Source organism: Triticum urartu, chromosome 2, assembly GCF_003073215.2.
Source record: "Triticum urartu cultivar G1812 chromosome 2, Tu2.1, whole genome shotgun sequence".
NCBI classification, from domain to species: Eukaryota; Viridiplantae; Streptophyta; class Magnoliopsida; order Poales; family Poaceae; genus Triticum; species Triticum urartu.
Window position 1 is genome coordinate 65,312,148 of NC_053023.1, and position 144,179 is coordinate 65,456,326.

General features: G+C 45.1%; 2 pseudogenes; one reads left to right on the top strand and one right to left on the bottom strand.

The window, feature by feature from the left end:
- Positions 1–23,645: 23,645 nt before the first annotated feature.
- On the top strand, positions 23,646–95,316 carry LOC125535068 (annotated as a pseudogene).
- Positions 67,983–68,121, bottom strand: LOC125541926 (annotated as a pseudogene).
- Positions 95,317–144,179: the final 48,863 nt, after the last annotated feature.

Consider the following 144,179-nt stretch of genomic DNA (forward strand, 5'->3'; position numbering starts at 1 on the left):
AGATGGGTATAATAAAAACTATCATATAGAGTGCATTGAATACTATGAGAAGTTTAATACTTGATAATTGTTTTGAGATATGAAGCTGGTAATATTTGAGTTGTGCTAGTTGAGTAATTGTGAAATTGAGAAATACTTGTGTTGAGGTTGGCATGTCCTATAGCATGCATGTATGGTAAACATTGTGTGACAAATTTGAAGCATGGGGTGTTCTTTGATTGCTTTCCTTACGAGTGGAGGTCAGGGACGAGCGATGGTCTTTTCCTACCAATCTATCCCCCTAGGGGCATGCATAGTAGTACTTTGCTTCGAGGGCTAATAAACTTTTGCAGTAAGTATATGAGTTCTTTATGACTAATGTGAGTCCATGGATATTACACACTCTCACTCTTCCATCATTGCTAGCCTCTTCGGTACCGTGCATTGCCCTTTCTCACCTCGAGAGTTGGCGCAAACTTCGTCGGTGCATCCAAACCCCGTGATATGATATGCTCTATCACACATACGCCTCCTTATATCTTCCCCAAAACAGCCACCATACCTACCTATTACGGCATTTCCATAGCCATTCCGAGATATATTTCCATGCAACTTTCCACCGTTCCGTTTATTATGACACGCTTCATCATTGTCATATTGTCTTGCATGATCATGTAGTTGACATCGTATTTGTGCCAAAGCCACCATGCTAATTTTTCATACATGTCACTCTTGATTCATTGCATATCCCGGTACACCGCCGGAGGCATTCACACAGAGTCATATTTTGTTCTAAGTATCGAGTTGTAATTCTTGAGTTTGTAAGTAAATAAAAGTGTGATGATCATCACTAGAGCATTGTCCCGTGTGAGGAAAGGATGATGGAGACTATGATTCCCCCACAAGTCGGGATGAGACTCCAAATGAATAAAAAAAGAAAAAAAAGAGACCAAGGAAAAAAAGAGAAGGCCCAAATAAAAAAAATAAAAAAATGAGAGAAAAAGAGAGAAGGGACAATGTTACTATCCTTTTCCACACTTGTGCTTCAAAGTACATAGCACCATGATCTTCATGATAGAGATTCTCTTATGTTGTCACTTTCATATACTAATGGGATTTTTTAATTATAGAACTTGCCTTGTATATTCCAATGATGGGCTTCCTCAAAATGCCCTAGGTCTTCGTGAGCAAGCAAGTTGGATGCACACCTACTTAGTTTCTTTTCATGAGCTTTCATATATCTATAGCCCTAGTGCATCCATTGCATGGCAGTCCCAACTCCTCGCATTGACATCAATTGATGGGCATTTCCATAGCCCATTGATTAGCCGTGTCAATGTGAGACTTTCTTCTTTTTGTCTTCTCACATAACCCCTATCATCATACTCTATTCCACCCATAGTGCTATGTCCATGGCTTGCGCTCATGTATTGCGTGAGGGTTGAAAAGGCTGAAGCGCGTTAAAAAGTATGAACCAATTGCTCGGCTTGTCATCGGGGTTGTGCATGATGGGAGCATTTTGCGTGACGAAAATGAAGCATGGCCAAACTATATGATTTGGTAGGGATAAGCTTTCTTTGGCTATGTTATTTTGATAAGACATAATTGCTTGGTTAGCAGGAATTAAGCTTGGGGATGCTTGATACGTCTCCAACATATCTATAATTTTTGATTGTTCCATGCTATTATATTATCCATTTAGGATGCTTTATATGCATCTATATGATATTTAATATGAGTTTTGGGACTAACCTATTAACCTAGAGCCCTGTGCCAGTTTCTGTCTTTTCCTTGTTTTTGAGTATCGCAAAAAAGGAAAACCAAACGGAGTCCAATTGACCTAAAACTTGAAGGAGCTTATTTTTGGACCAGAAGAATGTCGTGGAGTAAAAGAGCAGGGCCAGAAGAGTCCCGGGCTGCCCACGAGGGTGGGGGGCGCGCCCACCCCCTGGGCGCGCCTCCCTGCCTCGTGGACAGCCCGGAGACCGCCCTGCCTTGTTCCCGATTCCAACACCTCTTATATAACTCAAAACTTCTAGAAAGAAACCTAGATCGGGAGTTCCGCCGCCACAAGCCTCTGTAGCCACCGAAAACCAATCTAGACCCATTCCGGCACCCTGCCGGAGGGGGGAATCCCTCTCTGGTGGCCATCTTCATCATACCAGAGCTCTCCATGACGAGGAGGGAGTAGTTCACCCTCGGTGCTAAGGGTATGTACCAGTAGCTATGTGTTTGATCTCTCTCTCGTGTTCTTGATTCGGAACGATCTTGATGTATCACGAGCTTTGCTATTATAGTTGGATCTTATGATGTTTCTCCCCCTCTACTTTCCTGTGATGAATTGAGGTTTCCCTTTGAAGTTATCTTATCAGATTGAGTCTCTAAGGATTTGGGAACACTTGATGTATGTCTTGCATGTGCTTATCTGTGGTGACAATGGGATATCACGTGATCCACTTGATGTATGTTTTGGTGATCAACTTGCGAGTTCCGTGACCTTGTGAACTTATGCATAGGGGTTGGCACACATTTTCGTCTTGATTCTCCGGTAGAAACTTTGGGGCACTCTTTGAAGTTCTTTGTCTTGGTTGAATAGATGAATCCGAGATTGTGTGATGCATATCGTATAATCATACCCATGGATACTTGAGGTGACATTGGAGTATCTAGGTGACATTAGGGTTTTGGTTGGTTTGTGTCTTAAGGTGTTATTCTAAAACGAACTCTTGAATAGATCGATCAAAAAGAATAACTTTGAGGTGGTTTCGTACCCTACAATAATCTCTTCGTTTGTTCTCCGCTATTAGTGACTTTGGAGTGACTCTTTGTTGCATGTTGAGGGATAGTTATGTGATCCAACTATGTTATTATTGTTGAGAGGACTTGCGCTAGTGAAAGTATGAACCCCAGGCCTTGTTTCCTAGCATTGCAATACCGTTTGCGCTCACTTTTACCACTTGCTACCTTGATGTTTTTATATTTTCAGATTACAAAAGCCTATATCTACCATCCATATTGCACCTGTATCACCATCTCTTTGCCGAACTAGTGCACCTATACAATTTACCATTGTATTGGGTGTGTTGGGGACACAAGAGACTCTTTGTTATTTGGTTGCAGGGTTGCTTGAGAGAGACCATCTTCATCCTATGCCTCCCACGGATTGATAAACCTTAGGTCATCCACTTGAGGGAAATTTGCTATTGTCCTACAAACCTCTGCACTTGGAGGCCCAACAATGTCTACAAGAAGAAGGTTGTGTAGTAGACATCACAAACCTGCCCGTATTGAAAATATTTGCCTACATCGATTTCGGCTGAGTTGAGTTTGTTTTGCCGCCCACTGTGTATGAATGGGGAAATGGATGGAGAAACAGAGGTCTTTCGGATGAGCTTGAATCAAATGTGTTTTGCCACCTATGTTTGGCACCCACCGTGTTGGAATGGGCTCAGAGGCGGTCGTGTCACGTCTAATTCAAGTTACTAACCTACCCCTATTGAGAGCAGTGGAAATCGGACCGGTGGATTGTCCGTGAAAGGGGTAGACAGTAATTTCCATATCCCAAACACTTGGCTTCGAATTTGGGACAATAATCATCCACGTTTACCCTGACAACTAAATTCAAATCCATTTTGTATTCATATACAATTCTCTATAAATAATTCTATGTGTTTTTATATATCTTAAAAAGCATGACAAAGATGTATTCCACTGTCATAAATGAATATCATTTACAAATGCCGATACACGAATTCAGAAGGTAGAATGAAGTTTAAGGTGAATTCGAATATTTGGAACACTTTATATCCAACTCAAATGTCACACGCAGCATAATGTGTACTCCCATTTAGATATGTACACAAGTGTTGTATCAAGATTCAAATATCGAGTCAATCAACCAATAATGTACAAAACTAACAGACATATAAACAGTTATAGAGTATATGGATCAATAATATCAACTAACATACATAAGCCAGGCCGTTGTACTTTTTTTTGCTCGAAGAGCATCCTTTTTTTATCGAAGCTAGTACAACATCTTGGCCCTTTCCGATGCGTGCCACTTATGGTCCATCTATCCTACTATTATTGCTGAATGCACATTTAGCCCGATTGGGATATTGGTAGGTCTGGCACATCAATCAAAATGAAATGTCTCCGAGTCTTATCAGTTAATACAGACTTGTGATCAAATAAAATTACAAACCAAAAAACAAAAAACAATTATTACATGATATCTAAAACAAATGGTTTGATCGATTACATGAACAAACAACACCAAGGTTATTCAACGATGGAAAGAACATTTCACCTATAATTTAGCAAGTGGGTATTTAATTTCCTTTTTTCCTTCAGGACCTCAACAATGCGGTCAGTCTCAGCTTGCTTCGTTTTGAAATCCACCAAATATTTAATGGCTGGCTTGAGTATTCCTTGTGATTGTGTTGTTTGCTTACTCAACATGTCAACTTCATCTCTAAGTGCAGAAGCAGAATCTCTTTCTACCACTAGCTAGTTTGGCATCTAGAGCATGAGCAGTTGGCCACTCATGATGCACGATTGGGCCGGTGCCACTGCTGTGGGATGATGCAACGTCCATGGCGACCTCGCTCTTTGATCTTGGGCTAACCTGTCTTGCCATTAATGTTCCGATTGGATTCTGAAAAGTTGAAGTTAGCAAAACATCTAAACTGGGAGTTATAACAGCAAACTAGTTAAAAAACAAGGAAATAAAGAGTTTCAGTTGGATGTTGAAAAGTAGTTATTAACATCATTGAAACCGGTTGTTGCACCAGCAAAGCAGTTAAACAAACAAGTTTTGCAAAAGGTACCTGTTGTGGCATTGGAGTTTCTCTTGGATCCTGAAAAGTAGAGTAGCCAGTAACGTGATTATAGCAACCGGTTGCAGCAGCAAAGTAGTTAAACAAACAAGTTTTGCAAAAGGAACCTGTTGTGGCATTGGAGTTTCTCTTGGATCCTGAAAAGTTGAGTAGTCAGTCACTTGATTAGAGCAACAAGTTACAACAGCAAACCTGTTACACAAATATATTTTTGAAAATGTACCGGCAGTGCAATTGGACTTCTAATTGGTTCCTGAAAACTTGAAGTTGGTAAGATGATTATAGCAACAAGTTACAGCAGCAAACCAGGTAAACAAGGAAGTTTCTGAAAACATACCTGTGGTGCAAACGGAGTTTCAGTTGGATCCTGCAAACTTGAATGTTAGCAATCAATAAATGAAGTTTTGCAAGAGCCATAAGAAACTAACATCAAACTAGTAAAACTAACCAGTTTTGGCAACGTATTACAAGTAAAACTAACAAGTGCTTGACAATGTATTAAAGTAACAAGTCGGTACCGTTTACCAACAACACAGACATCTGTAAATTTCTTTGATGTAAGCAAAATGATTCCAAAACAGATATAAGTTAAAAAGACGGTGTCCCACATATAAACCTGATAGTTGTCTATCTATGAACATGCAAACATTACTAGTGCTACAAGTGATAACAGCAAACCATTTAAACAAACAGGGTATCAGAACGTAAATTACACGTGAATTCTGCTGCACCCTAGAAGTACATATGACCAGCTATCTACGTGCTTAAGTATATATTTAAGTTCAGGCAAACATGTATTTCTTAATAGTAAGTATCAAACACATAGATAGGCGCAGTCTATAATAGGATTAACATGCTATGACATTATGTAATTAGTAGCAAACTAAATTAAGCCAAGCAACATAATTGAACAATTTTGCAGTAAGTGGCTAACTAAAATTCCGAGAAGCAGGTAACTGAACTTACGCTAGTTCTTTGTACAGGCACACTGCAATTTCTTTTTCGCTTACAAGGTTCTATGGAGAAGTACATGGCTTCAATTGCTTGGATACGCAGTACCAATACTTCTTTCTTTCCACACTGCATTCATAAGTCGAATGGTTAATCTGGTAAGATGGTGCGTCCTTGATATGTTATATGATGACGTGTAGTCAGACTAGTTGTAGCCACACACATCACACTGGCTTTTACTGTATATTTCATGCGATTACATTTGGCATACCGAGATCTAAGCAATCAACAATAGGATGAAAGACTGGCATCCTTCACATTATTGGCGAACTCAGTTCATAGAAACAAGCAATTCAACTATTATGTTGGTAAATCAAAAGGGCCCCTGGAATATTTTTCACTACCCCAATCATACACACAAAAAGGGGCAACGCCACCGTAGGGGCTGGTATGGGCGGCCGCCTTGGGTGGCTGGAAAGTGTGCACCTAGTTTGAGTCGTCTAGGTTGGCCCAGGCTAGTTATGTTCGTCCCAACGCACGAGCAGGCAATGTAAAAAATGAAGAGAACATTTCAATTTGGATGGGCCAATAACGTAAGTTCAAGGCAGGCCCTATAGCAGGCTCGCGGCCCAAACCAGCGCCTCCCATATAGATCGCAGCAGGAAAAATCCCAATTCGTACCCTCGAGCCTCCAGTCTGGTTCGCTCCTAACCTAGCCGCTGCTGGATAGACCAACACAACACTTCCTTGTGCCCTCGTTGGAGGGCGGTCGCCGGGCTTCAAGCGAATGGAAGGACAAGAAGATGAAGATCCAGCCCTGGGTGTAGCCTGCGTGGGAGGCAGCGGCGGCAGCACGGGCATGTCATCGAGCTTGCCCAAACGGACAGTCGGAGCTTGCAAGAGAAGCATGCGCAATGAGCAGGTACATCATATCTGTGATTATATCTAATTCAACTGTTCAATTTGTGGCCAATAATTAAATCTGACCGTGTTGTGAAACTGCTTGGATGTAGGGAATCTATGAGAAAATGAAACCAATTTCTGCTTATTTTATAACTCTCCCAATGAATACTGAATTGACTGAATCTGATGTATCTAATGAAGTTTCCGGTGCAAACATACAAGCTCATGTTGTTCTTGAGCCTGAAGTGTCTAATGAACAGACTGATCATGAAGGATTTGATGCAAACATTTTACATGCTCCTGGTGATGAACATATAGTGTCTAATGAGGATTTGATGCAAACATTTTACATGCTCCTGGTGATGAACATATATTGAAGTATTTAGTGTGTAATAATGATCTGCTATGTTGAGAGAGACATAGAGATTTGTAGGCACTGATGACAAGCAAATCATAGTACAATTTCATGGCTTCAGGAAACGTTGAGGCCATCTACCAGAAAGTCCCGTATTATGACAACATAGCATAAATACTTTTCTAATCTGTTGTTTGAAACTATTGGCATACTTGTGCAGGATAGATATATTGATATGCAGTTTGCGCACTGGTTATAGGTGCAATTACACTTTGATATTTTCAGCCAGAGAATGAATAATTCAACCAGGTACATACCATGTTAGTAGTCCTTGTACACCATGTTGTATTTTGTGTTTTTTGGTGCTTGCATCATTTAGTGTTTTATAATATGAACTACTTTGGATCATTAGCTGGTTTTCAAAGTGCATGTACCTTCACATTTCTCAAGTTATGTTGATTTCCGGAGTGCAAGTGCCTTCGTATTTTTTAAGTTAAATATTTGCCCCTGGTAACTTGAATTCGTGGATCCGCCATTGCACACAAATCATACACGCAGGCCAGTATGAATTAAATGAAATGCAGAGACTTACGCTCGCTCGTTGTACAGGCTCACTGCAGCTCTGCTTGCGCTTGGTATGTTCCATGTAAAATTCCATGTTACCACTTGCTTGGCTGTGCAGGCCTTGTGCTCCTTGCATCCCCCTCTGCATTTTTGACAAGGCGAATGGTCGATCAAATAAGAGGAATCGACCTTGTTGTTGTACCAGAGGACAGTTACTTACAAGGTTATACAGGTGTGTAGGATGTATACCAGATCCCGTAGCACCGTCATGCTTCACTAAAAAATGGTTTTGCTTGTTTCAAATGATATCTCCAGAAGAAACAAGAGTTAAAGTCAGAGTTGCATAGGCATGTAAGCTAAGAGAGCAGTGAAAGGATATCCAAACATTGTCAGAATAGTGCATAAGGGAGTGATGTGTGGATACCTAGTTCAGGTCGGCATTTGGGCATGCTCGCCTAGCTAGAGTGCGGGTCACTTCAGAGCTGTTGAGGGTGATGCGCTAGCGTTGGCTGGCCGCGCAAGGATGCAAATCTAGAGTGGCAGCGGAGCACTACGATAAGGTGGACGAGACCATTGGTGAAACCCCAACGGCCTCAGGGGGCGGAGGTGCGACGATGTGCTCGGAGAAGTAGCCCCGGTGAGGTGGGAGACGGCGTCGATGAAGCGCACCTGATGCGGTGGAAGTCGTTGTCTGTGAGGCACATCGGTTGCGGCGGCCGACGTTGTCGATGGACCACCCGGTGCGGTGGACGAGGGCGTAGATTGAAGGAAATATGCCCTAGAGGTAATAATAAAGTTGTTATTTATATTTCCTTATATCATGATAAATGTTTATTAGTCATGCTAGAATTGTATTACTCGGAAACTTAGTACATGTGTGAATACATAGACAAACAGAGTGTCCCTAGTATGCCTCTACTTGACTAGCTTGTTTATCAAAGATGGTTATGTTTCCTGACCATAGACATGTGTTGTCATTTGATGAACGTGATCACATCATTACAGAATGATGTGATGGACAAGACCCATCCGTTAGCTTAGCGCTATGATAGTTTAGTTTATTGCTATTGCATTCTTCATGACTTATACATGTTCCTCGGACTATGAGATTATGCAACTCCCGAATACCGGAGGAACACCTTGTGTGCTATCAAACGTCACAACGTAGCTGGGTGATTATAAAGATGCTCTATAGGTGTCTCCGATGGTGTTTGTTGAGTTGGCATAGATCGAGATTAGGATTTGTCACTCCGTGTATCGGAGAGGTATCTCTGGGCCCTCTCGGTAATGCACATTACTATAAGCCTTGCAAACAATGTGACTAATGAGTTAGTTGCGGGAGGATACATTCCGGAATGAGTAAAGAGACTTGCCGGTAACGGGATTGAACTAGGTATGAGGATACTGACGATCGAATCTCGGGCAAGTAACATGCCGATGACAAAGGAAACAACGTATGTTGTTATGTGGTTTGACCGATAAAGATCTTCATAGAATATGTAGGAGCCAATATGAGCATCCAGGTTCCTCTATTGGTTATTGACCGGAGATATGTCTCGGTCATGTCTACAAAGTTCTCGGAGCCGTAGGGTCCGCATGCTTAACGTTCCATGACGATTCATATTATGAGTTATGTGATTTGATGACCGAAGTTTGTTCGGAGTCCCGGATGAGATCACGGACATGACGAGTCTCGAAATGGTCGAGACGTAAAGATCGATATATTGGAAGGCGATATTCGGACATCGGAAAGGTTCTGAGTGGTTCGGGTATTTTTCAGAGTACCGGAGAGTGACGGGAATTCACCGCGGGAAGTATTGGGCCTTCATGGGCCTTAGTGGAAAGGAGATAAGGGCCACAAGGGGAGCCCCCCCCCCCATGAGCTGGTCCGGATTGGACTAGGGAGGGGGCGGCGCCCCCCTCTTTTCTTCTTCCTCTCCTCTCCTTCCTTCTTCTCCTACTTGGACTAGGAAAGGGGGAAACCTACTCCTACCAGGAGTAGGAATCCCCCCTTTGGGTGCTCCCCTTGTGGACGGCCCTCCTCCTCCTCCCCTCCTTTATATACGGGGGAGGGGGCACCCCATAGACACACAAGTTGATCTTTAGCCATGTGTGGTGCCCTCCTCCACACTTTTCCACCTCGGTCATATTGTCGTAGTGCTTAGGCGAAGCCCTATGTCGGTAACTTCATCATCACTGTCATCATGCCGTTGTGCTGGCGAAACTCTCCCTCGACCTCAACTAGATCTAGAGTTCGAGGGATGTCACCGAGCTAAACGTGTGCAGATCATGGAGGTGCCGTGCGTTCGGTACTTGATCAATTGGATCGCGAAGACGTTCAACTACATCAGCCGCGTTACTTAAGCGCTTCCACTTTCGGTCTACGAGGGTACGTAGACACACTCTCCCCTCTCATTGCTATGCGTCTCCTAGATAGATCTTGCATGATCGTAGGAATTTTGTTGAAATACTGCGTTCCCCAACAGTGGTATCTGATCCAGGTGTATGCGTACATGTTATATGCATGAGTATAACACAAAGCAGTTGTGGGCCTGGGTATATACACATTGCTTGCCGTCACTAGTTGTTTCTTGATTCGGCGGTATTGTTGGATGAAGCAGCTCGGACCAACATTACATGACCGCGTTCATCATACTGGTTCTACCGACGTGCTTTGCACACAGGTGGCTTGTGGGTGTCTGTTTCTCCAACTTTAGTTGAATCGGATTCAATGAATAGGGTTCTTTCTAAAGATCAAAAAGCAATCACTATACCACATTGTGGTTTTTATGCCATAGGTAAGAACGGTTCTTGCTAAGCCCATAGCAGCTACATAAAACTTGCAACAACAAAGTAGAGGACGTCTAACTTGTTTTTGCAGAGTATGTTGTGATGTGATATGGTCAAGATGTGATGAGATATAAACTGTTGTATAAGATGATCATGTTTTGTAAAAGTTATCGGCAACTGGTGGAGCCTTATGGTTGTCTATTTATTGCATAAGATGCAAGTGCCATATAATTGCTTTACTTTATCGCCATGCGATAGCAATAGTTTCAAAAGCAATAGTTGGCGAGATGACCATGTGACGACACATTGATAAAGATCGAGATGATGGAGATCATGGTGTCATGCCGGTGCCGATGAAGATCATGACGGTACTTTGGAGATGGAGATCAAAGGCACAAGATGATGATGGCCATATCATGTCACATATTTGGATTGCATGTGATGTTTATCTTTTATGCATCTTATTTTGCTTAGTTCGACGGTAGCATTATGAGATGATCCCTTACTAAAATTTCAAGGTATAAGTGTTCTCCCTCAGTATTCACCGTTGGGATAGTTCTTCGAGCTAAGAAACCACATGATGATCAGGTGTGATAAGCTCTAGTTCACATACAACGGGTGCAAGCCAGTTTTGCACATGTAGAATACTCGAGTTAAACTTGACGAGCCTAGCATATGTAGATATGGCCTCGGAACACTGAAACTGAAAGATCGATCATGAATCATATAGTAGATATGATCAACAGTGATGTTCACCATTGAAAACTACTCCATCTCACGTGATGATCGGACATGGTTTAGTTTATATGGATCACGTGATCATTTAGATGATTAAAGGGATGTCTATCTAAGTGGGAGTATGTGTGTCGGTGGAAACGACACCTATGGAATCACTGGGATCCCTTCTATGGTTGGCGGGCGCGGGGTTGTGCAAAGCGCGGGTCTGGCGGTCAGCACAAGGATCGTTTACCCAGGTTTGGGCCACGGAGACGGGTAATACCCTAGTCCCGCTTTGATGTATATTTGAGTGTTCTTGAGTTCTTGAACTAGATACGATGTGTGTCTAGTTCCAAAGATCCGAATCCCTCTCCAGTACGCCTCTGTAACATCCCAAATTTGCAATTTGGAATGTTATACACTAGATCATCATGCATAGCATATTTTCATGCATTTTGGTTGATCCTAGAAATTTCACGCAACTCAAGGACCCACGGAGAGAGTTGGAGATTTCGTTATTTTCATATTTGAGTTCTCTCAAATTTTGGAAAAGAGGGTCATTTGATTTATTTATTTCATCTTCAATTATTTTTTCCAATATCAAAAAAAATGAGATAGGGAATAATATGACTTTCCCAAAGTTAGGAAAAATGAAGATCTAATGAATAAATCAAATTTTGGTTTTGCCGGAGTTTTGTTTGCTTTTTATTTGGATAGGGAAAAATGCGCGTTTTCAAAAATTGCATTTTAGGCCCGGAGAAAAGTTCATTTTGTTCGACTCATTTTTAGGAGTCGGGGAAAATTTACTTTAGAATTTTTGGAGTTCGTTTAGTTTCTTTTTCTTTGTTTTTCTGCGCGCGTAACCGATTTAAAAAAAAGGGACGCAGGCCCAGCCGCCTGGGCCAAGACCGGCCCAGCCGCGCGCGCCAGCCGCCAGCCCCGCCGCCAGGCCGAGTCCCAGCGGGACTCCAGCCGCCGCGGCCTCCCCTTGCCCCTTCCCCAAGTCTCTAGCCCCCCCCCCACCTATATAAATACCCCCATAAATCCCCCCCTCTCCCCACACCACCCCAAGCCCTAAGCCGCCGCCGCCTTAAGCCGCCGCCGCCGCCCTAAGCCGCCGCCCAGAGCCCCGCCTCCCGAGGTAGCCGCGCCGCCTCTTCTTTTCCCCGGTTCGGTTTTTCATAAAAGAACCGTTCCGTTTCTTTTCCGTTTTCTTTCCGGTTTTTCTTTTCGGTTTCTTTTCGAAAAACCCTAGATCGGTTTTCGTTTTTCTTTCGGACCGTTCGTCTCAACGAACGTGATCACCGATTTTTTCCCGGTTAATGACGCCCGTTCGTTTAACCGTTCGTCTTTCTTTTCGTCGGATTTATTCCGCGATCGTGATCTCAGATCCGATCTTCGTTCTAGTCTTTCTTCCCGCTCGTTTATCGGAATCAGGTGATTCAAGCGCCTGGAGTTTCGTTTCGAAACCGCCGTTCCGACTAATCAACTTGAACAAGTTTTTGCCACAATAAAATTTGACCTAGTTTCAACTTGCTAGAACCGAGTTGTTTTCTTCCGCCGTTTGTTTTCCGTTTCTTTGTTCGGTTCGTTCTTTCTTTGCAACCGGAGTTCTTAAGTTGAACTTCCTGGTTCGTTCTCTTGCTCGAGTTTTACCTGTGCATTAGATGAGTACTTATTGTGTGCTTGTTGTTTGTCTGCGATAGATCACCCGGATTGCGCCGCTTGTTACTTCGAAACCCTAGGTCTCGCGGATCATCAGCAAGGCAAGTAACACTTTGATCATACCTTTTCTACAACCCATGTTTTATTGCATTAGACCCATCCTCTCACATTGCATGATTAGGATCTAATTAAATTGTGGGATGGGAAGTAGATGAGGTAGTACCTATTACCTGTATTATTATGAAACCTTTGGGAGTTACTTCTACGTTTGCTTATTATGCCATGCTATGCTACTAGACGTGGATTGGGTGAGTGATATCCATGACAGATGTGAGTTTGTCAATTTTAATGGTTTATCTAAGGTGGCAACTTAAACACACATCTGGGTGGATTGAGGCACCTGATGTCTATCAGGACTTGCCTGTTTTCTTTTGGACCGCCACCCAGGCTCAAAGGGATCATAAGATCATTCATGCTAGAAACTTCCGTGTGCAGCCACAAGCCATTATGGGCTCTGGCATAGTTGATTAAGTCGTGCGAACTCTTACGGGTAGACTAGCAGATGTAGGGGAAAGTAGTTGTACCGGTCTACCCACATGTAAGGTGCTAGCGCTTCTGAAAGACTATGTCTCGGTCATCTGTCTTCTCAAACACCCTGCAGTGCGAGAAACCAAACGGAGGCGATCGAGTCTTGTGGGGAAAAGTGCGCAAACCTCTGCAGAGTGTATAAACTAATCATGATTAGCCGTGTCCCCGGTTATGGACATCTTGAGTATCTAGTTCTTGGATTATCCTGTGAATCTCATCACGTTACTTCTAATTAATGTTGTTGGGTTTTTAATTGATGCTCACTTGGGATTGAGAATGCTGTCAACCATTCTCAATGTTTAACAACCACCTTGATAGTTAAATAAATTTATTCCTTTGCAGTAGGGAAAAACTGGCTTTACGCAAAACTGTAACCATAGAGCTTTTCCACCAGCCATATATGCATATAGTATAGCTGTTTCATTACATTACTCTCTATGTGTTACATTGCCAGCATATTCCATGTGCTGACCCGTTTTCGGGCTGCAACTTCTCATGTTGCAGACTTTTCAGACGACGAGTAAGGTGCTTTTAGGTCGTGGTTCTATACTCAGTGATGCCGTTGGAGTTGATGGACCCATTTATCTTCCGAGCCTTCCGCTGTTATCGTTATTAGATGGCCTTAAGCCATATTTATTGTAATAAGTTCTCTTTGAGACATCGATGTAATAAGTGTGTGATTGCAACTCTGCTATAAATCCTTCGAAGTACTGTGTGGTGTCAGCATTACTGATCCAGGGATGACACCGGAGCATAGTAGACTTGATCCATTCGGGTCGGGTCGCTACAAAGATGGTATCAGAGCACACGCTGACTGTAGGACACGACCACTAAGTTAAAGCCATAGATCACCATTCTCTTCTCATTTTCTAACTCCTCATCTTTTCTACTCTTTTAGGATGACGGACACGAAGATTAAGTACGCTCAACCGGATGAAGGCACACCTTTTGGATTTCACCTGAAGGAAGTCACCAAGTACCTGAACATTGGATTACCAATCTTCACGGGAACCTTCAACGCCACTCTGCCTGAAGAGGAGCGCTGGAAGATTCAAGCTCATGTTTCGGGAAGGACATTCGCACCAATCACGAAGCCCATAGATAGTGTCTTCAATGCACCAACCTGGAGTCTGGGAAGGAGCATGGCAGCTCATATCACCATGGGACGCATTGGAGAAGTTTATCAAGAAGACCTCAAGGACACTATCTACCAGATTTGCGGACGCCGAGATGAACAATGGGAGTTAGTCAGCACCAAGAAGGATAGATCCATTGCATCTTTCATCCAGGAGTTAAACCAGCACATTCGACGCCACGAGAACCAGATGTGCAATGATATGATAGAGTTGAACAATGCGAAGGAAAGGATCATCGAGCTAGAAGGAGAACTGAAGTCTACATGCAAGGACTACATGGATGAGATCATAGCTCTAGCGAGACACAATGGTGATCATAAGCAGGAGATTGAAGAACTCAAGAGGAAGTTAGCATCCAAGGAGGAAGACGAGTACGTCGCATGTCCGGACAACTACATCATCATCGACGACACCGATTCGGATCCAAGTGAACCCGACTTTGAAGACGAAGCTGGAGCAGATATCATGGAGTCTTCCACTGGTTCAAATTTCTAGATGACCACCAGATAGTAGTAGTATTCCCCCATGTAAACACAATAGTTCGAGCACTTTTGCGATAGTTAGACCGTTTGTAAGCCCTTGTTTGATTGAATGAAGTGATTTTGTGTGCATTTGCTCATGTGCATTGGGGTAGTGTTTTCCCTTTAGACCTCACTATATTCTTAATTCTCGTCTTTTCTAAACCCTCAGATGCCTCCGAGACGTGACAATGGATTCCCACCGGAGCTCACTCAGTTGATCCAGCAGCAGAATCAATTGATGCAGATGTTAGTCCAGAACCAGCAAAACAACAACCCACCACTACCACCACTACCTGTTGACCACTTAGCCCGTTTCCTTAGGCTAAATCCACCGGTGTTTTCCAGTAGCACCGAGCCAATAGTAGCAGACTATTGGCTCCGCAAGATAGGAAGGGAGTTGACCACTGCAGGATGCACGGATGGTGAGAAAGTGAAGTTTGCCGCTCACCAGCTTGACGGACCCGCGGCAGCATGGTGGGAGAATTTCACAGCCACTTACCCAGTTGACACTGTCACATGGGATCAGTTTCAGCAAGCTTTCCGCACTGCCCATGTTTCAGCAGGAGCTATGGCCATGAAGAAGCGTGAGTTTCGCAACTTGCGCCAAGGAGGAAGGACAGTTGGCCAGTACGTTGACGACTTCAGCAAGTTAGCACGTTATGCCCCAGATGACGTTGCTACGGATGCAGCTAAGCAGGAGAAGTTTCTGGAAGGACTAAATGATGAACTAAGCATGCAGTTGATGGTAGCACGTTTCAACAACTACCAGGAGTTGGTAGATCGTGCCATCATGATTGAAGGAAAGCAACAGCAGATTGAGAACCGCAAGAGGAAATATGGACAAGGGAAGTATAACTCTGGAGCCCAGCAGAAGCCTCGTTTTACCCCTAAACCGGGATTTTAGTTTCAGCATACCCATGGAGGAGGTAGTTCGCACAACCATAATGGCCACAAGAATTGTAATGGGAATGGAGGAAGCAACGGCCAGAACCGGACCACCCCATCGACCTCAACCAAGAGAGATCTGAGTCAAGTCACTTGTTTCAAGTGTTCGAAGACCGGACATTATGCCAATGAATGTCCTGAAGGCCAGAATGGAAATGGCAATGGAAGCTCTGGGAAGAAGCCGAACCTTTTCAATAGAGGACAGGTGAACCACATTAATGTGGAGGAGGTTGAAGATCAGCCTGATGCAGTAATCGGTAAGTTTTTGGTTAAGTCATTTACCGCACTCGTTCTTTTTGATACTGGTGCATCGCATTCATACATATCAAGGGGATTTGTGGAAAAGTATAGCCTGCCCACTAGGATTCTTAAAACGCCTATGCTAGTAAGCTCGCCAGGAGCAGAGTACATGGCCAGACAAGGATGTTTCCAAGTGCCATTAAGTATAGGAAGGCATGTTTTCCCAACGGATTTAATTATTCTGGAGTCCCAAGGTCTGGATGTGATTCTTGGTATGGATTGGCTGTCGATGTATGGAGGAAACATCGATTGCGCCAGTAAGACAATTTTTCTTACCACACCAGAAGGAAGAAGGATCAAGTATGTATCCCGGCATGTGCCAAACAGGACACAAGTAAACTGCCTAACAGGAGTTGTGCAAGAAGAAGTACCAGTGGTAAAGGATTTTCCTGATGTATTTCTTGAGGAATTACCAGGCATGCCACCGGATAGAGACATTGAGTTTTTGATTGAGTTATTGCCAGGTACAGGCCCAATATCGAAGCGACCGTACTGGATGCCAGCAAAGGATTTGGTGGAAATTAAGGATCAGATTAAGGAGTTATTGGATAGAGGTTACATTCGCCCAAGTTCTTCGCCTTGGGGATCACCCGTACTTCTAGTGGAAAAGAAGGATGGATCATTAAGGATGGTTGTTGATTATCGAGGATTGAATGAAGTAACCATCAAGAATAAGTACCCACTGCCAATGATTAATGATCTGTTTGATCGTTTGCAAGGAGCTAAAGTGTTTTCCAAGATCGATTTGCGATCAGGGTACCATCAATTGAAGATTCGAGAGCAGGACATACCTAAGACAACATTCACCACAAGATATGGACTGTATGTGTATACCGTTATGTCATTTGGATTGACTAACGCACCTGCCTATTTTATGAACCTGATGAACAAAGTGTTTATGGAGTTTTTGAATAAGTTCGTCGTAGTGTTCATTGATGACATCCTGGTTTATTCAAAGAATGAAGAGGAGCATAAGGAACATTTGCGTTTGGTTTTGGAGAAGCTAAGGGAACATCAGTTATATGCCAAGTTCAGCAAATGTGAGTTTTGGTTAAAGGAAGTTGGATTTCTTGGACATGTTATATCCGGAGAAGGTATAGCAGTTGACCCCACTAAGGTTGAGACCGTAACCGAATGGGAATCACCAACAACAGTTGGAGAGATTCGGAGTTTTCTTGGACTCGCAGGATACTACCGGAGATTCATTGAGAACTTTTGAAAGATTGCAAAGCCTATGACTGAATTGTTGAAGAAGGATACTAAGTTCAATTGGACTGAGGAGTGTGAGGCTAGTTTCCAGGAGTTGAAGAAACACTTGGTTACCTCACCAGTATTGATTTTGCCAGATCAGACCAAGGATTATGAGGTGTATTGCGACGCTTCACGTCGAGCACTTGGAGCAGTGCTTATGCAGGAAGGAAGAGTTGTTTCGTATGCTTCACGACAACTGAAGCCTCATGAGTTGAATTATGCCACGCATGATTTGGAGTTAGCAGCCGTAGTGCATGCCTTGAAAACGTGGAGACATTTCCTCATTGGAAATCATTGTGAGGTGTACACGGATCACAAGAGTTTGAAGTACATTTTCACTCAGAAGGAGTTGAACCTCAGACAAAGGAGATGGTTGGAGCTCATCAAGGATTATGACATGAGATTGCATTACCATCCCGGAAAAGCTAATGTAGTAGCTGACGCTTTGAGCCGTAAGAGCCATGTCAACACCCTAGTGACGGGAGAAGTACCAAAGGAGTTAGCAGAAAACCTTCGTGAGCTATGTTTGGAAATAGTTCTCAGAGGCTATGTAGCAACATTGGAGATTCAGTCAACATTAATGGATAAGATCAGAGAAGCTCAGAAATCTGACAAGGAGATTGCTGCTATAAAAGAGAAATTGAGCGAAGGAAAAGCAAAGGGATTTCGTGAGGATGAGCACGATACCTTATGGTTTGAGGACCGTGTTTATGTGCCAAATGACCCGGAGATCAGGAAGTTGATTTTGCAAGAGACACATGATTCACCGTATTCGATTCACCCAGGGAATACCAAGATGTATTTGGATTTGAAGGAAACATTCTGGTGGACCGGAATGAAGAAGGATATTGCAGCATATGTAGCAGTTTGTGACGTATGTCAGAGAGTAAAGGCAGAGCATTAGAAGCTAGCAGGATTGTTACAACCATTGCCGATACCCGAATGGAAGTGGGATAAGATAGGCATGGATTTTATCACAGGACTACCCAGGACGAAGGCAGGCTATGACTCGATATGGGTAGTAGTTGATCGTTTGACGAAGGTAGCACATTTTATTCCAGTTAAGACCACTTACACCAGTGCTAAGTTGGCGAAGATATACATGACCAGGATCATTTGTTTGCATGGAGTTCCGAGGAGTATCGTATCAGATAGAGGAACTCAATTTACCCTCAAATTTTTGGAATCAGTTGCATGAAACTTTAGGAACCAGACTAGAGTTCAGCACAGCTTTTCATCCGCAGACAGATGGACAGACCAAGAGAGCCAATCAGATTTTGGAAGATATGCTGAGAGCTTGTGCACTAGATTATGGATCTAGCTGGGATGATAACTTGCCGTATGCGGAATTTTCTTATAACAACAATTACCAAACCAGTTTGAAGATGGCACCTTTCGAAGCTTTATACAGAAGGAGGTGCAGGACACCGTTGTCATGGGACGAAGTTGGAGACCGTCAATTCTTTGGACCAGATTTGATTAAGGAGTCTGAACAGAAAGTTAAGTTGATTCGCGATAGGCTGAAGGTAGCCTAGTCCAGGCAGAAGAGCTACGCAGATTCTAAACGCAAGGAGACAGTCTACGAAACCGGAGACAGAGTTTATCTCTGAGTATCCCCACTTCGAGGAGTTAAGCGCCTTGGAGTTAAGGGAAAGTTAGCACCGCGTTTCGTTGGACCGTATAAGATCTTGCAACGTATGGGAGAAGTCGCTTATAAGTTGGAGTTACCAGAGGGACTGTCAGGAGTTCATGATGTATTCCATGTTTCCCAGCTGAAGAAATGTCACGCCGAGATGGCGGAGGTACCGCTAAGAGATACAGTACCGCTTGAAGCGATTCAGTTGGAGGATGACTTAACATATGAGGAGAAGCCAGTCAAGATTCTCGATTATGCCAGCAGAGTTACCCGCAGCAAGGTTATCAAGTTTTGCAAAGTTTAGTGGAACCACCACTCAGAGGATGAAGCCACCTGGGAAAGAGAAGAAGATTTGCTCAAGGACCACCCTCACCTATTTTCTAGCCATCCTGAATCTCGAGGGCGAGATTCATCTTAAGGGGGGTAGGTTTGTAACATCCCAAATTTGCAATTTGGAATGTTATACACTAGATCATCATGCATAGCATATTTTCATGCATTTTGGTTGATCCTAGAAATTTCACGCAACTCAAGGACCCACGGAGAGAGTTGGAGATTTCGTTATTTTCATATTTGAGTTCTCTCAAATTTTGGAAAAGAGGGTCATTTGATTTATTTATTTCATCTTCAATTATTTTTTCCAATATCAAAAAAAATGAGATAGGGAATAATATGACTTTCCCAAAGTTAGGAAAAATGAAGATCTAATGAATAAATCAAATTTTGGTTTTGCCGGAGTTTTGTTTGCTTTTTATTTGGATAGGGAAAAATGCGCGTTTTCAAAAATTGCATTTTAGGCCCGGAGAAAAGTTCATTTTGTTCGACTCATTTTTAGGAGTCGGGGAAAATTTACTTTAGAATTTTTGGAGTTCGTTTAGTTTCTTTTTCTTTGTTTTTCTGCGCGCGTAACCGATTTAAAAAAAAGGGACGCAGGCCCAGCCGCCTGGGCCAAGACCGGCCCAGCCGCGCGCGCCAGCCGCCAGCCCCGCCGCCAGGCCGAGTCCCAGCGGGACTCCAGCCGCCGCGGCCTCCCCTTGCCCCTTCCCCAAGTCTCTAGCCCCCCCCCCACCTATATAAATACCCCCATAACCCCCCCTCTCCCCACACCACCCCAAGCCCTAAGCCGCCGCCGCCGCCTTAAGCCGCCGCTGCCGCCCTAAGCTGCCGCCCGGAGCCCCGCCTCCCGAGGTAGCCGCGCCGCCTCTTCTTTTCCCCGGTTCGGTTTTTCTTAAAAGAACCGTTCCGTTTCTTTTCCGTTTTCTTTCCGATTTTTCTTTTCGGTTTCTTTTCGAAAAACCCTAGATCGGTTTTCGTTCTTCTTTCGGAACGTTCGTCTCAACGAATGTGATCACCGATTTTTTCCCGGTTAACGACGCCCGTTCGTTTAACCGTTCGTCTTTCTTTTCGTCGGATTTATTCCGCGATCGTGATCTCAGATCCGATCTTCGTTCTAGTCTTTCTTCCCGCTCGTTTATCAGAATTAGGTGATTCAAGCGCCTGGAGTTTCGTTTCGAAACCGCCGTTCCGACTAATCAACTTGAACAAGTTTTTGCCACAATAAAATTTGACCTAGTTTCAACTTGCTAGAACCGAGTTGTTTTCTTTCGCCGTTTGTTTTCCGTTTCTTTGTTTGGTTCGTTCTTTCTTTGCAACCGGAGTTCTTAAGTTAAACTTCCTGGTTCGTTCTCTTGCTCGAGTTTTACCTGTGCATTAGATGAGTACTTATTGTGTGCTTGTTGTTTGTCTGCGATAGATCACCCGGATTGCGCCGCTTGTTACTTCGAAACCCTAGGTCTCGCGGATCATCAGCAAGGCAAGTAACACTTTGATCATACCTTTTCTACAACCCATGTTTTATTGCATTAGACCCAACCTCTCACATTGCATGATTAGGATCTAATTAAATTGTGGGATGGGAAGTAGGTGAGGTAGTACCTATTACCTGTATTATTATGAAACCTTTGGGACTTTTCAGACGACGAGTAAGGTGCTTTTAGGTCGTGGTTCTATACTCAATGATGCCGTTGGAGTTAATGGACCCATTTATCTTCCGAGCCTTCCGCTGTTATCGTTATTAGATGGCCGTAAGCCATATTTATTGTAATAAGTTCTCTTTGAGACATCGATGTAATAAGTATGTGATTGCAACTCTGCTATAAATCCTTCGAAGTACTGTGTGGTGTCAGCATTACTGATCCAGGGATGACACCGGAGCACAGTAGACTTGATCCATTCGGGTCGGGTCGCTACAGCCTCGGGCCTCCTTTTATAGCTACAAAGGGGTCGCCACCGTGGCACACATGAGGTGGAAAGGTGTATAGTGGCTGAGTTTATCCTCTGGCTGCGTCGGACAAACACATTTAAAGCGCTACCGACGTGCCCTGCTTGCTTTATCGGGGACGGCAAGGAAGCTTGTCCCAGCTGTCGCCGCCTCGCCTGGCCCCGACACGCGTCCGAGCTGAGGAGGCGTTGTAGCGCCACGTTGGCTGGCTACTAGGCTGGCGTGGTGGCAGAGTCTTCACGAAGATCTGCATGCCACCACGCAGGTGCTTGCTGAGTCGGTGTGGAGGCCGCACACTGCCACGCAGATGCCTGCCCAGCTGGTTGAGCTAGCAGCTGCATGGGAGCGGTGGTGGAGTCTTGGCAGACGTGGGGCCTGGCTGCAGTCCCGCAGATGTCCTCGGCAAGGGTCTTGCCGGGGGCCCAACAAGGGTCTTGCCGCGGCAGCGCGGTCATCGTCGTTAACGATCTTGCCGGGGGGTCTCGTGGATTTCCTTGGAAAGGACCTTGGCAGGGATCGTCGTCTTCTGGTCCTCATCTGATCTTGTGTTTTTATGATCTCCACAAATATCTGCATGCCACCATGGAGGTGCCTCCCGAGCATTGGTTCCAATGTGGGTGATGGCATTGGAACCCCTTGGCTCAAGGGCGGCGCGTTCTGCCGGGATTGGGCAAGTTGCCCCGACAAGGCTCTTGCCGGGGCTGCGGAGGCTGCCCCGGCAAGGGTCTTGCCGGGGGAGTCCACCTCGCCCTCTTTCTCTCTGTGCCTCTGGCCTTGGCGTTGCTTCGGTTGTCTCGTGCTCCGGCATCCCTCCACTGCCCTGCTCAGTGTGGCCGCGGGCATGGCTCTGACTGCCCATGCACAAGTAAAGGGGTACAAAGGAGAGCCCCTTCTTTTGTACACCGACAGGAGCCCCCGGGCCTGGGCCACACATAAGCGCGACACGTTGTTTGGCTAGGCCCAGAATGGTGCGCGGGCACGTGGGGCAGATTTTTACTTGTAGTAACTCCTTCGCTCGCTGCGCTTCCCCACGACCCGCATTGAACGCGCGACGTGGAGGTTCATGTGTGACGTGGGGGTCATGTGTGGGGCGGTTTCCGCACGCATGCGTCATGACGGCCCACGCCTTCCACATAAAAAGAGGAAAACGCAGAGGCGTGGCTCATTTACTGAGTGGACTCGGGTCGTGGTCTTCAAGGCGCCCGCGCCCCATGATCACAGGGTGGAGAGCGGTCGTTGTCGGTGTCAAAACCGGTAGATCTCGGGTAGGGGGTCCCAAACTGTGCGTCTAGGATCGATGGTAACAGGAGACGGGGGACACGATGTTTACCCAGGTTCGGGCCCTCTCTATGGAGGTAATACCCTACGTCCTGCTTGATTGATCTTGATGAATATGAGTTTTACAAGAGTTGATCTACCATGAGATCGTAATGGCTAAACCCTAGAAGCCTAACATGTATGACTATGGTAATGAATATCCTTTCCGGACTAACCCCTCCTATTTATATAGACACTGGGGGGATCTAGGGTTTACATCACTACAAAAAAAAATACACTTCCGTGATCATACGTGTATGTCACAGTAGGTCGCTTTTTTTGTCATGCATGTACATCCATGACAAATTTATGACAGAATCAAGATAGTCATACCTGTGCTGCCATAGAAGTGTTCCATGACATTACCAAAATTATCATCACGGAAGTGTCCACTTCCATGACGATAAATCGCGCGTCACAGAAGTGCTTTCGTCAAGGGTGACCGACACGTGGCATCCATCGTAACGGAACGCCGTTAAGCTATCGGGTTGGGTTTTGGATCCGATAACCCGTTAACAGCCCCGACCAATGGGGAATTTCCACGTGTCAAATGATCATTGGCTGGAGAAAACACGTGTCGGCTCATCGTTGGGACAGATGTCATCCACTCATTGGACAGAAGGCGCCTATGATACGTCGACACGAGGCACGGCCCAACAGAGGCCCATTCCTGTGAAAAGGCCGGCCCGTTTGACTTGGTCAAAAGGTAGCGGGCCGGCCCATGGAAAGCCTGTTAACAGCCTATTCGCATATAGCCCATTTACAGCCCGTTACGCCCTAACCGAATTAGGCCCAGTGCCATCGGCATAGTTGTACGGACACCGTCGGGATAGGTCCTATGCCGACGGCCTTTCTATGCCGACGACCTCCCGGGCTACGCCGACGTATATGTTGCCGACGGACCTATGCCGACGGGGGCCGTCGGCATAGGCCTGTCCCGACGACATAGCAGGGCTATGCCGACGGCCAGGGCCGTCGGCATAGGGTGCGATTCCAGTAGTGACGGCCGCCGGCATCTCCACCGGACGACCTTCTTCTACTGCAACACCACGGGGTTCATGGTGTCGCTGCTCATCATCGTGCTGCTCCTGGTCCGGAGGCTGCAGAGCCGGTGCTCTGCGCCATGGTGCAGCTGTGCGAGCTCATCCTGGTTGTGCTGCTCGGCCTCCTGGGGGCCTACGTGACCGGGAGCTACGGGAATGCGGGCTCCTCTGCCAACGTCATCGTGCTGATCGACCTGGTTCTCGTCTACATCTTCCTCATGATGATGGTGTTGGTGGTTGTCTCGAATCCTCTCGTGGTGGTGATGCTACTGTGCTTGCTCGGCCTCATCGGCGCGTACGCGACCGGCAGCTGCCGGGACATGGTCACCACCGTCAAGCTCATAGCCTTGCCGGCTGCTACTTTGGTGTACGTGGTAATTCACGTGGTCTTCTTCACGCTGGAACACAAGGAAATGAGCAACAAGGACAACAGGAAGCTGGAGAAGAGGCGCAAGCGGCTGCTGCTTCTCGCCATCCTGGTGGCTACCATCACCTACCAAGCTGGACTGACACCGCAGGAGGGCTTCTGCACGGAGGGGCACCATGCGGGAGACCCCATCATGGCCGACACATATGGGGTGAGGTACCAAGCGTTCTTCTACTGCAACTCGACGAGTTTCATGGTGTCCATCACGCTCATCATCCTGCTTGTGAACCCGAACTTGTATAAGCCGGGCATATGGTGCTACGCGCTATATGTGTGCATGGTGAATTGGTGATCGCCCTGTTCGGCCTGATGGGCGCCTACCTCAGCGGGACTACCTCAGCAGCATCATGTACGTCTTCGTCCTGGTCGCCGCGGCAATCACGCTGATTGCCATCACGGTCATGGCGCTGCTGGTCCTGCTCATATTCGGCGATTCCAATGGAGAAGAAGACCGCAACTCATAACGGCCAAGTCTAGCCGGTGATAGGGAAATGAGGCGACAACACAAGAGCGGGAATAGTGCCAGGCGGAAGTACATGATGGTGATGGTGATCCTTGCGGCGAGCGTCACCTACCAGGCCGCCATGAAGCCGCCCGGTGGCGACCATGGGGGGAACGCCGTAATGCGGCTTAGCAACCCGCTCCGGTACAGCGCCTTCTTCTACTGCTACTCGACCTTGTTCGTGGCATCGGTCGTCGTCATCGTCCTGCTGCTGCAGGAGTCTCTGCAGAACAATGTCTTCGTGCTCTATGCCATGAACACAGCAATCGTGCTAGACCTGCTCGGCCTCCTCGGGGCGTACGCCGTCGACAGCAGCCGAGGGTGCAAGGCGACGGGGTACGTCATCACGCTGTTCGCCGCCGTGCTCGCCTACATCGCCATCCACCTCGTGCTTTGGTTCCTGGGCAGGAGAGCCCGGGACAAAGTAAATAATAGTTCTGCCTGTGAACCGGAGGCTCAGACAAAGAGCTCAAACAATTGTTAGTAGTGATACTGATGATCTGTAGGAACTAGCTAGACTGACAGTTAGCGAATCTCTTCACATATTTATATACCCTATTGTATAAGAAAAGGGAAAAATCATGTACTCCCTCAATGTTTACTTAAAAATTGCAATCATTGAATCGATGAGTATAGTGCCCACAAGGCGACAACTCAAAGGCCAACGAAAGACCAAAATGTCAAATGTCGCCTCATTGTGTGGTGCCGATGAGCTTCCGATCTCTCTTCACAACGGCTCGTAACATAACTAGTAATGTAGATGCCACATAAGCAAAAATAATGAGATGACAAGTAGTTACGGTCAGTTTGGATGGTGACCTAGCCCTCGTGCCAGGAAGTTTTCTGCTGCCTGGCATGGACATCAAATGTGAATTTTTTCTGCCTGACCATGCTAGTGTGGCAACCAAGCGTTTGGTTTGGTCCCTCGCCTGGTAAAGCATCAACGTCCCATCATACAGTCCGTGAATCATTTTTTTATCATGCAAAGTTCCATCCAGGTTGCTATTTAGCTCGTGGCCACAGGCCCAGGCTTCCGAACTAGATCGCCTGGCCCAGCCTACTTAGAGTGCCTCGAGTTCTGCCCAGGCTAATTACAAATTTACAATACAAGGAGTCCACGCTACGCAAGTTCTCTTTTTCATAGGGCAGCAACCGAACAACCACTAGTAGAATCCAGGGACAATTCCAGGCCAGGCAATACATGACGAGGATGCCAACCAAACTGACCCTTAATAACACTAGTAGAAAAGAGGGCTTTGGTCACAGCTCAATGTACACATTAGTCCTGGTTGCATTACGAACCAGAACTAATGTGAGCATTAGTCCCGGTTGGAGCGGCTAGGCCGTCGGGAAGGCATTAGTCCCGGTTCAAATGGGACCTTTAGTCCCGGTTTGAGACACGAACCGGGACTAAAGGGTGCGATGCCCTTTAGTCCCGGTTCGTATCTCAAACCAGGACTAAAGATTAGAGCTTTAGTCCCGGTTTCAGACATGAACCGGTACTAAAGGGTGCGATGTCCTTTAGTCCCGGCTCGTGTCTCAAACTGGGACTAAAGGGGTTTGTGTCTCAAAAACTCTACCCCCCCTCCCCCCCCCATGTATCGGCATTTTAGTTTGGAAAAAAACAAAAGAAAATGATAAAAACTTCAAAAAAGAAAATCTTTCGACATGTAGTTATATTACTACATCTACTAGTTAGGAAAAGTAAAAAACTTAAATCTGGACATCTACTTGTTTCGTAGTTAATGTGCTATCTATTTTCTGTTACACCTATGCATCATAACTAATGTTGTTCCTACCTTGTTTGCTGTCTTGGTAGGCAAATTTTGAGATGAACACGGACTCGGAGACCATCAACACTGCGTGCAAAGATATTCTACAGAAAAATTCAAAGAGCAGACGCCATCAGATCAAGAAGAAGTATTTTGATACCGTAGCCGGAAACAAAGTCAGCATCAAGTCTACGGTGCCAGATCTGACGGATGGTGAATGGCAAGCTCTGGTGGAGATGTGGTCTACCCCAAGACACAAGGTTTGTCTCTGCTTTGTTTGCTGCTTTATGTTTTGCACATGATATGCTAGTGCAAGATAATGCTGACAATATGATTTTTTGTAGGAAACCTGTGTGTCGCACAAGATGAATCGAGAAAAAGTCGTTTACAATCAGAGAACTGGTTCGAGGCACTACACAGCACACATTTTTCTCACTGTGAGAACTTTTCTCTAGAGACCTTACCATTTGATCCTCGTTGAATAACATTTATGATTCTTGCTGAATAAAATTTTGATTTTTGTTGAAAAACATTTCAGAAAGAAGAGCATAAGGGTGAGGAGCTGTCTGTGATTGACTTGTTTAAGGCCACCCACAACAGCAAGAAGCACGGGTTTTCGGAGCCAGTCAAGACTGCTATGGTAAGTCACTCCATGTTTTGTCCAACCAGTTCAAACTTTTGTCTAGAAACCTCAGCCTTGTTTGATTCACAGCTAGCTTTGATGTTGTTTGATGCTATTTGATTCGGAGCCAGTCAAGAACACACACTATGTTCCATGCTTTGATGTTGTTTGATAGTTCAACAAAGATATCAGAACTTGTTGTAGCTATTTGTTGCATTTTTATGATATGATGAAATTTGATCTGAATGTTAGTTTGATGATCGACTCACTCGGGAAGCCATCTTATATAGAACCACCATTCGAGGCTTGATGAAGCATCATATTGTTCCAATTGCATGTCTCCAGGTCACATAAGTTACTAGTCAAATAATGCTGTCAAGTTACTAGTCATCATCTTCTTTTGTTTGAGTTTGAGTAAAATATCTATGTATAGATTTTGTGTGCTGGTTTGGTTACTTCAAATAATCCATTTGTGTGTTGGTTTGGTTTCTCTTGCTTGGGTTGGTTTGCAAAATGTGAAATAGATCTCCCACTAATGCCTATCATTTTCCTCCATATGCTAGCTTGAGATGGAAGAAATGAAGGACACGCCGGTTCCAGTCATCTAGGAACAACTCCGGCAAAGCAGCTGATGCTGTGGCTGCTCATGTTCGTGATCTTGAGCAGAAGCTGGAGAGGTCGGAGCTTCAAGCTGAAGTGATGCAAGAAGAATTGGCGACAATCAAGAGGAAGGCGGAAGTGAAGGAAATATGCCCTAGAGGCAATAATAAAGTTGTTGTTTATATTTCCTTATATCATGATAAATGTTTATTATTCATGCTAGAATTGTATTAACCGGAAACTTAGTACATGTGTGAATATATAGACAAACAGAGTGTCACTAGTATGCCTCTACTTGACTAGCTCGTTAATCAAAGATGGGTAAGTTTCCTAACCATAGACATGAGTCATCATTTGATAAACGGGATCACATCATTAGAGAATGATGTGATTGACATGACCCATCTGTTAGCTTAGCACTACGATCATTTAGTTTATTGCTATTGCTTTCTCCATAACTTAAACATGTTCCTATGACTATGAGATTATGCAACTCCCGAATACCGGAGGAACACTTAGTGTGCTATCAAACGTCACAACGTAACTGGGTGATTATAAATATTCTCTATAGGTGTCTCTGGTGGTGTTTGTTGAGTTGGCATAGATCGAGATTAGGATTTGTCACTCCGATTGTCGGAGAGGTATCTCTAGGCCCTCTCGATAATGCACATCACTATAAGCCTTGCAAGCAATGTGACTAATGAGTTAGTTGCGGGATGTTGCATTACGGAACGAGTAAAGAGATTTGACGGTAACGACATTGAACTAGGTATGATGATACCGACGATCGAATCTCAGGCAAGTAACATACCAATGCCAAAGGGAAAAACGTATGTTGTTATGTGGGTTGACCGATAAAGATCTTCGTAGAATATTTAGGAACCAATATGGGCATCTAGGTTCCGCTATTGGTTATTGATCGGAGATGAGTCTCGGTCATTTTTACATAGTTCTCGAACCCGCAGGGTCCGCACGCTTAATGCTCGATGACGATCGATATTATGAGTTTATGTGTTTTGATGTACCGAAGGTAGTTCGGAGTCCTGGATGTAATCACGGACATGACGAGGAGTCTCAAAATGGTCGAGACATAAAGATTGATATATTGCACGATGTTATTCGGACAGCGGATTAGTTCTGGGAACACCGGATAAATATCGGAGTGCCGGGGGGTTATCGAAACCCCGGGGGGACTAATGGGCCAACATGGGCCTTGTGAGAGAGGGAGGAGAAGGCCCTAGGGCTGCCCCCCCTTGAGGAGTCTGAATTGGACTAGGAGGGGGCGGCGCCCCCCTCCCTTTCCTTCTCCCTCTCTCCCTCTCCTTCCTTCCCCTCTTCCCTTGTTGGAAACCTACTAGGAATAGCTAGGATTCCTATTCCTAGTTGGAATCCAACTTGGGGCGCGCCCCATGAGGGCCGGCGGGCCTCCCCCTTGCTCCTTTATATACGGGGGCAGGGGCACCCTAGAACACACAAGTTGATAGTTGTCTTAGCCGTGTGCGGTGCCCCCCTCCATAGATTTCCACCTCGGTCATATCGTTGTAGTGTTTAGGTGAAGCCCTGCGTCGGTAACTTCATCATCACCATCATCACGCTGTCATGCTGAGAAACTCTCCCTCAGACTCAACTGGATCAAGAGTACGAGGGACATCACTGAGTTGAACATGTGCAGATCGCGGAGGTGCCGTGTGTTCGGTACTTGATCAGTTGGATCGCGAAGACATTCGACTACATCAAGCGCGTTACATAACGCTTCCGCTTTCGGTCTAGAGGGTACGTGGACACACTCTCCCCTCTCGTTGCTATGCATCTCCTAGATAGATCTTGCGTGATCCTAGGAAATTTTTGAAATACTGTGTTCCCCAACAGTGGCATCCGAGCCATGTCTATGCGTAGATGTTATATGCACGAGTAGAACACAAAGCAGTTGTGGGCGTGGGTATATACATATTGCTTGCCGTCACTAGTTGATTTTTGATTCAGTGGTATTGTTGGATGAAGCGGCTCAGACCGACATTACGCATACGCTTACGCGAGACTGGATCTACCGACGTGCTTCCACTAGTAGAAAACGAGCCTTTTGTCTCGGTTCATAAGGGCCTTTAGTCCCGGTTCTGGAACCGGGACTAAAGGGTCTTTACTAAAGGTCCCCCCTTTAGTCCCGGTTCTTATACGAACCGAGACTAAAGGCCCTCCACGTGGCCGCTGCCTGGAGGTCCACCTTTAGTCCCGGTTGGTAACACCAACCGGTACTAAAGGATTTTTTTGAACTTTTTTCCCGATTTTCAAATTTTTGAATTATTTTAACCTCTAATCTCTAATCACCCCTCATCACTGCTCAATTTAATCTCTAATCACCCCTCATCATTCCAAATCATCTAACTTCCCGGACGGTCACCCATCCTCCCACTCCCCCAACCTGAGCATGCTTAACTTTCGGGTTCTATTCTCCCTCGTTTCCAAGTCTGCACTTGTTGTTTTGCTGACAACAGTAAGATGTCAATCCTATTAACCCTCAGGAGTTTAGCTTGAGCATGAAGTCACACATTTCACTGTTTGAGTTTAAAACTATTGTTCCTAAAAACAATAATTATTTAGTGACACTAATATTTCTTGAATAAGTAGTTTGACCATTGTTTGACCATACTTTAACCAGATTTGACCAAAATTCAAAAAAACTGAAATAATTATTTAGTAACACTAATATTCCTGAATAATTATTTAGTAACACTAATACTTCTTGAATAAGTAGTTTGGCCATAGTTTGACCAGATTTAATGATTTTTTTAAAAAAACTGAAATTTGAGCATAACTTTTTTCCTTTTGGAATTTGAGGATTCTACAAATTTGCAAACTGGCCGTAGGCGGTCAAAATCGGATGCGGGTTTTTGTGCTGAACATTTTGATATATTATACGTTTTTTCTGACATCGTTGCAAAAGTTATAGCCGTTTTACATTTTCCCTACACTTTTTGCAAAACATGTCCAAAACATGTCCTAACTAGTAGATGTAGTAACATAACTACATCTCAAAGGATTTTAACTTTTGAAGTTTTTATCATTTTCTTTTGCTTTTTACAAAACTAAAAAGGCGATACACAGGGGGGGTTGTAGGATTTGAAAATTGCAACATTAGTACCGGTTTGTGGCACAAACCGGTACTAAAGGTCTAACCTTTAGTACCGGTTGCTGGCACGAACCGGTACTAATGGGCATCGCACCCTTTAGTCCCGGTTCGTGGCACCAACCAGGACTAAAGGTCCCATTTGAACCGGGAGTAATGCATGTACGGTGACCTAGCCGCTCGAACCGGGACTAATGCTCACATGAGTCCTGGTTCGTAATGCAACCAGTACTAATGCTCTTTTCTGGCCGAACCAAAGCCCCTTTTTCTACTAGTGTTCGCACACAGGTGGCTAGTGGGTGTCTGTTTCTCCAACTTTAGTTGAATCAGTTTCAATGAACAGGGTTCTTTCCGAAGATCAAAAAGCAATCACTATACTACGTTGTTGTTTTGATGCGTAGGTAAGAACGGTTCTTGCTGGAAGCCCGTAGCAGCCACATAAAACTTGCAACAACAAAGTAGAGGACGTCTAACTTGTTTTTGCAGGGTATATGGTGATGTGATATGGTCAAGACATGATGAGATATAAATTGTTGTATGAGATGATCATGTTTTGTTAAAGTTATCGGCAACTGGCAGGAGCCTTATTGTTGTCTCTTTATTGCATAAGATGCAAGCGTCATATAATTACTTTGCTTTATCGCTATGTGATAGCAATAGTTGCAAAAGGAACAGTTGGCAAGACAACCATGTGACGACACGTTGATAGAGATCAAGATGATGGAGATCATGGTATCATGCCGGTGACGATGGAGATCATGACGGTACTTTGGAGATGGAGATCAAAGGCACAAGATGACGATGGCCATATCATGTCACATATTTTGATTGCATGTGATGTTTATCTTTTATGCATCTTATTTTGCTTAGTACGATGGTAGCAATGAGATGATCCCTTACTAAAATTTCAAGGTATAGCTGTTCTCCCTGAGTATGCACCATTGCGACAGTTCTTCATGATGAGACACCGTGTGATGATCGGGTGTGATAAGCTCTACGTTCACATTCAACGGGTGCAAGCCAGTTTTGCACACGCACAATACTTGGGTTAAACTTGACGATCCTAGGATATGTAGATATGGCCTCGGAACACCGAGACCGAAAGGTCGAGCTTGAATCATATAGAAGATATGATCAACATAGTGATGTTCACCATTGAAAACTACTCCATCTCACGTGATGATCAGACATGGTTTAGTTGATATGGATCACGTGATCACTTAGATGTTTAGAGGGATGTCTATCTAAGTGGGAGTTCTTAGGTAATATGATTAATTGAGCTTAAATTTATCAGGAACTTAGTCCTGATAGTATTTGCATATCTATGTTGTAGATCAATTGCTCGTGTATAGCTTCCCGATTTATTTATGATATGTTCCTAGAGAAAACTATGTTGGAAGATGTTAGTAGAAAAGATGCGGACTAGCTCCGTGGTCTGAGAATAATCCTCATTGCTGCACAGAAGAATTATGTCCTTGATGCACCGCTAGGTGACAGACCTATTGCTGGAGCAGATGCAGACGTTATGAACATTTGGCAAGCTAGTATGATGACTACTTGATAGTTTAGTGCGCCATGCTTTACGGCTTAGAACCGGGACTTCAAAATCATTTTGAATGCCATGGAGCATATAAGATGTTCCAAGAGCTGAAATTGGTATTTCAAACTAATGCCCGAGTCGAGAGGTATGAGACCTCTCACAAGTTCTTTGCCTACAAGATGAAGGAGAATAGCTCAGCTAGTGAGCATGTGCTCAGAATGTCGGAGTACTACAATCACTTGAATCAAGTGGGAGTTAATCTTCCAGATAATATAGTGATTGACGGAGTTCTTTAGTCATTATAACCAAGTAACTAGAACTTCGTGATGAACTATAATATGCAAGGGATAACTAATACGTCCATTTTTGCATCATGCTTTTATATTGATATTTATTGCATTATGGGCTGTTATTACACATTATGTAACAATATTTATGCCTATTCTCTCTTATTTTACAAGGTTTACATAAAGAGGGAGAATGCCGGCAGCTGGGATTCTAGGCTAGAAAAGGAGCAAATATTAGAGATCTATTCTGCACAGCTTCAAAAGTCCTGAAACTTCACGGAAGTCATTATCAGAATATATAAAATATACTGAGCGCAAGAAGTTCCGGAGGGGGGCCACACACTGCCCACGAGGGTGGGGGCGCGCCCTACCCCCCTGGGCGCACTGCCTGCCTCGTGGGCCCCCTAGTGGCCCTCCGATGCCCATCCTCTTCTATATGGAGTCTTTCAATGAGAAAAAAATCATAAGCCAGCTTTCGGGACGAGACTCCGCCGCCACGAGGCGGAACCTTGGCGGAACCAATCTAGGGCTCTGGCGAAGCTGTTCTGCCGGGGAAACTTCCCTCCGGGAGGGGGAAATCATCGCCATCGTCATCACCAACGACCCTTTCATCGGAAGAGGGTCAATCTCCATCACCATCTTCACCAGCACCATCTCCTCTCAAACCCTAGTAGTGTTAATTACTCCTTGTAGTTGATGCTAGTTGATTTATTTGGTGGAAGATCATATTTTCAGATCCTATATGCATATTAATACTCCTATGATTATGAACATGAATATACTTTTTGAGTAGTTACGTTTGTTCCTGAGGACATGGGAGAAGTCTTGCTATTAATAGTCATGTGAATTTGGTATTCATTTGATATTTTAATGATATGTATGTTGTCTCTCCTCTAGTGGTGTTATGTGAACGTCGACTACATGACACTTCACCATTATTTGGGCCTAGAGGAAGGCATTGGGAAGTAATAAGTAGATGATGGGTTGCTAGAGTGATAGAATCTTAAACAATAGTTTATGCGTTGCTTCGTAAGGGGCTGATTTCGATCCATATGTTTCATGCTATGGTTCGGTTTACCTTAATACTTTTGTTGTAGTTTCGGATGCTTGCAGTAGAGGTTAATCATAAGTGGGATGCTTGTCCAAGTAAGGACAGTACCCAAGCACAGGTCCACCCACATATCAAATTATCAAAAAGTACCGAACGTGAATCATATGAACATGATGAAAACTAGCTTGACGATAATTCCCATGTGTCCTCGGGAGCGCTTTTCTCTATATAAGAATTTGTCCAAGGTTGTCCTTTGTTGCAAAAGGGATTGGGCCACCTTGCTGCATTTTATTTACTTTTGTTACTTGTTGCTTGCTACCAATTATCTTATCACAAAACTATCTGTTACCTATAATTTCAATGCTTGCAGAGAATACCTTGCTGAAAACCGCTTATCATTTCCTTCTGCTCCTCGTTGGGTTCGACACTCTTACTTATCGAAAGGACTACGATAGATCCCCTATACTTGTGGGTCATCAAGACTCTTTTCTGGCGTCGTTGTCGGGGAGTGAAGCGCCTTTGGTATGTGGAATTTGGTAAGGAAAATTTTATATAGTGTGCTGAAATTTACTGTCACTTGTTACTATGGGAAGTACTCCTCTGGGGGGGCTTGTTCGGGGTATCTTCACCCCGACCAGTAGAGAAAAGAGTTACTCCTCAGCCTATTGAACCTACTGAAAATGAAAATGTCTACTTTGAGATTCCTTCGGATATGACAAAAAAACTGCTAGCTAATCCTTTTGCAGGAGACAAAACAATGCATCCTGATGAGCACCTAATATATGTGGATGAAGTTTGTGGATTATTTAAGCTTACAGGTGTGCCCGATGATGTTATTAAGAAGAAGGTCTTCCCTTTATCTTTGAAGGGATATGCATTGACATGGTATAGTCTATGTGATGATACGGTATCATGGAACTACAATGGATTGAAATTGGAATTTCATCAGAAGTTTTATCCTATGCATCTTGTTCATTGTGATCGCAATTATATATATAATTTTTGGCCTCGCGAAGGAGAAAGCATTGCTCAATCTTGGGGGAGGCTTAAATCAATGTTATATTCATGCCCCAATCATGAGCTCTCAAGAGAAATGATTATTCAAAATTTATATGCTCGGCTTTCTGATAACAATCGCACCATGCTCGATACTTCTTGTGCTGGCTCTTTTATGATGAAGACTATTGAATTCAAATGGGATTTATTGTAAAGAATTAAACGCAACTCTAAAGATTGGGACCTCGACAAAGGTAAGAAGTCAGGTATGATACCTAAGTTTGATTGTGTTAAATCTTTTATGGATACCGATGTTTTCCGTAAATTTAGCACTAAATATGCTTGACTCTGAAATAGTAGCTTCTTTCTGTGAATCTTTTGCTACTCATGTTGATCTCCCTAGGGTGAAGTGGTTTAAATATCATCTTCCCATAGAAGTAAAAGTAGCTGCACCTATTAAAGTTGAAGAAAAGACTGTCACTTATAATGATCCTATTGTTCCTAATGCTTATGTTGAGGAACCACCTTTTCCTGTTAGGATAAAAGATCATGCTAAAGCTTCAACTGTGGTTCGTAAAAGCAATATTAGAACTTATACACCTCCTGAGCAAGTTAAATTTGAACCTAATATTGCTATTGTTAAAGATCTATTGTCTAATAATATTGATGGGCATGTTATTCCTTGGTCACGCTGGTTTTTATAGGAGGTTCATTAAGGACTTCTCAAAAATTTCTCGGCCTCTGACTAATTTATTACAAAAAGATATACCATTTGTTTTTGATGATGATTGTGTAGAAGCATTTGAAATACTTAAGAAAGCATTGATCTCTGTAAGTATTGTTCAGCCACCTGATTGGAATTTACCCTTTGAAATTATGTGTGATGCTAGTGATTATGCTGTAGGTGTTGTTCTAGAGCAAAGAGTTGATAAGAAATTAAATGTTATTCAATATGCTAGTAAAACACTAGAAAATGCTCAGAGAAATTATGCTACTACTGAAAAGGAATTTTTGGCAGTTGTATTCGCTTGTGATAAGTTCAGACCTTATATTGTTGATTCTAAAGTACCTATTCACACGGATCATGCTGCTATTAAATACCTTATGGAAAAGAAAGATGCTAAACCTAGACTTATTAGATTGGTTCTCTTGCTACAAGAATTTGATTTGCATATTATTGATAGAAAGGGAGCTGAGAACCCCGTTGCAGACAACTTGTCTAGGCTAGAGAATGTTCTTGATGACCCACTACCTATTGATGATAGCTTTCCTAATGAACAATTAAATGTCATAAATGCTTTTCGTACTGCTCCATGGTATGCTAATTATGATAATTATATTGTTGCTAAATTTATACCACCTAGTTTCACATACCAACAAAAGAAAAAGTTTTTTTATGATTTGAGACATTACTTTTGGGATGACCCACATCTTTATAAAGAAGGAGTAGATGGTGTTATTAGACGTTGTGTACCTGAGCATGAACAGGAACAGATCCTATGCAAGTGTCACTCCGAGCTTATGGAGGACAACATGCTAGAGATAGAACTGCACACAAGGTATTGCAATCTGGTTTTTATTGGCCTACTCTCTTCAAGGATGCCCGTAAGTTTGTTGTATCTTGTGATAAATGTCAAAGAATTGGTAATATTAGTAGACGTCAAGAAATGCCTACGAATTATTCACTTGTTATTAAACCACTTGATGTTTGGGGCTTTGATTATATGGGACCTTTTCCTGCCTCCAATGGATACACAAATATTTTAGTTGCTGTTGGTTACGTTACTAAGTGGGTAGAAGCTATTCCAACTAGTAGTGCTGATCATAACACCTCTATTAAGATGCTTAAAGAAGTTATTTTTCCAAGGTTTGGAGTCCCTAGATATTTAATGACTGATGGTGGTTCACATTTTATTCATGGTGCTTTCCGTAAAATGCTTGCTAAATATGATGTTAATCATAGAATTGCATCTCCTTATCACCCACAGTCTAGTGGTCAAGTAGAATTGAGCAATAGATAGCTCAAATTGATTTTGCAAAAGACTGTTAATAGATCTAGAAAGAATTGGTGCAAGAAACTTGATGATGCATTATGAGCCTATAGAACTGCATATAATAATCCTATGGGTATGTCTCCGTATAAAATGGTTTATGGAAAAGCATGTCACTTACCTCTCGAACTAGAACATAAGGCTTGTTGGGCTATTAAAGAGATCAACTATGATTTCAAACTTGCCGATGAGAAGAGGTTATTTGACATAAGCTCACTCGATGAATGGAGAACCCAAGCCTACGAGAATGCCAAATTATTTAAAGAAAAAGTTAAAAGATGACATGAAAAAAGAATACAAAAGCATGAGTTTAATGTAGGTGATTATGTATTGCTATAGAACTCTCGTTTAAGATTTTTTTGCAGGAAAACTTCTCTCTAATTTTTTTTAGAAAAAACTTCTCTCTAAATGGGAAGGTCCTTACGTTATCGAGGAGATCTATCGTTCCGGTGCCATGAAAATCAACAACTTCGAAGGCACAAATCCTAAGGTGGTGAACTGTCAAAGAATTAAACATTATATCTCGGGTAATCCTATATATAAATGTTGAAACCAATGTTATTGAAACCGTAACCCCTGGAGGAATACATAAGGAACACTTTCCAGAACGTTTCAGACTTCAAAAAGGAATAGGTATGTGATACGGTAAGTAAACCGACTCCAAAACAGTTCTAATGGCAATTTTCTTCCGTTTTGGAATATTTAGAAAAATAGAAAAATAAGAAACAGTTCGGGAAGGACACGAGGGCTCCACGAGGGTGGAGGGCGTGCCCTACCCCCCATGGCGCGCCCCCTAGCTCGTGGGCACCTCGTGCGCTCTCCGGACTCCTTTTTCTCGCACGTTACGTATTTTGGTCAATAAAAAATCATTATATAATCTCCCGGAGGTTTTGACTCCCGTATAATGCAAATATCTCTTGTCTTTATTTCGAGCTGTTTATCTGACAGATCTAGGTTGTCATGTCGTCCTCAAGTGCCCCCAAGGACAAGTTCTTCTAGAAGTTCATCAACACCTACCTTGCAGAGGTTTTGCAACACCCTTAAACCATTGAGATGCATGAGGGGTTGTTGCACATCTGCGATGTTGAGGGACCAAGAAGGACCGGAAGCGTGGAAACAAGGCTCGAGGCAATCGAGCAACAAGTTTTCAGGTGTAGGGAGATGGTGGAGCGTGGACTTGACTCCAATCACATTATGATCACGGAGTTAACCAACAACCACAAGTTGGATGCCAAGGACATTGGGGAGGCTATCTTCAAGCTTCACGAGAAAATTGAGCACCTCCAAGCCCAGATCTATGACCTACAAAATCAAAACTGTGAGTATGAGTATAGATTCAAGAGGATGAGTTTGGCTGCAGATTTGAAGATTCAGGAGACTCGGTCATCCTTCTATGATGGCGAGCCTATGCCTTGGAAGAAGGACGACAAGCCTACATCGTCAACAACTCCACCCTCTCAACCAACAAAGAAGAACTGAGTACCTGGTATGGGCACTCCCCTTGGCAAGTGCCAAGCTTGGGGGAGTGCCCCGGTATTGTATCACCATCACTTTTATCTTTACCGTTTTCTTAGTTTGATCCTTTTGATAATATCTTGATCTAGTAGAATAAAGTTTTAGTATGATCTAGTTGTGAGTTTTGCTTTATGATCCTTCTATCTAATCGAGTCTGTGAGTTATATATAATAAAGATTAGTGTTGAGTCAAGGGCTTGATTATTTTGCCATAATCTTGAGTGAATAAAAGAAAAGAGAAAGAAATAAAAAGAAACAAAGAGATCATATGGATCTTATGGAGAGTAATGAGCTCACATATAAAAAGTATGATGAATAAAAGTTGTTGAGAGTTGACAAACCTAGTTTTGGTCATCGTTGCAATTAATAGGAAGTAATAAAGAAAGAGAGGCATTCACATATAAATATACTATCTTGGACATCTTTTATGCTTGTGAGCACTCATTAAAATATGACATGCTAAAGAGTTGACGTTGGACAAGGAAGACAACATAATGGGTTATGTTTTCTTAGATCTGAGATAAATTATATTTTCATGGATCATCCAACATGATTGAGCTTTCCTTACCCCTCATGCTAGCCAAATTCTTTGCACCAAGTAGAGATACTACTTGTGCTTCCAAACACCCTTAAACCAGTTTTTCCATGAGAGTCCACCATACCTACCTATGGATAGAGTAAGATCCCTCAAGTAAGTTGTCATCGGTGCAAGCAATAAAAATTGCTCTCTAAATATGTATGACTTATTACTGTGGGAGAAAATAAGCTTTATACGATCGTGTGATATGGAAGAAATAAAAGCGACGAACTGCATAATAAAGGTCCATATCACAAGTGGCAATATAAAGTGACGTTTTTCGCATTAAGATTTTGTGCATCCGACCATAAAAGCGCATGACAACCTCTACTTCCCTCTGCGAAGGGCCTATCTTTTACTTTTATCTCCTACCTTACATAAGAGTCATGGTGATCTTCACCCTTCCTTTTTACATTTTATCTTTTGGCAAGAACAATATGTTGGAAAGATCCTGGTCTATATGGCTAATTGGATGTGATTTTTCGTGAACTATTATTGTTGACATTACCCTTGAGGTAAAACGTTGGGAGGCAAAACTATAAGCCCCTATCTTTCTCTGTGTCTGATTAAAACTCCATACCCATAAGTATTGCATGAGTGTTAGCACTTGTGAAAGACTCTATGATAGTTGAGTATGTGGACTTGCTGAAAAGCTCTTATATTGACTCTTTCCTCTGTAATGATAAATTGCAATTGCTCCAATGACTGAGATTATAGTTTGTTAGTTTTCAATGAAGTTTATGATTCATACTTGAAATTGTGATCGAATTGTTACTCAAGCATAAGAGATCATATGACAAGAATCATATAAGTTACTGTTCTAAGAATGATCATGATGCCCTCATGTCCGTATTTTATTTTTATCGACACCTCTATCTCTAAACATGTGGACATATTTTTGGATTTCTGCTTTCGCTTGAGGACAAGCGAGGTCTAAGCTTGGGGGAGTTGATACGTCCATTTTGCATCATGCTTTTATATCGATATTTACTGCATTATGGGTTATTATTACACATTATGTCATAATACTTATGCCTATTCTCTCTTATTTTACAAGGTTTACATAAGGAGGGAGAATGTCGGTAGCTGGGATTCTGGGCTGGAAAAGGAGCAAATATTAGAGATCTATTCTACGCAGCTCCAAAAGTCCTGAAACCTCACGAAAGTCATTTTCAGAATATATAAAAAATACTGAGCACAAGAAGTTCCGGAGGGGGGCCACACCCTGCCCACGAGGGTGGGGGCACGCCCCCCTGCCTCGTGGGCCCCCTGGTGGCCCTCCGATGCCCATCTTCTGCTATATGGAGTCTTTCGATGAGAAAAAAATCGTAAGCCAGCTTTCGGGACGAGACTCTGCCACCACGAGGCGGAACCAATCTAGGGCTCTGGCGGAGCTATTCTGCCGGGGAAACTTCACTCCGGGAGGGGGAAATCATCGCATCGTCATCACCAACGATCCTCTCATCTGGAGAGGGTCAATTGATACGTCTCCAACATATCTATAATTTTTGCTTGCTCCATGCTATATTATCTACTGTTTTGGACATTATTGGGCTTTATTATCCACTTTTATATTATTTTTGGGACTAACCTATTAACCGGAGGCCCATCCCAGAATTGCTGTGTTTTTGCCTATTTTAGGGTTTCGAAGAAAAGGAATATCAAACGGAGTCCAAACGGAATGAAACCTTTGGGAACGTGATTTTCTCGCCAAACATGATCCAGGGGACTTGGACCCTACGTCAAGAAACAAAAGAGGAGGCCACGAGGTAGGGGGCGCGCCTACCCCCCCAGGCGCGCCCTCCACCCTCGTGGGCCCCCGGTTGCTCCACCGACGTACTCCTTCCTCCTATATATACCTACGTACCCCCAAACGATCAGATATGGAGCCAAAACCCTAATTCCACCGCCGCAACTTTCTGTATCCACGAGATCCCATCTTGGTGCCAGTTCCGGAGCTCCGCCGGAGGGGGTGTCCATCACGGAGGGCTTCTACATCATCACCATATCCCCTCTGGTGAAGTGTGAGTAGTTCACCTCAGACCTACGGGTCCATAGTTATTAGCTAGATGGCTTCTTCTCTCTTTTTGGATCTCAATACAATGTTTTCCCCCTCTCTTGTGGAGATCTATTCGATGTAATCTTCTTTTTGCGGTGTGTTTGTTGAGACTGATGAAATGTGGGTTTATGATCAAGTCTATCTATCAACAATATTTGAATCTTCTCTGAATTCTTTTATGTATGATTGGTTATCTTTGCTCAACTGTAATTCGTTCACCCACCTTAGAATACTTATGCTCTTGAGAGAAGCCACTAGTGAAACCTATATCCCCGGGGTCTATCTTCATCATATTAATCTTCCAATACTTAGTTATTTCCTTTAATTTTTACTTTGCTTTTATTTTACGTTGCATCTTTATCATAAAAATACCAAAAATATTACCTTATCATATCTATCAGATCTCACTCTCGTAAGTGGCCGTGTAGGGATTGACAACCCCTTATCGCATTGGTTGCGAGGATTTATTTGTTTTGTGCAGGTCCAAGGGACTCGCGTGTAGCCTCCTACTGGATTGATACCTTGGTTCTCAAAAACTGAGGGAAATACTTACGCTACTTTACTGCATCATCCCTTCCTCTTCGGGGAAAAACCAGTGCAGTGCTCAAGAGGTAGCAAGAAGGATTTCTGGCGCCGTTGCCGGGGAGGTTCGCGCAAGTCAAGATTTGACTCCCGACAACAAGCCATTTCCGGCGCCGTTGCCGGGGAGTCTATGCAAAAGTCAATATACCAAGTACCCATCACAATCCCTATCTCCCGCATTACATTATTTGCCATTTTCCTCTCGTTTTCCTCTCCCCCACTTCACCCTTGCTGTTTTATTCGCCCTCTCTCTCTATCCTCCCTCTCTTTCCCGTTTGCCTCTTTTTGCCCGCTTGCTTTTTGTTTGCTTGTGTGTTGGATTGCTTGCTAGTCACGATGGCTCAGGATAACACTAAATTGTGTGACTTTACCAATACCAACAATAATGATTTTATTAGCACTCCGATTTCTCCTCTTACCGATGCTGAATCTTGTGAAATTAATGCTGCCTTGCTGAATCTTGTCATGAAAGATTCGTTTTCCGTCCTTCCTATTGAAGATGCCGCTACCCATATAAATAGCATCATTGATTTGTGTGATATGCAAAAGAAGAAAGATGTGGAGAACGATATTGTTAAATTGAAGCTATTTCCTTTTTCGCTTAGAGATCGTGCTAAACCTTGGTTCTCGTCTTGCCTAAAAATAGTATTGATTCATGGAATAAGTGCAAAGATGCTTTTATCTCAAAGTATTTTCCTCTCGCTAAGATCATCTCCCTTAGAAACGATATTATGAATTTTAAGCAACTTGATGATGAACATTTTGCACAAGCTTTGGAGAGAATGAAATTAATGATACGTAATTGCCCTACTCGTGGTTTGAATTTGTGGATGATTATACAAAAATTTTATGCCGGATTGAATTTTGCTTCTAGAAATCTTTTAGATTCGGCCGCGGGAGGCACTTTTATGGAAATCACTTTAGGAGAAGCTACTAAACTCCTAGATAATATTATGGTTAATTATTCTCAATGGCATACTGAAAGATCTACTAATAAAAAGGTGCATGCGATAGAAGAAATTAATGTTTTGAGTGGAAAGATGGATGAACTTATGAAATTTTTTGCTAGTAAAAGTGTTTCTTCTGATCCTAATGATATGCCCTTGTCTACTTTGATTGATAATAATAATGAATCTATGGATGTGAATTTTGTTTGTAGGAATAATTTTGGTAACAATGCGTATAGAGGAAATTTTAATCCTAGGCCTTAACCTAGTAATACCTCTAATAATTATGGCAATTCCTACAACAATTCTTATGGAAATTATAATAAGATGCCCTCTGATTTTGAATCTAATATTAAAGAATTTATTACTTCACAAAAGAATTTCAATGCTTTGATTAAAGAAAATTTGCTTAAGATTGATGAGTTGGCTAGGAACGTTGATACAATTTCTCTTGATGTTGATTCTTTGAAACTTAGATCTATTCCACCTAAGCATGATATCAGTGAGTCTCTCAATGCCATGAGAATTTCCATTGATGAGTGCAAAGAAAGAACCGCTAGGATGCGTGCTAAGAAAGATGCCTTCATAAGAGCGTGTTCTTCTAGTTCCTATGAAAATAAAGATGAAGATCTAAAAGTTATTGATGTGTCCCCTATTAAATCTTTGTTTTCCAATATTAATCTTGATAATGATGGGACTGAATATGATCCACCTTTACCTAGAAGGCGTTCCAAGAATTCAGAGTTTTCAGATCTTGATGCTAAAATTGATGAAAGTGGGATCAAAGAAATTAAAACCCTAGATGTTGCTAAACCCACTATTTTGGATTTCAAGGAATTTAATTATGAAAATTGCTCTTTGATTGATTGTATTTCCTTGTTGCAATCCGTGCTAAATTCTCCTCACTCTTATAGTCAAAATAAAGTATTCACTAAACATATTGTTGATGCCTTGATGCAATCTTATGAAGAAAAACTTGAATTGGAAGTTTCTATCCGTAGAAAACTTTATGATGAGTGGGAATCAACTATTAAAATTAAGATTAAAGATCATGAGTTCTATGCTTTATGTGATTTGGGTGCTAGTGTTTCCACGATTCCAAAGACTTCGTGCGATTTGTTAGGTTTCCGTGATTTTGATGATTGCTCTCTAAGCTTGCATCTTGCGGATTCCACCATTAAGAAACCTATGGGAAGAATTAATGATGTTCTTATTGTTGCAAATAGGAATTATGTACCCGTAGATTTTATTCTTCTTGACATAGATTGCAATCCTTCATGTCCTATTATTCTTGGTAGACCTTTCCTTAGAACGATTGGTGCAATTATTGATGTGAAGGAAGGAAATTACCTTATGAATCTATTATGAGAGCCACTTATGGATTGCCTACCAAAGATGCCAATACCTAGATCTATCCTTGCTCTTTATGCCTAGCTAGGGGCGTTAAACGATAGCGCTTGTTGGGAGGCAACCCAATTTTATTTTTATTACTTGATTTTTTCTCCTGTTTAGTAATAAGTAATTTATCTAGCCTCTGTTTAGGTTGTGTTTTTTGTGTTTAATTAGTGTTTGTGCCAATTATAACCGTTGGGAAGACTTGGGGAAAGTCTTGATATCTTGCTGTAAAAAACAGAAACTTTAGCGCTCACGAGAACTGCTGCCATTTTTATTTGGAAGGTGATATTTAGTTAATTATTTTTGAAGATGATTAATAGATAAATTCCTCACTTCCAGAAATTTATTTTAGAATTTTTGGGGTTCCATATCTTGCTCTAGCTACAGATTACTACAGACTGTTCTGTTTTTGACAGATTCTGTTTTTCGTGTGTTGTTTGCTTATTTTGATGAATCTATGGCTAGTAAAATAGTTTATAAACCATAGAGAAGTTGGAATACAGTAGTTTTAACACCAATATAAATAAAGAATGAGTTCATTACAGTACCTTGAAGTGGTGTTTTTTTTTCTTTCGCTAACGGAGCTCACGAGATTTTCTACTTTAAGTTTTGTGTTGTGAAGTTTTCAAGTTTTGGGTAAAGATTTGATGGATTATGGAACAAGGAGTGGCAAGAGCCTAAGCTTGGGGATGCCCATGGCACCCCCAAGATAATCTGAGTACACATAAAATCCAAAGCTTGGGGATGCCCCGGAAGGCATCCCCTCTTTTCGTCTACTTCTATCGGTAACTTTACTTGGAGCTATATTTTTATTCACCACATGATATGTGTTTTGATTGGAGCGTCTTGTATGATTTGAGTCTTTGCTTTTTAGTTTAACACAATCATCCTTGCTGTACACACCTTTTGAGAGAGCCATACATGATTTGGAATTTGTGAGAATACTCTATGTGCTTCACTTATATATGATTTGAGTTATATAGTTTTGCTCTAGTACTTCACCTATATCTTTTAGAGCACGGTGGTGGATTTGTTTTATAGAAACTATTGATCTCTCATGCTTCACTTAGATTATTTTGAGAGTCTTAAATAGCATGGTAATTTTCTTAAATAATCCTAATATGCTAGGTGTTCAAGATTAATAAAAAATTTCTTATGAGTGTTTTGAATACTAAGAGAAGTTTGATGCTTGATGATTGTTTTGAGATATGGAGGTAATAATATCAAAGTCGTGCTAGTTGAGTAGTTGTGAATTTTAGAAATGCTTGTGTTGAAGTTTGCATGTCCCGTAGCATGCACGTATGGTAAATGTTATGTAACAAATTTGAAACATGAGGTGTTATTTGACTTTCTTCCTTATGAGTGGTGGTCGGGAACGAGCGATGGTCTTTTCGTACCAATCTATCCCCCTAGGGGCATGCACGTAGTGCTTGGTTTTTGATGACTTGTAGATTTTTGCAATAAGTATGTGATTTCTTTATGACTAATGTTGAGTCCATTGATTATACGCACTCTCACCCTTCCATCATTGCTAGGCTCTTCGGCACCGTGCATTGCCCTTTCTCACATTGAGAGTTGGTGCAAACTTCGCCGGTGCATCCAAACCCCGTGATATGATATGCTCTTTCACACATAAACCTCCTTATATCTTCCTCAAAACAGCCACCATACCTACCTATTATGGCATTTCCATAGCCATTCCGAGATATATTGCCATGCAACTTTCCACCATTCCATTTATCATGACACATTCATCATTGTCATATTGCTTAGCATGATCATGTAATTGACATAGTATTTGTGGCAAAGCCACCGTTCATAATTCTTTCATACATGTCACTCTTGGTTCATTGCATATCCCGGTACACCGCTGAGGCATTCATATAGAGTCATATCTAAGTATCGAGTAGTAATTCTTGAGTTGTAAGTAAATAGAAGTGTGATGACCATCATTCTTAGAGCATTGTCCAAAAAAAAGAGAAAGGCCAAATAAAAAAAGGGACAATGCTACTATCCTTTTTCCACACTTGGGCTTCAAAGTAGCACCATAATATTCATGATAGAGAGTCTTTTGTATACTAGTGGTAATTTTTCATTATAGAACATGGCTTGTATATTCCAACAATGGGCCTCCTCAAGTGCCATAGGTCTTCGTGAGCAAGCAAGTTGGATGCACACCCACTTAGTTTCTTTTGTTGAGATTTCATACATTTATAGCTCTAGTGCATCCGTTGCATGGCAATCCCTACTCCTTGCATTAAAATCAATCGATGGGCATCTCCATAGCCCATTGATTAGCCTCGTTGATGTGAGACTTTCTCCTTTTTTGTCTTCTCCACATAACCCCCATCATTATATTCTATTCCACCCATAGTGCTATATCCATGGCTCGCGCTCATATATTGCGTGAAAGTTTGTAGGTTTCAGATTACTAAATTATGAAACAATTGCTTGGCTTGTCATCAGGGTTGTGCATGATTAGAGCATTCTTGTGTGACGAAAATGGAGCATGACTAAACTATATGATTTTGTAGGGATGAACTTTCTTTGGCCATGTTATTTTGAGAGGACATAATTGCTTAGTCAGTATGCTTGAAGTATTATTATTTTTATGTCAATATGAACTTTTATCTTGAATCTTTCGGATCTGAATATTCATACCACAATTAAGAAAAATTACATTAAAATTATGCCAAGTAGCACTCCGCATCAAAAATTCTGTTTTTATCATTTACCTACTCGAGGACGAGCAGGAATTAAGCTTGGGGATGCTTGATACGTCTCCAACATATCTATAATTTTTGATTGCTCCATGCTATATTATCTACTGTTTTGGACATTATTGGGCTTTATTATCCACTTTTATTTTATTTTTGGGACTAACCTATTAACCGGAGGCCCAGCCCAGAATTGATGTGTTTTTGCCTATTTTAGGGTTTCGAAGAAAAGGAATATCAAACGGAGTCCAAACGGAATGAAACCTTTGGGAACGTGATTTTCTCGCCAAACATGATCCAGGGGACTTGGACTCTACGTCAAGAAACAAAAGAGGAGGCCACGAGGTAGGGGCGCGCCTACCCCCCCCCCCCCCAGGCGCGCCCTCCACCCTCGTCGGCCCCCGGTTGCTCCACCGATGTACTCCTTCCTCCTATATATACCTACGTACCCCCAAACGATCAGATACGGAGCCAAAACCCTAATTCCACCGCCGTAACTTTCTGTATCCACGAGATCCCATGTTCACCTCAGACCTACGAGTCCATAGTTATTAGCTAGATGGCTTCTTCTCTCTTTTTGGATCTCAATACAATGTTTTCCCCCTCTCTTGTGAGGATCTATTCGATGTAATCTTCTTTTTGCGGTGTGTTTGTTGAGGCTGATGAATTGTGGGTTTATGATCAAGTCTATCTATCAACAATATTTGAATCTTCTCTAAATTCTTTTATGTATGATTGGTTATCTTTGCAAGTCTCTTCGAATTATCAGTTTGGTTTGGCCTACAAGATTGATCTTTCTTGCAATGGGAGAAGTGCTTAGCTTTGGGTTCAATCTTGCGGTGTCCTTTCCCAGTGATGGGGTTTTCATCATATTGCATGACTTTATCCCTCTACATCATGTCATCTTGCTTAAGGCGTTACTCTGTTTTCATTAACTTAATACTCTAGATGCATGCTGGATAGCGGTCGATGAGTGGAGTAATAGTAGTAGATGCAGGCAGGAGTCGGTCTACTTGTCTCGGACGTGATGCCTATATACATGATCATACCTAGATATTCTCATAACTATGCTCAATTCTGTCAATTGCTCAACTGTAATTCGTTCACCCATCGTAGAATACTTATGCTCTTGAGAGAAGCCACTAGTGAAACCTATGCCCCCGGGTCTATCTTCATCATATTAATCTTCCAATACTTAGTTATTTCCTTTTCTTTTTACTTTGCTTTTATTTTACTTTGCATCTTTATCATAAAAATACCAAAAATATTATCTTATCATATCTCACTCTCGTAAGTGGCCGTGTAGGGATTGACAACCCCTTATCGCATTGGTTGCGAGGATTTATTAGTTTTGTGCATGTACAAGGGACTCGCGCGTAGCCTCCTACTAGATTGATACCTTGGTTCTCAAAAACAGAGGGAAATACTTACGCTACTTTACTACATCATCCCTTCCTCTTCGGGGAAAAACCAACGGATTGCTCAAGAGGTAGCATCAATCTCCATCAACATCTTCCCCAGCACCATCTCCTCTCAAACCCTAGTTCATCTCTTGTATCCAATTCTTGCCTCCAAGCCTGGGATTGGTACCGGTGGGTTGCTACTAGTGTCAATTACTCCTTGTAGTTGATGCTAGCTGATTTATTTGGTGGAAGATCATATGTTCAGATCCTATATGCATATTAATACTCCTCTTATTATGAACATGAATATGCTTTGTGGGTAGTTACGTTTGTTCCTCAGGACATGGGTGAAGTCTTGCTATTAGTAGTCATGTGAATTTGGTATTCGTTCGATATTTTGATGATATGTATGTTGTCTCTCCTCTAGTAGTGTTATGTGAACGTCGACTACATGACACTTCACCATTATTTGGGCCTAGAGGAAGGCATTGGGAAGTAATAAGTAGATGATGGGTTGCTAGAGTGACAGAAGCTTAAACCCTAGTTTATGCATTGCTTCGTAAGGGGCTGATTTGGATCCATATGTCTCATGCTATGGTTAGGTTTACCTTAAACTTTTGTTGTAGTTGCGGATGCTTGCAATACAGGTTAATCATAAGTGGGATGCTTGTGCAAGTAAGGACAGTACCCAAGCACCGGTCCACCCACATACCAAATTATCAAAGTACCCAACACGAATCATATGAACGTGATGAAAATTAGCTTGACGATAATTCCCATGTGTCCTCGGGAGCGCTTTTCTCTATATAAGAATTTGTCCAGGCTTGTCCTTTGCTACAAAAGGGATTGGGCCACCTTGCTGCACTTTATTTACTTTGGTTACTTGTTGCTCGTTACCAATTATCTTATCATAAAACTATCTGTTACCTATAATTTCAGTGCTTGCAGAGAATACCTTGCTGAAAACCGCTTATCATTTCCTTCTACTCCTCGTTGGGTTCGACACTCTTACTTATCGAAAGGACTACGATAGATCCCCTATACTTGTGGGTCATCAATAACGGAAATGATTCCCAAGCTCTTCGCGATGCTTAAATTGGCGAAGGTAGGAATCAAGAAAAAGCATCAAGTGTTGATGGTTGAAAAGACCACTAGTTTCAAGTAAAAGGACAAGGGAAAGAAAGGGAACTTCAAGAAGAATGGCAAGCAAGTGTCCACTCCCATGAAGAACTTCAAGTTACTATCTACAAAGCATGAATTGTCGCAAGAAGGTTTTCGGCAAGTTCAAGGTGTTAACTACGATGAGATTTTCTCATTCGTAGCGATGCTTAAGTCTGTCTAAATCATGTTAGCAAATTGCCACATTTTATGAAATCTGGCAAATGGATATCGAAAGTACATTCCTTAATGGATTTCTTAAAGAAGAGTTTTATTTGATACAACCAGAAGGTTTTGTCAATCCTAAAGGTGCTAACAAAATGTGCAAGCTCCATTGATCCATCTATGGACTGGTGCAAGCATCTCAAAGTTGGAATATATGCTTTGATAAGTTCATCAAAGCATATAGTTTTATATAGACTTCCGATGAAGCCTGTATTTACAAGAAAGTGAATGGGAGCACTATAGCCATTCTAATATGTATATGTGAATGACATATTCTTGATCGGAAATGATGTAGAATTTTCTGGAAAGCATAAAGGAGTGTTTGAAAGGAGTTTTTCAAAGAAATACTTCGGTGAGGCTGCTTACATATTGGGCATCAAGATCTATAGAGATAGATCAAGACGCTTGATAAAGATTTTTCGATGAGTACATACCTTGATAATATTTTGAAGGAGTTCAAAATGGATCAGTCAAAGAAGGAGTTCTTGCCTGAGTTGTAAGGTGTGAAATTGAGTAAAGACTCAAAACCTGGCCACGGCAGAAAATAGAAAGAGAATGAAAAGTCATTCCCTACGCCTCAGTCATAGGTTCTATGAAGTATGCTATGCTGTGTACCAGACCTTTTGTATACCTTAGCATGATTTTGTCAAGGGAGTACAATAGTGATCTAGGAGTAGAACACTAGATAGCGGTCAAAATTATCCTTAGAGGACTAAGGAAATATTTCTCGGTTATGGAAGTGATAAAAGAGTAAGAGTTACATCGGTGCAAGCTTTTTACACCGATCTAGATGACTCTAAGTCTCGATCTAGATACCTATTGAAAGTGGGAGAAATTAGCTAGAGTAGCTCCGTGCATAGTATTGTAGACATAGAAATTTGCAAAATACATACGGATCTGAATGTTGCAGACCCGTAGACTAAACTTCTCTCACAAGCAAAACATGATCACTCTTTGGATGTTAATCACATAGTGATGTGAACTATAATATTGACTCTAGTAAACCCTTTGGGTATTAGTCACATGAAGATGTGAACTAATCACATAAAGATGTGAACTATTGGTGTGAAATCACATGACGATGTGAACTAGATTATTGACTCTAGTGCAAGTGGGAGACTGAAGGAAATATGCCCTAGAGGCAATAATAAAGTTGTTATTTATATTTCCTTATATCATGATAAATTTTTATTATTCATGCTAAAATTGTATTAACTGAAAACTTAGTACATGTGTGAATACATAGACAAACAGAGTGTCACTAGTATGCCTATACTTGAATAGCTCGTTAATCAAAGATGGGTAAGTTTCCTAACCATAGACATGAGTTGTCATTTGATAAACGGGATCACATCATTAGATAATGATGTGATTGACATGACCCATCCGTTAGCTTAGCACTATGAACGTTTAGTTTATTGCTATTGCTTTCTCCATAACTTATACATGTTCCTATGACTATGAGACTACGCAACTCCCGAATACCGAAGGAACACTTAGTGTGCTATCAAACGTCGCAACATAACTGGGTGATTATAAAGATGCTCTATAGGTGTCTCTGATGGTGTTTGTTGAGTTGGCATAGATCAAGATTAGGATTTGTCACTCCGATTGTTGGAGAGGTATCCCTGGGCCCTCTCGGTAATGCACATCACTATAAGCCTTGCAAGCAATGTGACTAATGAGTTAGTTGCGGGATGTTGTGATATGTCTCCATCGTATCTATATTTTTTGATTGTTCCATGCCAATATTATACAACTTTCATTTACTTTTGGCAACTTTTTATACTATTTTTGCTACTAACATATTGATCCAGTGCCCAGTTCCAGTTCCTCTTTGTTGCATGTTCTATGTTTCACAGAATATGCATATCAAACGGAATCCAAACGGGATAAAAACGGATGGAGCTTATTTTTTGGAATATTTGGAAAATTCCGGAAGAAAAATCCATGCGAGACGGTGCCCGAGGTGGCCACGAGGCAGGGGGCGCACCTGCCCCCCTGTGCGCGCCCCTGACACTCTTGGGCCACCCGTAAGGAGGTTGATGCCCTTCTTCGGCCGCAAGAAAGCTATTTTTTGGTAAAAAAATCATGGTGAAGGTTTCGGTCCAATCGGAGTTACGGATCTCCATATATATATGAAACTGTGAAAGGGCAACAGAGAGAAGGCAGAAACAGAAAGAGACAGAGAGACAGATCCAATCTCGGAGGGGCTCTCGCCCCTCCCATGCCATGGAGGCCAAGGACCAGAGGGGAAACCCTTCTCCCATCTAGGGAGGAGGTCAAGGAAGAAGAAGACGAAGGGGCCCCCTCTCCCCTTCTCTTCCGGTGGCGCCGGAACGCTGTCGTGGCCATCATCATCACAGCAATCTACACCAACACCTCCGCCATCTTCACCAACATCTCCATCACCTTCCCCCCTCTATCTACAACGGTCCACTCTCCCGCAACCCGCTGTACCCTCTACTTGAACATGGTGCTTTATGCTTCATATTATTATCCAATGATGTGTTGCATCCTATGATGTCTGAGTAGATTTTCGTTGTCCTATCAGTGGTTGATGAATTGCTATGATTGATTTAATTTGCTTGTGGTTATGTTGCTGTCCTTTGGTGCCCATCATAGGAGCGAGCACGTGGATCGCACCATAGGGTTAGTTGTATGTTGATAGGAGTATGTATTGGAGGACAAGAGTGACAGAAGCTTCAACCTAGCATAGAAATTGATGCATAGGGGATTGAAGGGGGGCCAATATATCTTAATGCTATGGTTGGGTTTTACCTCATTGAACGTTAGTAGTTGCGGACGCTTGCTAATAGTTCCAATCATAAGTGCATAGAATTCCAAGTCAGGGATGACATGCTAGCAGTGGCCTCTCCCATATAATACTTGCTATCGGTCTAGTAAAGTAGTCAATTGCTTAGGGGAAATTTCGCAACTCCTACCACCACTTTTCCACACTAGCTATATGTACTTTATTGCGTCTTTACTTGCAACAGCCCCTACTTTTTATTTACGTAATCTTTATTATCTTGCAAACCTATCCAACAACACCTACAAAGTACTTCTAGTTTCATACTTGTTCTAGGTAAAGTGAACATCAAGCGTGCGTAGAATTGTATCGGTGGTCGATAGAACTTGAGGGAATATTTGTTCTGCCATTAGCTCCTCGTTGGGTTTGACACTATTACTTATCGAAAACTGTTGCGATCCCCTATACTTGTGTGTTATCAGGACCTTTTTCTAGCGCCGTTGCCGAGGAGCAATAGCACGGGGTGAATATTCTCGTGTGTGCTTGTTTGCTTTATCACTAAGTAATTTTTATTTGTTGTTCTTAGTTGTTTTCTATCTTTAGTTATGGGTAGGAAACACAAAATACCAAAAAAATTAGTTGTACCTACTAAACCAATGGTTGAAGAACCACTCAAAATCTATCACACTGCTGAAGCTTATTACTTGGATCATCTTCGATCCCTATGGCTCGTGCTGAAACCCCAACTAGCTTAGTTGAGGGCAAATCCTTAGATGAGCATGCTTGTTATGTGCGTCACCGAATATCTGAAAAAGGGAAAATTTTACTGGGTCAAATTCATCGTTTGCAATGCTATGCTTGGAATTTATGCGAAATATATGATATTACTTGTTGTTCTGAAAACCCTAAGAAGCACCTTCCCTATCAATGTGAGTTTAGTGATAATGGAATCGTATCTTCGTATGCTAAGGGTGTTTATAGTTACTATCATGTTCAACAAATTGAAGAATTTGTTGCTTTTAAGGGTGCTTATGAAATTGCTTCATTGATTGAAACGTGTGATGCTACTCTTTACAAATCTGAAAATTTTGACATACTTAAATATTTCTATGATAATTATGCTTCTAATTCCTATGTTGAACCACATATTGAGGACTACTCCGCTGTCCAAGAAGAGACTAATATTTTGCAGGAGTCTATGGAAGAAGAAATTGATGAAGCTGTGAGCTCATTGGATGAAAAAGACGAGGAGGAGAGCGAAGAACAAAAGAAGGAAGAGCGGAATAGCTACCCGTTCCCACCTTCTAATGAGAGTAACTCTTCAACTCATACATTGTTTAATTTCCCTTCGTGCTTACCGAAGGATGATTGCTATGATGATTGTTATGATCTCGTTGATTCTCTTGAAATATCCCTTCTTGATGATGCTTGCTATGCTTGTGGCCAAGATGCCAATGTGAATTATGCTTATGGAGATGAACTTCCTATAGTTCCTTATGTTAAACATCAAATTGTTGCTATTGCACCCATGCATGATAGTCCTATTATCTTTTTGAATTCTCCCGACTACACTATATCGAAGAAGTTTGCACTTATTAAGGATTATATTGATGGGTTGCCTTTTACCGTTACACATGATGATTTTTATAGATATATATGCATGTGCTTGCTGCTCCTACTTGCAATTATTATGAGAGAGCAACTATATCTCCACCTCTCTATGTTTCCCACACGATAAAATTGCAAGAAACTATTTATACTATGCATTGGCCTTTACTTTGTGTGCATGAATTGTTCTTTCATGACATGCCGATGCATAGGAAGAGAGTTATACTTCGTCATTGCATGATATATGTTGCTTTGTGCTCACTACTAAATTACAAATCATTGTTAATTAAAATTGGCTTTGATATACCTTGAGATCCGGGTGGATTCATTACTTGAGCACTATATGCCTAGCTTAATGGCTTTAAAGAAAGCACTGCCAGGGAGACAACCCAGAAGTTTTAGAGAGTAATTTATTTCTGTTGTGTCCTTTTATAAGGATTAAAAATAAAAATAATGTGCCAAGGTTTGCCTTTAGGATGTTTACTTTGCTTGTTGGTTTGTATGGTGTAGGACAGAAACTTTGGCTGTAGTGTGCGATTTTACATTTTTTACTGGAATGTCAAATGGCTCTGATTCCTTTTGAATTCTCTTTATATACACATTTTTTATTTTTCCTAATTTTGGTAGAATTTGTAAAGGAACACAAGTAGGGTGAATGTTCAGATTATTACAGACTGTTCTGTTTTAGAAAAATTCTGTTTTTGATGCATAGTTTACTTGTTTTGATGAAACTACCGATTTGTATCAGTGGATTAAGCCATGGAAAAGCTATATTACAGTATAAACAATGCAAAAACAAAATATGGATTGGTTTTCAACAGTACTTAGAGTATTGATTTGCTTTATTATACTAACGGATCTTACCGAGTTTTCTGTTGAAGTTTTGTGTGGATGAAGTGTTCGATGATCGAGAAGGTATCGACGTGAGAAGAAGGAAGAGAGGCAAGAGCTCAAGATTGGGGATGCCTGAGGCACCCCAAGTAAATATTCAAGGAGACTCAAGCATCTAAGCTTGGGGATGCCCTGGAAGGCATCCCCTCTTTCTTCAACAAGTATCGGTATGTTTTCGGATTCGTTTCGTTCATGCGATATGTGCAATCTTGGAGCGTCTTTTGCATTTAGTTTTCATTTTTCTTTTATGCACCATGCTGGTATGAGATCGTCCTTGGTTGACTTATAGAATTCTCATTGCACTTCACTTATATCTTGTGAGTATGGATTTATAGAATGCTTCACGTGCTTCACTTATATCATTTGAAGTTTGGATTGCCTGTTTCTCTTCACTTACACAACCGCCAATTGTAGAATGCTCTTTTGCTTCACTTATATTTGTTAGAGCGTGGGCATATCTTTTTTTAGAAAGATTTAAACACTGTTGCTTCACTTATATCTATTTAGAGAGATGACAGGAATTGGTCATTCACATGGTTAGTCATAAAATCCTACATAAAACTTGTAGATCACTGAATATGATATGTTTGATTCCTTGCAATAGTTTTGCGATATAAAGATGGTGATATTAGAGTCATGCTAGTGGGTAGTTGTGGATTAGTAGAAATACTTGTGTTGAGGTTTGTGATTCCCGTAGCATGCACGTATGGTGAACCGTTATGTAACGAAGTTGGAGCATGAGGTATTTATTGATTGTCTTCCTTATGAGCGGCGGTCGGGGACGAGCGATGGTATTTTCCTACCAATCTATCCCCCTAGGGGCATGCGTAGTAGTACTTTGCTTCGAGGGCTAATAAACTTTTGCAATAAGTATGTGAGTTCTTTATGACTAATGTTGACTCCATGGATTATACGCACTCTCACCCTTCCATCATTGCTAGCCTCTCTAGTATCGTGCAACTTTCGCCAGTACCATAAACCCACCATATACCTCCTCCTCAAAACAGCCAGCATACCTACCTATCATGGTATTTCCATAGCCATTCCGAGATATATTGCCATGCAAATTTCATCATCATCATATACATGACTTGAGCATTCATTGTCATATTGCTTTGCATGATTGTAAGATAGCTAGCATGATGTTTTCATGGCTTGTCCATTTTTTGATGTCATTGCTATGCTAGATTATTGCACATCCCGGTACACTGCCGGAGGCATTCATATAGAGTCATATCCTTGTTCTAGTATCGAGTTGTAATATTGAGTTGTAAGTAAATAAAAGTGTGATGATCATCATTATCAGAGCATTGTCCCAGTGAGGAAAGGATGATGGAGACTGTGATTCCCCCACAAGTCGGGATGAGACTCCGGACTTTAAAAATAAATAAAAGAGGCCAAAGAAGCCCAAATAAAAAAAGAGGCCAAAGAAGCCCACCAAAAAAAGAAAAAATGAGAGGAAAAGAGAGAAGGGACAATGCTACTATCCCTTTCCACACTTGTGCTTCAAAGTAGCACCATGTTCTTCATATAGAGAGTCTCTTGAGTTATCACTTTCATATATTAAGTGGTAATTTTCATTATAGAACTTGGCTTGTATATTCCAACGATGGGCTTCCTCAAATGCCCTAGGTCTTCATGAGCAAGCAAGTTGCATGCACACCTACTTAGTTTCAGTTTGAGCTTTCATATACTTATAGCTCTAGTGCATCCGTTGCATGGCAATCCCTACTCACTCACATTGATATCTATTGATGGGCATCTCCACAGCCCGTTGATATGCCTAGTTGATGTGAGACTATCTTCTCCTTTTTGTCTTCTCCACAACCACCATTCTATTCCACCTATAGTGCTATATCCATGGCTCACACTCATGTATTGCGTGAGGGTTGAAAATGCTGAAGCGCGTTAAAAAGTATGAACCAATTGCTCGACTTGTCATCGGGGTTGTGCATGATGTGAATATTTTGTGTGGTGAAGATGGAGCATAGCCAAACTATATGATTTTGTAGGGATAACTTTCTTTGGCCTTGTTATTTTGAAAAGACATGATTGCTTTATTAGTGGGCTTGAAGTATTATTGTTTTTATGTCAAATGATAGAATATTGCTTTGAATCACTCGTGTCTTAATATTCATGCCATGATTAGATACATGATCAAGATTATGCTAGGTAGCATTCCACATCAAAAATTATCTTTTTTATCATTTACCTACTCGAGGACAAGCAGGAATTAAGCTTGGGGATGTTGATACGTCTCCGTCGTCTCTATAATGTTTTATTGTTCCATTCCAATATTATACAACTTTCATATACTTTTGGCAACTTTTTATACTATTTTTATTGTTCCATAGGGTTAGTTGTATGTTGATAGGACTATGTATTGGAGGGCAAGAGTGACAGAAGCTTCAACCTAGCATACGGGATTGAAGGAGGACCAATATATCTTAATGCTATGGTTGGGTTTTACCTTAATGAACATTAGTAGTTGCGGACGCTTGCTAATAGTTCCAATCATAAGTGCATAGAATTCCAAGTCAGGATGACATGCTAGCAGTGACCTCTCCCACATAATACTTGTTATCGGTCTAGTAAAGTAGTCAATTGCTTAGGGGTAATTTCGCAACTCGTACCACCACTTTTCCACACTCGCTATATTTTCTTTATTGCTTCTTTACTTACAACAGCCCCTACTTTTTATTTACGTAATCTTTATTATCTTGCAAACCTATCCAACAACACCTTCAAAGTACTTCTAGTTTCATACTTGTTCTAGGTAAAGCGAACATCAAGCGTGCCTAGAGTTGTATCGGTGGTCGATAGAACTTGAGGGAATATTTGTTCTGCCTTTAGCTCCTCATTGGGTTCGACACTCTTACTTATCTAAAACTGTTCCGATCCCCTATACTTGTGGGTTATCATGTTGCATTACGGAATGAGTAAAGAGACTTCCCGGTAACAAGATTGAACTAGGTATGATGATACCGACGATCGAATCTCGGGCAAGTAACATACCGATGACAAAGGGAACAACGTATGTTGTTATGCGGTTTGACCGATAAAGATCTTCGTAGAATATGTAGGAACCAATATGAGCATCGAGGTTCCGCTATTGGTTATTGACCGGAGATGAGTATCGGTCATGTTGTTGGATATATGCCCTAGAGGCAATCATGTATGATGATATTTCTTATGTATTTATGAATAAATAGTCCTTGGACATTATCAATGATCTGTATCAACAAGTACGTGACTTGTTTGTGGGACTATACATTGTATGATGACTGTCCTCAAAAAAAGGTCCCTAGTCAAAAGGGTTGTGTAGACGCGCAACCGACTAGACTAGCATATGACACGGTCGATGGCTTGGTCTCACTAGCGATGGAGCATTGGATGCTAACCGGATAATATGGACTAGGAAGGATCTGGTCGGATTCGACATAGTCGGATCCGATTTCAGATAAGGTCCAAGTCGGACAGACCCAATTATGAGACGCAGTGATATGTCATCTCTAAGTCTCTAGTACAACATACGTTCTATGTCCTAAGACCTGAGCTGGCGCATGTACTCGGGATGGTGACAGACTTGCTTTGGGCCAACCAAACGCTACTCCGTGACTGGGTAGTTACAAAGGTAGGTTTCGGGCTTATGCAGACCCATGCTGCGAGACATGGTCGAGCAAGATGGGATTTGCAGCTCCAATCAGGATAGATATAATCTGGGCCCCTCGTATGTTCCGACTAGGATAAGCATGGCCATGCGACAAGCATTATGAGATAATCTGGTTTATGGTCGGCATCACTGGAACGAGAAAGAGGTCGGGCTAGCACAAGGATGACATACTCGCCTTGAGCCCGACAACATGTATCGTGTGGCGAAGGGAACAGAAGCATGATGTACGGGTTCGCCTAACCAGCTTCATAGTCTGCTTGGTGTTCGGCATGCCTTGGTAGGGGCCGCTACCAACCAGTTCGGTGGTGATCCGAACTGCAACAAAGCCGGCTTGAACCTAAGGGGTCGCGCGCTTAAGGGAAGGAACCTACGATGTCGGATCCGAGGACACTGGTCGGATATGATCCGAGCTGTATTCGGATTGTGGCCAAGTAGACTTATGGGCTTTAGGGTCCATGCGAGGCCCAAGTGTTGAGCCCACGACGGACGCCTATATAAAGTGGATGTGCCGCACAATCATAGGATTGATCACTGTGGCACTGTCACTAGGGTTTGCATGTGTTGCGAATAGACACCTCCACTTGCCGACGGTGGTGTGATTGGAACTAGCAGTCCGCCGCACGATGTTCCTCCTGCACGCGCGGATACCGTTAGAGGCGGTGCACTTGCGCCGCTCCGGCGATCTTGTACGTGGGAACTGACAACCGGCTGTTCGAGGGAGATCGGATGACGAGGAAATGTTCCACGCAGATGCACTGCCCCAACTCTTCTTCCGCTGCACGACACTGCGCGTCTAGTGGTAACGATCTGTGATCCATCTTCCGTAGCATGTTCCTGGTTGTTCTGCGCATAGGAAAAATTTAATTTGTAGTCGACGCACCCTACCGTAGAAACCAACAGTGGTATCAGGGCTTCTGCTATAGGATTTGGATTCAGATCATATGCATATTAGATATGTGGAGGCGGCAGATGAGATCTGTCATCATTGATAAGATCGGCTGTGTGCACGTTTAATGAGATCAACGGCACATGGGGATCGATGTGGCTATGTTTTCTGTTGATCGGTGTCGATGAGGTCGTGACACAACCTACCCCTACCAGACGGTATCCGCCATCGGGGTTAAGTGTGAAGCATAAATCCAAAACAGACTCGCGATGATCGATAAGATCGGTCAGATCAGAAAATTCGGCATGATCGGAGTTCAGATGTGATCTGTGATTTTCAAAAACGTCGGGCGCTGCCCGCACCCGCAAGGGGCATTGCCCCTTCGAACCCCGCTCGCCAACCGGCTAGCGGGACCGTAGTGTGTGTAGCGCCTTGTATTTCGTACATGATCTCTCAAACCGATAGGATGCGATTCTATGCATAACTTTGTTTTGTAGGTTTGATGTGAATAGTATGGCTCATGTGTATGTGATGCATGTGTGTAAATTATACATGGCCTGCGTGTCATGTTTGTCAGCCTGCAGGAGCCAATGTGTCGTCATTATATTGTATAGTGACCTGTGTGTCGACTTTTGACTCTATGTAAAATTCATTACTAGTTGTAGTAGTTGGATAATAGAGATCAGGTTGGTGGCTTGGCATCCCAGCGTGACAAACAAGATGGAGTTCCTAGATGGTCAACTGAGTCAGAGCCAACCTGGAAGAACATCCATGAAGGAGCCATACTATTTCACAATATATATTTTATTTGTGATTGTTATGCTTCTTGTTTTCTATGCATGTTAGAATGATAGAAAAGATCCCTCGTTAATATCAAGAAATTTGCCATCCCCAATGTTGCACCTTCGCAAGTCAAGTACGTCTAGTAGTGGGCTCACAAAATTGGGGTGCTGCTACATGTCCTTGAACTGAAGGGTTCGTGTCGGACACGGACATGCAGTGCATCAGGTTAACTTGACAAGGCTATCAAACGATTTTGGTCCTTGTGGCAAAGAAGGTTGGGGGCCACGGTATGAGATACCTTCCCGACCGACAGGAGTCGTATAGAGATACGATTAGCAAGGAGTTGCTTACCGGATAGGCATGTTGTCTAGCAGTGATGCTAAAGCTCACTAGTCGCATGTACTAGTCGGATCCTGAATAACTGAGAGTTTGTAGAGGGATGCCAACTTCAGTGGGAGTATTTTTGTTTAGGCTTGAATTACTCTACATAAACACATTGCTTAGTGATTGCATATTTTCTATTGTAGATCAATGGCACCACCTGCTCAACCCAACTTTGCATTGAAATCAATTCTGGAAAAGATAAACTTAATGGAACAAACTTTACCACATGGTATAGAAATCTAAGAATTGTTCTCAAGCATGATAAAAAGGAACAAGTTCTAGAGGATCCACTTCCAGAGGAACCTGCCTATAATGCTAGTGCCACATCTAAGAATGCCTACCAGAAACTCATTGATGAATAAACAGAGATCAGTTGTCTGATGCTGGCTTGTATGGAGCCCGATTTGCAACAGCATTTCAAAAATGTTGAGGCTTATGATATGATCGAGAGTCTCAAGAGCATGTTTCAGACACAGGCTAGGACCGAAAGGTTCAACCTCTGGCGATCCTTGATGGATTGCAAGCTGAAGGAAGGTGATCCACTGAGCCCACATGTGATCAAGATGATCGGATATGTGCAAGCTTTGGATCGTTTGGGCTTCCCGCTCTTGGATGAGCTGGCTACTGATGCAGTTCTGGGTTCTCTTCCGCCTAGCTATGGGATGTTCATCTTGAACTATCATATGCATGGCATGGATAAGAAGCTCACTGAATTGCATGGGATGCTCAAAGTGGCAGAGCAGGATATTAAGAAAGGCACACATCAAGTGTTGATGGTGCAGAAATCGGCTAAGTATAGAAGAGTTGCTCCAAGAAAAAGATTAAGGCAAAGGGCACGGAGACGGCAACCTCTGCCGCTGCACCAAAATCTGGACCGGACTCAAATACCATTTGCTATCATTGCAAGGAAACTGGTCATTGGAAGAGTAACTGTAGCAAGTGGCTTGCAGAGCATGGCAAGAAGGCCGGGAATGCTGCTTCAGGCAAAGGTACACTTGTTGCATATGTTATAGACATTTACCTTGCCGACATACCTAGTATCTCTTGGGTATTTGATAGAAGATCAGTTGTTCATATTTGCAACTCGATGCAGGGGTTGGTAAGAACTAGGCGTGTGGCACAAGGGGGATTGACATCAGAGTCGGCAACAAAGCAAGAGTTGCTGCGTTGGAGGTCGGCATGATGCAGCTGTAGCTTCCTTCTGGATTTATTTTGGAATTGAATAATTGTTATTACATTCTTGCACTTAGTCGGAACATTATTTCTACATCATGCTTAGTGAGTCAGGGTTATGAATATAAATTTAAAGGACAATGGTTGTTCGTTTTATTTGAATGGTATGTTCCACGGCTATGCACCCATTGTTCATGGGTTATTTATATTGAATCTAGAACAGGAACCGGTCTATAACATGAATGTCTAGAGGCATAAGCCTAATGAGATAAATCCAACATACTTCTGGCATTGGCGGCTTGGACACATTAGTCTGAACGCATGAAGAAGCTCCATGATGATGGACTCCTAACTTTTTCCGACTTCTGGTCGTTCGAGACATGCGAATCATGCTTGCTCGGCAAGATTACTAAGTCTCCTTTCGCAAAGAGTTGCGATAGGGCATCCGAGCTGTTGGAACTGATACACAGTGATGTGTGTGGACCAATGAGCACAACTGCCAGAGGTGGCTATCAGTACTTCGTAACTTTTACTGACGACTTGAGTAGATATGGATATATCTATTTGATGAGGCACAAGTCGGAAACTTTTGAAAACTTCAAAGAGTTTCAAAACGAGGTTGAGAATCATCTCGGCAAGACTATAAAGCTTCTCCGATCTGATCGTGAAGGTGAGTAAATGAGCCAGGAGTTTGATGATCATCTGAAAAGCCGAGGTATAGTACCACAACTCACACCTCCGGGTACGCCACAGAGAAACGGTGTGTCGGAACGGAGGAATCGTACCTTGTTGGACATGGTTTGATCTATGATGAGAAAATCGGATTTACCCTTGTCATTTTGGGGATATGCTCTAGAAACTGCAGCTTTCACACTTAATAGGGTACCATCAAAATCCATAGATAAGACACCACATGAGATGTGGACCGAGAAGACTCCCAGTTTGTCTTTTCTAAAGATTTGGGGTTGTGAAGCATTTGTCAAGCGACTCGTGTCAGACAAGCTTACACCCAAGTCGGACAATTGCATATTCGTGGGATATCCGAGGAAACATTGGGATATAGCTTCTACAACCGGGAAGAGAACAAAGTGTTTATTGCTCGGAACGGGGTTTTCCTTGAGAAAGAGTCCCTTAGTCGGGAGGACGGTCTGACTCGAAGAAATTCGAGTACCACTCGGGGATGGCTCGGCGGGTGATGAGATCATACCGCAGTTAGTCAGGGAACCCGTAGTGGAAGTGGCACCGGAACCACGAAGGTCGGAAATATTGTGCAGAGTACTTGATGTATTGTTGCTAGAAAGCGACGAGCCGACCACGTATGCGGAAGCGATTGTGAGCCTGAATTTCGAGGCATGGCTAGAGGCCATTAGATCCGAGTTAAAGTCCATGGATGAAAATCAAGTCTGGGACTTGGTTGATCCGCCACTTGGCGTAAAGGCCATTGGCTGCAAATAGGTCTTTAAGAAGAAAACCGATGTGGATGGAAATGTTCAGATCCACAAAGCTCGGCTTGTCGCTAAAGGTTATGGACTAGTTCAAGGAATTGACTATGACGAGACTTACTCACCGGTAGCGAAGCTGAAGTCGGTGAGGATCGTACTAGATATAGCTGCATATTTCGATTACGAGATACGGCAGATGGATGTTAAAACGGCTTTCCTTCACAGAAATTTAACCAAGGACGTGTATATGATACAGCCCAAGGGCTTTGTCGATCCGACTAGCACTACTAAAGTATGCAAGCTCAAGAGATCCATTTATGTGTTGAGGCAAGCATCTTGGAGTTGGAACATTCGTTTTGATGAGGTCATCACTAGTCTCGGTTTCATCAAAAGCGATGAGGACGCTTGTTTATACAAGCAGTTAAGTGGGAGCTTGATTGTGTTTTTAATCTTGTGTGTGGATGACATACTACTGATCGGAAATGTTGTTTAGATGCTGAACTCAGTCAAGGAATCATGGAGTGGCAAGTTTTCAATGAAGGACCTTGGTGAGGCAATTTACATTTTAGGCATCAAGATGTATAGAGATAGATCGAGGAGGCTGCTCGACTTGATCCAAAGCATGTACATAGATAAAGTGTTGAAGCGGTTCAACATGAGTGAGGCCAAGAAAGGGTTATTGCCTGTCTAACATGGTATAAGGCTAAGCGAGACTCAGAGTCCTTCGACATCTGATGAGCGAAGCAGGATGAGTCGGATTCCGTATGCCTCGGCAATTGGATCCATCATGTCTTCCATGATATGTACACGGCCTCATGTTGCTTTTGCAATAAGCATAACAAGTAGACCAGGCCAACCCAGGTGAGAGTCACTAGGCAGCAGTAAAGACTATTTTGAAGTACTTGAAAAGGACTAAAGAGATGTTCCTAGTTTATGGAGGTGAGGAAAAGCTCGTCGTAAGGGGTTATGCCGATGCTAGTTTCCAAACCGACAGAGATGATTGTCGATCACAGTCGGGATTCGTGTATGTCATGAACGGAGGAGCAGTGAGATGGATGAGTTCCAAGCAAGATACGGTGGCCGATTCTACCACAGAAGCCGAATACATTGCGGCTTGTGAAGCCGCAAAGGAAGGTGCTTGGATCCGGAACTTTCTAGATGATCTTTGTATTTTCCCAGCCTCGGTAAAACCGTTGGACCTTTATTATGATAATTATGGTTCTGGTGCCATCGCGCAAGCCAATGAGCCGAGGGATCACCACAAGACCAGACACATAGATCTGAAATATCACTTGATACAAAAGATCGTAAAGAATGGTGATGTTGAGTTATGCAAAATTCACACGGATGCAAATGTTGCAGATTCGTTGACTAAGCTGCTTCCACAATCCAAACATGAGGGGCACGTTAGAGCTATGGGCATTCGCTGTCTATTTGATTCACTCTAGTGCAAGTGGGAGACTGTTGGAGATATTCCCTAGAGACAATCATGTATGATGACATTTCTTATGTGTTTATGAATAAAGATAGTCCTTGGACATTATCCATGATGTGTATCAGCAAGTTCGTGACTTGTTTGTGGTACTATACATTGTATGATGACTGTCCTAAAAAAGGTCCCTAGTCGAAAGGGCTGTGTGGACGCGCAACCGACTAGACTAGCATATGACACGGTTAGTGGCTTGGTATCACTAGCCATGGAGCATTGGATGCTAACCCGATAATATGGACTCGGAAGGATCTGGTTGGATTCGATGTAGTCGGATCTGAGTTGAGATAAGGTCCGAGTCGGACAGACCCAACTATGAGACGCAGCGATATGTCATCTGTAAGTCTCTAGTACAACATATGTTCTATGCCATAAGACCTGAGCAGGCGCATGTACTCGGGATGATGACAGACTTGCTTTGGTCCAACCAAAAGCTACTCCGTGACTGGGTAGTTACAAAGGTAGGTTTCGGGCTTGTCCAGACCCATGCTGCGAGACATGGTCGAGCAATATGGGATTTGCCCCTCCGATCAGGAGAGATATACTCTGGGCCCCTCGTGTGATCCGACCAGGATAAGCATGGCCATGCGACAAGGATTATGAAATAATCTGGTTTATGGTTGGCATTAATGGAACGAGAAAGAGGTCGGGCTAGCACAAGGATGACAGACTCGCCTTGAGCCCGACAACATGCATCGTGTGGCAAAGGGAACAGAAGCATGATGTATAGGTTCGCCTAACCAGCTTCATAGTCTGCTTGGTGTTCGGCATGCCTTGCTACGGGCCGCTACCAACCATGCAGTTCGTAGGTGATCCGATCTGCGACCAAGCCGACTTGAACCTAAGGGGTCGCGCGCTTAAGGGAAGGAACCTACGAGGTCGGATCAAAGGACACTGGTCGGATGCGATCCGAGTTGTATTCGGATTGTGGCCGAGTAGACTTATGGGCTTTAGGGTCCGTGCGAGGCCCAAGTGTTGAGCCCATGACGGACGCCTATATAAAGAGGAGGTGACGCACACTCATGGGATTGATCGCTTCGGCGCTGTCACTAGGGTTTGCATGTGTTGCGAATAGACACCTCCACTCATGGATGGTAGTGTGATCAGACCTAGCAGTCTGCCGCACGACGTTCCTCCTGCACGCGCGGATAACGTTAGAGGCGGTGCACTTGCGCTGCTCCAGCAAAATTGTACGTGGGAACCAACCACCGGCTGTTCGAGGGAGATTGGACGAGGAGGAAAAGATCCACGCAGACGCGTCGCCCCAACTCTTCTTCCGCTGCACAGCATTGCGCGTCTAGTGGTAATGATCTGTGATCCATCTCCCGTAGCATGTTCTTTGCTGTTCTGCACGTAGGGAAATTTTAATTCTCAGTCAACGCACCCTACCGTAGGACCCAACACATGTCTATATAGTTCTCAAACCCGTAGGGTCCACACGCTTAACGTTTGATGAGCATCGGTATTATGAGTTTATGTGTTTTGATGTACCATAGGTAGTTAGGAGTCCCGGAAGTGATCACGGACATGACGAGGAGTCTCGAAATGGTCGAGACATAAAGATTGATATATTGGACGATGTTATTCGGATAACAGATGAGTTCCGGGGTCAATGAATAAATATCAAAGTGCCGGGGGGTTATCGGAAACCCCAGGGGGACTAATGGGCCAACATGGGCCTTATGAGAGAGAGAGGAGAGGGCCCTAAGGCTGACCCCCCTCCCCCCCTGCTCCTTTAGATACAGGGGCAGGGGGCACCCTAGAACACACAAGTTGACAGTTGTCTTAGCCGTGTGTGGTGCCCCCTCCACAGATTTCCACCTCGGTCATATTGTTGTAGTGCTTAGGCAAAGCCCTGCGTTGGTAACTTCATCATCATCATCATCATGCCGTCGTGCTGACAAAACTCTCCCTCAACCTCAACTGGATCAACAGTACGAGGGTCGTCACCGAGCTGAACGTGTGCAGATGTGAAGGTGTCGTGCGTTCGGTACTTGATTGGTTGGATCGCAAAGACGTTCGACTACATCAACTACGTTACTTAACGCTTCTGTTTTCGGTCTATGAGGGTACGTGGACACACTCTCCTCTCTTGTTGCTATGCATCTCCTAGATAGATCTTGCGTGATCGTAGGAAATTTTTGAAATACTGTGTTCCCCAACAGGAAGAAGCTGAAGCTGCACGCGACAAGGAACTTGAGCTGATGCGCAAGAAGTCTCAAGAGCAGGATGAGAAGTTAGCCCACTTGATGGCTCTCTTTGGAGCTAAGGTAGTTTGATGAGCATTTTTTCTTTGAACCTATGATCTTATGCAGTTTGTCGTAGTTTGATGGCTCTCTTTAGATCTTGTTGTGAACCTGTGAACCTGTGCAGTTTGTTGCATTTTGCACTTGTGAACCTGTGAACATGTGTTGTTTGAACCTCGGAGCACTTGTGTTTATTTTCTATGAAGTTATGTGGATCTTGTTGTTTGAACCTGGGCTTGTGAATCACTTGTGAACCTGGGCCTTGTTGTTTATAGTTATGCATTTTCTGAAGTTATGCAAAATATGAACCTGGGCTCTAAAAAGGCCGAGGCCCAAACAAGAATTAGACTAAAAAGGCTTGGTCCTAAAAAAGAGTTGACTATAAGAAAAAAGTTTATAAAAGGCTGCAACCCAGAAAATAAAAAGGCCAAGGCCCAAATTAGAACCAGACTAAAAAGGCTGTGGCCCAAAACAATAGTGGACTAAAAAATTCATCAGAAAAAGGCTCCACTCATTAGAAATTTTATTGTGGCTAAGAACATGTCGAACTATTGCCGAGGATGGATGTCCTAAACGATCATGCCACCTTGACGGAGAGATCTTGGTGGCGCCAAGTGCATGTCTGCCCGAGCTTGCGGGAGCTGATGATAGGGGATAGAGCCCGTTTCTACACGTGCTGTGGAGGAGGGTTTTCTTCATTGCCTTGTCCTTGACATAGAAAAAATGACGATGAGATTCAAGAAATACATGATTGTCATAAGCTAGACGATGGGCAGAGATCAAGTTTTTGGTGGCTTTGGGCACATGCAAAATATTTTCCAGATGAAGATTGCGAGTAGGGGTATGAACATATGCATGACCTATATGGGAAATCTTCATACCAGCGTTGTTTGGCACGTTAATTTGATCGTCCATTGTACTTGTCACGGACGGCGAGTTTGGTGAGCTCATTGGTAATGTGGTCTATTGCACCTGAGTCCACATACCAGTTTGTGTCCACCCCGTAGTAGTTGGTGTTGACGGCTGCTGTACTTTTGTCCTTGTTGAAGGAGATGTCATAACAGCGATAGCACTCCATGGACATGTGATTGGGCTTGGTGCAGATTTGGCAGAAGATGTCAGGCAGATCGTTGCGGCCTCCACCATTGCCGCGGCCGCCGCCGCGACCACGACCACCGCCGTCGTTGCCACGACCGCCTCCACTACGACCACCGTTGCCACCGCGTCCACCACCATGGTTGAATCCACCGCGCCCGCCGCGAGACACGACGTTGGAAGAGGAGTGGGAGGACTGCCCTCCGCCTTCAAACATAGCCAATCTACTTTCAAAGCTGATCAGCTGCGAGTAAAGCTCGCTCACCTTGATATGTTGAGTACGAGCATAGATCATGGAGACGAAGGACATGTAGTCCTAGTCGAGTCCCGCCAGGATGTAGGACACCATGTCGTCGTCGGTGAGGCTTGCCCACCAATGCCATCTCATCACTGAGCGCCTTCATGCGCCCGATGTACTCGGCCATCATCGAGTTGCCCTTCTTGGTGGAGGAGAGGGCGATTCTGGTGTTGCCGACGTGTGCTTGAGTTTGGGAGATAAAGATCTCCGTGATGGCGGCGCATGCTTCGGTCGCCGTGTCGCAGTGTGCAACCTGAACCATAACAGGGGCTGAGATGGAGCTGATGATGAAGCTTGGCACCTGACGAGGCCATGGCTACGAGAGATGTGCTTAGAGGAGATAGGCTCTGAATACCATGAAAGATGGCGTGAAGTGTATGCCTAGTAGGGACGCGTTACGTGTTATATATAGCCATAGGCTAGGGTTTACAAGATTCAGTAGTTAGGTTAGGCTTGATCCTCAAGTTAGCTAATCTACGAGATAAGGATGGAAGTAATGAACCTAACTACTAGATTACAAGTTCACCACACACACAACTTAAAGGGTATATACGGTTTTATATATACAACCGTATAAAAATACATTGTATTCTAACAGGCGGCAGCGCGGAAGTGCACGCACTACCAGAAAATCCGCTTACGCCGACGGCCTCATCTATGCCGACGGCCCCATCGGCATCGATGGACTTATGCCGACGGTGTTTCTACGCCTACGGCCTGACCCAGGCCATCAGCATAGGTCCATCTATGACGACGAGGCCGTCGGCGTAGATGAGGCCGTCAGGACCGCTAGCGATTCGCCTATGGGGCCCATCGGCATAGGCTAGGCCGTCGGCATACACCGGGCCCACCTACCCGGTCAGCGACGACCGTTTGACAGCGTCGAAACTACGCCGACGGGAGGTAACGCCGACCGTCGGCATATTTATGCTGACGGCTATGCCATCGACATAGAATTGCTGACATCACCGATCCGCGTCGTCGACACGTCACCGATCCGTGTCGTCGACACGTCATCGATCCGAGGGAGTGGGGGGCCGTTGTGTGGCAGAGATATGCCTACGGCATAGCCGTCGGCATAGACCTGGCCCATGCCCCTCTGCCACGTCATCGATCCGCGTGCGATGCCATGTCATTGATCCGTGGGATTGTACCTCCATGTGCACACATATGCCGACGGCCTGGCCGTCGACATATATTTATTTTATATTTTTTTTCATATTTGCTTTTTTTTTGTTTTTCCACAAGATAAATATTCGTTATCTAAAAAAACATACCCTGACGGTATATCGATTTCCCCCTTTACAAACGTCGCTGTCACCGTGTCACAGAGGGGGGAAACGGTCGACACGGAGGGAATCTGGTTAGTGGGGATACTCGGGGTGTAGCTATGCCACCAAAACATCACACGGGTCCCGATGCATATGTGAAAGTGTTCACGCATGCGTAGACGCCCGTCTTGGGGCTCCGCGGTGTGCCCCCCCCCTCCACGCAAGGCAGTGCCGCCGTCACTTGGGGGGCACACCCCGAAGATGCGTGCCGCCTCTTCAGACATGCCACCACACTGTACGACAAGTATGAGGGCCCGGTGCGATGCTCCGGTGGCATTGCTACCCCAGGGCCCCCGTCCTGCCTAACCCTGTAGCGTTTGACCATGGGATCTAGCCTTTTGACTTTACACGGACGGGCTTTGACCAGTGGAACTCTCCACCCGGTTGTGTTAGGTCAGCGTATAGGAACACTTTAGAGCAACTTCCGAACCAAATCCATAGCAAGATCCCATCCGTGTAGACCCGACACCTTCGTTTCCCCCCTCTAGGTGTCGGCGACGGCGCCGTCCGTGAGGGGGGCCACACCTCGAAGACGCGTGCCGCCTCTACGGACATGCCACCACACCGTACGACATGTATGAGGGCCCGGTGCAATGCTTCGGTGGCATTGCTACCCCCCGGGCCCCCGTCCTGCCTAACCCCGTAGTGTTTGACCAAGGGATCTAGCCCTTTGACTTTGCACGAACGGGCTTTGACCAGTGGAACTCTCCACCCGGTTGTGTTAGGTCAGCCCATAGGAACACTTTGGAGCAACATCCGGGCCGCAGCAAGATCCCATCCGTGTAGACCCAACGCGTTCGTTTCCCCCCTCCAAGCAAGGGAGTGCCGCCGTCACTTGGGGGGTGGGGGGGCCTGCTACCTCTTGAGCACTTGCGTTGGTTTTCCCTTGAAGAGGCAAGGGTGATGCAGCAAAGTAGCGTAAGTATTTCCCTCAGTTTTTGAGAACCAAGGTATCAATCTAGTAGGAGGCCACGCACGAGTCCCTCGCACCTACACAAACAAATAAATCCTCGCAACCAACGCGATAAGGGGTTGTCAATCCCTACACGGTCACTTACGAGAGTGAGATCTGATAGATATGATAAGATAATATTTTTGGTATTTTTATGATAAAGATGCAAAGTAAAATAAAAGGCAAAGGAAATAACTAAGTATTGGAAGATTAATATGATGGAAGATAGACCGGGGGCCATAGGTTTCACTAGTGGCTTCTCTCAAAGAGCATAGGTATTCACGGTGGGTAAACAAATTATTGTTGAGCAATTGACAGAATTGAGCATAGTTATGAGAATATCTAGGTATGATCATGTATATAGGCATCACGCCCGAGACAAGTAGACTGACTCCTGCCTGCATCTACTACTATTACTCCACACATCGACCGCTATCCAGCATGCGTCTAGAGTATTAAGTTCAAGAGAACACAGTAACGCTTTAAGCAAGATGACATGATGTAGAGGGATAAACTCTTGCAATATGATGTAAACCGCATCTTGTTATCCTCGATGGCAACAATACAATACGTGCCGTGCTGCCCCTACTGTCACTGGGAAAGGACACCGCAAGATTGAACCCAAAGCTAAGCACTTCTCCCATTGCAAGAAAGATCAATCTAGTGGGCCAAACCAAACTGATAATTCGAAGTGACTTGCAAAGATAACCAATCATACATAAAAGAATTCAGAGAAGATTCAAATATTGTTCGTAGATAAACTTGATCATAAAACCACAATTCATTGGTCTCAACAAACACACCGCAAAAGAAGATTACATCGAATAGATCTCCACAAGATAGGGGGAGAACTTTGTATTGAGATCCAAAAAGGGAGAAGAAGCCATCTAGCTAATAACTATGGACCCGTAGGTCTGAGGTAAACTACTCACACTTCATCGGAGAGGCTATGGTGTTGATGTAGAAGCCCTCCGTGATCGATGCCCTCTCCGGCGGAGCTCCGGAAAAGGCCCCAAGATGGGATCTCGTGGATACAGAAAGTTACGGCGGTGGAATTAGGGTTTTGGCTCCGTATCTGGTAGTTTGGGGGTATGTAGGTATATATAGGAGGAAGGAGTACGTCGGTGAAGCAACAGGGGGCCCAGAAGGGTGGAGGGCGCGCCTGCGGGGGTAGGTGCGTCCCCTACCTCGTGGCCTCCTGGTTGATGTCTTGACGTAGGGTCCAAGTCCTCTGGATCATGTTCGTTCCGAAAATCACGTTCCCGAAGGTTTCATTCCGTTTGGACTCCGTTTGATATTCTTTTTCTGCGAAACCATAAAATAGGCAAAAAAACAGCAATTCTGGGTTGGGCCTCCGGTTAATAGGTTAGTCCGAAAATTAATATAAAAGTGTATAATAAAGCCCAAGAATGTCCAAAACAGAATATAATATAGCATGGAACAATCAAAAATTATGGATACGTTGGAGACGTATCAAGCATTCCCAAGCTTAATTCCTGCTCGTCCTCGAGTAGGTAAATGATAAAAACAGAATTTTTGATGCGGAATGCTAATTGGCATAATTTCAATGTAATTCTTCTTAATTGTGGTATGGATATTCAGATCCGAAAGATTCAAGACGAAATTTCAATATTGACATAGAAATAATAATACTTCAAGCATACTAACTAAGCAATTATGTTTCTTAAAAATAACATGGCCAAATAAAGTTATCCCTACAAAATCATATAGACTGGCTATGCTCTATCTTCACCACATAAAGTATTTAAATCATGCAGAACCCCGATGACAAGCCAAGCAATTGTTTCATACTTTTGGTGTTCTCAAACTTTTCAATCTTCACGCAATACATGAGCGTGAGCCATGGACATAGCACTTTAGGTGGAATAGAATGGTGGTTGTGGAGGAAACAAAAAAGGGGGAAGATAGTCTCACATCAACTAGGCGTATCAACGGGCACATGCAACGGATATCAATGTGAGTGAGTAGGGATTGCCATGCAACGGATGCACTAGAGCTATAAGTATATGAAAGCTCAACAAAAGGAACTAAGTGGGCGTGCATCCAACTCGCTTGCTCACGAAGACCTAGGGTATTTTGAGGAAGCCCATCATTGGAATATAGAAGCCAAGTTCTATAATGAAAAATTCCCACTAGTATATGAAAGTGATAACACAGGAGACTCTCTATTATGAAGATCATGGTGCTACTTTGAAGCACAAGTGTGGAATAAGGATAGTAGCATTGTCCCTTCTCTCTTTTTCTCTCGTTTTTTCATTTGGGCCTTTTCCTTATGGCCTTTTTTTATTTGGGCTTCTTTAGCCTATATTTGTTTTTGTCCGGGGTCTCATCACAACTTGTGGGGGAATCATAGTCTCCATCATCCTTTCCTCACTTGGGACAATGCTCTAAAAATGATGATCATCACACTTTTATTTACTTACAACTCAACAATTACAACTCAATACTTAGAACAAAATATGACTCTATGTGAATGCCTCCGGCGGTGTAAGGGGATATGCAATGAATCAAGAGTGACATGTATGAAAGAATTATGATCGGTGGCTTTGCCACAAATAAAATGTCAACTACATTATCATGCAAAGCAATATGACAATGATGGAGCGTGTCATGGTAAATGGAACGGTGGAAAGTTGCATGGCAATATATCTCAGAATGGCTATGGAAATGCCATGATAGGTAGGTTTGGTGGCTTTTTTGAGGAATGTATATGGTGGGTGTATGATACCGGCGAAAGGTGCGCGATATTAGAGAGGCTAGCAATGGTGGAAGGAAGAAAGTGTGTATGATCCATGGACTCAACCTTAGTCATGAAGAACTCATATCCTTATTGCAAAAATCTACAAGTTATCAAAGCAAAGTATTACGTGCATGCTCCTAGGGGGATAGCTTGGTAGGAAAAGACCATCGCTCGTCCCCGACCGCCACTCATAAGGAAGACAATCAATAAATAAATCATGCTCCGACTTCATCACATAACGGTTCACCATACGTGCATGCTACGGGAATCACAAACTTTAACACAAGTATTTCTCAAATTCACAACTACTCAACTAGCATGACTCTAATATTACCATCTCCATATCTCAAAACAATTATCAAGTATCAAACTTCTCATAGTATTCAACACACTCATAAGAAAATTTTATTATTAATCTTGAATGCCTAACATAATTAAAGCAAATTACCATGCTGTTTTGTAGGACTCTCAAAATAATCTTAGGGAAGCATGAGAGAACAGTAGTTTCTATAAAACAAATCCACTGACGTGCTCTAAAAGATATAAGTGAAGCACTAGGGCAAAAACTATATAACTCAAAAGATATAAGTGAAGCACATAGAGTATTCTAACAATTTCCGAATCATGTGTGTCTCTCAAAAGGTGTGTACAGCAAGGATGATTGTGGAAAACTAACAAATAAAGACTCAAATAATACAAGACACTCCAAGCAAAACACATATCATGTTGTAAATAAAAATATAGTTCCAACTAAAGTTACCGATGGAAGTAGACGAAAGAGGGGATGCCTTCCGACGCATCCCCAAGCTTTGGCTTTTAGGTGTCCTTAGATTATATTGGGGTGCCATGGGCATCCCCAAGATTAGGCTCTTGCCACTCCTTGTTCCATAATCCATCAAATCTTTCACCCAAAACTTGAAAACTTCACAACACAAAACTTAAAGTAGAAAATCTCGTGAGCTCCGTTAGCGAAAGAAAACAAAACACCACTTCAAGGTACTATAATGAACTCATTCTTTATTCATATTGGTGTTAAACCTACTGTATTCCAAATTCTCTATGGTTTATAAACTGTTTTACTAGCCATAGATTCATCAAAATAAGCACACAACACACGAAAAACAAAATCTCTCAAAAAAAGAACAGCCTGTAGTAATATGTAGCTAACGCAAGATATGGAACCCAAAAAATTATAAAATAAATTTCTGTACGTGAGGAATTTATCTATTAATCATCTGCAAAAAATAATTAACTAAATATCGCTTTCCAAATAAAAATGGAAGCAGTTCTCGTGAGCGCTAAAGTTTCTGTTTTTTGCAGCAAGATTAAAAAGACTTCCCCCAAGTCTTCCCAACGGTTCTACTTGGCACAAACACTAATTAAACACAAAAAACACAACCAAAACAGAGGCTCGATAAATTATTTATTACTAAATAGGAGCAAAAAGCATGGAATAAAAATAAAATTGGGTTGCCACCCAACAAGCGCTATCGTTTAACGCCCCTAGCTAGGCATAAAAAGCAAGGATAGATCTAGGTGTTGCCATCTTTGGTAGGCAATCCATAAGTGGCTCTCATAATAGATTCATAAGGTAATTTAATTTTCTTTCTAGGAAAGTGTTCCATGCCTTTCCTTAACAGAAATTGGAATCTAATATTTCCTTCCTTCATATCAATAATTGCACCAATCGTTCTAAGGAAAGGTCTATGAAGAATAATAGGACATGAAGGATTGCAATCGATATCAAGAACAATAAAATCTACGGGCACATAGTTCCTATTTGCCACAATAAGAACATCATTAATTCTTCCCATAGGTTTCTTAATGGTGGAATCCGCAAGATGCAAGTTTAAAGAGCAATCATCAAAATCACGAAAACCTAATAAATCACACAAAGTCTTTGGAATCGTGGAAACACTAGCACCCAAATCACACAAAGCATAAAATCCATGATCTTTAATTTTAAATTTAATAGTAGGTTCACACTCATCATAAAGTTTTCTAGGATAGAAACTTCCAACGCAAATTTTTCTTCATAAGATTGCATCAAAGCATCAACAATATGTTTAGTAAAAGCTTTATTTTGGCTATAAGCATGAGGAGAATTTAGCACGGATTGCAACTAGGAAAAACAATCTATCAAAGAGCAATTATCATAATTAAATTCCTTGAAATCCAAAATAGTGGGTTCATTAATATTTAAAGTTTTGACTTCTTCAATCCCACTTTTAACAATTTTAGCATTAAGATCTAAAGACTCCAAATTCTTGGAACGCCGTCTAGGTAAAGGTGGATCATATTCAGTCCCATCATTATCAAGATTCATATTGCAAAACAAAGATTTAATAGGGGACACATCAATAACTATTAGATCTTCATTTTTATTATCATGGAAACTAGAAGAACACGCTTTTATAAAGCAATCTTTCTTAGGATGCATCCTAGCGGTTCTTTCTTTGCACTCATCAATGGAAATTCTCATGGCTCTGAGAGACTTATTGATATCATGCTTAGGTGGAATAGATCTAAGTTTCAAAGAATCAACATCAAGAGAAATTCTATCAACGTTCCTAGCCAACTCATCAATCTTAAGCAATTTTTCTTCAATCAAATCATTGAAATTCTTTTGCGAAGTAATAAATTCTTTAATATTACATTCAAAATCAGAGGGCGTATTATTATAATTTCCATAAGAATTGTTGTAGGAATTACCATAATTATTAGAGGAATTACTAGGATACGACCTAGGATTAAAGTTTCATCTATACGCGTTCTTACCAAAATTATTCCTACCAACAAAATTCACATCCATAGATTCGTTATTATTCTCAATCAAAGTAGACAAAGGCATATCATTAGTATCATAGGAAACACTTTTATTAGCAAATAATTTCATAAGTTCATCCATCTTTCCACTCAAAACATTAATTTCTTCTATCGCATGCACTTTCTTATTAGTAGATCTTTCAGTGTGCCATTGAGAATAAATAACCATAATATTATCTAGGAGTTTAGTAGCTTCTCCTGAAGTGATTTCCATAAAAGTGCCTCCCGCGGCTGAATCTAAAAGATTTCTAGAAGCAAAATTCAATCCGGCATAATTTTTTTGTATAATCATCCACAAATTCAAACCATGTGTAGGGCAATTACGTATCATTAATTTCATCCTCTCCTAAGCTTGCGCAACATGTTCATGATCAAGTTGCTTAAAATTCATAATATCGTTTCTAAGAGAGATGATCTTAGTGGGAGGACAATACATAGAGATAAAAGCACCTTTGCACTTATTCCACGAATCAATACTATTTTTAGGGAAAGACGAAAACCAAGCTTTAGCACGATCTCTAAGAGAAAAAGGGAATAGCTTCAATTTAACAATATAATTGTCCACAAATCAATGATGCTATTTAGATGGGTAGCGGCATCTTCAATAGGAAGGACGGAAAACGAATCTTTCATGACAAGATTCAGCAAAGCACCATTAATTTCACAAGATTCAGCATCGGTAAGAGGAGCAATCGGAGTGCTAATAAAATTATTGTTGTTGGTATTGGTAAAGTCACACAATTTAGTATTATCTTGAGCCATCGTGACAATCAAGCAATCCAACGCACAAGCAAACGAGAGACGGGCAAAAAGAGGAAAATAGAGAAAGAGGGCGAATAAAACGGCAAGGGTGAAGTGGGGGAGAGGAAAACGAGAGGAAAATGGCAAATAATGTAATGCGGAAGATAAGGGTTTGTGATGGGTACTTGGTGTGTTGACTTTTGCGCGAACCTCCCCGGCAACGGCGCCAGAAATCCTTCTTGCTACCTCTTGAGCACTTGTGTTGGTTTTCCCTTGAAGAGGAAAGGGTGATGCAGTAAAGTAGCATAAGTATTTCCCTCAGTTTTTGAGAACCAAGGTATCAATCCAGTAGGAGGCCATGCACGAGTCCCTCGCACCTACACAAACAAATAAATCCTCGCAACCAACACGATAAGGGGTTGTCAATCCCAACACGGTCACTTACGACAGTGAGATCTAATAGATATGATTAGATAATATTTTTGTTATTTTTGCGATAAAGATTGTCGGGTGGTAGGTGCGACATATGCCAACGGGTGGCTTATCATTGTGGGAGCCAGTAAGACGTCGCCGGTGCCTGGAAACGGGATGAGGCGAAGACATGCACGCCGGGGAATCTTACCCAGCTTCGGGGCTCTCCGTGGAGATAACACCCCTACTGCTGCTCTCCGCATGATCACTAGATGGACAAGTAGCTACACAATGATCCTTGAGCTGTTCGGTGGGAGGAGGAAGAAGGGCACGGCTCGCTCTCTTCTCCTCCCTATGTGGTGTCTAAAACTAGCAGGGATCAACCCTTTGCATGGGCGTCCCGGGGGGTTTATATAGGCCTACCCCGGGGGGTACAATAGTAATCCGGCTAGGCGCGGGGCCCAACCGTCTGTGACTACCCTCGCCGGCTTCTGCACCGACTGCTGGGGCCCGCCGGCTGGTGGGTCCCGCCGGCTGCCAACTCCTTGGCAACAGGCAGGCCCCACTGCCAAGGGTCTTGTCGGTGGCTGGTTACTGCTCCCATGGGTCTTGTCGTGGGCCGCGCTGGCGGCCCGTCATGGGTGACATCAGGGTCTACATGCCAACAGTGCCGTGCCGGACGGGTCATGCCCACTCCGTACGGCGCACTGTGCCAGGCGTGCTCCGGGATTCAGGGGTGGCAGGCTTCACTATAGCCACGCCCCGTCACATCGCCGCTAGGTGGATGCAAACTTTGAGGGTACGGTCTCGACCGCTTTATGGGAGCCAGCTTCTTGGAGTCGGCCTCCTCACGGTCGGCTTCTCGAAGTCGGCCCTCCCATGGCTTTCTTCATGAGGGCTAAAGTCGGGCCGCCTTTCGAAAGCCGGCCTGGGTGACAGCCAGCAAGGGGAAGGCGGCCCCATGTCTTGGAATCTTGAGAGCCGGACGGGCTCATAATTTTTTCAGAAGGGCCAGGGGAAGCCGGCTAGGCTACCCATGGCTATTTACTCCGACAGTAGTCCCCGAAGCTGACCGAGCTTCGAGGCGGACAAAGGGACGAGAAGCTTGGTCAGCTTCCTACCCTGAAGAGCCGGCTTTGCTGGTGTATGCCGATTTCGGGGAGCCCTGCGTCTTGCAGGCGGGAAAGTGGTCGACCCGCGTGCTGACCGCGGGTCCTCTTGCGGGCCACGTGGCAGTGAGACCCTGCCAGTGCACGCGCGCTACGGGATGCCGCCGCAGGCCCAGGCCAGCCACTCCTAAGCCTCGGCCCGAACGCTGATCTTATGTGGCCTAGGTGGACCGCTCGCCTTCCCGTGGCGATTTTATTTCGCCGTTAGGGCGCAATAAACGCGGGACGTGGGGGAGTGGGCACGATCGATCCCCACGTTTCCCCACGCCGTGCCTCCTCGGCTCCGCCACGCGAGCCTATAAGTAGGGGGAGGAGGGGGGGAGACAGAGGTTCGCACGCTCTCTCTCGCTCCGCCCCTTATCGTCCTCCTTTCTTCCTCTCGTTGCCGCCGCAGCCTTCCGTCTCAGCGCCGCTGCGCCGCCACATCGTCTTGCTCCCATGGCGCTGTCGAGCTCGTGGGATGGCTCCAACGTCCATGAGGACCATCTTGAGTTCCTCCGCCTGACTCGGCGCCTGCCCGACGCCAACCTCGTGCGGGTCCGCCTGGCGCCAGAGACGGAGATCTCGCCGGCACCGGAGGAGGGCGAGCGGGTTGTCTTTCGCTCGCACTTCCTGTGCGGCTTCGGCCTTCCGGCGAGCGGATTCCTATGCTCCTTCCTCGAGTTCTACAATCTTCAGCCACATCACCTCACGCCCAACGCGGTGATGCTGCTGTCGTCCTTCGTCTCTCTCTGTGAAGGTTTCTTGGGGCTGCTCCCCACGCTGGAGCTCTGGGGGGAATTCTTCCAGAGCAAACTCGGCACCGTCGTCGTAGGCGTGCCTGCCCCCTGCGGGGCCTACATAGCCATGAGGAGGTCGGGCGAGAACAACCCGTTCCCGTCCATCCCCCTGATCCAGTCGGTGAAGATCTGGCAGAAGTCGTTCTTCTACGTGAAGAACATCGGCCAGCAAGGAGACCACGTCAACCTGCCGGCTTACGTAGCCGGCCCGCCGGCTGGGAGACAGCCCTCATGGAGTTTCCGGTACAGGTCACTGTCTTAGGCTGGGAACACTGCCGTCTCCCGGCTTCGGGTGATGATCCAGTCGGAAGGCCTGAGCGGGGCCGACTTGGTGGCCGCCTTCGTGGAGCGCCGGATACTTCCTCTCCAAATCCGGCCCCACATGATGTGTCAGATGAGCGGCCGCTTCGACCCAAGCCGGCTGAGCACCTGGGAGATGCCTCATGCGGAGGTGTCGTACATGGTAAATTATATCTCCAATTGCAAGCTCGACGAGGACTGGCGATACGGCAAGGTGCCGTATTCTCGCGCCAACCCTCCGCCCGTGGTAAGCTTTCCTCTCTTTCTTCTTTGTTTTGGTATCCGGCTTTATGATGGCCGGCTTCTGATCGGTCGGTTCCTCTTAGCAGAACCCCCTTCTTCCGCCGACGACCGGGGCAGCAGGGATAGAACGCCAGTACGTCCCCGACCGCACGGTGGACGACGTCGACGACCCGGATTTGGGAGCAGCCGCCATGGAAAACGCCATCATGGGGGACGACGCCGAGCCCGGAGGCACAGGCCATACCGCTAGCTTCGAGGACTGGCCGGATGATGCCGAAGCCGAAGTCGCCCCGCGTCGCCAGCCGGCGGCCGACCATCAGGGCGCGGGCTTGTCCACCGCGCCGGCTGCCAGTGGCGGCGCACAGAAGCGCCGGGTCGCATCAATCCTCTTCGGTAGTCGGCCGAAGAAGTCCAAAGCCTCCACCGCGGCGACCAAACGAGATGAGGCGGCCGCGAAAGCGGCCCGCTTCCGCAAGGCGGTGAAGCAACCTCAGGCGGTCTCAGCGTAAGTCGTCGATTGCCTGGTCGCATGCTTTTCATCATTCTCTCCTGTTCGAACATTTTTCCTAACCATTTCCCGCTCGCTGGACAGGGCGCCGCTTTCCCTTGAGCGGGGTCCGGGCAGCTCCGTAGTCGGGCCGACTGGAGGGTCTTCGGGCTCCCGCCGCGTGGACCCCCGCGCTGACCTCAGGGAGGCCACGGAATGCAGCGCCCGTGAGGCGCGGGAGGAGCGTGAGGCGGCAGAAAAAGCGGCCGCCCAGGCGGCGAGGGAGCAGGCCGACGCGGCAGCCAAGGCCCAGGCGGAGGCGGCGACCGGGGAAACGGAGGCGGAGGGTTCGCGTAACCAGCCTCCGCTGCTCGCCATTCCCCTTCGAGCCGTGGCCCCTGACACCCCATTGCGGAAATCGTCCAAGACCCGCCGCTGATGAAGAGGAGGGAGGACATCGTGGTCTTCGCGGGGAGAGCGCCACCGGCAGCGCCAACCGGAGCGGGCCAAGGCGGCCAATTGTCAGCGGCACCAGAGGAGCCGGCCGGGGGTGAGCCGGAGGACGGAGCCGGCTTCGAGGTGCAGCCGGTGACGCGTTGGCGCGCAGGGGGAGGCGCCGCTCCGCCAGAGTCGCGCCGAGTTGCGGGCGCCGGCCAGTCGGCGGAGGCTCTGGAGGCGGCCAGCACCGCCACGTCCGAGTGGACTCCCAGCGGGGGGACTGGCGAGCTGAATGTGGCGGCTCAAGAGGTCCGGAGCCGGCTTCAAGCTCAGGCCGCCCTGCTGCAGCAGTACACCCAGGAGTTCCTGTCGACGCGGGCCGCCATCCGGGTGAGTCTTTCATTCTTGGCCGCTTTGGTCTCTTGATTTCTTCCGTGGGGGCGCGTCAGCGCACCCACTGGGTGTAGTCCCCGAGATTCAGGCCGACTGCTGAGCAGTCGGGTCGGATCTTTCTTGACGACTACCTTAATTTTGCTTCCTGTCTGAACTTCCAGGAATATCATAACTCCCGTGCTGCCGCCTTCAACTCCCAGGCTCAGGAGTTGGGTCGGAATACCGACGACCTGGTCAACAGCCGAAGTAAGTGCTTGATCTTGTCTGTCTCCTGTGGGGGCGCGTCAGGGCACCCACTGGGTGTAGTCCCCGAGATTCGGGCCGACTGCTGAGCAGTCGTGTCAGATCTTCCTTGACGACTTTTTCCTTATTGGTTTTTTTCTTTTTTCTTTCTTTCTTCTTTCGTGCTTTCAGGGGCCAACGCCGACTTGAGGAGGGAGCTCAGCGAAGCGCAGGCCGCCCTTCGTACCAAGGATGCTGAGTACGCTGCCTTGGTCCAGGAGCGTGACCGCCTGGCCAAGAAGCTGGCTGACCAAGAGGAGAGCCACAAGGCGGCCCTGCAGAAAGCGCAGGATAGCGAGGCCGCCCTGAAGTCAGAGTGTGAGACCGAGGCGGCGAGCTGGGCTGAGACCCGGCGAGCGCTGGATGAAGGCTTCGGCCGCATCGAGGACTTGATCGACGGTAAGCCGCCTTCCTCGCTCCTCTCCTGCCCCTTGCCGCCTGGTTTTTGGCCTGACTTGTGCTGCTGCCTATTTTCTTGCGCAGACTACTTTCCCGGCTACTCCGCCTTCGCCGCCCAAACCATCGAGGCCCATCGCGAGGCGCGCCGTCAGGCGGGGGTCAACATCGCGCCGAATGCGAATCAGACGCTTGAGGAGCAGCTCTTGGCTGTCCAAGCGCGGCTGCAGCCGGCTCACCGGATGCTTCGCCGGCTCCAACGTGCCGGGGCGCAGGTGTTGGCCGCCCTCTGGCCCAGCGAGACGATCCAGCGCACCCCAAGCCGGACTGCTGACTGGCTGGAGGTCGCAGTCGGTCGCTTTGAAGCTTGGAAGGCGTCGGCGGCCCGTCTTGGAGCCGGGCAGGCGTTGGAGTTCGTTCGAGCTTGGTACCCAGGGCTGAACCTGGACCAGCTGCGCACTTGGCGGCTGGAGGCCGACGCGGAGCTGGAGGAGGTATGGCCGGCTATCGCCCGGCGTGCTTCGACGATCGCCGAGTGCACCGACATCAGCGTTTTTGCACCTGAAATCAATGATGGCGGCGTTGCCCAGCCGGAGAAGTGGTTCGGGCTCAACCCAGCGGTGGGCGAGGACTCGGCAGAGGAGATCGCCTCCAGCGACGAGGGCGAGGATGACGAAGAAGAGGACGGTGAAGACGTCGAGCCGGCTAGTGGAACAACCAGCCGGCCTCAGGCTGACCGTGCCTCCAGCAACGAGGTGCGTGGAAGTGCGCCCTCTGCGGGAGGCGGTGATCAAGCCGAGGTTCGCCAGCCGGCCACTCCTTCAGCCGGCACAACCTTCTCCGCCGACCAGCCCGGCTCGTCGGTCGCTCCGCCAGCTTGACCTGCCGTCCTTATTTTTCCTGCTTGTTGCCTTTTGAACAATCTTTATTAAGCTTTCGCAGTTCCACCCACTGGGGGTGTATCCAAACTATGTTGAATGCTGGCCTCTTGGAGGTCTTTTATGTAAATATTATTATGTGCATGTTTGGTTTCCATTCGCGTATGCTTTTTATCCTTAGGCTTTTTCCTTTGCCGCCTTCCCTCTTTGGGGAGGCAAGTACTCGAGCTTTCTTGGATTGAAGTGAAGTGAATGGAAACCGGCCGGCCGGCTACTTTGGTAGTCGGTCGGTGGTAGGTGGCAAACCGGCTTTCGTTATATTAGTCCGTTGGTCCCTGGCCATTTTTCGTGTGGGCATCCTTTCCTGCTTTTGACTCTTGCCAGCCGGACAGCTGGTTCTAAGAACTGCGACTTTGGCAAGAGCTAAGCCTGGGTGTCGGCACACTACTTGTCTGACCGCGGGTAGGATTTCTAATATAACTCCAGTCGGCCAGTCCCCGAGCCGACTAGTCGAACCTGGTGCCGGACGGAATAAGTAAATGAAATGACAAGGTCATAAGCATGATACTTTTCATTCATAGATAAAAGATGGCAGTCCCCGAGCCCTCCTCGGGGGCCTATTGTCTCGTATTTAGTACAAAAGTTAGCGTGATACATACTGCATTTCAACTGTAAAATCTTCGAAGGAGGTTGGCGTTCCATGGCCGTTCCGACTCCTTGCCGGAGTCGTCTCTCTTGCGTGCGTTGGGCTTCTGCGCGTCGATTAGGTTTTAGGAGTCGTTGCCTAGAGCTCTACTGATGACGAAGGGGCCCTCCCAAGGGGCCGAGAGCTTGTGCTGGCCGGTTGTTCGCTGGATCTGCCAGAGCACAAGATCGCCCTCTTGGAAAGATCCTGGCCTGACCTTCCGACTGTGGTAGCGACGCAAACCCTGCTGGTAGATGGCAGACCGGCTGAGGGCTAACAACCGGCCTTCTTCCAGCAGGTCGACGCCGTCTTCTCGTGCTTCCTTGGCCTCCGCCTCCGTGTACATGGTTACCCGGGGCGAGTCGAATTCGATGTCAGTTGGGATGATCGCCTCGGCACCGTACACGAGGAAGAAAGGAGTGAAGCCGGTTGACTTGTTTGGGGTAGTGCGCAGACTCCAGAGGACAGCCGGCAGCTCATCGAGCCAACAGCCGGCTGAACGCTCCAGTGGTGCGACCAGTCGGGGCTTGATGCCGGAGAGGATGAGGCCGTTGGCTCGCTCGACCTGGCCGTTTGACTGCGGGTGGGCGACGGACACTAAGTCCAGCCGGATACCTTGGGCTGCGCAGAAACGTGCCAATGCTCCTTTGGCAAAATTCGTGCCATTGTCGGTGATGATGCTGTGTGGCACGCTGTACCGAGTTGTTATGTCTGTGATGAATGCCACAGCAGTCGGCCAATTCAGCTTCTTGATCGGCTTTGACTCAATCCACTTGGTGAATTTGTCCACAGCGACGAGCAAATGCGTCATGCCGCCGCGCGCCGTCTTGAATGGGCCCACCATGTCCAGTCCCCAAACGGCGAAGGGCCAGGTGAGGGGAATGGTCTTGAGTGCCGAAGCCGGCATGTGTTGCTTGGAGCTGAAGAGTTGGCACCCTTTGCAATATTTAACTAATTCTTTGGCGTCATCCAAAGCAGTCGGCCAGAAGAAACCATGGCGGAAATCTTTGGCGACGAGTGATCTTGAAGCCGCATGGTGGCCGCATTCTCCTTGGTGAATGTCTCTGAGGATTGCAATGCCCTTCTCTTGCTCGACGCACCGTTGGAGGACTCCAGTGACACTGCGCTTGACGAGTTCTCTGTTGACGATTGTGTATGCTCCGGCTCGACGTTGGACTTGTCTTGCCTCTGTTTCGTCAGCCGGTAGATCTTGGTTTACTAGGAAGTTGAGGATGGACTGAGCCCATGACGGAGCCGTGACTTCTCCTACTGCCAATGTGGCTACTGCCATCAGGGTGGGCGGGCTGGGTGGTGAAATGCTGGAGTCGGCCGCTGGCTGTTTTGTTGGTGCAGTCCCCGGGCCGGCTACTGCAGTCCCCGAGCCGGGTGTGGCAGTCCCCGAGTCGGTTGCCGAAGTCCCCGGGCCGACTACTGAAGTCCCGGGGTCGCCTGCTTGGTTCTTCGAGCCGGACCCGGCCGCGTCGGGGTCAGGCGGTATGAAGATGGAATCGGACTCTGGAGACGGCTTGATGGACGGCTTGAGGAGGCGTTGTAGAGCGACGCCGGTTGGTATTGCTTGCCGAGTGGAGCCTATTCGAGCCAGGGCATCAGCTGGCTCGTTGTCGGCTCGTGGTACGTGGTGGAACCCGCATCCTTCAAAGTATCCGCTGAGTTGTTGAACCAGGAAGCGGTAGCTTGCCATATTTGCGTCCTTGGCGTCCCAGTCGCCGGATGATTGCTGAACCACCAAGTCTGAGTCGCCATAACATAGGATCCGGCGGATGCCGAGTTCCTTGGCAAGCCGGAGCCCGTGTATGAGTGCCTCGTACTCGGCTACATTGTTGGAGGCGGCAAAGTGAATCTGCAGCGTGTATCTGAGCTTGTCGCCTTTGGGAGAGGTAAGGACGACGCCAGCTCCCAAGCCGGTGCGCATCTTGGACCCGTCAAAGTGCATGCGCCAACGGGTGGAGTCGGGAGCCGGCGGCAGGTACTGGGTCTCGGCCCAGTCGACGAGGAAGTCGGCCAGTGCTTGGGACTTGATGGCGGTGCGGGGCTGGTAGAAGATTGTGTAAGGGGCCAGCTCGATGGCCCATTTCACCACTCGGCCAGATGCGTCCCGGCTGCCTATGATCTCGGCCAGCGGGGCGGTGCATACGACCGTGATGGGATGCTCTGGAAAGTAGGGCTTCAGTTTCTTGGCGGTGAAGTACACGCCGTAACACATCGTCTGGTAGTGCGGGAAGTTCTGCTTTGAAGCGGACAGCACCTCGCTCAAATAATACACCGGCCACTGGACCGGCTGGGCTCGGCCTTCTTCTGGGCGTTGGACTACGATGACGATGCTGACCACCCGGCTGGTTGCGGCAATGTAAAGGAGCATGGGCTCTTTCTCAGTCAGCGCCGCTAGGACGGGCGGCGTGGCCAGCATCTTCTTCAGCTCGTGAAAAGCTTGGTCGGCCTGGTCATTCCACTCGAAGTGAGTGCTCTTCTTCATGTGGCGGTAGAGGGGGAGAGATTTCTCTCTGAGCCGGCTGATGAAGCGGTTCAAGGAGTCCAAGCATCCGGTGAACTTTTGGATGTCTCGAAGCTTGGTGGGGATCGCCATTCTCTCGATGGCCTTGATCTTCACCGGGTTGCATTCGATGCCGCGTTCGGAGACCAGGAAGCCTAGGAGCTGGCCGGCTGGCACTCCGAACACGCATTTCTCGGGGTTGAGCTTCATTTGGAACCGGCGTAGGTTCTCAAACGTTTCTTTGAGGTCTTCCAGCAAGGTGCCGCGCTTCTCCGTCCTCACCACAATGTCGTCCACGTAGACGTGAGCGTTTCTGCCGAGTTGCTTGAGGAGGCACTTCTGCATGCAACACTGAAAAGTGGCACCGGCATTTCTTATGCCGAATGTCATAGTCAGGTAGCAGAAGGCTCCAAATGGCGTGATGAAGGCGGTCTTTAGGCGGTCGTCCGGATCTAGCTTTATCTGGTGATATCCTGAGTAAGCATCCAAGAAACTCAACAGCTCGCATCCGGCCGTGGAGTCTATCACTTGGTCAATCCTCGGCAGGGCAAAGGGATATTTAGGGCAGGCCTTGTTGAGGCTTGTGTAGTCTATACACATGCACCACTTGTTGTTCTTCTTTAACACGAGGACCGGGTTGGCAAGCCACTCTGGAAAGAAGACTTCCATAATGAAGCCGGCTGCCAGAAGCTGGGCTATCTCCTCCCCTACAATCCTTCTCTTTTCCTCTGATAGTCGGCGGAGGGGCTGCTTGACTGGTTTCGCATCTTTTCGGACCTGTAGTTTGTGCTCGGCGAATTCCTTCGGAACACCCGGCATGTCCTTGGGGGACCATGCAAAGATGTCCCGATTCTCATGGAGGAAATCGGCGAGCTCGCTTTCCTATTTGCTGTTCAGGCTTGCCCTGATGACGGCAAACCTCTCGGGGTGCTCGGGGTCAAGGGGTATCTTCTTGGTTTCTTTGGCCGGCTGGAAAGATCCTTGGGCATCATACTCCTTGGGGTCGGGGGACTGGTTCGGCTGCTTGCTGGCCATGGCCACGACCCGGTCCAACATCTTCTTCTCTTTGGCAATCACAAGGGACTCGGCCAGCCGGCTGCTGGCGGCAGCGCACTCGGAAGACTTCTTGTAATCGCTGGCTACGGTGATGACGCCCTTCGAACTTGGTATCTTCATCTTGAGGTATGCATAGTGGGGAACTGCCATGAAACTGGCCAAGGCGGGTCGGCCAAGCAACGCGTGGTAGGGGCTCTCCAGGTCCACCACTTCAAACCAGATTGCTTCCCGGCGGAGATGCTCCTTGTCCCCAAAGAGTACATCAATCTTGATCTTGCCAATGGGGGCGCAGGACAAGCCGGGTACGATGCCATGAAACACTGTCCGAGTAGGCATGAGTTGCTTCGTCTTGACATTTAGCTTCTCCAGGGTGTCACGGTACAAGATGTTGATGCTGCTCCCGCCATCTATCAGCACGCGGGAGAAGCGGGCAGCGCGTCTGTCCGTCGCGAGGGTGGCTTCCAGGACCAACGCATAAGAGCCGGGAGACGGCATCACCTCTGGATGGTCGGCCCGGCTCCAGCTGATGGGTTTTTTTGACCAATGCATGTGTCCGGCGGGGTTGGCAGCGACCACGCTGACTTCCTGGCGCTCTCGGCGTTTGCCGCGCCGGTCTTCGAGCTGGCTTGTAAAGACGATGTAGGTTTCTTGCTCGTCGGGGAATTCGTCGTGCACGGCTCCGACTGCGGGCCGAGCGGCCGGAGGCAGCGGGCCGGCAGGTGGAGGCGGCGCGAGCCCCTCGCCTTTAGAGATTCGGGTGAGCCAATGGCACTTCCGGGTTGTGTGGTTGGACGGCTTCGCGCCGCTATGGAATTTGCACGGGGCATCGAGAGTTTGCTCGTAGGAGAAAGCCGGCTGCCAAGCCGGCCGGCCGCCCTTGGGCTTCTTGGGCGCGGGTCGCCCTTCAGGCAGCGCGTCTTCGACCGTGGCCACCTGCCGACTAGCGGGAGGCGGCGCAGGGCCCTTGCGCTTGTGGTCGTTCGGGTGTGGGCGTCGGCCGGAATCCCCTGCCGGCATCTTGGGCGCCGGGTTGAGTACTTTCCCGGACGCGTCTACCCAGAGCTCGGTCTTCATAGAAGAGTCGGCGGTGGCGTATTTGTCTTCTATGTCCAGAAGCTCGTCGAGCGTAGTCGGCTCGTCGCAGAGGAGCTTGTGCTTGAGGAGGGTACCTTCTCGGCACCCGGCAGTGAAGTATTCGATGGCTTGCACCTCGTGCACCCCCTCGCGAGAATTGCGGAGCTCGGCCCAACGCGTGAGGTAGTCGCGAGTGGACTCGGCTGGGCCCTGTACGCACAGGGAGAGCTGCCTGGGCTTGGGGGCCCTCTTGTAGGTGCTGGTGAAGTTGCGGATGAATGCTTCGGTGAAATCTAGCTAGTTGTTGATGCTGAGAGGCTTGAGGCTGTTGAGCCAGCTCCGCGCCGTGCCTTGCAGCATGAGGGGCACGTACTTCACGGCAACGCGCCGGTTGCCGTTGGCTATGCTGGCCGCCGTGGAGTAGTCGATCAACCAATCTTCCAGCTTCACGGAGCCGTTATACTTGGGCGTGTCTCTTGGGAGCGAGAACCCTTTGGGGAAAGGCTCGTCGCGGATGCGGGGGCCGAAATAAGGCGGGCCGACATCGTCTTCTTCTTCCAGCGCCAGGGATCGCTCCAGGCGGTCGATCCGATGGCGGGCGTCGTTCTTGCCGACTCCTTCGCGGCGACCTAGTCGGCCGCTGAGAGTCGGGTGCGCCACTGGCGGCGTGGTGGGATATCTCTCTCCGCGGGGTTGAGGCGGAGGCGAGTTGCCCCGCCATTCCATGGCTCGGGGATGGCCGTCCGCGTCTCGCTCGATGGAGATTCGGGTGCGGCTTCGGCTGGCCGCCGGCTCTTTCTCGCGCCGCGCGCGGGCGTTGGTCGTAGTCGGTGTCCGGGACGTCGCGTCGTGATCTCGTCGCGGGGGAGGGCTTCCCGCGCGGGCGTCGGCTTCGTGCCGTCGTGCGGCCGCGTCGATCAGTTGCTGGATGCGCCGGGTCATGTGGGGGAGTTCTTCGGCCTCCAAGCCGTCCAACTCGTCCACAGCCGCCTGGGCGGCACGCAAGTTCTCGAGCGGAGTGGCATAGACCGGGCGGTCGACTCCCAGCATGTCGGGGATGACGGCGCCGCGTTGCTTGACAATGCCGGCCCGGCTTGGCCCGCCCGGGGCCGGCGTGACGAAGGCGGCGCGGTCAGCTTCGCGCTGGTAGGCCTTAGTGAGGCGTCTCACGGAAGCCAGCCTCCGGCCCTCTGCGAGGAGGGCGAGGCGGCGTGCCTCCAGTGCTTCTTCGTCGGCATCAGCCGGGAGGGGGGTGGACAAGTCGTGGGCCGCCGCGTGCGGGGCGTCGTGGGCACTCTCGTCGGCCGGGCCGCCCTGGCCGACGACCATCACTTCGGTGGTGATAGTATCGCGCCCGTCGGTCCGAGGAAGCGGGTCGTTGTAGATCGCGACGTTGGTGGGGAAGGTGTCGAAGGAGGCCGTGTCGGAGTCGACAGGCATCGGGTCGGCGGAGCCAACCGACTCTAGATCCACAGCGGGCTCGCTGGAGACATGGAGCTGGCCGAGGAGGTTGGCGAGGTGGTCGGTGGCCGCATCGGAGGCGAGCTCGTCGGAGATGAGGGTTTCGTCGAGGAGATTGGCGAGGCTGCTCGCCGCGCAGATGCTGGTGACGCCTTGCAGCGCGTCGTGGCAAGCGCCATCGGGCGTGCCAGGCTGTCTACGCTCGCTGGGGAGGAAGAGGGTTCCCGTCCAGAACAGGTCTCCGGACGCCGATGCACCTGGCCCCACGGTGGGCGCCAAATGTCGGGTGGTAGGTGCGACATATGCCAACAGGTGGCTTATCATTGTGGGAGCCAGTAAGACGTCGCCGGTGCCTGGAAACGGGATGAGGCGAAGACATGCACGCCGGCGAATCTTTCCCAGCTTCGGGCCTCTCCGTGGAGATAACACCCCTACTGCTGCTCTGCGGGGTCTCCGCATGATCACTAGATGGATAAGTAGCTACACAATGCTCCTTGAGCTGTTCGGTGGGAGGAGGAAGAAGGGCACGGCTCGCTCTCTTCTCCTCCCTATGTGGTGCCTAAAACTAGCAGGGATCAACCCTTTGCATGGGCGTCCCGGGGGGTTTATATAGGCCTACCCCCTGGGGGTACAATGGTAATCCGGCTGGGCGCGGGGCCCAGCCGTCTATGACTACGCTCGCCGGCTTCTGCGCCGACTGCTAGGGCCCGCCGGCTGGTGGGTCCCGCCGGCTGCCAACTCCTTGGCAACAGGCAGGCCCCACTGCCAAGGGTCTTGTCGGTGGCTGGTTACTGTTGCCTCAACCTGATGACGAGGGCTTCGTCGAGGTAACCGTGGCTACAGTGCCGCCGACCGGTGGGCGATCGCTGTAGCCTTACCGCGTCTTGTCTCCTTAATGGGGTGTCTCCTTCGAGGGGGGTAGCGAGCCGGCTGCGGGGAGCCGGCCCCGTCTCGGGCCGACTGGGGGAGGCCTGGCCGCCTTCGGGCGTCTCTCTGCCCGAAGGGGCCCACCGCCCGTGGGCCGCGCTGGCGGCCCGTCGTGGGTGACATCAGGGTCTACATGGCAACAGTGCCGTGCCGGACGGGTCTTGCCCACTCCGTACGGCGCACTGTGCCAGGCGTGCTCCGGGATTCGGGGGTGGCAGGCTTCACTGTAGCCACGCCCCGTCACATCGCCGCTAGGTGGATGCAAACTTTGAGGGTACGGTCTCGACCGCTTTATGGGAGCCGGCTTCTTGGAGTCGGCCTCCTCGTGGCCGGCTTCTCGAAGTCGGCCCTCCCATGGCTTTCTTCATGAGGGCTAAAGTCGGGCCACCTTCCGAAAGCCGGCCTGGGTGACAGCCAGCAAGGGGAAGGCGGCCCCATGTCTTGGATTCTTGAGAGCCGGACGGGCTCGTAATTTTTTCAAAAGGGCCTGGGGAAGCCGTCTAGGCTACCCATGGCTATTTACTCCGACAAAGATGCAATGTAAAATAGAAGGAAAAGGAAATAACTAAGTATTGGAAGATTAATATGATGGAAGATAGAGCCGGGGGCCATAGGTTTCACTAGTGGCTTCTCTCAAGAGCATAGGTATTCACAGTGGGTAAACAAATTACTATTGAGCAATTGACAGAATTGAGCATAATTATGAGAATATCTAGGTATGATCATGTATATAGGCATCATGTCCGAGACAAGTAGACCGACTCCTGCCTGCATCTACTACTATTACTCCACACATCGACCGCTATCCAGCATGCATCTAGAGTATTAAGTTCAAGAGAACAGAGTAACGCTTTAAGAAAGATGACATGATGTAGAGGGATAAACTCATGCAATATGATGTAAACCCCATCTTGTTATCCTCGATGGCAACAATACAATACGTGCCTTGTTGCCCCTACTGTCACTGGGAAATGACACCGCAAGATTGAACCCAAAGCTAAGCACTTCTCCCATTGCAGGAAAGATCAATCTAGTAGGCCAAACCAAACTAATAATTCGAAGAGACTTGCAAAGATAACCAATCATACATAAAAGAATTCAGAGAAGATTCAAATATTGTTCATAGATAAACTTGATCATAAACCCACAATTCATCGGTCTCAACAAACACACCGCAAAAGAAGATTACATCGAATAGATCTCCACAAGAGAGGGGGAGAACTTTGTATTGAGATCCAAAAGGAGAGAAGAAGCCATCTAGCTAATAACTATGGACCCGTAGGTCTGAGGTAAACTACTCACACTTCATCGGAGAGGCTATGGTGTTGATGTTGAAGCCCTCCATGATCAATGCCCGCTCCGGCGGAGCTCCGGAAAAGGCCCCAAGATAGGATCTCGTGGATACAGAAAGTTACGGCGGTGGAATTAGGGGTTTGGCTCTGTATCTGGTAGTTTGGGGGTACGTAGGTATATATAGGAGGAAGGAGTACGTCGGTGGAGCAACAGGGGGCCCACGAGGGTGGAGGGCGCGCCTGGGGGGGTAGGTGCGCCCCCTACCTCGTGGCCTCCTGGTTGATGTATTGGCGTAGGGTCTAAGTCCTCTGGATCATGTTCGTTCCGAAAATCACATCCCCGAAGGTTTCATTCCGTTTGGACTCCATTTGATATTCTTTTTCTGCGAAACCCTAAAATAGGCAAAAAACAGCAATTCTAGGCTCGGCCTCCGGTTAATAGGTTAGTCCCAAAAATAATATAAAAGTGTATAATAAAGCCCAAGAATGTCCAAAACAGAATATAATATAGCATGGAACAATAAAAAATTATGGATACGTTGGAGACGTATCAGGGGCACACCCCGGAGACGCGTGCCGCCTCTTCGGACATGCCACCACACCGTACAGCATGTATGAGGGCCCGGTGCAATGCTCCGGTGGAATTGCTACCCCCAGGGTCCCCATCTCGCCTAACGCTGTAGCATTTGAGCATGGGATCTAGCCCTTTGACTTTGCACGAGCGGGCTTTGACCAGTGGAACGGCTAAGCCTGGCGAGCCCAAGCACTACGGCAAGAAGACCGCGCAGAGGAAGAAGGCCTACTCCGATGGGTATCTGAAGTTACATCCTGACACACCCGACCCCATTGCGGCGGATCTGGACGATAGGGTGGTGGTGGGCATGGGGCCCAAGGAGCACGGTCGGGAGGCGATTCTCGATGATGTGATCACTCCTACTATCTCCTACACACAGCTCCATCGGATCGACCCGAGCCTGAGCCAGCGCACGAGCACGCCAATGACCAGGGCACAGTCACAGTCCCTCTTTCAGGTGCGGCAAACTGCAAGTATTTTCCCTCTTATCTTCATTGCTCACTTTATTTTCCGCATTTAGTAGTTTTATGAGTTCCATCATGTCATACCGTAGGCCTACATGGAGTACACGCGCTAGGAGACCATGGCGTGGCACGAGAGCCTTTATGCATACCATGTGCAGAGGGATCGCCAGATGCAGCACGTATTTTAGGAAATGGCGGCCGGCAAGTGACCTCAATTGCAACCAGCACAATGTCCTCCTGCACAACCAAGGCTGCTGACCTTTGAGGAGTTTGTGGCACAGAAACCTGGCCCCTCGCCGGTTAGTTCATCCCCAATCTATTCACCCAAATCATATCATGCCTTTCAACACAGTCATATATCCCGTTAATATGTCTTTTCAACATCCAGGGAACCGATGGATCAACCGTCGGCAGTGGTCTTCATAGCACTCCCGAGTCACGGAGCCCGACCACTCCGATCCGCGGAGGCGGAGGTGGAGGCGGTCTTGGCGGTAGCACTGCTGCTAGAAGTGACGACCTGGGCTTCGGCGGTCTTGGTGGTGATGACCTCCGCGGTGCTCGACGTCCTGGCGCTTAAGCCTTTTGGGTACTTGTGTGCTTATGCTTATGTTTCTTTAGATGACTTGTGTGTGGTGATGATGATCCTTTAGATGACTTGTATGTGGTGGTGATGATCCTTTCGGTTACTTTTGATGGTCCTTTAGATGACTTGTGTGATTTCTTTATATGCTTATGTTGATTCTGATGATGCTTATGCATATATTGTTGTGACAGTGCCAGATGATACTTAGATTTGTTCCATATGTCTATTTCCATCATATATATTTGCTGTATATTTGAATTGAATTGATCTGGAAACAAACAGGAAAAAGAAAAAAAATCAAATACAAACTATGCCAACGGCTAGGCCGTTGACATAGTGCTCGCGTGAGCGCCCAGTTGCTGACACGTGGCATCTGTGTTGACGGCCTAGCCGTCGGCATCGTTTTAAACTAAGCCGACGGCTAAGCCGATGGCTAGGCCATCGGCATAGCCCTGTCCCAGGAACGCCGAGTTGCCGACACGTGGCATCTATGCCGACGGCCTAGCCGTCGGCTTAGTTGCGCCACGTGGCGAGCAGAGGTTGGTCGTCACTTGACGGCGGCCACTGTTAGATGGGAACGTTGCCGACGGCCAGGGCCGTCGGCATAGTTGTACGGACAACGTCGGGATAGGTCCTATGCCGACGGCCTTTCTATGCCGACGACCTCCCGGGCTACGCCGACGTATATGTTGCCGACGGACCTATGCCGACGGGGGCCTGTCCCGACGACATAGCAGGGCTATGCCGACTGCCAGGGCCGTCAGCATAGGGTGCAATTCCGGTAGTGACGGCCGTCAGCATCTCCACCGGACGACCTTCTTCTACTGCAACACCACGGGGTTCATGGTGTCGCTGCTCATCATCGTGCTGCTCCTGGTCCGGAGCCTGCAGAGCCGGTGCTCTGTGCCATGGTGCAGCTGTGCGAGCTCATCCTGGTTGTGCTGCTCGGCCTCCTGGGGGGCCTACGTCGCCGGGAGCTGCGGGAATGCGGGCTCCTCTGCCAACGTCATCGCGCTGATCGACCTGGTTCTCGTCTACATCTTCCTCATGATGATGGTGTTGGTGGTTGTCTCGAATCCTCTCGTGGTGGTGATGCTACTGTGCTTGCTCGGCCTCATTGGCGCGTACGCGACCGGGAGCTGCCGGGACATCGTCACCACCGTCAAGCTCATAGCCTTGCCGGCTGCTACTTTGGTGTACGTGGTAATTCACGTGGTCTTCTTCACGCTGGAACACAAGGAAATGAGCAACAAGGACAACAGGAAGCTGGAGAAGAGGCGCAAGCGGCTGCTGCTTCTCGCCATCCTGGTGGCTACCATCACTTACCAAGCTGGACTGACACCGCAGGAGGGCTTCTGCACGGAGGGGCACCGTGCGGGAGAACCCATCATGGCCGACACATACGGGATGAGGTACCAAGCGTTCTTCTACTGCAACTCGACGAGTTTCATGGTGTCCATCATGCTCATCATCCTGCTTGTGAACCCGAACTTGTATAAGCCGGGCATACGGTGCTACGCGCTATATGTGTGCATGGTGAATTGGTGATCGCCCTGTTCGGCCTGATGGGCGCTTACCTCAGCGGGACTACCTCAGCAGCTAGCATCATGTACGTCTTCGTCCTGGTCGCCGCGGCAATCACGCTGATTGCCATCACGGTCATGGCGCTGCTGGTCCTGCTCATATTCGGCGATTCCAATGGAGAAGAAGACCGCAACTCATAACGGCCAAGTCCAGCCGGCGACAGGGCAATGAGGCGACAACACAAGAGCGGGAATAGTGCCAGGCGGAAGTACATGATGGTGCTGGTGATCCTGGCGGCGAGCGTCACCTACCAGGCCGCCATGAAGCCGCCCGATGGCGACCATGGGGGGAACGCCATGATGCGGCTTAGCAACCCGCCCCGGTACAGCGCCTTCTTCTACTGCTACTCGACCTCGTTCGTGGCGTCGGTCGTCGTCATCGTCCTGCTACTGCAGGAGTCTCTGCAGAACAATGTCTTCCTGCTCTATGCCATGAACACAGCAATCGTGCTAGACCTGCTCGGCCTCCTCGGGGCGTATGCCGTCGACAGCAGCCGAGGGTGCAAGGCGATGGGGTACGTCATCACGCTGTTCGCCGCCGTGCTCGCCTACATCGCCATCCCCCTCGTGCTTTGGTTCCTGGGCAGGAGAACCCGGGACAAAGTAAATAATAGTCCTGCCTGTGAACCGGAGGCTCAGACAAAGAGCTCAAACAATTGTTACTAGTGATACTAATGATCTGTAGGAACTAGCTAGACTGACAGTTAGCGAATCTCTTCACATATTTATATACCCTATTGTATAAGAAAAGGGAAAAATCATGTACTCCCTCAATGTTTACTTAAAAATTGCAATCATTAAATCGATGAGTATAGTGCCCACAAGGCGACAACTCAAAGGCCAACGAAAGACCAAAATGTCAGATGTCGCCTCGTTGTGTGGTGCCGATGAGCTTCCTATCTCTCTTCACAACGGCTCATAACATAACTAGTAATGTAGATGCCACATAAGCAAAAATAATGAGATGGCAAGTAGTTACGGTCAGTTTGGATGGTGACCTAGCCCTCGTGCCAGGAAGTTTTCTGCTGCCTGGCATGGACATCAAACATGAATTTTTTCTGCCTAACCATGCTAGTGTGGCAACCAAGCGTTTGGTTTGGTCCCTCGCCTGGTAAAGCATCAACGTCCCATCATACAGTCCGTGAATCATTTTTTTATCATGCAAAGTCCCATCCAGGTTGCTATTTAGCTCGTGGCCACAGGCCTAGGCGTCCGAACTAGATCGCCTGGCCCAGGCTAATTAGAGTGCCTCGAGTTCTGCCCAGGCTAATTACAAATTTACAATACAAGGAGTCCACGCTAGGCAAGTTCTCTTTTTCATAGGGCAGCAACCAAACAACCACTAGTAGAATCCAGGGACAATTCCAGGCCAGGCAATACATGACGAGGATGCCAACCAAACTGACCCTTAATAACACTAGTAGAAAAGAGGGCTTTGGTCACAGCTCAATGTACACATTAGTCCTGGTTGCATTACGAACCGGAACTAATGTGAGCATTAGTCCCGGTTCGAGCGGCTAGGCCGTCGGGAAGGTATTAGTCCCGGTTCAAATGGGACCTTTAGTCCCGGTTTGAGACACGAACCAGGACTAAAGGGTGCGATGCCCTTTAGTCCCGGTTCGTATCTCAAACTGGGACTAAAGATTAGACCTTTAGTCCCGGTTTCAGACATGAACCAGTACTAAAGGGTGCGATGTCCTTTACTCCTGGCTCGTGTCTCAAACCGGGACTAAAGGGGTTTGTATCTCAAAAACTCTTACCCCCCCTGTATCGGCATTTTAGTTTGGAAAAAAACAAAAGAAAATGATAAAAACTTCAAAAAATAAAATCTTTCAAGATGTAGTTATATTACCAAATCTACTAGTTAGGAAAATTAAAAAACTTAAATCTGGACATCTACTTGTTTCGTAGTTAATGTGCTATCTATTTTCTGTTACACCTATGCATGATCACTAATATTGTTCCTACCTTGTTTGATGTCTTGGTAGGCAAATTTTGAGATGAACACAGACTTGAAGACCATCAACACTGCGTGCAAAGATATTCTACAGAAAAATTCAAAGAGCAGACGCCATCAGATCAAGAAGAAGTATTTTGATACCGTAGCTGGAAACAAAGTCAGCATCAAGTCTCGGTGCCAGATATGGACGGTGAATGGCAAGCTCCGGTGGAGATGTGGTCTACCCCAAGACACAAGGTTTGTCTCTGCTTTGTTTGCTGCTTTATGTTCTGCACATGATATGCTAGTGCTAGATAATGCTGACAATATGCTTTTTTGTAGGAAACCTGTGTGTCAAACTAGATGAATCGAGAAAAAGTCGTTTACAATTAGAGAGCTGGTTCGAGGCACTACACAGCACAAATTTTTCTCACTCTGAGAACTTTTCTCTAGAGATCTTACCGTTTGATCCTCGTTGAATAACATTTCTGATTCTTGCTGAATAAAATTTTGATTTTTGTTGAAAAACATTTTAGAAAGAAGAGCATAAGGGTGAGGAGCTGTCTGCGATTGACTTGTTTAAGGCCACCCACAACAGCAAGAAGCACGGGTTTTCGGAGCCAGTCAAGACTGCTATGGTAAGTCACTCCATGTTTGTCCAACCAGTTCAAACTTTTGTCTAGAAACCTCAGCCCTGTTTGATTCACAGCTAGGTTTGATGTTGTTTGATGCTGTTTGATTCGGAGCCAGTCAAGAACACACACTATGTTCCATGCTTTGATATTGTTTGATAGTTCAACAAATATATCAAGACTTGCTGTAGCTATTTGTTGCATTTTTATGATATGATGAAATATGATCCGAATGTTAGTTTGATGATCGGCTCACTCGGGAAGCCATCTTATATAGAACCACCATTCTGGCCTTGATGAAGCGATCATATTGTTCCAATTGCATGTCTCCAGGTCACATAAGTTACTAGTCAAATAATGCTGTCAAGTTACTAGTCATCATCTTCTTCTGTTTGAGTTTGAGTAAAATATCTATGTATAGATTTTGTGTGCTGGTTTGGTTGCTTCAAATAATCCATTTGTGTGTTGGTTTGGTTTCTCTTGCTTGGGTTGGTTTGCAAAATGTGAAATAGTTCTCCCAATAATGCCTATCATTTTCCTCCATATGCTAGCTTGAGATGGAAGAAATGAAGGACACGCCGGTTCCAGTCATCTAGGAACAACTCCGGCAAAGCAGCTGATGCTGTGGCTGCTCATGTTCGCGATCTTGAGCAGAAGCTGGAGAGGTCGGAGCTTCAAGCTGAAGTGATGCAAGAAGAATTGCCGGCAATCAAGATGAAGGCGGAAGTGAAGGAAATACGCCCTAGAGGCAATAATAAAGTTGTTGTTTATATTTCCTTATATCATGATAAATGTTTATTATTCATGCTAGAATTGTATTAACCGGAAACTTAGTACATGTGTGAATATATAGACAAACAGAGTGTCACTAGTATGCCTCTACTTGACTAGCTCGTTAATCAAAGATGGGTAAGTTTCCCAACCATAGACATGAGTCGTCATTTGATAAATGGGATCACATCATTTGAGAATGATGTGATTGACATGACCCATCTGTTAGCTTAGCACTACGATCGTTTAGTTTATTGCTATTGCTTTATCCATAACTTATACATGTTCCTATGACTATGAGATTATGCAACTCCCGAATATCGAAGGAACACTTAATGTGCTATCAAACGTCACAACGTAACTGGGTGATTATAAATATGCTCTATAGGTGTATCTGGTGGTGTTTGTTGAGTTGGCATAGATCGAGATTAGGATTTGTCACTCCGATTGTCGGAGAGGTATCTCTGGGCCCTCTCGATAATGCACATCACTATAAGCCTTGCAAGCAATGTGACTAATGAGTTAGTTGCGGGATGTTGCATTACGGAATGGGTAAAGAGATTTGACGGTAACGAGATTGAACTAGGTATGATGATACCGACGATCGAATCTCAGGCAAGTAACATACCGATGCCAAAGGGAACAATGTATGTTGTTATGCGGGTTGACCGATAAAGATCTTTGTAGAATATGTAGGAACCAATATGATCATCTAGGTTCCGCTATTGGTTATTGATCGGAGATGAGTCTCGGTCATTTCTACATAGTTCTCGAACCCGCAGGGTCCGCACGCTTAATGCTCGATGACGATCGATAGTATGAGTTTATGTGTTTTGATGTACCGAAGGTAGTTTGGAGTCCTGGATGTAATCACGGACATGACGAGGAGTCTCAAAATGATCGAGACATAAAGATTGATATATTGCACAATGTTATTCGGACAGCGGATGAGTTCTGGGATCACCGGATAAATATCAGAGTGCCAGGGGGGTTATCGAAACCCCGAGGGGACTAATGGGCCAACATGGGCCTTGTGAGAGAGGGAGGAGAGGGCCCTAGGGCTGCCCCCCCCTTTGAGGAGTCCGAATTGGACTAGGAGGGGGTGGCTCCCCCCTCCCTGTCCTTCTCCCTCTCTCCCTCTCCTTCCTTCCCCTCTTCCCTTGTTGGAAACCTACTAGGAATAGCTAGGATTCCTGTTCCTAGTTGGAATCCTACTTGGGGCTCGCCCCATGAGGGCCGGCCGGCCTCCCCCTTGCTCCTTTATATACGGGGGCAGGGGCACCCTAGAACACACAAGTTGACAGTTGTCTTAGCCGTGTGCGGTGCCCCCCTCCATAGATTTCCACCTCGGTCATATCGTTGTAGTGCTTAGGTGAAGCCCTGCATCGGTAACTTCATCATCACCCTCATCACGCCGTCATGCTGAGAAACTCTCCCTCAGCCTCAACTGGATCAAGAGTACGAGGGACATCACCGAGTTGAACATGTGCAGATCGCGGAGGTGCCGTGTGTTCGGTACTTGATCAGTTGGATCACGAAGATGTTCGACTACATCAAGCGCGTTACATAATGCTTCCGCTTTCGGTCTAGAGGGTATGTGGACACACTCTCCCCTCTCGTTGCTATGCATCTCCTAGATAGATCTTGCGTGATCGTAGGAAATTTTTGAAATATTGTGTTCCCCAACAGTGGCATCCGAGCCATGTCTATGCGTAGATATTATATGCACGAGTAGAACACAAAGGAGTTGTGGGCGTGGGTATATACATATTGCTTGCTGTCACTAGTTGATTTTTGATTCAGCGGTATTGTTGGATGAAGCGGCTCAGACCGACATTACGCATACGCTTACGCGAGACTGGATCTACCGATGTGCTTCCACTAGTAGAAAACGGGCCTTTTGTCCCGGTTCATAAGGGCCTTTAGTCCCGGTTCTGGAACCGGGACTAAAGGGTCGTTACTAAAGGTCCCCCTTTAGTCCCGGTTCTTATACGAACCGAGACTAAAGGCCCTCCACGTGGCAGCTGCCTGGAGGTCCACCTTTAGTCCCGGTTGGTAACACCAACCGGTACTAAAGGATTTTTTTTGAACTTCTTTCCCGATTTTCAAATTTCTGAATTATTTTAACCTCTAATCTCTCATCACCCCTCATCACTGCTCAATTTAATCTCTAATCACCCCTCATCATTCCAAATCATCTAACTTCCCGGACGGTCACCCATCGTCCCACTCCCCCAGCCTGAGCACGCTTAACTTTCGTGTTCTATTCTCCCTCATTTCCAAGTCTGCACTTGTTGTTTTGCTGACAATAGTGAGATGTCAATCCTATTAACCCTCAGGAGTTTAGCTTGAGCATGAAGTCACACATTTCACTGTTTGAGTTTAAAACTATTGTTCCAAAAAACAATAATTATTTAGTGACACTAATATTTCTTGAATAAGTAGTTTGACCATTGTTTGACCATAGTTTGACCAGATTTGACCAAAATTCAAAAAAACTGAAATAATTATTTAGTAACACTAATATTCTTGAATAATTATTTAGTAACACTAATACTTCTTGAATAAGTAGTTTGACCACAGTTTGACCAGATTTAACGAATTTTTTTTAAAAAAAAACTAAAATTTGAGCATAACTTTTTTCCTTTTGGAATTTGAGGATTCTACAAATTTGCAAACTGGCCGTAGGCGGTCAAAATCGGATGCGGGTTTTCTTGCTGAACATTTTGATATATTATACATTTTTTCTAACATCGTATGCAAAAGTTATAGCCGTTTTACATTTTCCCTACACTTTTTGCAAAACATGTCCAAATTTAAGTTTTTAAATTTTCCTAACTAGTAGATGTAGTAACATAACTACATCTCAAAGGATTTTAACTTCTGAAGTTTTTATCATTTTCTTTTGCTTTTTACAAAACTAAAAAGGCGATACACCGGGGGGGGGGAGGGGGGGTTGTAGGATTTTAAAATTGCACCATTAGTACCGGTTCGTGGCACAAACCGGTAACCTTTAGTACCGGTTGGTGGCATGAACCGGTACTAATGGGCATCGCACCCTTTAGTCCCGGTTCGTGGCACCAACCAAGACTAAAGGTCCCATTTGAACCGGGAGTAATGCATGTACGGTGCCCTAGCCGCTCGAACCGGGACTAATGCTCACATTAGTCCCGGTTCGTAATGCAACCAGTACTAATGCTCTTTTCTGGCCGAACCAAAGCCCCTTTTTCTACTAGTGTTCGCACACAGGTGGCTAGTGGGTGTCTGTTTCTCCAACTTTAGTTGAATCGGTTTCAATGAACAGGGTTCTTTCCGAAGATCAAAAAGCAATCACTATACTAGGTTGTTGTTTTATTGCGTAGGTAAGAACGATTCTTGCTGGAAGCCCGTAGCAGCCACGTAAAACTTGCAACAACAAAGTAGAGGACGTCTAACTTGTTTTTGCAGGGTATATGGTGATGTGATATGGTCAAGACATGATGAGATATAAATTGTTGTATGAGATGATCATGTTTTGTTAAAGTTATCGGCAACTGGCAGGAGCCTTATGGTTGTCTCTTTATTGCATAAGATGCAAGCGTCATATAATTGCTTTGCTTTATCGCTATGTGATAGCAATAGTTGCAAAAGCAATAGTTGGCAAGACAAGCATGTGACGACACGTTGATAGAGATCAAGATGATGGAGATCATGGTATCATGCCGGTGACGATGGAGATCGTGACGGTACTTTGGAGATGGAGATCAAAGGCACAAGATGACGATGGCCATATCATGTCACATATTTTGATTGCATGTGATGTTTATCTTTTATGCATCTTATTTTGCTTAGTACGATGTTAGCATTATGAGATGATCCCTTACTAAAATTTCAAGGTATAGCTGTTCTCCCTGAGTATGCACCATTGCGACAGTTCTTCGTGATGAGACACCATGTGATGATCGGGTGTGATAAGCTCTACGTTCACATACAACGGGTGCAAGCCAGTTTTGCACACGCACAATACTTGGGTTAAACTTGACGATCCTAGGATATGTAGATATGGACTCGGAACACTGAGACCGAAAGGTCGAGCTTGAATCATATAGAAGATATGATCAACATAGTGATGTTCACCATTGAAAACTACTCCATCTCACGTGATGATCAGACATGGTTTAGTTGATATGGATCACGTGATCACTTAGATGATTAGAGGGATGTCTATCTAAGTGGGAGTTCTTAAGTAATATGATTAATTGAGCTTAAATTTATCAGGAACTTAGTCCTGATAGTATTTCCATATGTTCCTAGAGAAAACTATGTTGGAAGATGTTAGTAGCAAAGATGTTGTAGATCAATTGCTCGCGTATAGCTTCCCGATTTATTTATGATATGTTCCTAGAGAAAACTATGTTGGAAGATGTTAGTAGCAAAGATGCGGACTAGCTCCGTCGTCTAAGGATTATCCTCATTGCTGCACAGAAGAATTATGTCCTTGATGCACCGCTAGGTGACAGACCTATTGCTGGAGCAGATGCAGACGTTATGAACGTTTGGCAAGCTCGGTATGATGACTACTTGATAGTTTAGTGCGCCATGCTTTAAGGCTTAGAACCGGGACTTCAAAAACATTTTGAATGCCATGGAGCATATAAGATGTTCCAAGAGCTAAAATTGGTATTTCAAACTAATGCCCGAGTCGAGAGGTACGAGACCTCTCACAAGTTCTTTGCCTACAAGATGGAGGAGAATAGCTCAGCTAGTGAGCATGTGCTCAGAATGTCTGAATACTACAATCACTTGAATCAAGTGGGAGTTAATCTTCCAGATAATATAGTGATTGACGGAGTTCTCTAGTCATTATCACCAAGTTACTAGAACTTCGTGACGAACTATAATATGCAAGGGATAACTAATACATCCATTTTTGCATCATGCTTTTATATCGATATTTATTGCATTATGGGCTATTATTACACATTATGTAACAATACTTATGCCTATTCTCTCTTATTTTACAAGGTTTACATAAAGAGGGAGAATGCCGGCAGCAGGGATTCTAGGCTGGAAAAGGAGCAAATATTAGAGATCTATTCTGCATAGCTTCAAAAGTCCTGAAACTTCACGGAAGTCATTATCAGAATATATAAAAAATACAGAGCGCAAGAAGTTCCAGAGGGGGGCCACACCCTACCCACGAGGGTGGGGGCGCGCCCTACCCCCCTGGGCGCACCCCCTGCCTCATGGGCCCCCTGGTGGCCCTCCGATGCCCATCCTCTGCTATATGGAATCTTTCAATGAGAAAAAAAATCATAAGCCAGCTTTCGGGACGAGACTCCGCCGCCACGAGGCAGAACCTTGGCGGAACCAATCTAGGGCTCTGGCGGAGCTGTTCTGCCAGGGAAACTTCCCTCCGGGAGGGGGAAATCATCACCATCGTCATCACCAACGACCCTCTCATCGGAAGAGGGTCAATCTCCATCACCATCTTCACCAGCACCATCTCCTCTCAAACCCTAGTAGTGTTAATTACTCCTTGTAGTTGATGCTAGTTGGTTTATTTGGTGGAAGATCATATGTTCAGATCCTATATGCATATTAATACTCCTATGATTATGAAGATGAATATGCTTTGTGAGTAGTTACGTTTGTTCCTGAGGACATGGGAGAAGTCTTGCTATTAGTAGTCATGTGAATTTGGTATTCGTTCGATATTTTGATGATATGTATGTTGTCTCTCCTCTACTGGTGTTATGTGAACATCGACTATATGACACTTCACCATTATTTGGGCCTAGAGGAAGGCATTGGGAAGTAATAAGTAGATGATGGGTTGCTAGAGTGATAGAATCTTAAACCCTAGTTTATGCGTTGCTTCGTAAGGGGATGCTTTGGATCCATATGTTTCATGCTATGGTTAGGTTTACCTTAATACTTTTGTTGTAGTTGCGTATGCTTGCAGTAGATGTTAATCATAAGTAGGATGCTTGTCCAAGTAAGGACAGTACCCAAGCACAGGTCCACCCACATATCAAATTATCAAAGTACCGAAAGTGAATCATATGAACATGATGAAAATTAGCTTGACGATAATTCCCATGTGTCCTCGGGAGCGCTTTTCTCTATATAAGAATTTGTCCAGGCTTGTCCTTTGCTACAAAAGGGATTGGGCCACCTTGCTACATTTTATTTACTTTTGTTACTTGTTTCTTGTTACCAATTATCTTATCACAAAACTATCTGTTACCTATAATTTCAGTGCTTGCAGAGAATACCTTGCTGAAAACCGCTTATCATTTCCTTCTGCTCCTCGTTGGGTTCGACACTCTTACTTATCAAAAGGACTACGATAGATCTCTTATACTTGTGGGTCATCAAGACTCTTTTCTGGCATCGTTTCCGGGGAGTGAAGCGCCTTTGGTAGGTGGAATTTGGTAAGGAAAAATTTATATAGTGTGCTGAAATTTAATGTCACTTGTTACTATGGAAAGTAATCCTCTGGGGTGCTTGTTCGGGGTATCTTCACCCCGACCAGTAGAGAAAAGAGTTACTCCTCAACCTATTGAACCTACTGAAAATGAAAATGTCTACTTTGACATTCCTTCGGATATGACAGAAAAACTGCCAGCTAATCCTTTTGCAGGAGACAGAACAATGCATCCTGATGAGCACCTAATATATGTGGATGAAGTTTGTGGATTATTTAAGCTTGCAGGTGTGCCTGATGATGTTATTAAGAAGAAGGTCTTCCCTTTATCTTTTAAGGGACATGCATTGACATGGTATAGTCTATGTGATGATACGGTATCATGGAACTACAATCGATTGAAATTGGAATTTCATCAGAAGTTTTATCCTATGCATCTTGTTCATCGTGATCACAATTATATATATATAATTTTTGGCCTCGCGAAGGAGAAAGCATCGCTCAAGCTTGGGGGAGGCTTAAATCAATGTTATATTCATGCCCCAATCATGAGCTCTCAAGAGAAATGATTATTCGAAATTTATATGCTCGGCTTTTTGATAACAATTGCACCATGCTCGATACTTCTTGTGCTGGCTCTTTTATGATGAAGACTATTGAATTCAAATGGGATTTATTGGAAAGAATTAAATGCAACTCTGAAGATTGGGACCTCGACGAAGGTAAGAAGTCAGGTATGATACCTAAGTTTGATTGTGTTAAACCTTTTATGGATACCGATGTTTTCCGTAAATTTAGCACTAAATATGGACTTGACTCTAAAATAGTAGCTTCTTTCTGTGAATCTTTTGCTACTCATGTTGATCTCCCTAGGGAGAAGTGGTTTAAATATCATCCTCCCATAGAAGTAAAAGTAGCTGCACCTATTGAAGTTGAAGAAAAGACTGTCACTTATAATGATCCTATTGTTCCTACTGCTTATGTTGAGGAACCACCTTTTCCTGTTAGGATAAAAGATCATGCTAAAGCTTCAACTGTGGTTCGTAAAAGCAATATTAGAACTTATACACCTCCTGAGCAAGTTAAAGTTGAACCTAATATTGCTATTGTTAAAGATCTCTTGTCTGATAATATTGATGGGCATGTTATTCCTTGGTCACGCCGGTTTTTATAGGAGGTTCATTAAGGACTTCTCAAAAATTTCTCGGCCTCTGACTAATTTATTACAAAAAGATATACCATTTGTTTTTTATGATGATTGCGTAGAAGCATTTGAAATACTTAAGAAAGCATTGATCTCTGCACCTATTGTTCAGCCACCTGATTGGAATTTACCCTTTGAAATTATGTGTGATGCTAGTGGTTATGCTGTAGGTGTTGTTCTAGGGCAAAGAGTTGATAAGAAATTAAATGTTATTCAATATGCTAGTAAAACACTAGACAATGCTCAGAGAAATTATGCTACTACTGAAAAGGAATTTTTGGCAGTTGTATTCGCTTGTGGTAAGTTCAGACCTTATATTGTTGATTCTAAAGTACCTATTCACACGGATCATGCTGCTATTAAATACCTCATGCAAAAGAAAGATGCTAAACCTAGACTTATTAGATTGGCTCTCTTGCTACAAGAATTTGATTTTCATATTATTGATAGAAAGGGAGCTGAGAACCCCGTTGCAGACAACTTGTCTAGGCTAGAGAATGTTCTTGATGACCCACTACCTATTGATGATAGCTTTCCTGATGAACAAATAAATGTCATAAATGCTTCTCGTACTGCTCCATGGTATGATGATTATGCTAATTATATTGTTGCTAAATTTATACCACCTAGTTTCACATACCAGCAAAAGAAAAAGTTTTTCTATGATTTGAGACATTACTTTTGGGATGACCCACATCTTTATAAAGAAGGAGTAGATGGTGTTATTAGACGTTGTGTACCTGAGCATGAACAGGAACAGATCCTACACAAGTGTCACTCCGAGCTTATGGAGGACAACATGCTGGAGATAGAACTACACACAAGGTATTGCAATCCGGTTTTTATTGGCCTACTCTCTTCAAGGATGCCCGTAAGTTTGTTGTATCTTGTGATGAATGTTAAAGAATTGGTAATATTAGTAGACGTCAAGAAATGCCTATGAATTATTCACTTGTTATTGAACCATTTGATGTTTGGGGCTTTGATTACATGGGACCTTTTCCTGCCTCCAATGGATACACACATATTTTAGTTGCTGTTGATTACGTTACTAAGTGGGTAGAAGCTATTCCAACTAGTAGTGCTGATCATAACACCTCTATTAAGATGCTTAAAGAAGTTATTTTTCCAAGGTTTGGAGTCCCTAGATATTTAATGACTGATGGTGGTTCACATTTTATTCATGGTGCTTTCCGTAAAATGCTTGCTAAATATGATGTTAATCATAGAATTGCATCTCCTTATCACCCACAGTCTAGTGGTCAAGTAGAATTGAGCAATAGATAGCTCAAATTAATTTTGCAAAAGACTGTTAATAGATCTAGAAAGAATTGGTCCAAGAAACTTGATGATGCATTATGGGCCTATAGAACTGCATATAATAATCCTATGGGTATGTCTCCGTATAAAATGGTTTATGGAAAAGCATGTCACTTACCTCTCGAACTAGAACATAAGGCTTGTTGGGCTATTAAAGAGCTCAACTATGATTTTAAACTTGCCGGTGAGAAGAGGTTATTTGACATTAGCTCACTCAATGAATGGAGAACCCAAGCCTACGAGAATGCCAAATTATTTAAAGAAAAAGTTAAAAGATGGCATGAAAAGAGAATACAAAAGCATGAGTTTAATGTAGGTGATTATGTATTGCTATAGAACTCTTGTTTAAGATTTTTTGCAGGAAAACTTCTCTCTAAATGGGAAGGTCCTTACGTTATCGAGGAGGTCTATCGTTCCGGTGCCATAAAACATTATATCTCGGGTAAATCCTAAGGTGGTGAACGGTCAAAGAATTAAACATTATATCTCGGGTAATCCTATAAATGTTGAAACCAATGTTATTGAAACCGTAACCACCAGAGGAATACATAAGGAACACTTTCCGAAATGTTTCAGCCTCCAAAAAGGAATAGGTATGTGGCACGGTAAGTAAACCGACTCCAAAACAGTTCTAATGGCAATTTTCTTCCATTTTGGAATATTTAGAAAAATAGAAAAATAAGAAACAGTTTGGGAAGGACACGAGGGCTCCACGAGGGTGGAGGGCGTGCCCTACCCCCCATGGCGCGCCCCCCTAGCTCGTGGGCACCTCATGCGCTCTCCGGACTCTGTTTCCTCGCATGTTACGTATTTTGGTCGATAAAAATTCATTATATAATCTCCCGGAGGTTTTGACTCCCGTATCACGCAAATATCTCTTGTCTTTGTTTCGAGCTGTTTATCTAACAGATCTAGGTTGTCATGTCGTCCTCAAGTGCCCCCAAGGACAAGTTCTTCGAGAAGGTCATCAACCCCTACCTCGCGGAGGTTCTGCAACACCCTTAAACCATTGAGATGCGTTAGGGGTTTTTGCACATCCGCGATGTTGAGGGACCAAGGAGGACCGGAACCGTGGAAACAAGGCTCGAGGCAATCGAGCAACAAGTTTTCAGGTGCCGGGAGATGGTGGAGTGTGGACTTGACTCCAATCACATTATGATCACGGAGTTAACCCACAACCACAAGCTAGATGCCGAGGACATTGGGGAGGCTATCTTCAAGCTTCACGAGAAAATCAAGCACCTCCAAGCCCAAATCTATGACCTGCAAAACCAAAACTGTGAGTATGAGTATAGATTCAAGAGGATGAGTTTGGCTGCAGATTTGAGGATTTAGGAGACTCAGTCATCCTTCTATGATGGCGAGCCTATGACTTGGAAGAAGGACGACAAGCCTACATCATCAACAACTCTACCCTCTCCACCAACAAAGAAGAACTGAGTACCTGGTATGGGCACTCCCCTTGGCAAGTGCCAAGCTTGGGGGAGTGCCCCGGTATCGTATCACCATCACTTTTATCATTACCATTTTTCTTAGTTCGATCCTTTTGATAATATCTTGATCTAGTAGAATAAAGTTTTAGTATGATCTAGTTGTGAGTTTTGCTTTATGATCCTTCTATCTAATCGAGTCTGTGAGTTATATATAATAAAGATTAGTGTTGAGTCAAGGGCTTGATTATTTTGCCATAATCTTGAGTGAATAAAAGAAAAGAGAAAGAAATAAAAAGAAACAAAGAGATCATATGGATCTTATGGAGAGTAATGAGCTCACATATAAAAAGTATGATGAATAAAAGTTGTTGAGAGTTGACAAACCTAGTTTTGGTCATCGTTACAATTAATAGGAAGTAATAAATAAAGAGAGGCCTTCACATATAAATATACTATCTTGGACATCTTTTATGATTGTGAGCACTCATTAAAATATGACATGCTAAAGAGTTGTCGTTGGACAACGAAGACAACGTAATGGGTTATGTTTTCTTACATATGAGATAAATTATATTTTCATGGATCATCCAACATGATTGAGCTTTCCTTCCCCCTCATGCTAGCCAAATTCTTTGCACCAAGTAGAGATACTACTTGTGCTGCCAAACACCCTTAAACCAGTTTTTCCATGAGAGTCCACCATACCTACCTATGGATAGAGTAAGATCCCTCAAGTAAGTTGTCATCGGTGCAAGCAATAAAAATTGCTCTCTAAATATGTATGACTTATTAGTGTGGGAGAAAATAAGCTTTATACGATCGTGTGATATGGAAGAAATAAAAGCGACGGACTGCATAATAAAGGTCCATATCACAAGTGGCAATATAAAGTGATGTTCTTTCGCATTAAGATTTTGTGCATCTGACCATAAAAGCGCATGACAACCTCTGCTTCCCTCTGCGAAGAGCCTATCTTTTACTTTTATCTCCTACCTTACATAAGAGTCATGGTGATCTTCACCCTTCCTTTTTACATTTTATCTTTTGGCAAGAACAATATGTTGGAAAGATCCAGGTCTATATGGCTAATTGGATGTGAGTTTTTGTGAACTATTATTGTTGACATTACCCTTGAGGTAAAACGTTGGGAGGCAAAACTATAAGCCCCTATCTTTCTCTGTGTTTGATTAAAACTCCATACCCATAAGTATTGCGTGAGTGTTAGCAATTGTGAAAGACTATATGATAGTTGAGTATGTGGACTTGCTGAAAAGCTCTTATATTGACTCTTTCCTATGTTATGATAAATTGTAATTGCTCCAATGACTGAGATTATAGTTTGTTAGTTTTCAATGAAGTTTATGATTCATACTTGAAATTGTGATCGAATTGTTACTCAAGCATAAGAGATCATATGACAAGAATTATATAAGTTGTTGCTCTAAGAATGATCATGATGCCCTCATGTTCGTATTTTATTTTTATCGACACGTCTATCTCTAAACATGTGGACATATTTTTGGATTTCTGCTTTCACTTGAGGACAAGCGAGGTCTAAGCTTGGGGGAGTTGATATGTCCATTTTGCATCATGCTTTTATATCGTTATTTACTGCATTATGGGCTGTTATGACACAATATGTCACAATACTTATGCCTATTCTCTCTTATTATACAAGGTTTACATAAGGAGGGAGAATGCCGGCAGCTGGGATTCTGGGCTGGAAAAGGAGCAAATATTAGAGATCTATTCTACGCAGCTCCAAAAGTCCTGAAACTTCATGAAAGTCATTTTCAGAATATATAAAAAATACTGAGCACAAGAAGTTCCGGAGGGGGCCACACCCTGCCCACGAGGGTGGGGGCACGCCCCCCTGCCTCGTGGGCCCCCTGGTGGCCCTCCGATGCCGATCTTCTGCTATATGGAGTCTTTCGATGAGAAAAAAAATCATAAGCCAGCTTTCGGGACGAGACTCTGCCACCACGAGGCGGAACCAATCTAGGGCTCTAGCGGAGCTATCCTGCTGGGGAAACTTCCCTCCGGGAGGGGGAAATCATCGCCATCATCATCACCAACGATCCTCTCATCGTGAGAGGGTCAATTGATACGTCTCCAACGTATCTATAATTTTTGATTGCTCGATGCTATATTATCTACTGTTTTGGACATTATTGGGCTTTATTATCCACTTTTATATTATTTTTGGGACTAACCTATTAACCGGAGGCCCAGCCTAGAATTGATGTGTTTTTGCCTATTTTAGGGTTTCGAAGAAAAGGAATATCAAACGGAGTCCAAACGGAATGAAACCTTCGGGAACGTGATTTTCTCGCTGAACATGATCCAGGGGACTTGGACCCTACGTCAAGAAATAAAAGAGGAGGCCACGAGGTAGGGGGCGTGCCTACCCCCACCCCCCTAGGCGCGCCCTCCACCCTCGTGGGCCCCCTGTTGCTCCACCGACGTACTCCTTCCTCCTATATATACCTACGTACCCCCAAACGATCAGATACGGAGCCAAAACCCTAATTCCACCGCCACAACTTTCTGTATCCACGAGATCCCATCTTGGGGCCTGTTTCGGAGCTCCCCCGGAAGGGGTATCCATCACGGAGGGCCTCTACATCATCACCATAGCCCCTCCGATGAAGTGTGAGTAGTTCACTTCAGACCTACGGGTCCATAGTTATTAGCTAGATGGCTTCTTCTCTCTTTTTGGATCTCAATACAATGTTCTCCCCCTCTCTTGTGGACATCTATTCGATGTAATCTTCTTTTTGCGGTGTGTTTGTTGAGACCGATGAATTGTGGGTTTATGATCAAGTCTATCTATGCACAATATTTGAATCTTCTCTGAATTCTTTTATGTATGATTGGTTATCTTTGAAAGTCTCTTCGAATTATCAGTTTGGTTTGGCCTACTAGATTGATCTTTCTTGCAATGGGAGAAGGTCTTAGCTTTGGGTTCAATCTTGCGGTATCCTTTCCCAGTGATAGTAGGGGCAGCAAGGCACGTATTGTATTGTTGCCATCGAGGATAATAAGATGGGGTTTTCATCATATTGCATGAGTTTATCCCTCTACATCATATCATCATGCTTAACGCATTACTCTGTTTTCATTAACTTAATACTCTAGATGCATGCTGGATAGCGGTCGATGAGTGGAGTAATAGTAGTAGATGCAGGCAGGAGTCAGTCTACTTGTCTCAGATGTGATGCCTATATACATGATCATACCTAGATATTCTCAAAACTATGCTCAATTCTGTCAATTCCTCAACTGTAATTCGTTCACCCACCGTAGAATACTTATGCTCTTGAGAGAAGCCACTAGTGAAAACTATGGCCCTCGGGTCTATCTTCATCATATTAATCTTCCAATACTTAGTTATTTCCTTTGATTTTTACTTTGCTTTTATTTTACTTTGCATCTTTATCATAAAAATACCAACAATATTATCTTATCATATCTCACTCTCGTAAGTGGCCGTGTAGGGATTGACAACCCCTTATCGCATTGGTTGCGAGGATTTATTTGTTTTGTGCACGTACGAGGGACTCGCGCATAGCCTCCTACTAGATTGATACCTTGGTTCTCAAAAACTGAGGGAAATACGTATGCTACTTTACTGCATCATCCCTTCTTCTTCGGGGAAAAACCAACGCATTTCTCAAGAGGTAGCATCAATCTCCATCAACATCTTCACCAGCACCATCTCCTCTCAAACCCTAGTTCATCTCTTGTATCCAATTCTTGCCTCTAAGCCTGGGATTGGTACCGGTGGGTTTCTAGTAGTGTCAATTACTCCTTGTAGTTGATGCTAGTTGGTTTATTTGGTGGAAGATCATATGTTCAGATCCTATATGCATATTAATACTCCTCTGATTATGAACATGAATATGCTTTGTGGGCAGTTACGTTTGTTCCTGAGGACATGGGAGAAGTCTTGCTATTAGTAGTCATGTGAATTTGGTATTCGTTCGATATTTTGATGATATGTATGTTGTCTCTCCTCTAGTGGTGTTATGTGAACGTCGACTACATGACACTTCACCATTATTTGGGCCTAGAGGAAGGCATTGGGAAGTAATAAGTAGATGATGGGTTGCTAGAGTGACAGAAGCTTAAACCCAAGTTTATACGTTGCTTCGTAAGGGGCTGATTTGGATCCATATGTTTCATGCTATGGTTAGGTTTACCTTAATACTTTTGTTGTAGTTGCGAATGCTTGCAATAGAGGTTAATCATATGTGGGATGCTTGTGCAAGTAAGGACAGTACCCAAGCACCGGTCCACCCACATACCAAACTATCAAAGTACCGAACGCGAATCATATGAACGTGATGAAAACTAGCTTGACGATAATTCCCATGTGTCCTCGGGAGCGCTTTTCTCCATATAAGAATTTGTCCAGGATTGTCCTTTGCTACAAAAGGGATTGGGCCACCTTGCTGCACTTTATTTACTTTGGTTACTTGTTGCTCGTTCCAATTATCTTATCATAAAACTATCGGTTACCTATAATTTCAGTGCTTGCACAGAATACCTTGGTGAAAACCTCTTATCATTTCCTTCTGCTCCTCGTTGGGTTCGACACTCTTACTTATAGAAAGGACTACGATAGATCCCCTATACTTGTGGGTCATCAATAATGGAAATGATTCCCAAGCTCTTCGCGATGCTTAAATTGGCGAAGGTAGGAATCAAGAAAAAGCATCAAGTGTTGATGGTTGAAAAGACCACTAGTTTCAAGTAAAAGGACAAGGGAAAGAAAGGGAACTTCAAGAAGAATGGCAAGCAAGTGGCCACTCCCATGAAGAATCCCAAAGCGAGACCAAAACCTGAAACTGAGTGCTTCTACTACAAAGGAAATGGTCACTGGAAGCGGAACTGCCCTAAATACTTGGCGGATAAGAAGGATGGCAAAGTGAACAAAAGTATATATGATATACATGTTATTGATGTATAATTTACTAGTGTTTATTGTAGCCACTGGGTATTTGATACAGGTTTAGTTGCTATGATTAGTAACTTGAAACAGGAGTTACAAAATGAACAGAGACTAGTTGAGGGCGAGGTGACGATGTGTGTTGGAAGTAATTCCAAGGTTGATAAGATCACCATAGCACACTCCCTTTACCTTCGGGATTAGTGTTGAACCTAAAATAAATGTTATTTGGTGTTTGCGTTGAGTTATTCATTTAAGTCAAATAATAATTGTTGTTCTATTTACATGAATAAAACCTTCTATGTTCATACACTCAATATAAATGGTTTATTGAATCTCGATCGTAGTGAATACACATATTCATAATATTGAAGCCAAAATATGCAAAAGTTAATAATGATGGTGCAACTTATATGTGGCACTGCCGTTTAGGTCTTATTGGTGTAAAGCTGATGGACTTTTGGAATCACTTGATTATGAATCACTTGATGCTTGTGAACCATGCCTCATGGGCAAGATGACTAAGACTCCGTCCTTCGGAATAATGGAGCGAGCAACAGACTTGTTGGAAATAATACATACTGATGTGTGCAGTCCAATGAGTGTTGAGGCTCGCGGCGGGTATCATTATTTTTTGACCTTCACAGATGATTTGAGCAGATATGGGTATATCTACTTGATGAAACATAAGTCTGAAACATTTGAAAAGTTCAAAGAATTTCAGAGTGAAGTGGAAAATCATCGTAACAAGAAAATAAAGTTTCTATGATCTGATCATGGAAACAAATATTTGAGTTACGAGTTTGGTCTTCATTTGAAACAATGCAGAATAGTTTCGCAACTCACACCACCTGGAACACCACAGCGTAATGCTGTGTCTGAACATCGTAACCGCACTTTATTAGATATGGTGCGATCTATGATGTCTCTTACTGATTTCCCTCTATCATTTTAGGGTTGTGCTTTTGAGACGGCTGCATTCACATTAAATAGGGCACCATCGAAATCCGTTGAGATGACACCTTACGAACTATGGTTTGGCAAGAAACCCAAGTTGTCGTTTCACAAAGTTTGGGGCTGCGATGCTTATGTGAAAAAGCTTCAACCTAATAAGCTCGAACCCAAATCGGAGAAATGTGTGTTCATGGGATACCCAAAGGAGACTGTTGGGTACACCTTCTATCACAGATCTGAAGGCAAGATATTCGTTGCCAAGAATGGATCCTTTCTAGAGAAGGAGTTTCTCTCGAAAGAAGTGTGTGGGAGGAAAGTGGAACTTGATGAGGTAACTGTACGTGCTCCCTTATTGGAAAGTAGTTCATCACAAAAATCAGTTCTAGTGATTCCTACACCAGTAAGTGAGGAAGCTAATGATGATGATCATGAAACTTCTGATCAAGTTACCACCGAACCTCATAGGTCAACCAGAGTAAGATTCGCACCAGAGTGGGTCAACTCGTAGGTAATCCTATTCTGGAGGTCATGTTACTTGACCATGACGAACCTACGAACTATGAGGAAGCGATGATGAGCCCAGATTCTACGAAATGGCTTAAGGCCATGAAATCTGAGATGGGATCCATGTATGAGAACAAAGTATGGACTTTGATTGACTTGCTCGATGATCGGTGAGCCATTCAAAATAAATGGATCTTCAAGAGGAAGACGGGCGCTGATAGTAGTGTTACTATCTACAAAGCATGAATTGTCGCAAGAAGGTTTTCGGCAAGTTCAAGGTGTTAACTACGATGAGATTTTCTCATTCATAGCGATGCTTAAGTCTGTCTGAATCATGTTAGCAAATTGCCACATTTTATGAAATCTGGCAAATGGATATCGAAAGTACATTCCTTAATGGATTTCTTAAAGAAGAGTTTTACATGATACAACCAGAAGGTTTTGTCAATCCTAAAGGTGCTAACAAAATGTGCAAGCTCCATCGATCCATCTATGGACTGGTGCAAGCATCTCGGAGTTGTAATATATGCTTTGATAAGTTCATCAAAGCATATAGTTTTATATAGACTTCCGATGAAGCCTGTATTTACAAGAAAGTGAGTGGGAGCACTATAGCCATTCTAATAAGTATATGTGAATGACATATTGTTGATCGGAAATGATGTAGAATTTTCTGGAAAGCATAAAGGAGTGTTTGAAATGAGTTTTTCAAAGAAATACCTCAGTGAGGCTGCTTACATATTGGGCATCAAGATCTATAGAGATAGATCAAGACGCTTGATAAAGATTTTTCGATGAGTACCTACCTTGATAAGATTTTGAAGGAGTTCAAAATGGATCAGTCAAAGAAGGAGTTCTTGCCTGAGTTGTAAGGTGTGAAATTGAGTAAAGACTCAAAACCCGGCCATGGCAGAAAATAGAAAGAGAATGAAAAGTCATTCCCTACGCCTCAGTCATAGGTTCTATAAAGTATGCTATGCTATGTACAAGACCTTTTGTATACCTTAGCATGATTTTGTCAAGGGAGTACAATAGTGATCTAGGAGTAGATCACTGGACAGCGGTCAAAATTAACCTTAGAGGACTAACGAAATATTTCTCGGTTATGGAGGTGATAAAAGAGTAAGAGTTACGTCGGTGCAAGCTTTTTACACCGATCTAGATGAGTCTAAGTCTCGATCTAGATACCTATTGAAAGTGGGAGAAATTAGCTAGAGTAGCTCCGTGCATAGTATTGTAGACATAGAAATTTGCAAAATACATACGGATCTGAATGTTGCAGACCTGTAGACTAAACTTCTCTCACAAGCAAAACATGATCACTCTTTGGATGTTAATCTCATAGCGATGTGAACTAGATTATTGACTCTAGTAAACCCTTTGGGTATTAGTCACATGAAGATGTGAACTAATCACATAAAGATGTGAACTATTGGTGTGAAATCACATGACGATGTGAACTAGATTATTGACTCTAGTGCAAGTGGGAGACTGAAGGAAATATGCCCTAGAGGCAATAATAAGGTTGTTATTTATATTTCCTTATATCATGATAAATTTTTATTATTCATGCTGAAATTGTATTAACCAAAAACTTAGTACATGTGTGAATACATAGACAAACAGAGTGTCACCAGTATGCCTATACTTGACTAGCTCGTTAATCAAAGATGGGTAAGTTTCCTAACCATAGACATGAGTTGTCATTTGATAAACGGGATCACATCATTAGAGAATGATGTGATTGACATGACCCATCCGTTAGCTTAGCACTATGAACGTTTAGTTTATTGCTATTGCTTTCTCCATAACTTATACATGTTCCTATGACTATGAGATTATGCAACTCCTGAATACCGAAGGAACACTTAGTGTGCTATCAAACATCGCAACATAACTGGGTGATTATAAAGATGCTCTACAGGTGTCTCTGATGGTGTTTGTTGAGTTGGCATAGATCGAGATTAGGATTTGTCACTCTGATTGTCGGAGAGGTATCTCTGGGCCCTCTCGGTAATGCACATCACTATAAGCCTTGCAAGCAATGTGACTAATGAGTTAGTTGCGGGATGTTGTGATATGTCTCCATCGTATCTATAATTTTTGATTGTTCCATGCCAATATTATACAACTTTCATTTACTTTTGGCAACTTCTTATACTATTTTTGCGACTAACATATTGATCCAGTGCCCAGTGCTAGTTCCTGTTTGTTGCATGTTTTCTGTTTCACAGAATTTCCATATCAAACGGAATCCAAACGGGATAAAAACGGACGGAGCTTATTTTTAGAATATTTGTAAAATTCCGAAAGAAAAATCCATGCGAGACGGTGCTCGAGGTGGCCACGAGGCAGGGGCGCACCTGCCCCCCTGTGCGCGCCCCTGACACTCTTGGGCCACCCGTAAGGCGGTTGTTGCCCTTCTTCGGCCGCAAGAAAGCTAATTTTTGGTAAAAAAATCACGGCGAAGGTTTCGGTACAATCGGAGTTACGGATCTCCATATATATATGAAACTGTGAAAGGGCAACAGAGAGAAGGCAGAAACAGAAAGAGATAGAGAAACAGATCCAATCTCGGAGGGGCTCTCGCCCCTCCCATGCCATGGAGGCCAAGGACCAGAGGGGAAACCCTTCTCCCATCTAGGGAGGAGGTCAAGAAAGAAGAAGACGAAGGGGCCCCCTCTCCCCTTCTCTTCCGGTGGCGCCGGAACGCTGTCGTGGCCATCATCATCATCACAGTGATCTACACCAACACCTCCGCCATCTTCACCAACATCTCCATCACCTTCCCCCCTCTATCTACAACGGTCCACTCTCCCGCAACCCGTTGTACCCTCTCCTTGAACATGGTGCTTTATGCTTCATATTATTATCCAATGATGTGTTGCCATCCTATGATGTCTGAGTAGATTTTTGTTGTCCTATCGGTGATTGATGAATTGCTATGATTGATTTAATTTTCTTGTGGTTATGTTGCTGTCCTTTGGTGCCCATCATAGGAGCGAGCGCGTGGATCGCACCATAGGGTTAGTTGTATGTTCATAGGAGTATGTATTGGAGGGCAAGAGTGACAGAAGCTTCAACCTAGCATAGAAATTGATGCATACAGGATTGAAGGGGGACCAATATATCTTAATGCTATGGTTGGGTTTTACCTTAATGAACTTTAGTAGTTGCGGACCCTTGCTAATAGTTCCAATCATAAGTGCATAGAATTCCAAGTCAGGGATGACATGCTAGCAGTGGCCTCTCCCACATAATACTTGCTATCGGTCTAGTAAAGTAGTCAATTGCTTAGGGGCAATTTCGCAACTCCTACCACCACTTCTCCACACTAGCTATATTTAATTTATTGCGTTTTACTTACAACAGCCCCTACTTTTTATTTACGTAATCTTTATTATCTTGCAAACCAATCCAACAACACCTACAAAGTACTTCTAGTTTCATACTTGTTCTAGGTAAAGCGAACATCAAGCGTGCGTAGAATTGTATCGGTGGTCGATAGAACTTGAGGGAATATTTGTTCTGCCATTAGCTCCTCGTTGGGTTCGACACTCTGACTTATCGAAAACTGTTGCGATCCCCTATACTTGTGGGTTATCAAGACCTTTTTCTGGCGCCGTTGCCGGGGAGCAATAGCGTGGGGTGAATATTCTCGTGTGTGCTTGTTTCCTTTATCACTAAGTAATTTTTTTTTGCTGTTTTTAGTTGTTTTCTATCTTTAGTTATGGGTAGGAAACGCAAAATACCAAAAAAATTAGTTGTACCTACTTAACCAATGGTTGAAGAACCACTCAAAATCTATCACACTGCTGAAGCTTATTACTTGGATCATCTTCGATCCCTATGTGCTCGTGCTGAAACCCCAACTAGCTTAGTTGAGGGCAAATCCTTAGATGAGCATGCTTGTTATGTGCGACACCGAATATCTGAAAAAGGGAAAATTTTACTAGGTCAAATTCATCGTTTGCAATGTTATGCTTGGAATTTATGAGAAATATATGATATTACTTGTTGTTCTGAAAACCCTAAGAAACACCTTCCCTATCAATGTGAGTTTAGTGATAATGGAATTGTATCTTCATATGCTAAGGGTTTTTATAGTTACTATGATGTTCAACAAATTGAAGAATTTGTTGCTTTTAAGGGTGCTTATGAAATTGCTTCTTTGAATGAAACGTATGATGCTACTCTTTACAAATCTGAAAATTTTGACATACTTAAATATTGCTATGATAATTGTGCTTCTAATTCCTATGTTGAACCATATATTGAGGATTACCCCGCTGTCCAAGAAGAGACTAATATTTTGCAGGAGTCTATGGAAGAAGAAATTGATGAAGCTGTGAGCTCATTGGATGAAAAAGACAAGGAGGAGAGCGAAGAACAAAAGAAGGAAGAGCGGAATAGCTACCCGTTCCCACCTTCTAATGAGAGTAACTCTTCAACTCATACATTGTTTAATTTCCCTTCGTGCTTACCGAAGGATGATTGCTATGATGATTGTTATGATCTCGTTGATTCTCTTGAAATATCCCTTTTTGATGATGCTTGCTATGCTTGTGGCCAAGATGCCAATATGAATTATACTTATGGAGATTAACTTTCTATAGTTCCTTATGTTAAACATGAAATTGTTGCTATTGCACCCATGCGTGATAGTCCTATTATCTTTTTGAGTTCTCCCGACTACACTATATCGGAGAAGTTTGCACTTATTAAGGATTATATTGATGGGTTGCCTTTTACCGTTACACATGATGATTTTGATAGATATATATGCATGTGCTTGCTGCTCCTACTTTCAATTATTATGAGAGAGCAACTATATCTCCACCTCTCTATGTTTCCCACACGATAAAATTGCAAGAAACTGTTTATACTATGCATTGGCCTTTACTTTGTGTGCATGAATTGTTCTTTCATGACATACCGATGCATAGGAAGAGAGTTAGACTTCGTCATTACATGATATATGTTGCTTTGTGCTCACTACTAAATTACAAATCATTGTTAATTAAAATTGGCTTTGATATACCTTGGGATCCGGGTGGATTCATTACTTGAGCACTATATGCCTAGCTTAATGGCTTTAAAGAAAGCGCTGCCAGGGAGACAACCCGGAAGTTTTAGAGAGTCATTTATTTCTGTTGTGTTCTTTTATAAGGATTAAAAATAAAAATAATGTGCCAAGGTTTGCCTTTAGGATGTTTACTTTGCTTGTTGGTTTGTATGGTGCAGGACAGAAACTTTAGCTGTGGTGTGCGATTTTACCTTTTTTACTGGAACGTCAAATGGTTCTGATTCCTTTTGCACTCTCTTTATATAAATTTTTTTTATTTTTCCTAATTTTGGTAGAATTTTTAAAGGAACACAAGTAGGGTGAATGTTCAGATTATTACAGACTGTTCTGTTTTAGACAAATTCTGTTTTGATGCATAGTTTACTTGTTTTGATGAAACTACCGATTTGTATCAGTGGATTAAGCCATGGAAAAGCTATATTACAGTAGACACAACGCAAAAACAAAATATGAATTGGTTTGCAATCGTACTTAGAGTAGTGATTTGCTTTATTATACTAACGGATCTTACCGAGTTTTCTGTTGAAGTTTTGTGTGGATGAAGTGTTCGATGATCGAGAAGGTATCGATGTGAGAAGAAGGAAGAGAGGCAAGAGCTCAAGATTGGGGATGCCTGAGACACCCCCAAGTAAATATTCAAGGAGACTCAAGCATCTAAGCTTGGGGATGCCCCGGAAGGCATCCCCTCTTTCTTCAACAAGTATCGGTATGTTTTCGGATTCGTTTCGATCATGCGATATGTGCAATCTTGGAGCATCTTTTGCATTTAGTTTTCATTTTTCTTTTATGCAGCATGATGGTATGAGATCGTCCTTGGTTGACTTATAGAATTCTCATTGCACTTCACTTATATCTTTTGGGTATGGCTTTATAGAATGCTTCACGTGCTTCACTTATATCATTTGATGTTTGGATTGCCTGTTTCTCTTCACTTACACAACCGCCAATTGTAGAATGCTCTTTTGCTTCACTTATATTTGTTAGAGCGTGGGCATATCTTTTTTAGAAAGAATTAAACACTGTTGCTTCACTTATATCTATTTAGAGAGATGACAGGAATTGGTCATTCACATGGTTAGTCATAAAATCCTGCATAAAACTTGTAGATCACTGAATATGATATGTTTGATTCCTTGCAATAGTTTTGCGGTATAAAGATGGTGATATTAGAGTCATGCTAGTGGGTAGTTGTGGATTAGTAGAAATACTTGTGTTGAGGTTTGTGATTCCCGTAGCATGCACGTATGGTGAACTGTTATGTAACGAAGTTGGAGCATGAGGTATTTATTGATTGTCTTCCTTATGAGTGGCGGTCGGGGACGAGCGATGGTCTTTTCCTACTAATCTATCCCCCTAGGGGCATGCGTAGTAGTACTTTGCTTCAAGGGCTAATAAACTTTTGCAATAAGTATGTGAGTTCTTTATGACTAATGTTGAGTCCATGGATTATACGCACTCTCACCCTTCCATCATTGCTAGCCTCTCTAGTATCGCGCAACTTTTGCCAGTACCATAAACCCACCATATACCTCCTCCTCAAACAGCCACCATACCTACCTATCATGGCATTTCCATAGCTATTCCGAGATATATTGCCATGCAAATTTCATCATCACCATATACATGACTTGAGCATTCATTGTCATATTGCTTTGCATGATCGTAAGATAGCTAGCATGATGTTTTCATGGCTTGTCCGTTTTTTGATGTCATTGCTACGCTAGATTATTGCACATCCTGGTACACTGCCGGAGGCATTCATATAGAGGCATATCCTTGTTCTAGTATCGAGTTGTAATATTGAGTTGTAAGTAAATAAAAGTGTGATGATCAGCATTATCAGAGCATTATTCAAGTGAGGAAAGGATGATGGAGACTGTGATTCCCCCACAAGTCGGGATGAGACTCCGGACTCTAAAAATAAATAAAAGAGGCCAAAGAAGCCCACCAAAAAAAGAAAAAATGAGAGAAAAAGAGAGAAGGGACAATGCTACTATCCTTTTCCACACTTGTGCTTCAAAGTAGCACCATGTTCTTCATATAGAGAGTCTCTTGAGTTATCACTTTCATATACTAAGTGGGAATTTTCATTATAGAACTTGGCTTGTATATTCCAACGATGGGCTTCCTCAAATGCCCTAGGTCTTCATGAGCAAGCAAGTTGCATGCACACCCACTTAGTTTCAGTTTGAGCTTTCATATACATATAGCTCTAGTGCATCCGTTGCATGGCAATCCCTACTCACTCACATTGATATCTATTGATGTGCATCTCCACAGCCCGTTGATAGGCCTAGTTGATGTGAGACTATCTTCTCCTTTTGTCTTCTCCACAACCACCATTCTATTCCACCTATAGTGTTATATCCATGGCTCACGCTCATGTATTGCGTGAGGGTTGAAAATGCTGAAGCGCGTTAAAAAGTATGAACCAATTGCTCGACTTGTCATTGGGGTTGTGCATGATGTGAATATTTTGTGTGGTGAAGATGGAGCATAGCCAAACTATATGATTTTGTAGGGATAACTTTCTTTGGCCTTGTTATTTTGAAAAGACATGATTGCTTTATTAGTGGGCTTGAAGTATTATTGTTTTTATGTCAAATGATAGACTATTGCTTTGAATCACTCGTGTCTTAATATTCATGCCATGATTAGATACATGATCAAGATTATGCTAGGTAGCATTCCACATCAAAAATTATCTTTTTTATCATTTACCTACTCGGGGACAAGAAGGAATTAAGCTTGGGGATGTTGATACGTCTCCGTTGTCTCTATAATTTTTGATTGTTCCATTCCAATATTATACAACTTTGATATACTTTTGGCAACTTTTTATACTATTTTTGGGACTAACATATTGATCCAGTGCCCAGTGCCAGTTCCTGGGTGTTGCATGTTTTATGTTTCGCAGAATATCCATGTCAAACTAAATCCAAACGGGCTAAAAACGGACAGAGCTTATTTTTGGAATATTTGGAAAATTCCGGAAGAAAAATCCACGCGAGACGGTGCCCGAGGTGGCCATGAGGCAGGGAGCGCGCCTGCCCCCCTGGGTGCACCCCTGACCCTTGTGGGCCACTCGTAAGGCGGATGATGCCCTTCTTCGGCAGCAAGAAAGCTATTTTTTGGTAAAAAAAATCACGGCAAAGGTTTCGGTCCAATCGGAGTTACGGATCTCCATATATATATGAAACGGTGAAAGGGCAACAGAGAGAAGGCAGAAACAGAAAGAGATAGAGAGACAGATCCAATCTCAAAGGGGCTCTCGCCCCTCCCATGCCATGGAGGCCAAGGACCAGAGGGGAAACCCTTCTCCCATCTAGGGAGGATGTAAGGAAGAAGAAGACGAAGGGGCCCCCTCTCCCCTTCTCTTCCGGTGGCGCCGGAACGCTGTCGTGGCCATCATCATCACCGTGATCTACACCAACACCTCCGCCATCTTCACCAACATCTCCATCACCTTCCCCCCTCTATCTACAGCGGTCCACTCTCCCGCAACCCGCTGTACCCTCTACTTGAACATGGTGCTTTATGCTTCATATTATTATCCAATGATGTGTTGCCATCCTATGATGTCTGAGTAGATTTTCTTTGTCTTATCGATGGTGGATGAATTGCTATGATTGATTTAATTTGCTTGTGGTTATATTGCTGTCCTTTGGTGCCCATCATATGAGCGCACGCGTGGATCACACCATAGGGCTAGTTGTATGTTGATAGGACTATGTATTGAACAGCAAGAGTGACAGAAGCTTCAACCTAGCATAGAAATTGATGCATACGGGTTGAAGGAGGACCAATATATCTTAATGCTATGGTTGGGTTTTACCGTAATGAACGTTAGTAGTTGGGGACGCTTGCTAATAGTTCCAATCATAAGTGCATAGAATTCCAAGTCATGATGACATGCTAGCAGTGGCCTCTCCCACATAATACTTGTTATCGGTCTAGTAAAGTAGTCAATTGCTTAGGGGCAATTTCGCAACTCCTACCACCACTTTTCCACACTCGCTATATTTTCTTTATTGCTTCTTTACTTACAACAGCCCCTACTTTTTATTTACGTAATCTTTATTATCTTGCAAACCTATCCAACAACACCTACAAAGTACTTCTAGTTTCATACTTGTTCCAGGTAAAGCAAACATCAAGCGTGCGTAGAGTTGTATCGATGGTCGATAGAACTTGAGGGAATATTTGTTCTGCCTTTAGCTCCTCATTGGGTTCGACACTTTTACTTATCTAAAACTGTTCTGATCCCCTATACTTGTGAGTTATCATGTTGCATTACGGAATGAGTAAAGAGACTTCCCGGTAACAAGATTGAACTAGGTATGATGATACCGACGATCGAATCTCGGGCAAGTAACATACCGATGACAAAGGGAACAATGTATCTTGTTATGCAGTCTGACCAATAAAGATCTTCGTAGAATATGTAGGAACCAATATGAGCATCCAGGTTCCGCTATTGGTTATTAACCGGAGATGAGTCTCGGTCATGTTGTTGGATATATGCCCTAGAGGAATCATGTATGATGATATTTCTTATGTGTTTATGAATAAATATAGTCCTTGGACATTATCAATGATGTGTATCAACAAGTACATGACTTGTTTGTGGGACTATACATTGTATGATGACTGTCCTCAAAAAAGGTCCCTAGTCGAAAGGGTTGTGTGGACACGCAACCGACTAGACTAGCATATGACACGATCGATGGCTTGGTCTCACTAGCGATGGAGCATTGGATGCTAACCGGATAATATGGACTAGGAAGGATCTGGTCGGATTCGACATAGTCGGATCCTATTTGAGATAAGGTCCAATTCGGACAGACCCAATTATGAGACGCAGTGATTTGTCATCTCTAAGTCTCTAGTACAACATACGTTCTATGTCCTAATACCTGAGCTGGCGCATGTACTCGGGATGGTGACAGACTTGCTTTGGGCCAACCAAACGCTACTCCATGACTGGGTAGTTACAAAGGTAGGTTTCGGGCTTGTGCAGACCCATGCTGCGAGACATGGTCGAGCAAGATGTGGGATTTGCAGCTCCAATCAGGATAGATATAATCTGGGCCCCTCGTGTGATCCGACTAGGATAAGCATGGCCATGCGACAAGCATTATGAGATAATCTGGTTTATGGTCGGCATCACTGGAACGAGAAAGAGGTCGGGCTAGCACAAGGATGACAGACTCGCCTTGAGCCTGACAACATGTATCGTGTGGCAAAGGGAACAGAAGCATGATGTACGGGTTCGCCTAACCAGCTTCATAGTCTGCTTGGTGTTCGGCATGCCTTGCTAGGGGCCGCTACCAACTAGTTCGGTGGTGATCCGAACTGCAACAAAGTCGGCTTGAACCTAAGGGGTCACGCGCTTAAGGGAAGGAACCTACGAGGTCGGATCCGAGGACACTGGTCGGATGTGATCCGAGCTGTATTCGGATTGTGGCCGAGTAGACTTATGGGCTTTAGGGTCCATGCGAGGCCCAAGTGTTGAGCCCACGACGGACGCCTATATAAAGTGGAGGTGCCGCACAATCATGGGATTGATCACTGTGGCACTGTCACTAGGGTTTGGATGTGTTGCGAATAGACACCTCCTCTTGCCGACGGTTGTGTGATCAGACCTAGCAGTCCGCCGCACGACGTTCCTCCTGCACGTGCGGATACCGTTAGAGGCGGTGCACTTGCGCCGCTCCGGCGAACTTGTACGTGGGAACTTACAACCGGTTGTTCGAGGGAGATCGGACGAGGAGGAAATGGTCCATGCAGATGCGCTGCCCCAACTCTTCTTCCGCTGCATGGCACTGTGCGTCTAGTGGTAATGATCTGTGATCCATCTCCCGTAGCATGTTCCTGGTTGTTCTGCGCATAGGAAAAATTTAATTTGTAGTCGACGCACCCTACCGTAGAACCCAATAGTGGCATCAGAGCTTCTACTATAGGATTTGGATCCAAATCATATGCATATTAGATATGTGGAGGCGGCAGATGAGATCTGTCGTCGTTGATAAGATCGGCTGTGTGCGCGTTTGATGAGATCAACGGCACATGGGGATCAATGTGGCTATGTTTTCTGTTGATCAGAGTCGATGAGGTCGTGACACAACCTACCCCTACCGGCCGGTATCCGCCATCGGGGTTAAGTGTGAAACATAAATCCGAAACAGACTCGCGATGATCGATAAGATCGGTCAGATCAGAAAATTCAGTGTGATCGGAGTTCAGATGTGATCTGTGATTTTCGAAAACGTCGGGCGCTGCCCGCACCCGCAAGGGGCGTTGCCCCTTCGAACCCCGCTCGCCAACCGGCTAGCGGGACCGCCGTGTGCGTAGCACCTTGTATTTCGTACTTGATCACTCAAACCGATAGGATGCGATTCTATGCATAACTTTGTTTTGTAGGTTTGATGTGAATAGTATGGCTCATGTGTATGTGATGCATGTGTGTAAATTATACATGGCCTGTGTGTCATGTTTGTCAGCCGGCAGGAGCCAATGTGTCGTCATTATATTGTATAACGACCTGTGTGTTGACTTTTGACTCTATGTATAATTCATTACTAGTTGTAGTAGTTGGATAATAGAGATCAGGTTGGTAGCTTGGCATCCCGGCGTGAAAAACAAGATGGAGTTCCTAGATGGTCAACCGAGTCAGAGACGACCTGGAAGAACATCCATGAAGGAGCCATACTATTTCACAATATATGTTTTATTTGTGATTGTTATGCTTCTTGTTTTCTATGCATGTTAGAATGATAGAAAAGATCCCTCGTTAATATCAAGAAATTTGCCATCCCCAATGTTGCACCTTCGCAAGTCAAGTACGTCTAGTAGTGGGCTCACAAAATTGGGGTGCTACTACGTGTCCTTGAACTGAAGGGTTCGTGTCGGACACGGACATGCAGTGCATCAGGTTAACTTGACAAGGCTATCAAAACGATTTTGGTCCTTGTGGCAAAGAAGGTTGGGGGCCAGGGTATGAGATACCTTCCCGACCGACAGGAGTCGTATAGAGATACGATTAGCAAGGAGTTGTGTCAGGACCCCGATTCCAAGTCACATCGATCTAGCCAGTAACACCTCATATCACTTTGCGGCCTCACGCACGGTATCCCACGGGTGTCTCCTTACCATGGCCCGGGACCGTTTGCGCCTTTTGGCTCACGTATATGATAGTGTCGCTAGCATCCATATGACAGAGAACCCGGGCCAACATGGCTAGTCGTGAACCCAAAGCGGCACAGACCTATGGAGACAGGCATACATGAATCACATCGAGCATGTCGGTCATCAGCGAGTCATTCCGGGCTGTAGCACTGGGCTAACAGGACTCCGGGGGACCCGGGCTGTAGCAGGCTAGGCAGGACTCCGGAAGTCACCGCGTGACATTTCCCCGAAGGGACAGACATAGGAACGAAGTGAAACACATGCCGGCTAGTCAAGTGTCCTGAACAGTAGTGCTGGGCTAGCAGGACTCCGGTGAACCGGGCTGTAGCGGACTACTATGGCTCGAGGAACACTAGACTACATTTCCCCATAAGAAAGGCTACCAAGGATAAACAACTAGATTGTCGGATCCCACTCATACCAAGCATTTCAATCATACACACAATATGCCCGATATGAGTACATACAACATGGCATCACAACAAAACTCTACAACTCAAGTACTTTATTTAAAAGGCTCCAGGGAGCCATACATAACATGTTCATACAGATGGGGGTCACATGACCCGACACTCAAGTCATACAATCATACAAGCACATGCGGAAGCAACTAGTCTGAGTACAGCACTCTAGAAAGAAAGAAGGCTTCTCGAAGCCTGTCTATCTACATAGGGCCCTCCATGGCCAGGATCACCACCTGGGTGGCTAGTCACTCGTCGACGTCAAGGTCTACATAAAACCCATCGGAGGGGGCAGTGTTGTCGTCTGAAAACAATAAATAAGCAAACATGAGTACAAGGTACTCAGCAAGTCTTACATCAGAACCTATATACATGCTCATTCTCAAGAAGGTGGTGGGGTTATTGCAGCAAGCCAGCTTTGACTCTTGGCTAAGCTATCCTACGGAACTTCACCAGTAAAATAGTTTTCGCACACTGAGTCCACTACTCACCAACACAATACCTCCACCGTGGATCCTCCCTCGTCATCCTACGAGAGGGCCATCCTCGGTACTCACACTTATCTTGAGTCTTTTAGTAGTATCCATTAACTTGTCTATGAACTGTGTAGGCAACCAAGTAGTCCTTTACCGCGGACGCGGCTATTCGAATAGTTTTATACCCTGCACGGGTGTACTTCGTCATACACGCTTTCACCACTTACCGCCGTTTACGCGACATGTACTCGGCAACCTTCAAGCGGAAGCCCAGCGAGGGTGTTGGCCACGGCCTACCTAAACACTTAAGTCTCTAGTCCAGGTTTATCGCCTATCCAGGTTCCATCCGCAGGGAGTCCGGCCGAGGTTTCCACATACGGCCCCGAACGATGTGAACGGGGTTCCCGAGACACCAAACGGGTGACTCGGTACACCGTGCCACGGTGTATTTACCGCAACATAGCCCACCCCTAGGGTCAGCGCTACGCACGGCCGCCAACACATAACCTACAAACACCAGAAACTATTTGCAACTCCTGGACAGAGTACTAGGGTGATTAAGAAGCCGAGAGGGTTAATTAAGGATCCCAATGCATGGTAGTAGCTAAATCTTAAATCACACATACAGATCTCAGTTCTTAGGGATGTTCTCAATGAAACAACCCACCATGTACTCCTACATGGCCTCTCATCTATACCTTTACCAAAACATGTTCAACACATCCCTCATATTACCGACATAAGCATTTCACTCTAGCCCATCACCCAGATGAACCAGACCTGACACAACCCTAAGCATAGCAGGCATAGCAAGGTAGGAATCACATACATGGCTCAATCAACTCCTACACATGCTAGTGGGTTTCATCTAGTTACTGTGGCAATGACAGGTCATGTAGAGGATAAGGGTTCAACTACCGTAGCACACAGCAGTTTGAATCGCGTTGTCTTAATGCACTAAACAAGAGCAGAAGCGAGAACATGGGTTTGTATCAGAATGATCAATGGGTTGCTTGCCTGATGGAGTGGTAGTGGGATACTGCCCTTCAGTTAGATACTCGTGAATATCCTCGGAGGCAGAACCTACCACGAAGAACACATCGGAACACAATCAACACATGACTATATGCAATAATATGATGCATGCTATGACATGGCAATATGAATGTGTCTTGGCCTAATGCAAGCTATAACAGAAAGGAATGTGCTTATTTGAATCAAAGATTCAATTATTAGCTTATTAAACATGGCTTTAATAGTGAATTTCCTTATTCTGCTTAAACAGCAAGGTAAACTTGTTTTGTCATGCATGAAACCATTACAGATGGATAGATTGAATTTTTCTGATCATTTTTCATATATAATCTTTGCATTTGGAGCTATGGTTGATTTTCTATGATTTTTAGAAGTTTTGACTATTTTCTGGAATTTCCTGAATAAAAGTAAATCCAGAAAATGCATTACTGCGTCAGCATTGCGTCATGCTGACCTCAGCAGGTCAAAGGCGCTAGCCCAGGTCAAACCTGACTGGTGGGCCCCTTCTGTCAGCCTCTCAGCTAATTAATAGGATTAGATTAACACTAATTAGCTGTCAGTGGGGCCTGGGCCCACATGTCAGTGACTGATTTAATTAAAATTAGTTAAAACTAATCCTAGATTAGTTAGCAGACCGGCCCCACCTGTCATAGACTCAGGGGGGTCTACCTGGGCCCACCCAGGAGTCAAACTGGGTCAAGCTCGCCGGCGACTCGACGCCGGCGAGGCCCGAGACGGTGGTGCGGCTCGGAAAACGCCCATAGGGCACGGGCAAGGCCGTTCTTGGGCTCGTTGGAGAGCTCTTTCAGTCGCGCATCTAGTGGTGGTGGAGGTCGGGCCTACGGTGGCCGGAGATGACGATGGCGAGCTCCAAGGCGGCGGCCGGAGTTCGGCCATGTGCGGGGTGTGGGCTGTGGCGTGCAAACGTGAAAACTAAGGCGCTAGCGAGGCACTACGCGATGCCGCAAGCATGTTGCGTAGCATGGGAGGACCAAATGGTCGCCGGAGCGACGCCGGCGACAAGCTCGAGCGGAGACGAGCTTCGGCCATGGTGGAACTTTGGCCTAGAGGGTGCAAATGCGTGGGAAAGAAGAGGGGAAAGGCGGCGGAGCTCACAGGGAGGTCGATGAGTAGCTCACTGGGCTCGGGGGCGACCGGAGCGAGGCGAATCAATGAACGGCGTCCGGCGGGTACCGAGGTTCAAGACAGCCCGATGGCGGCGATGCAGGGCCTCCGGCGAAGCGTGGCTCGGTGGGGAGGGCGAGGGCGTCACGGCGGAGCTTCTGGACATGTCAGAGAGGCGAGGGGGTGACAGAGGGCGCGACTACGGCGGTGAGACGGCGACAGGTGCGTCGTCCATGGTGCGGGAGAGGGTGAGGGAGACGAGGGGAGAGTGAGCGAGGATGAGAGGGGGACGTGGGGGTCGTGTGGCATCCATGGACGTCTCCGGGACATCGGCAGAAGCAGGAGGTGGCCGGCGTGTGGCCGCGGGCGCCGGCCACACGCTCCGCGTCCTCCTGGCGGGAGGTGGACGATGACTGGCAAGCCAGTCGGCTAGGCCGAGCCAGGTGGCTGGGCCAGCACAGGTAAGGCCCAGGTGGGCTCCCTCTCTCTCTCTTTTTGATTTGTTTGTTTTTTTTCTATTTAACTGCAACTGTTGGGCTTTAATTAAAATACTAAAACATTTCCAAATATCCTGAAAATAATTGTGGGCTCTGTTTAGAATATTTCCAACAGCAAACATTTATTTCCAGAATTATTTGAGCATTTAAATTATTTCATAGCATTTAAATGCCCAAATTCAAATACTTATGATTTAATTCAATGACCTTCTGTTGACCTAGAAAATTGTGCACCAATTTTGCCAGAGGTTCTAACCCAAGACAAAGAGGGTGAACTTTTTAGAAGGGCATTTCAGGTTCATTGAAAATAATTTTCATAAACCCCAGTTGTTTCCAGGGGGGTGTTGGGGGTTTCTGCCTTCCCCATTTCAAACTTAAGAGAAATTTAAACATGATGCACACTCTAATGCTTGAACTAGCTAGGGTGTGACAACTCACCCCCACTCAAAAGAATCTCGTCCCGAGATTTAGGATCCTCTGGAAAGAAGGTGGGGTACTCGAGTCGAAGACGATCCTCCCTTTCCCAAGTGGCTTCTTTCTCGGAATGGTGTGACCATTGAACCTTGAGAAACTTGATATTATGACGTCGAGTGGTACGCTCGGCTTGATCAAGGATACGAACGGGATATTCCCGATATGAGAGGTTATCTTGTAGATCAGGCGTTTCGTGGTCCACTCCACGGATAGGATCCGCGAAGCAACGCCTGAGTTGTGAAACGTGGAAGACATCGTGAACTCTGGAAAGATGCGGAGGTAGTTCCAATTGGTAGGCAACTTCTCCTCGTTTGGCAAGAATGCGAAAGGGTCCAATGTAACGAGGAGCCAATTTGCCTTTGATACCGAAACGATGGGTTCCCTTTAACGGGGTAACCCGAAGGTAAGCCTTCTCGTCGACTTCATAAGTCATAGGCTTATGTTTACGATCATATTGACTCTTTTGACGAGATTGGGCTGTTTTCAATTTCTCACGAATAACATGAACCTGCTCTTCTGCTTCCTGAATCATATCCGGGCCAAAGAGTTGTCTTTCCCCGGTTTCTGACCAGTTAAGAGGCGTTCGACATTTTCGTCCATAGAGAACTTCGAAAGGAGCCTTGCCCAAGCTGGCTTGATAACTATTGTTATAAGCAAACTCCGCGAATGGAAGGCATTTCTCCCAACTCATTCCGAACGAGATGACAGAAGCTCGGAGCATATCTTCCAAAATTTGTTTGACTCGCTCTACCTGACCACTTGATTGAGGATGGAAGGCGGTACTAAAAGAGAGACGAGTTCCCATAGCATTTTGGAAACTTTCCCAAAATCGAGAGGTGAAGAGACTCCCACGGTCTGAGTTAATTTCCAATGGAACACCATGAAGAGACACTATTCGGGAGATGTATAAATCGGCTAGCTGGCTAGCGGTGATACTCTCACGAACAGGTAGGAAATGGGCTACTTTGGAAAGTTGGTCGATCACGACGAAGATGGCATTATTCCCTCTCTTGGTCCTGGGAAACCCAGTGATGAAATCCATACTGATTTTATCCCATTTCCACTTGGGAATAGCCAAAGGTTGAAGGGTGCCAGCAGGCCATTGATGCTCTGCTTTAACACGACAACAAACGTCGCAATTAGCAATGTATTGAGCGATTTCTCTCTTCATCCTAGTCCACCAAAACCTCGGGCGTAGGTCTTGATACATTTTAGTACTACCGGGATGAATGGTGAGAGGGGATTCATGAGCTTCCTTAAGGATCAACTGGCGTAGATGTTGTTTCTTGGGAACGACCAAATGGTTCTTGAAGAAGACAACACCTCGCTCATCCATGGAGAAACATTTAGCAACTCCGCTAGCGATGTTTTCCCTAATTCGGGATATGCCCTTATCATACCGCTGGGCGGTTATGATTTGATCCATAAGCTTAGGTTTCGCTACCAGGGTGGATAGAAAACCTCGAGGAACAATGTGAAGATTAAGCTTACGAAATTCCTCATGGAGAAGTTGTTGACTTTGTTGTAACATCAGGTTGTTACAATAGGACTTACGGCTTAGCGCATCATCCATGACATTGGCTTTGCCCGGGGTGTAAGTTATTCCTAAATCGTAATCCGAGATCAACTCAACCCAACGTCTTTGCCTGAGATTCAAATCTGGTTGGGTGAAGATATATTTCAAACTTTGGTGATCGGTGAAGATCTTGCAATGATTACCAAGAAGGTAATGTCGCCAAGTTTTAAGTGCATGGACTACAGCTGCAAGCTCTAGATCATGTGTGGGATAATTTTCCTCATGTGGGTGTAATTGCCGTGAAGCATAGGCAATTACCTGACGATCTTGCATGAGTATGCAACCTAGTCCTTGTCGCGAGGCGTCACAATAGATAATAAAGTCCTTGGAGAAATCTGGTGGTACCCGTACGGGAGCAGATGTCAGGCGTCTTTTCAGTTCCTGAAAACTAAACTCGCACTGTGGAGTCCACTCGAACTTTTTATCTTTCTTGAGGAGTTCAGTTAGAGGTTTAGAATCCTTGGAGAAATTCTCAACGAAGCGGCAACAATAGCTCGCTATGCCAAGGAAGCTCCGAACTTGCTTAACCGTCTCGGGTGGAGTCCAATCAAGGACGGCTTGAACTCACTCGGGATTGACAGCAATACCCTTACCAGAGATTACATGGCCTAGATAGGTCACTTCTGGCAACCAAAATTCACACTTGGAGAATTTGGCATAAAGGCGATGCTCTCGGAGTTTCATCAATACTAGCCTTAGATGTTCGGCATGTTCCTCTTCGTTCTTGGAGTATATGAGTATGTCATTGAGGTATACTACGATGAATTTATCCAAATACTCCATGAAGACCGAGTTCATTAACCGGGAGAAGGTGGCTGGGGCATTGGTTAAACCGAAGGACATAACGGTGTACTCGTATTGGCCATAACGAGTAACAAAGGCCGTTTTGGGAATGTCCCCGTTTCTGATTTTGATTTGATGGTAGCCCAACCTCAAATCCATCTTGGAGAAGACTGAGGATCCAGTGAGCTGATCATACAGATCATTGATCTTGGGAAGCGGGTATTTGTTCTTGATGGTGACCAAATTGACAGGTCAATAATCCACAACCATTCGATCCGTTCCATCCTTCTTCTTGACAAAGAGGACGGGGCAAACCCAAGGAGAGGAACTAGGACGGATGAAACCCTTTTTCAAGGACTCGTCGAGTTGGTTCTTAAGCTCGGCTAGTTCTAAGGGTGCCATCTTGTAGGGTCTTCTAGAAATTGGAACGGTTCCTAGAACAAGGTCTATCACAAACTCAACATCCCTGTCAGGTGGAACACCTGGCAATTCTTCTGGAAAGACAACCGGAAAGTCTCGGACTACCGGAAAATCCTCAAGGTCTGGAAGGGGGTTGGCATTTAAGGAGTAAAGCTGGCGCTTGGCCACTCGAGTTAAGACATTGACTGTCTTGCCCGATGGGTGAGTAAGTTGAACGGTTCTAGTGGCACAATCAATCTTAGCATAATGAGCTGACATCCAGTCCATACCCAAGATGATGTTTATGTCCGAGGACTTGAGAGCTATTAAGGATGCAAGGAAGACAAGTCTATCTACAAGAATTTTGTTCCCATGGCTTACTCTAGAAGTTTGCCATTTGGAACCCGGAGTTTGAATTACCATGGAAGTGGGCATATCACAGAATGTCGTGTTATGCAATCGAGCATAGTTCTCGGATATGAATGAATGAGATGCTCCAGTATCGAAAAGAACAGATGCCGGATGGCAGTTAACAAGGAGAGTACCAAGGACGACGTTAGGATCCTCATGAGACTCCTCAGCTGAAACATAGTTGACATGGCCACGGGTAGTGGTGACCGGCTTGGCGTAGAATGTCTTTCCCGCGGGCTTACCACGGCCAACAGACTTTCCAGTTTGGATGGGGTTGTTGTTCTGGGGACACTCTCGGCTATAGTGACCCGGCTCTCCACACTTAAAGCATGTCACCACATTAGGGCGTGGAGCAGCATTAGCAGCGGGGCCACCATAGGGCTTGGGTGGTGCAAATTGCTGGTTGGGACGAGGCGCCTCAAAGGATGGCCTCGGGATGAACCTGGGTGGCAGTGCCGTGCTTGGAATCCACACCCAGCGCTTCTGAGCTCCAGAGCCGGATGAAGAGCCAAAATCACGGGAGTGCTTGCATGAAGCGTCATAATCAGTCTGGCCTGTCTCAGCACTGATGGCTTTATTGACCAACTTCTGAAAGGATGTGCACTCGTGCAGACGGAGATCGCGGCAAAGCTCAGGGCTAAGTCCCTTGCAGAACCTTGCCTGCTTCTTAGCGTTAGTAGATACCTCTTCAGGGGCATAACGTGCCAGATTCCCAAATTCACGACTATAAGCATCCACAGTCAGTCTTCCTTGGGTGAAGTTGCAGAACTCCTCCCTCTTGCGATCCATGAGACCTTCCGGAATGTGATGCTCACGGAAAGCCTCACTGAATTCAGCCCAAGTAGTGATTTGGCCGACCGGGCGCATAGCCTCAAAATTCTCGCACCAGAGGCTAGCAGGGCCTTCGAGATGATAGGCAGCATAAGTAACTTTGTCGGCTTCGGCTACGTTGGCAGAACGTAGCTTGTGGGTGATGCTGCGAAGCCAGTCATCCGAGTCGAGGGGCTCGACGGAATGGTTAAACTTTGGTGGGTACATCTTGATAAAGTCATTGATTGACACCAAGTCATATTCCACAAGTCATGCAGGACAGTGGAGATACAACTATTACAATACTAGTGGTACTACTACTAACTCAGACAGCTCCGTAGTAGTCCTCATAGAAGTCACCTCCATAGCCTGGAAGTTCAACATGACCATCCGGGAATAGACGGTCCTGCGGGGACCATAGGGTGGGGTAATGCCTCCCACATGACGCCAATCCACCATGTCTGGCAGAGCTGATCTCACAGGATACAGATCCCTTGTATCCATACATCCAGCTTGCAGACTAGGATGAGGTCTTGGACCAACAAACGGTGGCCTGCGGGGACCACGGGGTGGGGTAATGCCTCCCACATCACGCCAATCCACCATGTCTGGTAGATCTGATCTCACAGGATACAGATCCCTTGTATCCATACATCTAGCTTGCACCGCAGGTGCAAACCGAGTCAATGTGGCCCAATGATCAGCACGGGTATTGAAAAGCTCCAGCCTCAAGGCCCGATTCTCTCGGTCCTTATCTTAGAGCATCTCGGCAGTGGTGCGAGTTAATGAGTCCTCCTGAGTGGAGTCAGCATAGATAGCCTGAAGAAACCCTTGCGCTCCCGGAAGTGAAGCTGGCATGTAACAGAAGTCGGTGTTCCGAAGCAGGCCAGTCCGGACTCGCATGATGGTCATCATGGAATAGGCAGCATCCTGCACAGCCATATCAACAGTAACCCCGAGTCCATAGGAACAGTGAAGGGGCTCGATAGATCCAGGATAAGAAGGAAATATCCTGACGGTGCAGAAATATTGGCTTTGATTAAAGTCTCGGAATTGCTCCTCGACGGTGTATTCGGGATACCAACGGTAACCCGTCTCGATCATTACCCGGACTAACATAGCAGTATGACCGGGCACGTCGAGGCACCGGGTCAGGCGAACCACTTGGTTTTGAACACGGTTGGCATTCTGAAAGCACAACCACAATGCAAAGACATTAGAATTTCTAGGGAAAATTGGATAGCATAAGAGCTGTAAATGCTCAGAAAAATATTTGAGACATCCACAACAGTTCGCAATACCACTCAACATCATCATATCAAGGTTCTGATCCAATTAGCAACATACTAAGAATAGTAGAAACTGAACTGGGACTTGTAACAACAATCCTATAAGCTACTACGGATTAGTAACACGTGAACCTGATAGAAGAAGAGAGCCTAGTCCTTAACCCACGTTGAATGAGAAGAGAATGACTCAGATCAGAGACATAGCGTAAAGGAGTGAAAGAGCCTTACGTTCCCTCCCACAATCAATTCCCCTACAAATAACTAAAGCATTTCTAGACTCAACATCGACCAGTTTGGCTCAACGAACCTACAGGCAGTCCGGCTCTGATACCAACGCTGTCAGGACCCCGATTCCAAGTAACATCGATCTAGCCGGTAACACCTCATATCACTTTGCGGCCTCACGCACGGTATCCCACGGGTGTCGCCTTACCATGGCCCGGGACCGTTTGCGCCTTTTGGCTCACGTATATGATAGTGTCGCTAGCATCCATATGACAGAGAACCCGGGCCGACATGGCTAGTCGTGAACCCAAAGCGGCACAGACCTATGGAGACAGGCATACATGAATCACATCGAGCATGTCGGTCATCAGCGAGTGATTCCGGGCTGTAGCACTGGGCTAAAAGGACTACTGGGGACCCGGGCTATAGCAGGCTAGGCAGGACTCCGGAAGTCACCGCGTGACATTTCCCCAAAGGGACAGACATAGGAACGAAGTGAAACACATGCCGGCCAGTCAAGTGTCCTGAACAGTAGTGCTGGGCTAGCAGGACTCCGGTGAACCGGGCTGTAGCGAACTACTATGGCTCGAGGAACACTAGACTACATTTCCCCATAAGAAAGGCTGCCAAGGATAAACAACTAGATTGTCGGATCCCACTCATACCAAGCATTTCAATCATACACACAATATGCCCGATATGAGTACATACAACATGGCATCACAACAAAACTCTACAACTCAAGTACTTTATTTAAAAGGCTCCAGGGAGCCATACATAACATGTTCATACAGATAGGGGTCACATGACCCGACACTCAAGTCATACAATCATACAAGCACATGCGGAAGCAACCGGTCCGAGTACAGACACTAGAAAGAAAGAAGGCTTCTCGAAGCCTATCTATCTACATAGGGCCCTTCATGGCCAGGATCACCACCTGGGTGGCTAGTCACTCGTCGACGTCAAGGTCTACATAAAACCCATCGGAGGGGGCAGTGTTGTCGTCTGAAAACAATAAATAAGCAAACATGAGTATAAGGTACTCAGCAGGTCTTACATTAGAACCTAATATACATGCTCATTCTCAAGAAGGTGGTGGGGTTATTGCAGCAAGCCAGCTTTGACTCTTGGCTAAGCTATCCTACGGAACTTCACCAGTAAAATAGTTTTCGCACACGAGTCCACTACTCACCAACACAATACTCCACCGTGGATCCTCCCTCGTCATCCTACGAGAGGGCCATCCTCGGTACTCACACTTATCTTGAGTCTTTTAGTAGTATCCATTAACTTGTCTATGAACTGTGTAGGCAACCAAGTAGTCCTTTACCGCGGACGCGGCTATTCGAATAGTTTTATACCCTGCACGGGTGTACTTCGTCATACACGCTTTCACCACTTACCGCCGTTTACACGACATGTACTCGGCAACCTTCAAGCGGAAGCCCAGCGAGGGTGTCGGCCACGGCCTACCTGAACACTTAAGTCTCTAGTCCAGGTTTATCGCCTATCCAGGTTCCATCCGCAGGGAGTCCGGCCGAGGTTTCCACATACGGCCCCGAACGATGTGAACGGGGTTCCCGAGACACCAAACGGGTGACTCGGTACACCGTGCCACGGTGTATCTACCGCAACATAGCCCACCCCTAGGGTCAACGCTACACACGGCCGCCAACACATAACCTACAAACACCAAAAACTATTTGCAACTCCTGGACAGAGTACTAGGGTGATTAAGAAGCCGAGAGGGTCAATTAAGGATCCCAAGGCATGGTAGTAGCTGAATCTTAAATCACACATACAGATCTCAGTTCTTAGGGACGATCTCAATGAAACAACCCACCATGTACTCCTACATGGCCTCTCATCAATACCTTTACCAAAACATGTTCAACACATCCCTCATATTACCGACATAAGCATTTCACTCTAGCCCATCACCCAGATGAAACAGACCTCACACAACTCTAAGCATAGCAGGCATAGCAAGGTAGGAATCACATACATGGCTCAATCAACTCCTACACATGCTAGTGGGTTTCATCTAGTTACTGTGGCAATGACAGGTCATGTAGAGGATAAGGGTTCAACTACCGTAGCACACAGCAGTTTGAATCGCGTTGTCTTAATGCAGTAAACAAGAGCAGAAGCAAGAACATGGGTTTGTATCGGAATGATCAATGGGTTGCTTGCCTGATGGAGTGGTAGTGGGATACTGCCCTTCAGTTGGATACTCGTGAATATCCTCGGAGGCAGAACCTACCACGAAGAACACATCGGAACACAATCAACACATGACGATATGCAACAATATGATGCATGCTATGACATGGCAATATGAATGTGTCTTGGCCAAATGCAAGCTATAACAGAAAGGAATGTGCTTATTTGAATCAAAGATTCAATTATTAGCTTATTAAACATGGCTTTAATAGTGCATTTCCTTATTCTGCTTAAACAGCAAGGTAAACTTGTTTTGTCATGCATGAAACCATTACATATGGATAGATTGAATTTTTCTGATCATTTTTCATATATAAATCTTTTCATTTGGAGCTATGGTTGATTTTCTATGATTTTTAGAAGTTTTGACTATTTTCTGGAATTTCCTGAATAAAAGTAAATCCAGAAAATGCATTACTGCGTCAGCATTGCGTCATGCTGACCTCAGCAGGTCAAAGGCGCCAGCCCAGGTCAAACCTGACTGGTGGGCCCCTTTTGTCAGCCTCTCAGCTAATTAACAGGATTAGATTAACACTAATTAGTTGTCAGTGGGGCCTGGGCCCACATGTCAGTGACTGATTTAATTAAAATTAGTTAAAACTTATCCTAGATTAGTTAGCAGACCGGCCCCACCTGTCATAGACTCAGGGGGGGTCTATCTGGGCCCACCAAGGAGTCAAGCTGGGTCAAACTCGCCGGCGACTCGACGCCGGCGAGGCCCGAGATGGTGGTGCGGCTCGGAAAACGCCCACGGGGCACGGGCGAGGCCGTTCTTGGGCTCGTTGGAGAGCTCTTGCAGTCGCGCATCTAGTGGTGGTGGAGGCCGGGCCTACGGTGGCCGAAGACGACGACGGCGAGCTCCAAGGCGGCGGTCGGAGTTCGGCCATGTGCGGGGTGTGGGCTGCGGCGTTCAAACGCGAAAACTAAGGCGCTAGCGAGGCACTACGCGATGCGGCAAGCATGTTGCGTAGCACGGGAGGACCAAATGGTCGCCGGAGCGACGCCGGCGACAAGCTCGAGTGGAGACGAGCTTCGGCCATGGTGGAACTATGGCCTAGAGGGTGCAAATGCGTGGGAAAGAAGAGGGGAAAGGCGGCGGAGCTCACAGGGAGGTCGATGAGCAGCTCAGTGGGCTCGGGGGCAACCGGAGCGAGGCGAATCGATGAACGGCGTCCGGCGGGTACCGAGGTTGAAGACGGGCCGATGGCGGCGATGCAGGGCCTCCGGCGAAGCGTGGCTCGGTGGGAAGGGCGAGGGCATCACGGCGGAGCTTCTGGACATGTCAAAGAGGCGAGGGGGTGACGGAGGGCGCGACTACAGCGGTGAGACGGCGACAAGTGCGTCGGTCATGGTGCGGGAGAGGGTGAGGGAGACGAGGGGAGAGTGAGCGAGGATGAGAGGGGGACGTGGGGGTCGCGTGGCATCCCTGGACATCTCCGGGACGTCGGCAGAAGCAGGAGGTGGCCGGCGTGTGGCCGTGGGCGCCGGCCACGCGCTCCGCGTCCTCCTGGCGGGAATTGGACGACGACTGGCAAGCCAGTCGGCTGGGCCGAGCCAGGTGGCTGGGCCAGCACAGGTAAGGCCCAGGTGGGCTCCCTCTCTCTCTTTTTTTGATTTGTTTCTGTTTTTTCTATTTAACTGCAACTGTTGGGCTTTAATTAAAATACTAAAACGTTTCCAAAAATCCTGAAAATAATTGTGGGCTCTGTTTAGAATATTTCCAATAGCAAACATTTATTTCCAGAATTATTTGAGCATTTAAATTATTTCATAGCATTTAAATGCCCAAATTCAAATACTTATGATTTAATTCAATGACCTTCTGTTGACCTAGAAAATTGTGCACCAATTTTGCCAGAGGTTCTAACCCAAGACAAAGAGGGTGAACTTTTTAGAAGGGCATTTCAGGTTCATTGAAAGTAATTTTAGTAAACCCTAGTTGTTTCCAGGGGGTTTGGGGGTTTCTGCCTTCCCCATTTCAAATTTAAGAGAAATTTAAACATGATGCACACTCTAATGCTTGAACTAGCTAGGGTGTGACAAGTTGCTTACCGGATAGGCATGTTGTCTAGCAGTGATGCTAAAGCTCACTAGTCGCATGTACTAGTCAGATCCTAAATCACTGAGAGTTTGTAGAGGGATGCCAACTTCAGTGGGAGTATTTTTGTTTAGGCTTGAATTACTCTACATAAACACATTGCTTAGTGATTGCATATTTTCTATTGTAGATCAATGGCACCACCTGCTCAACCCAACTTTGCATTGAAATCAATTCTGGAAAACATAAACTTAATGGAACAAACTTTACCACCTGGTATAGAAATCTAAGAATTGTTCTCAAGCATGATAAAAAGGAACAAGTTCTAGAGGATCCACTTCCAGAGGAACCTGCCTATAATGCTAGTGCCACGTCTAAGAATGCCTACCAGAAACTCGTTGATGAATAAACAGAGATCAGTTGTCTGATGCTGGCTTGTATGGAGCCCGATTTGCAACAGCATTTCGAAAATGTTGAGGCTTATGATATGATCGAGAGTCTCAAGAGCATGTTTCAGACACAGGCTAGGACCGAAAGGTTCAACCTCTGGCTATCCTTGATGGATTGCAAGCTGAAGGAAGGTGATCCACTGAGCCCACATGTGATCAAGATGATCGGATATGTGCAAGCTTTGGATCGTTTGGGCTTCCCACTCTTGGATGAGCTGGCTACTGACGCAGTTCTAGGTTCTCTTCCGCCTAGCTATGGGATGTTCATCTTGAACTATCATATGCATGGCATGGATAAGAAGCTCACTGAATTGCATGGGATGCTCAAAGTGGCAAAGCAGGATATTAAGAAAGGCACACATCAAGTGTTGATGGTGCAGAAATCGGCTAAGTAAAGAAGAGTTGGTCCAGGAAAAAGACTAAGGCAAAGGGCACGGAGATGGCAACCTCTGCCGCTGCACCGAAATCTGGACCGGACTCAAAGACCATTTGCTATCATTGCAAGGAAACTGATCATTGGAAGAGGAACTGTAGCAAGTGTCTTGCAGAGCTTGGCAAGAAGGCCGGGAATGCTGCTTCAGGCAAAGGTACACTTGTTGCATATGTTATAGACATTTACCTTGCTGACATACCTAGTAGCTCTTGGGTATTTGATAGAAGATCGGTTGTTCATATTTGCAACTCAATGCAGGGGCTGGTAAGAACTAGGCGTGTGGCACAAGGGGGATTGACATCAGAGTCGGCAACAAAGCAAGAGTTGCTGCGTTGGAGGTCGGCACGATGCAGCTCCAGCTTCCTTCTGGATTTATTTTGGAAATGAATAATTGTTATTACATTCTTGCACTTAGTCAGAACATTATTTCTGCATCATTCTTAGTGAGTCAGGGTTATGAATTCAATTTAAAGGACAATGGTTGTTCGTTTTATTTGAATGGTATGTTCCACGGCTATAAACCCATTGTTCATGGGTTATTTATATTGAATCTAGAATAGGAACCGGTCTATAACATGAATGTCTAGAGGCATAAGCCTAATGAGATAAATCCAACCTACTTCTGGCATTGCCGGCTTGGAAACATTAGTCTGAAACGCATGAAGAAGCTCCATGATGATGGACTCCTAACTTTTTCCGACTTCTGGTCGTTCGAGACATGCGAATCATGCTTGCTCGGCAAGATTACTAAGTCTCCTTTCGCAAAGAGTTGCGAGAGGGCATCCGAGCTGTTGGAACTGATACACAGTGATGTGTGTGGACCAATGAGCACAACTGCCAGAGGTGGCTATCAGTACTTCGTAACTTTTACTGATGACTTGAGTAGATATGGATATATCTATTTGATGAGGCACAAGTCGGAAACTTTTGAAAAGTTCAAAGAGTTTCAAAACGAGGTTGAGAATCAGCTCGGCAAGACTATAAAGCTTCTCCGATCTGATCGTGGAGGTGAGTACATGAGCCAGGAGTTTGATGATCATCTGAAAAGCCGAGGTATAGTACTGCAGCTCACACCTTTAGGTATGCCACCGAGAAATGGTGTGTCGGAATGGAGGAACCGTACCTTGTTGGACATGGTTCGATCTATGATGAGAAAATCGGATTTACCCTTGTCATTCTGGGGATATGCTCTAGAAACTGTAGCTTTCACACTTAACAGGGTACCATCAAAATCCGTAGATAAGACACCACATGAGATGTGGACCGAGAAGACTCCCAGTTTGTCTTTTCTAAAGATTTGGGGTTGTGAAGCATTTGTCAAGCGACTTGTGTCAGACAAGCTTACACCCAAGTCGGACAAATGCATATTCGTGGGATATCCGAGGAAACATTGGGATATAGCTTCTACAACCGGGAAGAGAACAAAGTGTTTGTTGCTCGGAACGGGGTTTTCCTTGAGAAAGAGTTTCTCAGTCGGGAGGACGGTCTGACTTGAAGAAATTCGAGTACCACTCAGGGATGGCTCGGTGGGTGATGAGATCATACCGCCATCAATCAGGGAACCCGTAGTGGAAGTGGCACCGGAACCACGAAGGTTGGAAAGATTGTGCAGAGTACGTGATGTATTTTTGCTAGAAAGCGACGAGCCGGCCACGTATGCGGAAGCGATTGTGAGCCCGAATTTCGAGGCATGGCTAGAGGCCATTAGATCCGAGTTAAAGTCCATGGATGAAAATCAAGTCTGGGACTTGGTTGATCCGCCACCTGGCGTAAAGGCCATTGGCTGCAAATGGGTCTTTAAGAAGAAAACCGATGTGGATGGAAATGGTCAGATCCACAAAGCTCGGCTTGTCGCTAAAGGTTATGGACAAGTTCAAGGAATTGACTATGACCAGACTTACTCGCCGGTAGCGAAGCTGAAGTCGGTGAGGATCGTACTAGCTATAGCTGCATATTTCGATTACGAGATATGGCAGATGGATGTTAAAACGGCTTTCCTTCATAGAAATTTAACCGAGGGCGTGTATATGATACAGCCCAAGGGTTTTGTCGATCCGACTAGAACTAGTAAAGTATGCAAGCTCCAGAGATCCATTTATGTGTTGAGGCAAGCATCTTGGAGTTGGAACATTCGTTTTGATGAGGTCGTCACTGGTCTCGGTTTCATCAAAAGCGATGAGGACGCTTGTTTATACAAGCAGTTAAGTGGGAGCTTGATTGTGTTTTTGATCTTGTGTGTGGATGACATACTACTGATCGGAAATGCTGTTTAGATGCTGAACTCAGTCAAGGAATCATGGAATGGCAAGTTTTCAATGAAGGACCTTGGTGAGGCAGTTTACATTTTAGGCATCAAGATCTATAGAGATAGATCGAGGAGGCTGCTCGGCTTGAGCCAAAGCATGTACATAGATAAAGTGTTGAAGCGGTT